This window comes from Sturnira hondurensis, unplaced genomic scaffold (genome assembly GCF_014824575.4).
Source record: "Sturnira hondurensis isolate 20B ecotype Veracruz unplaced genomic scaffold, ASM1482457v3 Scaffold0008782, whole genome shotgun sequence".
Classification (NCBI taxonomy): Eukaryota; Metazoa; Chordata; class Mammalia; order Chiroptera; family Phyllostomidae; genus Sturnira; species Sturnira hondurensis.
Window position 1 is genome coordinate 769,149 of NW_028081413.1, and position 137,432 is coordinate 906,580.

At 47.7% G+C, this 137,432-nt stretch overlaps 9 protein-coding genes, 1 non-coding gene and 1 pseudogene across 14 annotated transcripts; 5 read left to right on the forward strand and 6 right to left on the reverse strand.

Moving 5' to 3' along the window:
- The first annotated feature begins 822 nt into the window (after nt 1-822).
- On the forward strand, nt 823-2,920 carry RHOV (ras homolog family member V). The gene is made up of 3 exons (XM_037056046.1): nt 823-1,138; nt 1,337-1,395; nt 1,601-2,920. Exons 1-3 carry the CDS (start codon nt 931-933, stop codon nt 2,042-2,044), a joined length of 711 nt encoding a protein of 236 aa, XP_036911941.1. The 5' UTR covers nt 823-930; the 3' UTR covers nt 2,045-2,920.
- An 11,681-nt stretch (nt 2,921-14,601) lies between these two features.
- Nucleotides 14,602-27,263, reverse strand: SPINT1 (serine peptidase inhibitor, Kunitz type 1). 3 transcript variants are annotated; one of them, XM_037056048.1, is made up of 11 exons: nt 26,703-27,230; nt 25,902-26,441; nt 18,950-19,077; nt 18,680-18,818; nt 18,422-18,592; nt 17,981-18,007; nt 17,530-17,655; nt 17,363-17,413; nt 16,213-16,383; nt 15,955-16,002; nt 14,602-15,539 (listed from the first exon to the last, which is right to left on the reverse strand). In XM_037056048.1, the coding sequence occupies exons 1-11, from the start codon at nt 26,812-26,814 to the stop codon at nt 15,322-15,324; spliced, it is 1,731 nt and encodes a 576-aa protein (XP_036911943.1). In that variant the 5' UTR covers nt 26,815-27,230; the 3' UTR covers nt 14,602-15,321. The 3 variants fall into 3 exon arrangements, with proteins under 3 accessions (XP_036911943.1, XP_036911944.1, XP_036911942.1); XM_037056049.1 differs by having other exon boundaries at nt 26,629-26,722; XM_037056047.1 differs by having other exon boundaries at nt 25,902-27,263.
- PPP1R14D (protein phosphatase 1 regulatory inhibitor subunit 14D) lies at nt 26,629-40,360 on the forward strand. The gene is made up of 5 exons (XM_037056050.1): nt 26,629-26,710; nt 32,951-33,223; nt 39,541-39,624; nt 39,827-39,859; nt 40,052-40,360. Exons 2-5 carry the CDS (start codon nt 32,975-32,977, stop codon nt 40,115-40,117), a joined length of 432 nt encoding a protein of 143 aa, XP_036911945.1. The 5' UTR covers nt 26,629-26,710; nt 32,951-32,974; the 3' UTR covers nt 40,118-40,360.
- An 863-nt stretch (nt 40,361-41,223) lies between these two features.
- On the reverse strand, nt 41,224-47,704 carry ZFYVE19 (zinc finger FYVE-type containing 19). 2 transcript variants are annotated; one of them, XM_037056051.1, is made up of 11 exons: nt 47,491-47,704; nt 46,074-46,195; nt 45,856-45,909; nt 45,351-45,469; nt 45,120-45,265; nt 44,673-44,784; nt 42,859-43,068; nt 42,372-42,451; nt 41,964-42,062; nt 41,704-41,831; nt 41,224-41,619 (listed from the first exon to the last, which is right to left on the reverse strand). In XM_037056051.1, the coding sequence occupies exons 1-11, from the start codon at nt 47,542-47,544 to the stop codon at nt 41,541-41,543; spliced, it is 1,203 nt and encodes a 400-aa protein (XP_036911946.1). In that variant the 5' UTR covers nt 47,545-47,704; the 3' UTR covers nt 41,224-41,540. The 2 variants fall into 2 exon arrangements, with proteins under 2 accessions (XP_036911946.1, XP_036911948.1); XM_037056053.1 differs by having other exon boundaries at nt 44,673-44,781; nt 47,491-47,702.
- A 160-nt stretch (nt 47,705-47,864) lies between these two features.
- DNAJC17 (DnaJ heat shock protein family (Hsp40) member C17) lies at nt 47,865-75,499 on the forward strand. The gene is made up of 11 exons (XM_037056054.1): nt 47,865-47,987; nt 64,645-64,714; nt 65,006-65,064; nt 65,289-65,376; nt 67,364-67,449; nt 67,694-67,790; nt 68,329-68,372; nt 68,785-68,859; nt 69,387-69,467; nt 69,920-70,030; nt 75,313-75,499. The coding sequence occupies exons 1-11, from the start codon at nt 47,910-47,912 to the stop codon at nt 75,433-75,435; spliced, it is 912 nt and encodes a 303-aa protein (XP_036911949.1). The 5' UTR covers nt 47,865-47,909; the 3' UTR covers nt 75,436-75,499.
- Nucleotides 55,063-64,503, reverse strand: LOC118993525 (TATA-binding protein-associated factor 2N-like; annotated as a pseudogene).
- Nucleotides 71,717-74,095, reverse strand: CUNH15orf62 (chromosome unknown C15orf62 homolog). The gene has a single exon (XM_037056055.1). It carries the CDS (start codon nt 72,917-72,919, stop codon nt 72,389-72,391), a length of 531 nt encoding a protein of 176 aa, XP_036911950.1. The 5' UTR covers nt 72,920-74,095; the 3' UTR covers nt 71,717-72,388.
- Nucleotides 75,500-75,868: 369 nt separating the features above from the next.
- GCHFR (GTP cyclohydrolase I feedback regulator) lies at nt 75,869-79,524 on the reverse strand. The gene is made up of 3 exons (XM_037056056.1): nt 79,134-79,524; nt 77,363-77,457; nt 75,869-76,116 (listed from the first exon to the last, which is right to left on the reverse strand). Exons 1-3 carry the CDS (start codon nt 79,167-79,169, stop codon nt 75,993-75,995), a joined length of 255 nt encoding a protein of 84 aa, XP_036911951.1. The 5' UTR covers nt 79,170-79,524; the 3' UTR covers nt 75,869-75,992.
- A 10,430-nt stretch (nt 79,525-89,954) lies between these two features.
- Nucleotides 89,955-106,848, forward strand: RMDN3 (regulator of microtubule dynamics 3). Its single transcript, XM_037056057.1, has 13 exons — nt 89,955-90,046; nt 90,434-90,627; nt 92,378-92,570; nt 92,904-93,047; nt 99,611-99,896; nt 100,841-100,943; nt 102,907-102,967; nt 104,653-104,728; nt 104,877-104,954; nt 105,186-105,284; nt 105,615-105,668; nt 105,802-105,882; nt 106,117-106,848. The coding sequence occupies exons 2-13, from the start codon at nt 90,441-90,443 to the stop codon at nt 106,168-106,170; spliced, it is 1,416 nt and encodes a 471-aa protein (XP_036911952.1). The 5' UTR covers nt 89,955-90,046; nt 90,434-90,440; the 3' UTR covers nt 106,171-106,848.
- Nucleotides 103,817-103,942, forward strand: LOC118993659 (small nucleolar RNA SNORA51). The gene has a single exon (XR_005067913.1). It is a non-coding gene; the product is annotated as a small nucleolar RNA SNORA51 (small nucleolar RNA).
- A 738-nt stretch (nt 106,849-107,586) lies between the features above and the next one.
- RAD51 (RAD51 recombinase) lies at nt 107,587-136,215 on the reverse strand. Of its 2 annotated transcripts, XM_037056058.1 has the most exons (10): nt 135,956-136,215; nt 132,823-132,925; nt 131,210-131,347; nt 125,291-125,408; nt 124,337-124,428; nt 118,097-118,191; nt 110,922-111,035; nt 110,431-110,560; nt 110,084-110,205; nt 107,587-108,580 (listed from the first exon to the last, which is right to left on the reverse strand). In XM_037056058.1, the coding sequence occupies exons 2-10, from the start codon at nt 132,907-132,909 to the stop codon at nt 108,457-108,459; spliced, it is 1,020 nt and encodes a 339-aa protein (XP_036911953.1). In that variant the 5' UTR covers nt 132,910-132,925; nt 135,956-136,215; the 3' UTR covers nt 107,587-108,456. The 2 variants fall into 2 exon arrangements, with proteins under 2 accessions (XP_036911953.1, XP_036911954.1); XM_037056059.1 differs by lacking the exon at nt 131,210-131,347.
- Between the last annotated feature and the right edge of the window lie 1,217 nt (nt 136,216-137,432).

Sequence of the window (137,432 nt, forward strand, 5' to 3'; positions counted from 1 at the left end):
GGCTGAGATGAAAGACTGCCTTGGAGTTCAGAGAAAGGACTCTGGGCCTCCTGTCACTTGGTGGTGTGGCTGCAATAGAGGTGAAATTAACAGCAGGCTCCTCTTCACTTGCTCTTTTGGTGACGTGCCTAGGCCACCTGCAATAGCTTGTCTCAGTCTGTAAACTGCTTCTAGGGTGAGGACAGTGTGTGGCCCAGACAGGCATGTGCTTTTGATGATGATCATGATGAAGATAATATTAGGGGTTTTTCGGACTTGGAAAATATTCACATGAAGAACTGTCCTTGAAAACCCTCCCCAGCTAGTTTCTCCAACGCCCTGAGTTCTTTCAGCAGAGCAGAGCCCTACCTCGAAATGGTACATTCCTTTCCGTTGTGCTTGCTCTTGTGTTTATCTTCCGCGCCTTCATAATCTGTGTATTTTTTTAAATCATCTTTAATTAATAAAATTATTATCCAGACTTTTAAATACCCATACAATCATGTGTCAGGTTTGTTTTAATTTGAACACGTTTAATATGAACTGGCTTCATTTCGTGTTCAGCAACTTGCTTCCTCCTCTTAAAGATAAATCCTCCATATGTTTCTCTGACAAAATACCTAGACCTACTTCATTTTGGCGACTCTTTGTCCTTGTACCTGTGTGATTCTCTCAGTGTCAGCTCTAGGCCCAACTCTCTTACCCCCAGGTTTTGAGATAGCCTGGCCTCGTGCGTGTGGCGACTGCCGGGGGAGCGCCCGGAGGAGGCCGGCCAGGTGGGCGGGGTCGGGCCGCTCGGGCTATGCAGATGAGGTGGGCGGGGCCCCACTTATACTGGCGGTTAGCGGCGCCGCCGCGCCGGGCCTCGGCAGATTCTGTCAGAGGCAGCCAGCGGAACCGGCTTCTCCCAGCGCAGCAGTGCCTGGTCCTGGGCTGTCCCCGGAGCGGGCCATGCCCCCGCGGGAGCTGAGCGAGGCCGAGTCGTCTCCGCTCCGGGCCCCGACCCCTCCCCCGCGGCGGAGCAGCGCAACCCCAGAACTGGGCATCAAGTGCGTGCTGGTGGGCGACGGCGCCGTGGGCAAGAGCAGCCTCATCGTCAGCTACACCTGCAATGGGTACCCCTCGCGCTACCGACCCACGGCGCTGGACACCTTCTCTGGTACGTTCCACAGCCCCGGCGGCCACGCGGCTGAGGGGTGGGGTTGTGCACAGGGGGGCTGGGGCCGGCTAGCCGGCGGGAGGGCACGGAAGCCCCCCGCGAGGGAGGCGGGACCGGGCCCCGAGGTGGCGCTCGTGAGGCCTGGTGGGGCCCAGGACGCCTTCCTAACTCAGGCTCTCCTCCGCCCCGCCCCTGCAGTGCAAGTCCTGGTGGATGGAGCCCCTGTGCGCATTGAGCTCTGGGATACAGCGGGACAGGTGAGAAGCTGGGAATGGTCTCTACTAGCCTGGGGGTAGGTGGTCTCGAGGTTGGGAGGACCCCAGATAAATCAGGAATGGACAAGGCCTTGGGCCTTTGGTAAAGAGTCTCAGGTCTCCAACCCTATGTGAAAAGCGAATTCCTGAATTCCCGCGTGCTGTAACAGGGAATAATCCTACTAATGACCTGGCATTCCCATCCCAGGAAGACTTTGACCGCCTTCGCTCCCTCTGCTACCCGGATACTGATGTCTTCCTGGCCTGCTTCAGCGTAGTGCAGCCCAGCTCCTTCCAAAACATCACAGAGAAATGGCTGCCTGAGATTCGCACTCACAACCCCCAAGCGCCCGTTCTGCTGGTGGGCACCCAGGCCGACCTTAGGGATGATGTCAATGTCCTGATTCAGCTGGACCAGGGGGGCCGGGAGGGCCCCGTGCCCCAACCCCAGGCTCAGGGCCTGGCGGAGAAGATCCGGGCCTGCTGCTACCTTGAGTGCTCTGCCTTGACTCAGAAGAACTTAAAAGAGGTGTTTGACTCGGCCATTCTTAGTGCCATTGAACACAAAGCCCGGCTGGAGAAGAAACTGAACGCCAAAGGTGTGCGCACCCTCTCCCGCTGCCGCTGGAAGAAGTTCTTCTGCTTTGTTTGAACAGCTGTGGCAGAGTAGGGAGCAATAGGCGTAAAGCCACAGACATCTGGAACCAGGGGCAGGGCCAGGCCACCCCATGAGACTCAGTCCCTTCTGAACACTGAGGACATGGGCCTCTGCCTGCCCACTCATGCCAGGGCGAGCCCATGGCCTGGAGGAAGGAAGGCTATAACTTCGATTTCTGTGGTCAAGGCTTACAGAGAAATCCCATCACTTTGATTTTCATGGGATGGTCCTAACAGTGTCAGCCATCTCCAAGCAGTTTGGGATCCAGTTTCCTGTTTCTTATGGGCCCTCAGGTCAGGCTGTCTGAATTAGGACTCCTGTAGTGGCTCCCCCCACTCCTTGGCACAGGGGTGAGGAAGAGCCCAGGGAATAGCTAGGCGTCTTGGACAGCTGGAAGGTGTGCAGCTCTAGAGAAGTTGGGGATGGACTGTGTAAAGATAGAAGTCAGTGAGAGATGGAGAGGGAGCAGAGAGCAGGGCCTTAGAGCCTTGGGACTGGAGACAGGTTGGGGAGGATGAGGGAGATCGGAGAGCGAGGCCTGGAAAGAGTAAGAGTGAGAAGGAGAGCAGAGAAGTGGGGCAGCTGAGGAGCAAGGCTGACACCTGGGCTGCCCTCAGCCCCCGAGGCCAGGGAGGGCGGGGCTGATCCCTGGGAAAAACTGGGTCTCACCGCTCCCTAGCCACTGCCCAAACTGGCTGGGCCAGGAGTGGGGCAGGAAGTGAGATGCAAGGCCCGGCAGAGGAGGGAGAAGCTGCAAACTAGAACCTGAGGGAAGAAAGGGCTGGAGGGTCACCTTTTTCTCCAAGGTCACAGCCTAGAAAGTAGGGCAGCGCCGAGTGTGCAAATAAAGACTTAAGTTTCTGAAGCTAATGGTTTGTGTCATTTCCTAGAGTGATCAATCCATTGCTCTCTCATAGCCCTCCCCAAGGCTCCACAGCGTGGATAGAGACTGGTTGGGTACCACAAGACAGAGGCTAAGTTGAAAGGTGGGGGCTGGACTAGATGAGGCAGTGTGATGGGAACCGGACTAGGGGTTGGGAGGTTTGGGTCTCCCCGCTTGGGGCTTAACTGGTTCCCAGGAGAGCTAGCGTGGGAAGCAGCTTGGAAACGGGTTTCCCCAGGTGTCAGCGCCAGAGCTTCTTTCCCATGACCTCACCAGGTGGGTGGTGCCCCTCCCCTCCTCCTTTCCAGAGCACCTTGCTCAGTGCTGAGGCTCTGGGGCAATCCTGAGCCCTCTAACTCTCCTCCTCTGATCCTTCTAACAGTTCTCAGGGCCCAGGGGCTTAGGTTGGGGGACCCCCGCTGCTTTACAGCATGAGCACAAAGGAACCCCATACAGCCTAAACCTCAACCAGTGGCCACACTTCTTGGACTTGGCATTGGTGTGACCCAGTCTTTAGCTTTGGCACTCAAAGTTCACATTAGGACCTAGTCAGGGTACCAGTTGTCAACAATTTAAATAGAAGTTTGGTCTTCGAAGTCCTGGGGTAATGAGGGTTCATTTTGTGAGGACCTTGAGAGGAGCAGGAATCCAGCAAACCCTATTCTCTGGATTGGAGCTGGAAGGAATGTAAAAGGCCACCTTGGGGGTGGGGGTGAGGGGTGAAGGGGCACTTCATTTACCTTGAGGCGAGAGATAAAAGGCAGTATCTCACTTGATATTACCAAGCAGCTGTAAGAGCTCTTTGCAGGCTCTAGAATTGGGTACCTGGATGTTACTCCCGTGGAGGTGTTTCTAAGGCACACCTCGACGCCTGCCAGTCAACTGCTGGGCCAGGCAAGCACTCATCCTGTCTCAGCCCAGCCCCCTCTGCAGGAAGTACAGTGTGTGTGTGTGTGTGTGAGAGAGAGAGAGAGAGAGAGAGAGAGGCTGCCTGAGGGACAGAAATCCCAGTGGAGTGAAACCTCAGATAAGCCCCAAGTTTAGTTTTTGCCAGGACTGTCCAGCCCCTGCCCCTCCAGGGCCCATCCCCCAGAACTCCAGTCACCTCGCTGCACTTTGTGCCCTTGCTGGCTCGGTCAGGTCCTGAGGGGTCTGAGGCTCCAGCTCCACAGCCCACTGTTACCTCAACCCTGCCCGACACACCCCACGCTGGGGCAGAGACCTGGGTTCAAGGTGGGCTTTGGCATCAACCATGACCTTAGGCAAATCTTGTCTCTGTGCCTCAGTTTTCTTATTTGCAAAATGAAAGATGCAGGACTCTGAATTAGAGATTTTCAAAACTGCTCCAAGGAGCCTGAGGTATACTATGGATTGGGAGACAAAGCCTAACCAGGTAACCTCTGACCACTGCCCCCCAATTCTTCCCCTAGTCTGTGATGGTCCCAGTGCATCCAGGGCACAGAGGTTCCTCTCCTGCTGGGTTACTGAGCCTGCTCAGCGCCTCCATCATCTCACCCCTGCCCCCTGCCACTGCCGCTTTCTACACCAGTCCCTCCAGCCCTGCTGCCTTCCCTCTGGCTTCTCCCACTCAAGACTGTTACCAGCTTTTGTTACTAGCAATGAACTCCCAGCTCCTCATTTCGGCATTCAAGACCCTCTCAACTCTGATGCCAACCTGGACCAGGCCAGCCTGTCCCAGTGACTTCAACACCTCGATCCCCAATTATTTATCGATTTCTGACTCCAAGTCTTTGCTTTTGCCGAATCCTCTAGTTTGGAAAGTGCCCACATCGCATGGCCTGTTTCTTCTCTAACCATTTTCCAATATTCCCCTTCTCCAGGAAACGTCTCTTACTGTATTAGTGTCCGTGCTGCCCTCAGTGCATTGAAGACACTCAGCTCGGTCCCTCACTCAAGCTGTATCTCCCCAGCTAAACACAGAAAATCTCATTCATGCCCCATAGGGTCTTGGGCTCAAACAATGTTTGCTGCTGGTCTTTAAGTGCTTAAGATAAAAAGTCAACTAGTGAGCCATGGAGGGGATCCTGAGGGTCAAGTTCAGCCCCAGGTGCTTGTCACTGAAGCCTGGGGACAGGCCTAAGAGTGTGGCTCGCTGCAAGGGCCCTCTGCAGTGCAGGGCCCAAGCCCATGCAAGACCTGAGGGATTTCCCTCTGGTTCCAAACCTATCAGCTCTCTCTGCTCTGTCTTTATAAATAGGTCTCTCTCTACTTTTTCTTTTTTTCCTAACCCTTTGCCCACTTTTAAATTGAATTGTCTTTGTTGTTGACTTTTAAGAGTTCTGTATATTCTGGGTACTAGACCCTTATCAAATCTATGATTGCAAATAATTTTTTATTTATTAATTTAGAGAGAGAGGGTAAAGGGGACACAGAGAGACATTGATTTGTTGTTCCACTTATTTATGTATTCTTTGGTTGTTTCTTGTATGTGCCTTGACCAGGAATCAAACCTACAACCTTGGCTTGTAGGGACGATGCTCTATACCCAGCTAGGGCTCTCTCTCCTTTTCCAATACTGTTTTTATCTCTCTCTCTCTTTTCCTTGCCTCTTTTCCCTAGTATTCTCCACTGTTGAATCTAAATTTTAGGGAATATTGATTATACTAACTAGATAAAATTCTGTTTCTTATGTGTACATTCATACCTATGCCCCTATTGATATAAATTGTTTTTAATGTCTGTATTTAACTCCTTAGTGGATTTAAAAATATATTTGTTTTTCCATATAAATACTCAGAAACATTGGAAAATTCAGAGAATTAGAAGATTACAAATGTGCTCATAGTGTTAAGTCCCAAAGATAATAACATTTTGATAAACTTTCTTCCAGTCCTTGGTTATATACATATTTCTGAAATATTTTTCTTGATCATGTTGTACATACAGGGTTTTTTTTTTGCTTTTTTCACTAAGTTTATTTTAATCCTCACTCAAGGATCTGTTTATTGATTTTAAAGAGAGAGGAAGGGAGGGGGAGAGAGAGAGAAACATGCGCACCCCCACTGGGGGCCGAACCAAAGCTGTTTGGTTGTGCAGGCCGGACAACAGAGCCACCCGCCCGGGGATCATTCAAAATCCTGACAGTGTTATTTCATGTTATTATAAAATCTAACCAGAGGCTGTAACCATAGTGTATGTTTGCTTACTATTTCACCCTGACCATGATTTCTTCAAGCAGATTTCTTCTCCACTTGGGGTCATTAAAGCCGTTTAACTTCTTTTTTTCTATTATAAATAAGACTACATCAACAGTTGGTTACTTTTCCCATCACTGCTTGGTGACCACCCACAGAAAGAAACTTCTTCATCTTTGGCGTAGAGACTGGGCCCAACACAACCCTGAGCTACTTAAAGAGGAAGCTTGGGTTCCTGTGTATGTGTGACTTGGCGGGGAGAGGCTCTCTCTATGGGAACACAACTAGCAGATTGTACGTGCTTAAAACATACCAGGTCATGACAGGATGTGTAGACACTATACGAGTATATTTGTGTTCATGTACATTTCTCTGTATCCCTGTTTTTGCTCTTGTGTATTTAAGGTGGGTGTTGTCTTTGTGCAAAATTCTGAATAGCTCCATATCCTTGCGAGTCTGTGTCTATGTCTGTAAATGCTGGTGTCTGTCTTTATCCTGGATGTGTACAGCTCTGTGCATGTGTGTCTGGATGTCCAGCTGTGTGCCCTGAGAGTGTGTGTTATACGCAATCCTGTGAGGGGGGTATGGTGGCCTCTGTGTCTGTGTGTGCACATCAGGGTTTGGCCTAGTTTCTCAGGGAGGGGGAGGCTGTGTCTATGTGGCTGCCTGGGCCAATTCTGTGTGGATATCTGTCTCCGTGTGTATCTTCTACTGGGTGTGTGTGCTCAACCTGGGCTGGTGTGTGAGTGTATGTGCGCCTGAAGGGGCTGTGCCTCGCTTGCTTTTCCCCTGGGAGCAGAATGGTGCCCAGGGCGGAGGCGACACACCCTCCCTAAGCTCCCTGTTCTCCTGGGAACCAGCTTGGGAGAGTGAGTGAGACCTAGAGCAGATCGCGTCAGGAGCATGGGGCCCCTTTTGCAACCAGCCCAGGCCCCAGGCAGTAACTGTGGCTCTCACAGGTCAGCCCTGCCCACTGTGCCTGGCTGCCAGGAACCCCGGCTCCCAGCCCGGCTTTGCTGTCAGCGCCCTCCTTGGGCCTGGGCCAGATCCTCCCAGAACTCAGCCAGTGGAGGGGCCACATTAGTCACCTGTGGCAACAGCAGGAAGTGACTACTTGGGCCTGGGCAGTGCTGGCTGTTCGGGGAACCATTGCTTTTTGTCCCTGTATGCAGCAATGCTTAAACAGCCTTATCTCCTCCATTGTCACCTTCTATTCTTTTTTTTTTTAATATTTCATTTATTTATTTTTAGAGAGAGGGGAAGGGAAGGAGAAAGAGTGGGAGAGAAACATCAATGTGTGGTTGCCTCTCATGTGTCCCCTGTGGGGACCTGGCCTGCAACCCAGGCATGTGCCCCGACTGGGAATCAAACCAGCGACCCTTTGCTTCACAGACCCATGCTCAATCCACTGAGCTACACCAGCCAGGGCGTCACCTTCTATTCTTACAACTGCACTTCAAAGCCAGCCAGATGACTCTTATCAGCTCCAGTTTTCAGATGAGGAGACCGAAGCACAGAACCACACCAACACAGTAAAGGCAGAGCTGGAACTTGGACCTGGGTTTCCTGACCCTGGGTCCAGGCCTTTTTATTGTGCCACTTATGGGAGGGTCTGCCCCCTAGAAATGGTTCTCTTAAAATCCCTCGCTAGTGTAGTTCAGTGGATAGAGTCCAGCCTGTGAATTGGAGGATCGCTGGTTTTAATCCCAGTCAGGGCACATGCCTGGGTTGAGGGCCAGGTCCCCAGGGGGGGTGCAGGAGAGGCAACCACACACTGATGTTTTTCTCACTCTTTCTCCCTCCCTTTAAATAAATAAAATCTTTTAAAAAGTGGAGGTACCAGGTAGGGAAGCATGGTTCATGGGACAGACTAGCTGTAGGCTGGGGAGTGAGGCAGAGGGAAACGGGGCTGTAGGTGGAATGTGAAGAAAGACGTCAGCACTGACTCAGGCCTGCCTTCCTGGTGGAATGCCCTCAAGTCTTTCTCCGCTGACCATAGGATTCGCCCCATGACTTGGATGACCACAGGATTCATTGTCAGGCTCGGGGTATTTCTGAAATTGAGTGGGAGCTCTATTAATAACATGGGCATATGGCCGCCTACTCATAACCCCTTCAGGAGGCAGAGCCAGTCATTGTCACCAACTCCATGGCCTCCTTGACTCTCACCTGCCAATCTGCCTCCGTTCCCAAGTGTCCAGATGACTCCCCAGCCCCTTGGTAGTGAGGGGCAGTGGGGCAGCCTTTGGGTCCAGGCTGGGCATTGGGGTTCCTGGGGCCACCTGAAGCTGGAAGAAAAGCAGGCAGCACAGACCTCACTCACAGTTGCCTGGCCCATGACAGCTTTCTTTTTCAGACCTGCATTCTCTGTGGCCTTGTTTGGCTGCCTCCCCCATCTCTCTCCTTGCCCAGCACCTTGCACCAGTTGGTCTCCCCCCAGGGACAGCAAGATCACTCTCCTGGGGAAGACAAGAGCCCCCTGAGCCCTGGAGCCGTGTGCATTTTTGTACCTGAGGTGCTGGTCCGCCCCTGCCTGATAGGCCTTGTGCTCTGCTGACCCCTGTGTCTCCCACGGGCCACGTGTTCCATCCCCATCTCTGACCTGCTGGGTGACTTTGGGTAAATTATTTCCTTCCTCCTTGTCTGAGTTTCTCCTATTTGGGAAGTTAAGCCAATACTCTCTGCCCCTCCCTGGCTCACAGGGGACCACAGGGATAAGCAAGATAATACCAAGGAACTGGTTTAGAGGAAGCTATTGAGAGCCAAGTAAGAAATATCATGCTGGCCGTATTTACATGGGTGTGGACCTTGGGTTCCCAGCCTCTTGGGGCTTGGGACCAGCCCTGACAGCTTCTTGGCCTGGCTTCTGGCTCCTTTGTCTCATTTCCAGAGAAAGGATAGAAACCAAAGCCAGGAGTCTGGTCGTCTGGAGGTGAGACATCAGAACAAAGTCTGGGGCTCAGGAACACTGGCCTCCAGGCCCAGCTCAATCCCTAACCACTGGCTGTGTGACATTGTGCCAGTCACTGCCCCTCTCTGGGCCTCAATAACTTGGCTCTGATAGCCTCCCCCAGCTACGCACTCAGGGGCCCTAGAGCCTGTAACCAGAGGTCAACATCATAGTTTGGGGATAGAAAAGATCTCGGCATCCAGTCCAAGTCCTTTACTTTCCATAGATCTCCATGGATCACCTCTGGGGGCTGCCGACTCACTCTGATCAGCCCGACTACCCCAAGGCGGTAAACGGATTGCAAAGGGGATCACACAAAAGAGGGTAAGTGGGTCAGAAACAATCCACTGGGAAGACAATTCAAGTGAGTTAGTGGGTCAACTAGACGAGGCTCTGTCCTCACGTTCCATCTCCCCCTCCAGGCCTGCTGAGCTTCTCTCTCACAGTAATCGCCCCACCCCTCAGTCTCCCTCTTATGTAGCTTCCTCCCAAATCCAGGAGCGTGATCCTCTCCACCGAGCCCGGACCCCTCACCTCGAGAGTGTTCAGGCCTCCCAAGGATGCACACAACTGAAACACTTGGAGCTAAGTGGACAGCCTGGGCACTACAGGATTCATGTTTCTGTTTTGTTCCTAGCTCCATTTTATGTTCCTTCTTGGCCTTTTTAAAAAAATCTTGGTCCAACTTTATATTTATGTCCTAATTTATAATTCCTTTTAAGCCGCCTTTTTAACAGTAAGATTGATTTATTTTTAAAGAGAGGGGAAGGGAGTGAAAGAGGGGAAGTGAAACATCAGTGTATATGTGTGATTGCCTCTTGTGCCCCCTCTACTGAGGACCTGGCCCACAACCCAGGCATGTGCCCTGACTGGGAATCGAACCAGCGACACTTTGGCCCACGGGCCCACACTCAATCCACTGAGCTACTCCAGCTAGGGCATAACATGCCTTTTTTTTTTTAAGGTTTTATTTATTCATCTTTAGGCAGAGTAGAAGAGAAGGAGAAAGAGAGGGAGAGAAACATCAGTGTGGGGTTGCCTCTCGATGGCCCCATGCTAGGGACCTGGCCTGCAACCCAGGCATGTGCCCTGACTGGGAATCTAACTGGCGACCTCTTGGTTCACAGCCTGAGCTCAATCCACTGAGCCAACAGCATCCAGGGCTGCCTTTTTTTTTTTTTTTTTTAAGATTGTATTTATTTATCTTTAGAGGGGAAGGGAAGGACAGGAGAGAAATATCAATGTATGGTTGCCTCTCGTGCATCCCCTGCTGGGAACTGGCCTGCAACCCAGGCATGTGCCCTGACTGGGAATCCAGCCAGCGACCATTTGGTTCCCAGGTCGGCACTCAATTCACTAAGCCACACCAGCCAGGGCTTAAGCTGCCTTTAAATTCTCCCTCAGGAAGGCACGGCATAAGCAAACAAAAAGTAAGATACCAACTACAAAATCAATATAACCAGTCTTCATCTTGTACTCAATGGCCCCTCACCTTCTGCCTGGTTCTCCTGAAGCTCCTCCTCCATTCGGCCGTTTCTGTTGGTGGCACTGCTACCCATTCGGACTTCCAGGACAGAAAACGTGGCGGCTCCGCTGAGGCAGGTTCTCACAGGTCACAGTCCAGGTACCAAGTCTTAAAGCTTCTCCCTTCCCCAGATGGTGAGCTCTCTCTTCTTTTCCATCCCCACTGTTTCTATCTCATCTCAGAGCTTCATGAACTGATGATTTGTTTCTTTCTAAAATGCATCCAAATACTTGTTCAAGAAATAATTTTTTATTACAAAAGCAATAGATATTCATTGTGGAAAATTTAGAAAATGCAGGTTGACAAAAAGAAGAAAATGAAAACCACCTGCCATTTAACCACGAGAGAGAACACTGTGGACATCTGGGTAAACACACCCTGGTTTTGTTTGTTTTGTTGTTGTAGACACACAGCCCTTTTGTTTTGTTTTTCTAAGTTCCATGACAAGGGGCCTCTAAGTTGGTTTTCTTCATCTTCCTGGGTTTGGGCTCCACTGACAGAACCCCCGGGAACCACTATGGTGGGGATGACAGGCAGGCTCTTTCAGAGGGACAGTCTGGGCCACCACCTGGGCCACCACCTGGGCCAGGGCTGAGCTTCCGGGTTCGGGGCTTCCCGGTGGCGCGATTGATTACAACTCCTCGGCAGGGGGGTGGGGGCGGGGGGGGGTGGTGGTGGTGGAGCTGAGACTCACCTTCCCAGGCTTTAGTCGAGTTGTGGTTGGGTGGGGAAGGGTGTGATCTTGTGTAATAGCGTAAACCGCTCCTCATTCAGAGCTGTGTGTTTAAGTGAGCAGGGGTGGGTTTGGGAGAAACAGTCCAGTTTTTGTCAGCGTTTATTGAACTGTTAGGACAAATAAGTTTTGGTGCAAACTCCCCAATACGGGGAAGGCAGGATGGGTTTCAAGGATAAGATGATGGGAGACCCAAAGATGAATGCCTGGGAGCAGCAGGCTGGGTGGGGGCTGTGGACAGGTCAGCACCTACCCAGCTTGAGAACCTGAATTTGGCACCTGCATTACCCTCATCCAGAAATGAGGGTTCTGGATTGCCAGTCCCCCCAGTTTTCACAAGGAGCTAGAAATGGCTTTTTAAAATGAAGTTTCCTGCCTCTAAATGTTGGTACTAAAAAGAAAGCACTGTCTGCGCCAAAGTGGGACTGAATGTAGGCTGCAGGGGCAAACTTTCAGCTAGTCTGCATCTGCCTTGTACTTCACTTAGGTTACCCTGCCCTGCTTACTGGGCGTGGCTACCTCTCTCTCCCTGTGGCGCCACCCCTAGCAATATGGCCTGCTTACCTGCCCAGGTCTTCAATCTGAGTTTAGGTCACTCCTCCCCTTGCCCAAATCGCCAAGTGCCCAACAACACGGCTCCACTCACCAGCCTCCTGGCTTGCCCTCTCAGTGCTTGAGCCAAACTGAGCAGCTTGCTTGTCCCCAAATGAAACTAGATCCATGATCCCCACTGCCTAGCTGCTGCTTGCCATTATTTTGTTTTGCCTGGAACAGCCACACCTACAGGGTCATCTTATTCTATACCTCCTTTGTGAAGCTCCATGGCTCCACCAGCCTCTGCTTTCTTCAACAGTCATTTGCCAGGTCTCTCAAATCTACAAGCATGGGGAATGCTGAAATAAATAAGAACCCATCCCTGCCCTGAGGAGTCCCGCCCACATAAGGGCAGACATATACTAAACCAGCTGTGTGTGCTCAGCAGAGCTGTGTGTATGTGACAGAATGGAAGGCAACAATGAATTCTGCCTGGAGAAACAGGGAAGGCTTTTTGAGCTGGATGACAGTGTAAATGGGAGCTTTCCAGGGAAAAAGAGCATCTGAGGTAGAGGCAACTGCCTACACAGAGGAATGGAGGCATGAGATTCTGAGAAGAGTTATTTGGGTATGGATGGGCAGGGGACAGCTCGGGAAGTCAGAGATTAAGAAACGATTTGGGAATTAAGTTGTTGTGATAGACTATTTGCATCTCTTCTGCCTTTATTCCAGAGTGTAACTCCAGGACAACAGGGTGGCAAGTCAATTTTCACTGCTTCACACCTGACACCTGCCTGGAACCGTGTACTCTGCTCAAACCCTTGCAGCAAAGAACACAGCGCCCAGTAATGGTGAGCACGCCCCCTAGTGGCCTCTGCGTGATCCCAGTTACAGCCGTCGTGGGTGACCCAGCAGTGCCCTCCCTCCATCCAAGCGGCTCTTACTGGGATTGGTGCTTTGCCAGGCAGGGTCTCACTTCATCTTTCACCCTTCCCTGAGAGGATGCCTCCTTCGGTCCAAATTTATTAAGCACCTGTTCTGTTTTGATCACTGTTCTAGGCATTGGGATACAGAATTTCATGAGGAATTACCCTCCTCAGACCTGGAAGTGCTTTTGGAGAACTTAAGTTGATGGGGGTTGACTAATGCCTGGCAGTGGTGGAGGGACCAAAAGAGGGAGCAAGGATGGACGAGCAGCTGGTAAATTAGGAAGCAAAAATGAAGTGCCCTGCATTGGCCCATGCGGCTCAGTCGGATGGAGCAATGTCCCATGCACCAGAGGGCTTTGGGTTCAATTCCCAGTCAAAGTACATGCCTAGGTTGCAGGTTTGGTCCTTGGTCAGGGTGCATGGGTAGGCAGCGAATCAATGTTTCTCTCTCCCTCCCTCTGTCTCTAAAACCAATAAACATAAAATGCAGGGCCCCATGAAATGGGAAGAGCCAAAGCAAGGTAACAAGCCCAACCCCTTACCATCTACTCAACATTTAGCAAAACACTACCATTTACTAATGTTACGGAGCACGGGGAGGCCCGGAGATGACTCAGAAGCCATCTGTGGCCCAGCAGAAACACAGGTAAGTAAATGGAAAGGAAAAGGGGGTGCTCTGTGCTCAGGGTGCTGTTAGCGGCCACACGGGTGAGAAGCAGGGATGCCACCCACTTGGGCGTGTGCAGGAGGGTTTCAGGAATAAGAACTTGAGTTCAGGCTAAAAGATGAGAAACAGGGAGGTGGTCCAGGCTGAGTACAACAGGCACAGAAAACAGACATACGCAAGTTACCCATCAAAAGGAGGCCCATCCATCCTGGGGTGCTAGGACCCCCCCTTTCTAGGTGATCTAGGTGTTTGCCCTCTGGGTGTGTGCAGGTATGTTAACTCATTGAGCTGTATACTTATGACTCATGTATATTCACCCGGGTTACGCTTTAGCTGTTTAAAACCAGCCCCTGACCTCTCATACTGCCATCTAACTTTCCTGTATAGCCCTGGAAGACTAGACTGCAGTCACGATTAGGGTCTAAGTCCAGTCTTCCTGTACCAGCGCTAACACTATGAGAGCTTAGCCATCAGCCTCCTCACCTGTAGAATGGAAACAGCAGTGCTCTCATCACAGGGCTCTGCACCGAGACAGCAACTAGAGACAGGCGAAGCCCCTGCCTATCTTGACAAGACCAAATTTCTAATGATTGGCAGTACCTAGCACATAGGAACTCGATTATTTGTTGACTAAACAAAAGAATAATTTTTTTTTGCACCAAGATGTGGCTCAAACAAAGAGAGGGGTGTGGGTAGAGTGGATCACCTCAATCAAAGGCCCCTGGCTAGGAGTTCAGATTCTGGGGGGCACCTACTCCTGGGAAGCCACGGCTCCTGTGGGTGGGAAGGGGGCAGTGGTGACCTGGGCCAGATGGGACCCCTGTCCCTAGCCCCCACACCAAAGGGAGTGAAGATAAGAACCAGGGCTCAAGTCCATGGGCCCGCACTTCCTGTCCTCAACTACACACCATAATGAAGACTTGCCCCGGCTGCGAAGGCACACTGCACAGCCGTACTGCAGCTTCCCGGAGCCCCTACCCCCGTGCCCTCCCACCCCTCCCGCCTGGTGGTCAAACTTGGCACTTCTCTCCACCCTCAGGGGCTGGGGCAGTTTCGGGAAGGGTGGGAAAACCTGCTAAACAGGGTGGCCACAGCCTGAACCGGTTGGACTGGGCGGTCACATCTCCCCCCAGCAGCCGGGTCTCTCTCCTGGCCCACAGAGCAGAGGCAGAAGCCTCGCAGGACAAACCATTTTATTACACTGTGGGTGGACTGGGGCCTGTGGGAAGTGGGGGCTGGCGCGGATGTGGGGCTGGAGAGCCCTGGGAGTACAGGGAGGACACGGCGGCTCCAGCTCCACGTGCCAGGCCAGGCCGAGTGGGTTCATTCTTGGGGGAAGGGGAAGAAGCAGCAGAGGCCAGAGAGCCACTTTCCACAGATCTCTCATCCACCTCCACAGCATTAAATAAAAATAAGAACTCTGTACAGCACAAAATATACAGGGACGTCCTTACCCCAGCTCTGGACTGTGCAGAGCAGGAGGGGTGGCTCGGGAGGTCAGGGGTGGGGCCTCCAGCTTCTGACACTGCCCAGGCCCCTTCCTGACACCACATCACAGTGTGGGGCGGACAGCTTTGAACAGGAAACAAACCTCCAACTTCCTCTTAAATCCTAGGCAAGGCAGGTCCATCTACATGTAGAACTCCTGGCTCAGAGTTTCTCTGCTCCCCTCAGACACTGGAGTTTTCTCAGGAACGAGTGGCCTGAGCTCAGCTGAGACGTTTCTGAGAGGGACTAGAGCCCTGGTCTCTGAGGCAGAGAGGCCTGGGAAGTAGGCAGGAGGGGTCTGGTCCCAGAGTCTTTCCCAGTCTAGGCCTCCTCGGTAAGGAGGAAGCAGGGCCAGAGGAGAGCTGGCGAGAGCCCGTGAAAGCCAAAGGGCCGAGGCAGCCCCAGGCTCAGAAGGGTCGAGTGGTGTGGTTATAGACTAGGTGTTCTGTGTCCTCAGTGGTGGAGACCGTGGAGCTGGCAGGGGTGGGGGGTGGGGGGTGGCGGTGGCCGTGGTGGTATCTGTGGAGAGTCTTTCTCTGGTTCTTAAAGAAGCAGTACCCCAGGATGGCTACCACCACCACAATGCAGGTGACCAGGAGCACAGCAATGGTCATCTCCACGGAGCCTGGAGGAAGACAGGGTAGAATGAAGAGCTCCTGGGGTGTGCTCAGTTCTGATACCCACCCCCAACTTGGTATCAAAAAGACCGAGTCAAATGTATGCCTGATGTGAAAGGACCACCAGCACACGAGCAGCCGGACTGCTCTATCTATGGGGAGCTCAGTGAGAGATTCTGCTGGGCCTCAGGTCTCAGCTCCGGGTTGCTCCACGTGCAGTTAGCTTGGAGAAAGGCCTGGGACATGGCAAACGTTTAGCATGCACTCTGCTGGGCTTCCCTCCCCTCTGTGGCAGGCAACAATACTGCTTGTGACCCTGCCCTCTAGCCAGCCCCCCAATCCTTCTGGCAGTCACAACCAATTGCGTGGAGTCAATCCTTAAGCTGATACTACTCGTTGGCAACAGGGCAGTCCGGGGCTTACCTGCATTGGGAATGGGGCTTTCCCGCCGCAGACCAAACACATCCTTCTCTACAAAGTGATGGGGGAAGACAAGTCAGTGTTAAGCGCTGACACTCAGCTCCTTCCAGTGCCCCAGGCCCCCAAGTGCCATCCTCTCCCACTGCCATTTCAGGCACTCTGAGGACTCAGTGTGACCAGCCCAGGCTTTGGGACAGAGCAGAGTGCCCTAGCTAAGCCTTTCCCCTTCCCATCTTCCACCCCCTCCAACACCCTGCTCACTGGAGATGCCATGACAGGACTCAAGACACTGCTGCTCCTCTTCAAAGTTGTTCTTGTTGCCATAACAACCACCATAGGTAAAGCGGGCACAGTGCTCAGTGAAGGGGTTGTAGTACCAGCGAGGGATGCTCTCCTTGCAGATGCCCGTGTCTGGCAGGTCCACACAGTGCCCTGGGGGGTGAAGTCAAGCAAAGGGGTGAGAAAGTCCATGGGGCCTTCCTGCTACTATCTGCCGGGTTCCCCGTGGTTGCTGCCCGCCACCTCCCGACCAGCGTCAAACTGAGGAAGGCTGTGGTTCGGTGCGGGCCCCGGGGCCCCAGGAATATCTGGCCCATCTGCAGTGTTGCTGGAAGCAATAAGGACAAATCCTGAACAATGTTCTTAGGCACAGAAGTTAAACCACCCTGACTCACATAACTATTTCTTTTCCAAACGTCTCTCAGCTTTTCTGACTGTATCAAATCTCGGTTTTCTCTCCTGCACTGGATGATCTATCTTTTAACAAGAGAATGCTCTGGCTGGTGTGGCTCAGTGAATCTGGGTGCTGGCCTGGGAACCAAAAAGTCGCTGGTTCAGTCCCCAGTCAGGGTACGTGCCTGGGTTGCAGGCCAGGTCCCCAGTTGGGGGTGTGCGAGAGGCAATTGATGATGTATCTTTCACACATTGATGTTTCTCTCCTCTCTCTCTCCCTCCCTTCCCCTCTCTCTAAAAGTAAATAAATAAAATCTTAACAAGAGCAGCTCAGGGTTTAAGCCTCGGCAGGCACCTATGTCCAGCTAAAATTTATTAACATTGTTTTATTAGATTTGTTTTAATAGTCAGTCTCAAGTTGTGGCATGTAATAGTGAATTTCCATTCACAGTAGTGATATAAAATTTCCTTTTTGATACATTAAATTAAAACAGTAATCAATTAATAAAACGAAATTCAGTAAATGCCATCTCAGTGATACATGGACTTGGCTGAATTACTGAAAGTATTAAGAGGCTGACTCTGCTTGGGAAGCAGAGCCCCAGAAGGGAATTGGGAGCCCACTCTGGCTCTTTCTGCCCATGGCCTGGCACACACAGCAGGCCCTCCCGGCACGCTGAGAGCATGGGTGAGGATGCCAGCGCTCGCCCTTGCCCAGAGGGCCTGGGGGGAATCTCACCTTTGTCACTGGGGAAGTGGAAGGTCTGGAGCTCCTCGAAGCCTCTGGTGTCTGCAAAGATGACAGATCAGAGGCATAGGCCCAACAATGGTCTCCCAGGGGTGCAGGGCAGATGGTCAGGACCTCCCCCTCTGCTGCCCGCCACCCCTCGACCCCCTGGGCCTCACATTTTTCACAGGTGGCCTCGTCGGAGGCGTCAGGGCAGTCAGGAGTGCCGTCGCACTCCAAAAAGCTGTCGACGCAGCAGCCGTCGGTGCAGTGGAACTCAGTGGAGTGACAGGTACCAGAGCACACTGGATGGGGGGGGGATGGGGGGGTCATGCTCCAGCAGAGGCCAGCGAGTGCCAAGGGTCCATCGTCTACTTGGCCCTCTCTACCCCAGCACAGAATCATGAGGTGTCCCCTCTCCCCACCTGTCCCGCCTGAACCTTCTGCTCACACACCGCCAGGTCCTGACAGGAGGACGCCAGGCTGCATGGGATGGGGAGCTTATGGTCCCTCTGCATACTATGAGGGCGGGAATGGGTTGGGCAAAAGCAGCCTGGTCAAGGGCCTGGATGTGATATGGGCTGGAGATGTGGCAGGGGTGAGGGGAACAGGAAAAGGAGCAAAGCCCACCTGTATGATGCCTTTCCTTGGAGGGGCCTAGGAAAGAGAAAACAGAAGTGAGAGGAGTCTTGCCCTGGCTGGTGTAGCTCAATGGATTGAGTGCAGGCCTGCGAACCAGAGGATCGTGGTTCGATTCCCAGTCAGGGCACATGCCTGGGTTGCAGGCTGGTTCCCTGCAGGCCAACTCCCAGCAGGGGACGCACAAAAGGCAACCATACATTGATGTTTCTCTCCCTCTCTCCTTCCCCTCTAAAGATAGATAAATAAATAAAATAAAATAAAATAAAGAAGTGAGAGGAGTCAGAGCCAGCCCCAGCAGGGATGAGCCGATGGGGGGAAGGGGCCCTGGGAGTTTGGAGCTCTCAGGCCCACGTCCCTGACTGGTGAAGGGAAACCACCCACCCTGGGGGAAAGTCTGCCTGAACCCCAAAGCTGCCCGCAAAGGCCCACCTTTCACGTCGTGGCAAGCTAGCTTGCACTCTTCCTCCCGAAGGTAATTGTTCTTGTTGCCTGAGCAACCTCCATAAACAAAACTCTTGCAGATCTGTTCTTCGGGGTCGTAGTACCAGCGGGGGAAGGAACCACGACAGCGACCCACCTTTTTGGTTACGAGGCAGTAATCTGTAGGGAGGGAAGCTTGTGAGGCAGGCCCACGGGGCCAGCAACAGAGGGGCGTGGCTCCACATGCTTCCTCCCCACTCCCCTCACCTTCTGTCTGCTTGGCGGAGAGAACGGTGACTGTGATGTTGCCCGCGTTCTCTGGCTGGTCTGAGCTGGCCAGTGTCAGCTGGAACAGGTAGGTGCCTTCCTTGAGTCCCCATAGCTCCACCTGGTCCGAATCATTCCTCTGTACATAGGAGAGGGTGTTAGGCTGGGATTCCCTGGTGCCCGTTGAGCTACCCTAGGCCCTCCCAGCCACACAACCCCCCATGGAGAACAGAGCCAAGGGGGGGTCAGGGAGCCAGACCAGTGTCTCACCTCTACCCTGACATCCGGGTCACCCTGCAGTAGGCGCCAATCTGTATTCTCCACACCCTTCAGCACCAGGGGTTCCTGGGGCTGTACCTTCAAGTCTATGCCTGCCCAGAGAATGGGGGTCCGGGACCCTGGGGGAAGGAGAGGTAAGGTCAACTCTCGCTGAATGGACCAGATCTCTCCGGGGGGGGGGGGAGCAGGGAGCTAACATGGGCCACACCTAGACCAACCTAGAACCTGGCAGCCAGCATGGGGCATAGGTGGGAACCCACAACTAAATCATCTTCTTGCTCTGTTTATATATATTATGTCTTTGGTATATTAAAGACCTTGTTAAGTTGTAAGACTCATTTTCTGAAACAAATTACTATACAGCATGTGCCATCCGATCTGATTTAAGCAAAAAGTATGTCTACTTTAGGGGGAAGCTTATTCCTCTCTTCTACAACCAGTAGGTGTGCTAACTGCTTTAAAAATTAAATAGTATTTTTGAAAAGCCAAATAAGTAAATAATGGAATTAACACCCATCACCCCTCTCTCTTTCTGCTGCCCAACTGCTGTTGACAGACACCTAAGCACAGAGTCCCCAGGCAGCAACGTGGCAAGTCTTGGTGTCCCCGGGTGACTGGCCACAGGAAGAGGGTGCCTCTGCCACCTCAGAGAGAACAACCTCTGCCCGCAGTTATGAGAGGGCCTGAGGGAACACGCCCTCCCTCAACCTGATGGTGCCCGAGTCCGAGGCTTCCCCGGTCTCCGGTTAGGGGCTGAAGAGAGAGACAAGCACACAGCCCGATCCCTGCCCGTAGTGGGTTGAATGGTGGTCCCCCAAAACCTAAGTCCATGTCTAAGCTCCAGACCTCACGCATGTGAGGAAAAAGGGTCTTTGCGGTCTTTTTGGAAAAAAGGTCTTTGCGGAAGTCATCAAGTTAAAGCGTTTCCACCCAAGATCATCCTGGACCAGCTAAATGCAATGACAAATGTCCTTATAAATGAAGACAGAAGAGAAGAACAGAGTGGAGGGGGAAAAGGCTCTGTGAAGACAGAGGCAGACACTGGAGTTAGGCAGCCACAAGCCAAGAAGCCCTGGAGCCACCAGAGACTGGAAGGCGCAGAATGATCTCCTCTAGAGCTGTCAGAGGGAGCATGGCCTTGCTGACACCTTGATTTCGGACTTCTGGCCTCCACAACTGTGAGGCCATAAATTTCTGTTGTTTCAGCCACTCGTTTGTAGTGATTTGCTGCAGCGGCCAGAGGAAACTAGTACTGCCCGTGAGGGGACTACAGTCCAGTTAGGCAGATAAGACCCAACAACCAGAAGCAACACAGGAGAAAAACGCCAACCAGTGAAGTGATAGGCAGCAGGTGTGCGGCACAAGGAAGCGGATGGGCATTCACAGACGCGAAAGCCTCTGAAAGACTGGAAGAGTAAGGGAAGATTCCTCTGGAGAAGGGAGAAATGATTTATTTATTCTTTTATTTTTGTTTTTATTTGTTTGATCATGGTAAAGAATGTGCTGTGCTGTTGATGAAAACAGAAAACGTGAGGGGCCAAAGCCAGGAGTTTGGGGTTTTCGAGGCTGGTTTGGTGAAATTAAGGAGAGCAGCTGGCTTGGACAGACCTCACAGTGCCCTGAATGCTGGGCCAGGGCATGTGAACACAGCAGGAGTGACATCCAGATGTTTAACAACTGGCGGGACAGGAAGGGCACAGACTGGCCGTGAGAAGTGGTGCCAAGTCCTAGAGGCCCTGGCTGAGCAGACACTGACCTTCTAGCTGCAGGATCAGAGTCTAGGAGTGGTAAGGCAGGGGCCAAGGGCCTGGGTAGCAGGGCCACTCCTGAGCTCCAGGCAATAGCTGTTTACCATCTGTTTGGAATGATCTCTACGGAACAAGGAGCGAGGAGAGTGGACCAGTGCAGTGGGTCAGGGCAGGTGCAGTCAAAGTGTTCTGAACTAAGGGACAGCCAAGGGGATGGAAAGGAGGACGTTAGCAACAATGCTGAGCAGACGCTGCAGGCCTGATGGGTGCTGACAGCTGGGGAGGAAGAGGCAGGGAACAAGCAGAAGAGAAACCAGATCTAGAGGGAATGTGTGAGTTCAGTCATAGAGAAGGTAAATTTGAGGGAGGTAACACCATCCAGAGGGGAGGTATCCAGTGGGAGCTCCAGAGAGGCCAGGGCTGGAAACACATCTGGAGTCCTAGTTGGGTTTTTTTTTAGATTTTATTTCCTCATTTTTAGAGAAGGAAGAAGGGAGAGAGAAAGGAACATCGATGTGTGGGAGAGACACTGACCAGCCAATTCAGTTGCCCTTCATAGGCCCTCCAACTGGGGACCTGGCTCACAACCCAGGCATGTGCCTTGACCGGGAATAGAACCGGCGACCTTTCAGTTCGCAGGCCAGTGCTCAATCCACTGAGCCACACCAGCCAGGGCAAGAGCCATAATGATTAACAAAGCTGCCACTTGTTGGATGTATACTGGGCACCATGCTGTGTATTCATCTTCACATAGGCACCATGGGTAGGCAAACAAGGCCCACAGTCCAAATCCAGCCCACCATGTAGTATATTTTCAAATGGTTGAAAAAAATCAAAAGAATACTATTTTGTGACAGATGAAAAGTACACAGAATTCAAGACTGTGTCCAAACCAGCCCCTCCCATTCAGTTACATATTATGAATGGCTGCTCTCACCTTACAACAGCAGGACTCAACACTCGCAACAGAGGCTGTGTGGTCCACAGAGCCTGAAATGTTTACTGTTTGAAACTTTACAGAAAGCTTGCTCACACCTGACCTACATTACCTACCTTCCTCAACACCCTGCCACAACTGTGTTCTCATCCCTCCTTCCAGAGGAGGGAACTGGCACCGGAGAGGTTCAATGACTTGCCCAGGGCCCTGAGTTTCTATACGGCAGAGCTGGGATTTGAATCCTACTCTGACTCCATAGCTCATTTTCTCTCCAAAATACCATGCTGCAGGCCACCCTCCTGCTTAGAGGTGTAATTCTGACTACTTTTACAATCTTGGGATGTTTTGTATTTTTCTTTAAAGATTCATTTATTTTTGGAGAGAGGAGAAGGGAGGGAGAGAAGCATCAATGTGTGGTTGCCTCTCGTGCGCCCCCTACTGGGGGCCTGGCCCACAACCCAGGCAGGTGCCCCGACTGGGAAGCAAACCAGCAGCCCTTTGGTTTGCAGGCCAGCACTCAATCCACTGAGGCACACCAGCCAGGGCTTGGGTTTTTTGTTTTTAATTTAGGTAATACATGTACATGATGTAAAATTCAAAAAGTACAAAAGCGTGGTGAGAATTAAGTTCCCTCTTCTCCTTAACCCCCAGGTTCCTCTTTCCAGAGGCATCTACTCTTAGTAGTTTGTGTGTGTGTGTGTGTGTGTGTGTGTGTGTGTGTGTGAACAGAGATAGTACTGGACTCACAAGCATACAAGTTCCTCTTGTTTTTCTCATAATATATCTTGAGAAAAATTCCATAGCAATGTAAAGAGTTTCATTTCTTTTTCTTTTTTGGTTGCACATTACTCACTGTATAAGTATATCATGATTTGCAGCTTATTTAACCAGTCCACTAATCTCCTCTTGATTTAGTTTTCCCTTGCTTCCTCCCTCCTTCTCTTCATTTCTAACAATGAAACCGTGCTGCCTTGGGGTTTATTATTATTGTTAAAATATAAGCACAGTAGCCCTGGCTGGTGTAACTCAGTGGATTGAGCGCGGGCCTGTAACGCAAGGGGTCGCCAGTTCGATTCCCAGTCAGGGCACATGCCTGGGTTGCTAGCCAGGTCCCCAGTAGGGGACACATGAGAGGCAACCACACACTGATTGATGTTTCTCTCCAACTCTTTCTCCTTCCCGTCCCCTCTCTGTAAAAATAAATAAATAAAGTATTTCAAACAAACAAAAAAAGATAAAATATAAGCACAGTATCCAGTTATAGGATGTGTGGGCAGACACCATGATCTTTCCCATTCTTTGCTGGTACAAACAGTGCTACAGTGGACAAGTGGCTGGCACACTGTCCTACATATGGGTGAGTAGAGCCGCCTAGCGAACTCCTCCAAGCAGAACTGCGTTGTGGTAATATGCATTTACAGTTTTGATGGATGCCCTCCACAGGGGCTCTGCAGAGCGCATGTCCAATGGGTGAGAGAGTTCAAAGGAAGAAAAGAAGGCAAAGAAATCACAACAGCTGGCTGGTGCTGAGTCACAGGACTCCTCCTTGATAAGGGAGAGAAAGCAGATACAGCAGGGACTCTCAGAGGGTGGTCACAGACAGGTGAGAAGACCAGGACGCACAGTAACAGCAAAGCGATGGGCGTGGAGTGCTTATGTAGAGAAACATGTCAGACTGGGCAGAGGTCTACAGGAATGAGAAAAGGGACTCTGGTTTCCAGGGGCAAAGGGGAAATAAAACAGGAGAGCAGGTAAGGAAAGTGTTTGCCTGGAACTACCCCTCAGTCCAGTAGCTTGGCTGGAGATCAGGTGAGGCCAAGATGGGCCAGCCCTGAGGTGACCTCTGCAACTCAAAGCAAAAGGGGCAGTGAGCTTTAAGGAGTCCATTCCACTCCTTGCATTTCACAGAATGTGATCGGCTGTGTGAAAGGGGAAAGAAGACGGACTACTGGGCAATCTACTGAACAGGCAGACAGGCTAGCCCGACAGGCACCCAAGGCAGAAGTGGCAGACAGAGTGATGCGTCAGACTTTGTACCAAATTAACAATGTCCACCCCCACACGACTGGTCGACCCTGGTCATCTCCAAGTCCCAGTGCTCAGGAGGCAAGAGGCAGATGACCTGTTCAACCACTCCCTTCTTCCTACCCCAAGAGAGCTAAGGGCCAGGGTGGTAATAAATCCAGCCCCTCCCCCAGTTGCCAGGCCCCAGGACATCTGCAGGCAAACACAGACTCCACCTCCGAAGCCACTCCTCCAACGGAAAGGGGGAGAAGGTAGGAAAAGAGGAAGGAGCAAGGTGCCCAGGAGGCCATAGGAATCCGGAATGAACTGGCCTGGCTACAGGCAGGGAAAGGAGAACAAACAAACCCACCCTGGGAGGGATTTCTCTACCTAATACAAGAATCAAAGGTTTAGAAGCCCCAAGCACCTGTCCACTTTACCTGACATAAAGGCTTTATCCTCGCCCCCTTGAACCTCTCTGGGGTACTCAACTAAGAGCAGGTTCCTTCACACCACACAGCCTCTCCAACTCCCCAAGGCATGCAGCACAATGAAAATGGCCTGGAGTTCACACTCAGACCATGCCCTACCCAGCTTCCTAAGTGCCCAGGAAATCCCCACTCCATCCTGTCTGTGCTCAACAGGCCAGTCTGGGGGGTGGGAAGGTTTGCAGTGAGGAAAGCTGTTTCCAAGACCATGTGGCCCATCCAGCTCAGCTCCCTGACCAGACCCCAGAGTTTCAGGCACTGGCCGGAGTGGGACTCAAGTCAATTAGTGTCATCACCACCTACACTGTCTGCTACTTCCTGTGGAACAGGCTCAGGCCCTGGCCCAGTGGGATTGGGTGGCCCGGCCTGGCCCAGAGATCATGCTCCCTCCTGGAATCCCCATCCCAGTCACCCAGGAGAGCTCCTCGAAGGAACAGGGAGAAGCGTGGGTCCTTAACTGGGGAGAGAGGCTAGTCCAGAAAAGGGCTGTTGAGGACAGTCCCTTCTCCACTCTCCAGAAATGAGACCACCCCTGGACTCAGCCCCAGCCCGGTCCTGGCCCTTGGGCCCCCCAGTCTCTGGCTCAGAGACAGGTTTCTTCCAGAAAGGTGGTCTTGTGTGAAAAAAGCACAGGACTTTGGGAGTTCCTGCCTCGGGTTGAGTCCCAGGTCTACCATGTATGCAACATGAGAGTCAGTTTCCTAATCTGAAAGTGGGGTGACTACTAATAGCACCCTCTTCAGAGCTGGTTATGATGAGGCCTCAGCGAGAGGCGGAATGGCACTGCAATCAGAAGTGCTAACTGAGGTTATCAGTCTCAACCCATCCCTGCCCTGGAGCCCCGCCTGGCCAGAACAGCAGGTGGAGGGAGTGCCGAGTGAAGGAGGAGAGAGATCAGAAGGAGCCCTGATCCCAGCTAGTTGCTCAGTCACAGGAGGAAAGAGGAGGAGCCCTGACCCCCACTTTGCCCTTATCCACAGAAGTAAACAAGGTGAGCAGACAGCTTGGTTACCAGATCCTAAGCAGGGAGAAAGCTCTGCCTGGCTCACACGCACACACCTGCCCGAACACACCTGACATCCCTCCCCTACCAGGTATACATACTGGTGAACTGACTCACCCAGCAGTCCTTCGCACCCCAACCCCAGAGCCTCTGGCTACTGTGCCGACAACAGCATTCCCTCCCCTTTGGGGTCAACCCGGGACTGGACTTGTTCTTTAGTCTCTGGGGTCTGGCAGCTTTCCCCCACCACAGAAGGCCAAAAGGGTGGGGGGAGGGGTGCAGAGACGCTAACCAGTCCCAAGTCCATCAGTGGGGAAGGAGACACTCCACCAGGCTCATTTGACAGGGCCTCAAGGTGCCTCAAACCAGGCTCGGCTAGGGCGGGTGGCTGGCCCAGAGGGTACCTGCTCCTCGCCAGGCAGCCTCCAGGTAGCTCACTCCCTGACTCAGCATTTCAGGGCCACAAGTCCAGGGAAGGTGCCTCCTCCACCCCACACACACATCCCAGGGCACCAACCCACTCAACGGCACCCTGAATTCAGGAGCATGTCTGGGCTTTAGGATGTTACTCCGCCTCACTCCCCTAGCCTGCCATTTGTTTACCGTTCACACTGCCTACTTCTAAGGGGGAGGTGGGGTAGAGTGGGGTTCTTGACCCCCGCTCTACCCCAAGAGTCTGCTGAAGCTCGACTCTTTCAGGACTCCATAACCCGCCCTTTTCTGAGTCTCCCCAAACCCATCCATCCCCACACCGCCGCCTTACCTCCAAAGCCCTGCTTCCGCAGCTCGCGGTAGGAGCGGTAAACCTCCCTGGTGAGGTAGTTGACAAAGCCCTCCCTAGGCGCAAACTTGCACACAAAGTTCTGCCCGTAGAGGCAGTCGATGAGGAAGCAGGCGGCTACGGCGTCCTCCCCGCCGGCGGGCTGCCGCTCCACCAGCGCCAAGTTGCAGTTCTGGGTGGTGCAGCAGGCGCGCACGCAGTCCCGGCCGCGGCGCACGGCGGGGGAGCCCAGGAAGGTGGCCCCGTTGCTGACCGAGGCTTCGGTGTCAAGTACAAAAGCGGGAACCCCGGGGGTAAAGCGGCCCAAGCAGGAGGCTCCTTCAGGCTGCGCGGGGGGCGTGGGCGGCGGCCCCGCGACGGTGCCCGGGAGGCCGAGAGCACACAGGAGCCACACGGCGACCGCTGGGATGCGGGCCTGGGAGCGGGGGGCGCCAGCCATCGTCCGCCCAGCGGCCGTCGCCCTCCTGCCCTCGGGGGTCACCTTCACAGTGCTGGGCTCTGGGCTCCGAGGGTGCTTGCGACCTGGGAGAGGGGAGGAGACAGAGCAGGCGGCGCACAGGATCAGTGGGGGAACCGGATCGGCCGGGGAGACTTCAAGGGGGGCGGGCCGGCGCAGAGGAAGCGAAGGGGAGGCCTGGGGAGCAGGAGCACCACGGGAGACCAGGCCGCCAGACCCACGGCCCGAGGGACTGCTAAGGAGGTCACGCACCCGGACACTCGGACTGGCGCGGAACAAAGAGCCAAACACACTCCGAGCCCGCTCCGCCTCCGGGCCCCGGTTACCTGCGCAGGTGAGTGGGGTGGGGCCCGCGCTGTTGAGGTTCCGGTCCCGACTTCCTGCGCGGCCCCAGTGGCCGTTTCCGCTCAGGTGCGGGGTGTACTGCCGGTCGGCCATCTCCACCCCCTAGTTTCTGGCGAAACTGAGTCACCGCGGCCGGGGCGGGGCGGTCGTTAACCCCAGCGCGCCCGCCCGGCCCACGCCCCCGGCGCTTGGGTGGGCGCTTCCCAGCCCAGCCGCCGCTGCAGCTGCCTCGGGGCCCGGGATCCCCGCCTCCTCCCCCGCGGCCCGGGACGCCCTGCCCCCGGCCGCGCCCCTGGAGGCCGCTGCTCTGCACCGGCTCCACCGAGTCCAGCTCGCGGGGGAGCCCGCGCCCCGGCACAGCACCCGGGTCCCTGACCGCCCAGACGCGCCAGGACGCGCCGGGGAGGAAGACAGGCGCTTCGGGATGGGGCGCCCTGGGGAGGCTGCTTCCGGGCTCCCTTTGGGGTGCGGGCCTAGTCCCCGGCTAGCGGTGGGTAATGGGGAAAGCCCGACGCGAAGGGCTTTGCCGTCGTTGCCAGCCCCCGAGGCGTAGTTTACATCTGGTGGCGTAAGGGGTCCCAGAAGCCGTGCGGCTGCACCTGTGGTAACCAGAACCCGGTGCCCGCGCCCGTGTCGCCGCCCGGGAAGCCCTCCTCCTGCCGCCGTGAGACACGGGCGACTTCCCTGCCGCTGCCGGGCCTCTCTGCTCGTCCCCAGTGGCGTCCTTGGTTCCACGCCCTTTCTCAACTCGTACTAACGTTTACTCGTTTGTGTCCTTTGTAGTCTATGTCGGGGCCGAGTCCCTGTCAGCGCTCAAGGGTCTGCTGCTCCCTCCTCGGGCCACAGGTTCTCTTGTACCACTAAGGGGTGCCCGGGTCTGGAGCTGGCCACTCTCTTCCCCAGTGAAATGCCGTCCTTGGAAGTAGAGGTTCCAGTTCACCGAAGCAGCTGAGTAACTTTACAGAACCGTGGATTCTTTGAAGTCATACTCATTGCTTTCTCTGAATGAAGAATCCCTCTTAAAAACCATTCCTTGCAGAGCAAGATTGATCCTATTAATGATCTCCCCAAAAAAGAGATTCCGCACATTTTCATGCCACTTAACACTCACCCCCGCCCCTACCGTGGGAACATTCTTCCTGATTTCTCTGGAACAGCTTTACCTGCTAGGTCTGGTAGCCAACCATTTGGTCATTTTTCTGGCTGAACTGCTGCCCACATGAGGGTGAGAATCTGGGGTCTGTCTCCCTTTCTCCGGAATTTCTGAGTTTTCCCACAGCCCCTGGCACAGCAGTGGACATAGGGTAATCATTGATGATGTGCTGGCAAGGAAGTAAATGATTGTGCAGGAAATGCTCTTACTAGAAAGAAAGGATTTTGTGATTTGATTCCTGCCCCCCCCCATGCATTATACATGAGATTCCTAACACAGGAGACTGTTTCCTTGTAGTAATATTACATCACCGCGATTTACATCACATCCATCATACACACCATTACCAAAACACCTCCTTTTATCAGGCCCAGCTGACAGTGCCCAAATCCTATTTCTCAGCACTTCCCACATATTGCCCCATATACTCAAACAAACCCAGAAAGTAGGTACTATTTTTATCCCTGTTTTACAGATGAGCAGACAGGTCAGATAGATGAACTAACTTGTCCAGTCCCATGGCAGTTAGGTGGCAGAGCGGGGACTGGTATCCTGGCAGGCCAATTCCATTGCTTCAAGAGGGCTTTTCCGCACTTGAAAGTCTGGGTTCAGGGGGAAGTTCCACCTCAGATTCAACCTGACTGAAAAAAACTTATCTTCCAGTGGTGGGCAGCCGCCACTCATTGAGAGATCTGACACATAATTGCTGGTGCTCAGACAGCTCTGAGAACAGTTTGCGCTTTGCAGAGAAGTTTACTAGCTCTTTCAAGTTCACATATGAAGAGTGGGAGGCAAGCCTGTATCGGGGTTGAGCTTGTGGGCTTCACTCTCAGACTACTGGGTTTAATTCTCTTTTCTGCCACTTACTATTGGTGTGCCTTAGTCTCCTTGTTTACAAAATAGGACTTCGTGAGGATTAAATGAATTAATACAGAGGAAACATGTGACACCATGAGTGCTCAATACGTGTTACCTGAAAAAGTGACAAAGCCATAATTTTATCCCATCCCTCTGACATTGAAGACTGCCCTCCTAGCCCGGGCTGGCTAGCCCAGTTCTGTGGAGCGCGTCCCCATGCACCAAGGTGACGGGCTCCGTCCCCAGTCAGGCATGTGCAGGAAACAAGCAGTGAGTGTGTAAGCGAGCGGAGCAAAAAAGCAATGTTTCTCTCTCTCCCTTCTTCTCAAATGAATGAATAAAAAAACAAACTAAAGAAAAACTACATTCTTCCCACTCCTTTAAGCTCCTTCTGACACACTGAAAAGAAAAAAACTGCACATGAGGGGGAAAAAGTCCAACAAAGAGGTGGAGGTGATGGCATTTGAATGGTGGAAATATGGGGTAAGATTTTCTTCTTTTTAGTTTCTGAATTAGTTTCCAAATGCCCCTTAGCGAACATGGACTGCTTCCATGATGAAGAGAGAAATACATCATGACAATGTCCACATTTCTCACGTTTAACCCTAAGTCGCTCTTCTCTCCCCATTTTCTCGTGGCCTCATTGTCCCAGTGACGTTGGAGCTGCCTGTGCCCCCTGCCTTTCCTTGGGCTTCCCCTGCAAATACCCAGCCAGGGCCTGGGTCCTGGCAGTTTTCCCTGGTAATCGCTCACATCTCTCCCTCCTTGTCTACTGCCATTGCTGCCATTGCTGCCCTTGCTCTGGGCTCTGCACCCGCCTCCAGACAGACCCCCAGCCACCCTGCACACTGCATCAGATTCCCTCTTCCACCCCTGCCTCTGTCCGCCCTTCACCTATTCAGACCCTCAGTGGCCCCCAAGAGCCTCTTGGGCAGTGTGTACAGAGCCAGCTGTTACCTGGATGGATTAATGAAGCTGTTTGTGGAGCAGCAGAGAGGGATCGAGCTGTGGGGGGCCTTAGTTAAAGGCCTCCCCCTTGCATACAGGAAACAGAAGCCCCATGATTTGCCCTCTGTATGTTCAGAGACATACAACTAGTAGGTGACAGAGGCAAGCCCAGATGTAAGGTCTCTTGACTGCCAGTGTTGGGCCCCTATTAGGATTCTGACGTGCCTTTCTACAAGGAATTTCCAGATGGTATTGTTTTCTGATTCTATATTGCAGGCCCAGGGGCAGGTGTCTGGATGAATTACCTCTTTTGTTAGACCAGGTGGCTCACTGTCCCTCTGTGGACCTGGAGAAGAGAAGGCCTGAGTTTATGCTACAGCCTTCATTCCCATTTGCCATATTGAGGCAGGAGACAGCATAGGACGAACTCTGAGACTCTGCTGCTGTTACCGGCCAGCGTCTAGCATCCTGGTTGCCAGGAAACACCTTTTAGCATTTAGGTAGAATGAATAGCAAACCAAGGCAGGGAGTGGGGAGACATGTCTCACCCACTAACTCAGCAGTTTTGAGCTTGGTCCGATAATATTGCCAGGTGTTCCAACATCACGAGAAACACTATGCTAGTCGGGGAGGGGAGAAGTCCTTGAAATTCTGTGTAGCATTTCTACTACCTGGGAAAGAAAGCCTTGAAACTGCTTTCACCCCAAGGACTGGAATGTGAGAGAGGGTCCATGGTGCCCAGAGAAGAAGCCCATAACTTTGGGTAGCTAGCCCAACTTTAATTAACTGCTTCCTGTAGCTGGCCCAACTTTAATTAACTGCTTCCTGTCACATACCTGTTTTATAGTAAGATGAACAAATGGGGTCTGAAGCAAGATAAGGATTTGGGCTAACAGACCCACCCCCATACCTAAGTTTGGATAGTCATGTCCGCCTAGGAAAGTTGGCACCACATTTACCTGACAATCAATATATAACTTTTTTACTCCCATCCTGCCAACTATATAAGTCCTCAGATCAAAAGACTTGCTCTCTTGGCATTCTGGCCACCTGGGGGCTTGCCACCCCAGGCTTCAGCCACCCTTACTCTTGCCACCCTGCTTTGCCCTGAACCTATGCCTTTCACTCCCCCGCCTTAGCTAGGCTCCTGCTCCTCCATGGGAACAGATCACTAACAAACCCTGACTGCGTGCTAATAGATTTCCTGGTCTGTCATTCTTTACATGCATCGGCAAGAAGAACCAGGTCTCTCCCATCGACAGTATCCTTGGTACCAAGCATTACTCTTAGGAGTGGGTGGTTTGGTGAGAATAGTCAGGCCTTAACACCAAGATTAGGTAAGGACCACGGCGTGTGTTGTCTCAGATGGTGGGGTGGTAGATGGTCTAGGAAGACAGACCCGCAAAGATGGCAGACCGGACCTCGCCTTCCTGTGCTCCTCCCACCAAGAGGGAGTGTCTGTCTTTTCCTTCCCTTTGACTCTGTAACTTGCTTTGACCAACAGGACACAGCAGAGGTGGTACCACCTGACTTGCAGGTCTCAGCCTTGTGGCTTCCATTTTTCCTCTTAGAACCAACTGTGATGTAAAGAAGTTTGACCCCATAGGAGAGAGGCCACCCAAAGAAGGCAGAGAGACTCTGGGGTCCAGCTACCTTACAGCCAACCCCGCTGAGGAGCGGCGCTAAGCGTTCTCAGCCCTAATCCCGTCGCCCCAGCAGAGACCAGCTGCATCTGCCAAGCCCTGACCAAGTGGCAGATTTGCAGACACATAATGGCTGTGTATGTCTTAGCCTTTAAACTCTGGGGTGGTTTGTTACGTGGCAATAATAACTGAAAGAGAAGGATAACATATTTGTAGAATACAGTTTGGTTTGTATAGTCTAAGTAAAAGCCCATTGATTGCCTTGATAAGGCAGAACAAAGGATTTTTATGAGGAATTTCAGGGAGATCATGCAGTATTTTTCAAGGTGAGGCTATTGTCACTGGATTAATCTTTATTTAAAGAAGACACTTCCTCTCAGGCACTGCTGCAGCCCTAAAAGGGGCATTTTTGAAGAATTCTTTTTTTTTAATCATAGAAGATGATAAATTAAGTAGAACATTTTTTTTTAGAGAGAGGGGAAGGGGGGGAAGAAAGAGAGGGAGAGAAACATCAATCGAATGCCACCCCCAGCCGGGGACCCAGCCTGCAGCCCAGGCATGTGCCCTGACACAGAGTCATGCCGATGACCTTTGGTTTGCAGTCCAGCGCTCAATCCACTGCGCCACACCAGCCAGGGCAGAAGAGAAACTTTCATTTTTAGTTGTTTGTCCTTCTGAGCTGGTCATTAAAAAAATTAGTGTTCTATAACTTTTCTAAAAATGTTCAGAAATTTTTGTTACAAAGGACTAGACAAACAAAAATACCCTTCGTTTGGAATACAAGGATGTCTAGAAGTAGTAGTCCCTGACACCTGGATAAAAGGTTGCTGGTTTCCTCTGTGTCAGGAAGGACGTGATCCAGGGGAGGGTCATCAGTGCTAAACATGGCTTCCTAAGCAGCTGCCTCTGGGAAAGGGAGTTGGAAGCAAGCTTGATACGTCTGTCTTTGCAAGCGCACAGGGCCAGGCTAACACAGCAGTGCCCCTTCCCTCACATATTCCTAAAGGCAGCTCACATTCAGACGCACCCAGACACAAGAGGGCACTGACTCCATGAGGACCATGGGTGATCAATCACCCCCTAACTACCCGGGGTGAAACTGCTTCGGGCAGAGCCACACTCTGAGGCAGGAGCTCCTGCCGGCCAGGGGCGCTGCTGCAGGGCTGCTGTGCAAGATCTCTCTGACTGCCACTTTCCCAGACGGGCCTCGTCCCACGGAAGTGGAATACGGAGGGCTCTTGGGCAAGTGGGACTCTGGTCCTGTCCCAGAGCTGGTCAGAGAGCATGGAGCACAGGCGTGCACCCCTCGGGACCCAAGGTCCTCTTTCTCCTCCCAAGGCACGCCACCCTCTTGACCTTTGCTTATCTGCAGTTGATGTCACCCGGGGCCTCAGGAAGGGATGCTGGGGCACAGTTCAGCTCAGGAGTGCCACTCGCTGGCAGCCTGGAGCCAGGAATCTGGCATTCCCAGCACCAGACAAAAAGCCCTGTTGATCTTTGACCCTTGCCACTCCCAGAGCCTTGGCCCTCCGCCCTCTCTCCCGCCTTTCTCCTCTGCTGGCCTCTTCTGATTTCTGTCTCCTCACTTCCCTGGCACCCTTGCTCTGACTGGTGGTTTTTATCCCAGCTCCTTGCCCAGGCCAATCCCTCCATGCTGTCTCCAAGCCCTGCTTCCTGCGCTTCTCCCGACCCTGACAGGGAGGGCCCCAGTAAGAAGGTGCAGTGGGATTCTGAGAGGAGGAGAACATCATCCACAGACTCCAAGTCCCACCCCGACCCCTCCAAAGCGTCCAGGTCCAGGAAATCAGGCCGGCTGACGGTGAAGTACGACCGGGGACAGCTCCAGAGCTGGCTGGAGATGGAGCAGTGGGTGGACGACAAGGTTCAGGAGCTCTTCCAGGTGCGTAGCATGGGAGAGGGTGGGAGACAAGGGGGCCTCGGGCTCAGCAGGGGGAGGGAGAGTGGGAGCTGAGCCTGAGAGCTGCTCTGAAGCCTCAGGAGGAGCTGTGGGTGGGTGCAAGGTGCTCCCACGGAAAGCTTTCCCCAAGAGGTGAAGCATGGGTTTGCAGCCCAGAAATCTGGCCCCTCTGGTCTTGGCTCTGCCTGTAACTCTTCCTAATCTGGGGCGTGTCTTTTACCATTTCTGAGACACGGTTTCCTAATCAACGAAACAGGGTCTACACATCCCTGACAATATCTCCCTTTTGGATCTTTTGATGCTCAAACGAAATAATAGAAGGGCTACTTTTCTCTATTTACTCTTCATCCTCAACACACATGTGTAGAGCCGCATTGTCCAATTCTGTAGATATCAGCCACATATAGCTGTTTAACTTTAAATTAAAGAAAATTAAAAGTTTCTCCGTTACACTAGTCACATTTCAACTGCCCAAGAGCCCCATGTGACTAGTGGCCACCGTATCGTCAGCATGCATATGGAACATTGTCATCACTGCAGAATGGAGAGAGCCGGAGTCGAGCACCAGGGGGCCCAGCACCAACACCAGCCGCTGACCTAGCTCGGCCCTGGCTCTGCCTGACTACCCTCCACTGCACCCTGGGAAGAGGACGGGGCTTGGCCCCTGGTCAAGGGGAGTATGTAGATGGGTTAGGTATCTCCAGTTGGGGTCCTAGAGGAGTACAGCAACCGCAGCTTCAGGAGGAGTAACATTTTGAGCACTGAGCACGTGCTAGGCACAGTGCCAGTGTTGGACACGCGTTATTTTATGCAGCCTCCCTGTGACTCCCTTAGGTAGGCCCTGTTTTACCGTGGTGGAGGAAATGGAGGCTTAGCAATGTTGAGTAACTAGCCCAAGGTCACACAACTAGGAAGCCGCAGGCCCCAGAGCCGCAGCTGGGGCTCTGGCAGCAGAGCCCGAGCACTTTCTTGAGCATTTGGTAATTCTCCACACCTGAAGTACTTCAGAAACGAGCCAGTGCTGCGGCTGCGCCTCAGCTGAATTTAATTTAAATCTACTAGGGTGGGACCCAGGCACCACAGTTGATTCCAAAGTGTGACTGGCACTGCCCCAAGCCAGAAACCAGCAATCCTCCTTATCCACATATGAGGGGAGAGAGGGGGAGGGAGGGGGAAAGAAAGGGAGAGAAACATCAATGTTCAGCTGCATCTCACATGGCCCCCACTGGGGCCCCAGGCCACAACCCAGGTACATGCCCTGACTGGGAATCGAACCTGCGACCCTTTAGTTCGCAGCCTGAGCTAAATCCACTGAGCCACACCAGCCAGGGCTCTCCTCTTTCTTGACTCAGTTCCGTTTTCCTTTTTTTCCATATAACAAACTTATTTTTATTGATGATCATGTAATAATCAGAGATAATGATTTTCTTGATTTGATTCTTTTTTCCCCCAACTGCCACTCCCACCCTTTCTTTTTTCTTCTGGGGGCAGCAAGGACCTGCAGTTCTTCCAGGGGAGGGCTGTGTCAGCAGCCCTGTGGTTGGGGTTGGGGAGAACCATCCCTGCAGCCCAGGCTGTCCCAGGAGGCTCGCTGGGCCAGGCATCTGTTTGGTCCAGGTATTGGCCTTGGCCCCTGCTGCATCCTGGGGTAGGTGGGACATGTCCTGAGGCTGAGAGCAGGAGTGGCAAACTTTCTTGGCCTGTGTCTGCTCTTGGCCTGTGACCTTGCAGGACGCCTTCACTGCCCTTCACTACCGCTAGCACCCTCCCTCTCTTGATCAGTTTCGATTTCAGATTGTTGTGCACTTGTGTGAAAAGTCTCATATTTCAGCACCTCAGGACAAATCCTTCCAGGCATCAAAGAAAGAAACTACAGCCAAATCTTGTTTTGCAAGATTAAGGGAAGGGGGAAAGTGTGCAATAATGAGCTCAGAACATTAGAAAACAGGACAGGTGGGAGGATGGCTGCCAGGCAATGAGGGACATAAAACACCTGGCCTGCAGTTGCCATGGCAATTGTCCAAAGGTGCCAGGTAACAGTTCCTCTTCCAATTCTCGCTCTTTTCATCAGGTAGCAGCCAAGTGACTGGGGAAGCCCCGGTGGCTGATCACCTTGGGCAGAGACGAGGAGCAGAGCCTCCAGGCTGACCACGCCTCAGCCCTAACTGCACAGAGCCCCTCACCAGCCCCCCCCGGACTCCCCCCACAGTCTACCTCAGATGACACCACTGGAAATGGTTTCAGGGGTGCAACACTGCGTGTGTAGTTTGTTTTAAGGATACTCAACCTTCCTTAGTTGGAGGGCCCCACCTCCTCTCACTGGGTACGCCGCCTGCCGTGCAGTCCTCAGAGGAACAGGTCTGGGTCCAACCCAAAAGAACAGATTCGGGGGCCCTGCAGCTCCTGTGGGTCAGAGGGGGAGCTGGATTTGGCTACTAAGCAAGCACTTAAACACTTGTAAGTTTCTCCTATTTTAAAAAGACTGTTGCTCAACAACCTGCCCCCTTCTAATTACCAGCCCGTATCGTGTCTCCTTTAGGAAAAGACTACTTAAAGGATTTGTCTGTCCTCACAGTCCTTTCTATACCTTTCCCTTTCCTATCACCATCCGAACCACCCAAGTCGGGCTTCTGTCCCCCCCACTCTATTGAGAGCTTTGCCAAGGTCATCAATGGCTGCCTTGGGGCTAAATGCTGACCACCCCAGGTTTTTTAAACATTTCCCTCCTATGGTGTTCACGATACCATCTTCCCCTGCTGGCAGCTAACATTTTGATGCAGCCCTTTTAATGTGTTGATCCTAAGAAACAATCTGTTAGCCTTCCAACTTTAAGAAATGGTTGTCAGTGAATATTTGAAAAAACCATTGTTCACTCATCCCTGAGCCTTATGGCATTGCTGGTCCCATAGCGGAGAGGTCAGGAGTAAGAGGACTGAGGAGGGAGTGGAGGTGAGAAAGAGATCAGATCTGGCAGCGTCTGGCAGGGCACCGCCACGTGTCCTACAGAGTCAGGCGCACCGCATTCGTTTGTCTCAGCAGTTGTTTGATACATCTGCCCATTTTCTGAAAATCCAAAGAAAACAACTTGAGGGAAATAATATTTGGATTATAAGGTGAGCCCATTTCTCAACTCCAGGCTGCAGTGGGAATCTGACTCTAGGTAATACACCAACCTTATATTCTTTTTAAAAATATATTTTATTGATTATGCCATTATAGTTATCCCATTCCCCCTCTTCATTCCCCTCCACCCTGCACACTCCCTCCCCCACCATCCCCCCTTTAGTTTATGCCCATGTGTCTCAAGTTCTTTATATTCTATATTTCCCATACTATTCTTGCCCTACCTGTCTATTTTCTACCTACCATCTATGCTACTTATTCTCTGTACCTTCTCCCCTCTTCTCTTCCTCCCTCTCCCCTGTTGCTAACCCTCCATGTGTTCTTCATTTCTATGGTTCCACTCCTGATCTAGCCGTCCTCTTAGTTTGCTTTTGTTTTAGGTGTGGTTGTTAATAACTGTGAGTTTGCTGTCCTTTCACTGTTCATATTTTTATCTTCTTTTTCTTAGATAAGTCCCTTTAACATTTCATATAATAAGGGCTTGGTGATGATTAACTCTTTGAATTTGACCTTATCTGAGAAGTGCTTTATCTGCCCTTCCATTCTAAATGAAAGTTTGCACCCTACCTGGTATGGCTCAGTGGATTGAGCGTGGGCCTGCGAACCACATGATCACGGTTCGATTCCCAGTCAGGGCACATGCCTGGGTTGCAGGCCGGTTTCCAGTGGGGGCTCATGAGAGGCAACCATACATTGATGTTTCTCTCCTTCTCTCCTTCCCTTCCCCTCTGAAGATAAATAAATACAAAAAAATTTTAAAAATAAATGAAAGCATTTCTGGATAGAGCAATCTTGGTTGTATAGAGCAATCTTTGCTGGATAGAGCAATCTAGGTCTTTGGATTTAATGACTTGGAATACTTCTTTCCAGCCCCTTCCTGCCTGTAAGGTCTCTTTTGAGAAATCAGCTGACAGTCTGATGGGCACTCCTTTGTAGGTAACTGTCTTCTTTTCTCTTACTGCTTCTAAGATTCTCTCCTTATTTTTAATCTTGGCTAATGTAATTATGATGTGCCTTGGTGTGTTCCTTCTTGGGTCCAGCTTCTTTGGGACTTTCTGAGCTTCCTGGACTTCCTGGAAGTCTATTTCCTTTGCCAGACTGGGGAAGTTCTCCTTTATTATTTGTTCAAATAAGTTTTCCACTTGTTGCTCTTCCTCTTTCCTTTCTGGTACCCCTATAATTCGGAGGTTGGAATGTTTAAAGATGTCCTGGAGGTTCCCAAGCCTCTCCTCATTTTTTTGAATTCTTGTTTCTTCATTCTTTTCTGGTTGGATGTTTCTTTCTTCCTTCTAGTCCACTCCATTGATTTGAATCCCAGTTTCCTTCCCATCACTGTTGGTTCCCTGTACATTTTCCTTCATTTCAATTAGTTTGGCATTCATTTTTTAATCTAATTTGCAACTAAATTCAACCAATTCTATGAGCATCCTGATCACCAGTGTTTTGAACCATGCATCTGATAGGTTGGCTATCTCTTTGTCGCTTAGTTGTATTTTTTTCTGGAGCTTTGATCTGTTCTTTTGTCTGGGCCATTTTTTTTGTCTTGATCTACCTGTTACGTAGTGAGGGGTGGAGCCTTAGATGTTCATCAGGGCAGGGCAACCCATGTCACTGAGTTGTGAGGCTGTATGTGGGCAGGGTCCAGGAGGGAACAATGGTACTTGCTCTGCTCTCTGCCGATTTCAGTCACTTTCCCCACTTCCCCCAAGCAAATTGGTCCCTTCTGGTGCTGGTTCCTGGGTGTGTGAGCTTGTATACATTCCAGGACCCTGTGGGTCTCTCCAACAAACTTTCCTGTGAGGCTGGGAGTCTCTCCCAGCACCTCAACCCCCATATGTATTTTCAATCAGTGGTTTGAGGCTTTATTTCCCCAGGCTGGGGCCCTGGATTGCCCCGTCTGTCTCGCTCCCCAGTTCCGCCTGGTTTATCTGCATGCAAATGTGGGACTGCCTGGTCCACCAGCCGCCTTGCATGCTGTGCCCCTCCACAGTCTGCCACCTCGCTGGGCCCACCTGCTGCAGCGCCTAATGCGTCCAGGGTCCACCAGCTGCTGATTTGCTGAGAGCCCTCTCCACCCAGCTACCCGACTCCGCCCCTCCTACTGGTCTGGATGAAAGTGTCTACTTTAACTCCTTGGTTGTCAGACTTCCATACAGTTCAATTTTGTCAGTAATGGTTGTTTTTTTGTTTCTAAATTTTTGTTGTCCTTATTTTGATTGTGCGAGGAGGCACAATGTGTCTACCTACGTCTTCATCTTGACCAGAAGCCCTCATCTTTAATTTTATAATATCTACAGTCTAATTTTTTTCAATGACTATAATAACTTTTAAAGATGGCTTTAGTCCACATACCATACAATTCACCCACTTAAAGTAGAAAATTATGTAGTTTTAAGTGTCTTCACCTGGTTGTACAACCATCACATTTTAATTTCAGGTGTTTTTATCACCCCTAAAAGAAACCCTGTACCACCGGCAGGCACCCCTCGGTCTCTGCCACCACCACTCCCGCCCTGAGAAACCACTGATCCACTTCATGTCTCCACAGATTTACCTGTTCTAGACACTTCAGACAAGTTGAATCATAAAATAGGTAGCCTTTTACAATTGATTTCTTTGGCTAACAATGTTTTCAAGGTTCATCCACATTGTAGCACAAATCAGTACTTTATTCCTTTTATTGATGAATAATGTTATACGGCTACATCATATTTTGTCTATTCATCACTTGACGGGCATTTGCCGCGTTTCCGACTCTCCAGCTGGTGTGAATGATGCCATGATCAACGCTCATGTGCGGATTTTTGTGTGGACACATTTTCATTTCTCTTGCAAACAGACCTGGGAACAGAACTGCTGAATGGGATAGCTGTATATTTAACATTTTAAGGAACTGTCAAACTGTTTTCCAAAGCAGCTGCACCATTTTACATCCCTACCAACAATGTATATAACTTTTGAAATTAAATGCACACTTTTTAAAGAACTCTGGTGCTGTTTCAGGTGGAACACTGTAGGTGTTCACCTGCTGTTGTGGAAGAATGAGTGTGTGGTTTGAGTGAGGAGAGGGACTGAACACGGGGAACAGAGTGGGCGATGGGTTTGCCCTTGACAGTGACCTCCATTCCAGCACTGACCGGCCAGGCCTCTCTGAGCCTCATGTGATTCCCAAACAGGATCAACCAACCCCTTCTGAGCCTGATATTGACCTGGAGGTGCTCATGGAACTCTCCACAGAGGAGCAGAAAACTCAGTTGGAGGTAGATTGGGAGGCTGGGCTCCGGGCCCCGGGGTTGAGGTTGGAAGCTGAGCTTGGACTGAGGGGGAACCCAGGAACCTAGGCTCTGCCTCCCTGGGTGGAGTGGGGAGAACCAAGTCCAAGGGAAGAATTCCTGGAAGACTGAGTGGGGGCTTGGGGGAAAGTGCTGTGGCGCGGGGACCCACTGTCTGTTTTCTACCCAGGCTCTTCTCCGAGACTGTCCCCGCCCCACAGAGGTAAGGGTGCTTTGCTGTTCTGGGGGTAAGAGGATGCCCGGTGGGGAGGCAGTTAATGAAAAGGAAGCTGGGCCTTGCATCTTTCCCCCCTCCCTGGCTCTAGGGAGATAATGGGGTCAGGGAGGAACAAGGGAGGCCAGTGTGGTGGGTGGGCCTGACTCCATGCCTTAATCTTACCTGTTTCTCCCTCAGCCTTTTATCTCTGAGCTCCTCAGTCAACTCAAGAAGCTCCGGAGACTCAGCCGGCTTCAGAAATAAGACCTGGGAGACTAGGTCAGCAGCCTCGTCACTGTCAGGCCTGCTCTGAGTCTCTGCATCCTGGGCTGAGAGGGAAGTGGCTCCCTGGGACACGGACAAGGAACTCTGGAAGACGAAGAGGGACATTTGGACATCCCTGTTGTATATACAGTGACAGCTAGTTCTTGTCATCTGGGTTTCCGTGAGCCAGCCACCCTGTTGCCCAGTGCTTCCCTTGACAGCCAAATGGATAAAATCTTTAGAAGCCCCAGCTGCACGGAGTGTGGAGCATGTCTGGGCTGAGGGAGGGGGAGGGAGAGGGTGAAGTGATACACCAGCATCCTGCATCACTACACTCTATCCACACACCCCATGCATCCAAACATCCAAACAGCCCTTGAGAGTTTAAAGATGACGGTCCCAGTTCTACTTCAGGAAGACCACAATCCAGCAAGGCCCAGAGGCTAAGGCACAAAGCATCCTGGCATCAACGAGAAAAGCCCAAGTGGCAAATACTAGTGTTGAACCCCAGAGAGGGAATGGGAAACAACTCGGGTCTGGGGCACCAGGGAAGCCTAAACCCTCCTACCCCCGAAATGATGCGGGCAGGCGACCTGAGGTTGAGGGCTCTTCCTGGAGCTGGCTCCAGCCAGAGGGAGAGAAAAACAGAGGGATGTTAAGGGGTACAGGGCAAGAGGCCAGGGGTCAAGTCAGGAGGGAGTTGCTGGAAACGGACACTGAGTCAGCACTGGGCTGGGACAGGAGCCCTGGGAGGTGGTGCCCTTCAGGAGCAGGGCAGGAAGCAGGAAGCAGGGTGTGCACCCACTGTTTGTGCGCGGGGTCTGCGTGGTAGAGAGGCTGACAGTCCCATGTGATGGGTGTGGCCTAAGGGCCAAGCTGGGCTGCCCAGAGCAGCATGTATAGTTCAGCTCAGATGAACAAATATTCATGCCTACTGCCCACTATACCTCCAAGAGCAGGGGACTGTTCCAGGCTGGAGAATCTCACCTGAGGGCTCAGTCCGTTCCCTCTCTCCACAACACTAGACTTAGAGCCTACTCTGCCTTTACCATCGAAGGGCCCAGGCTCAGGGCCCACAGGGTTCTAGAGGTAAAAGATGCTGAGCTCAAGGAATGAACACGCTTTATTTGATATGCTAAGTGCCAGGGCCCTTGAGCAGGTTTCGAGGCTCATCCTCAGATTCAATTTGGTTTCCAGTCCAGGCTCTGCTGGTAGAAGGCTCCTGCCGTCTGCCTCCCTCTGGCTCCTCCATTCAGCATCTCCAATGGAAAGCCTTTCCTCTTCCCAGGGACACTGAGGCGCAGGGCAGGGTGCACCCCTGAGCAGTCCAGCCTGACATGCTCTCCCAGCAGACGCCCTGAGGCTGGGCCCAGAGGGGCTGTCGCAGCCTGTGTGACTGCCTTTGCTGGAGACCAGGGTTTCCTCAGTGCACTTGGCCTCCATGTGGGAGGCGGTAAGCAGATGTCTGGTGCTCTTTAAGTTCAAAGGCATCATGGCCTTCCCTGTGGAACAAGGACGTACAGGTCAGGGATCACAGGTAGGCCTTGAGCACGCCCAGTCCCACAGAACATTCTACCTGCACCCACCGGAAGCAGCGGACACAGTAGAGGTCTCCATCGCAGCCAGCGCAGCGCAGGGTGGCGTCTTCATTGCAGATACAGCACCAGGGGAGCTCCTCTTCCTCAGCTGCAGGCCTAGGGGCTGTAGCCTGTGCCTTCGGGGAGCAGAGGCGGATGGGGGAAGGTACCCGATGGGGTCAGGGTTGGGGGGCAGCCCCTGGAGCAGTCGGCCAGTCAAGAGGGAGGGTGTGGAGGCCACCCAGGGGTCTGTCTGGGGCTCTTCTCACCTCAGGCTCTGCCCTGCAGGCCTTGGCCGGGGCTTGGAGAGTTGGATCTGCAGGGATGTTAAAGCCACTCGCCTCATCCAGGGCAGCTTCTTCAGTGAGCTGTAGATAGGGCAAAGAGGTACAGCTCCCTACTCGTGGCCCAGGTCCTCCCCCACACCCCCAAAGGTTCTGTGGCCTTAGCTCCTCAACCCATCATTCTTTATCTGGTGCTTGTGCTGATGCCCCATCTCAAGAGGCCAGGGTACAAGTCTGGGACACAGAGACAGGGTGGCCCCAGCTAGAACAGCAGCCATGGAGTGACTGGCCATTTAGTCCCAGAGTGGAGGCAGGTTGAACAGGGCCAGGTGGGTGTTGGGGCAACAAGGTTGGGACGGGACAGGAGTGGTCGGGTGGCTGAGGCAGGCCCACCTGTTGCAGGACTCTCTGGATGGCTTTCTCCTCATCCTCATTGTCATCACTGTCTGGGAGATGATAGTCTTGGAGGGTCACTTGAAGAGGGACAGAGGTAAGAGGAGGGGAGGAGGAGTGAGGTTGAGCGTTCGCCTGAGTGGCTGTTCTCTTGCCACCAGGAGCTGGTTCGGTTTCCAGTGCACTTGTCCCAGAGCTGAGCAGTCTCTGTGGCCAGACTGACCAGGCTCTACCCCTCCCTGCTCCACCCTGTGGGGCTGGGGGGTGAGAACAAAAGGCTCTGCACCTGACAGGACTGAGGGTCCCCTGCCCGCTGATGGCTGCCACTTATTCCTCAACCACTGCCTTGTTCCAGTTGTCCTCCTGGCTCTGGGCAGAGCTCAACAGACCCCTGAGCACAGGGGCCCCCAGCACCTCACTGAGCCCGGTAGCCATTTTGCAGAGCTTGGCTTGGGGGTGGGGTCGGGGGCTGCTCCCCGATCTCTACCTCTGTTGGGGTCCTGTCCCTGAAGCACAGCCAGGCGTTTGGCAAGGGCCAGGATCTGCTCCTGCCTCCTGTTCTCCTCCTGTAGCTTGGCCGCTGCTTCAGCCAGCAGCCTGCTCTTCTCCCCATCCAGGGAGCAGGTGGCCTGCCCCTTGGAATCAGTGCTCTGGCCCCCTGCTCCACCCTGGTTGAGGTCATTCTGGATGGATGTACCTGAAAGGAGCAATGCAGTCAGGGAGGCAGGGACAATCCAAGATCTCTCATCAGGAGCCACTAAGCCCATTTATCAACTTTTTAATATAAACCCATATATCGTCAGCTTTTTGTTCAGCACTGGCTCCTGTGATTTATGTTACAAACGAGTATTTTCTCCAGTTTTCTCCCAGTGTAAAAAACTGGTGATCTTAGATGTTTTTTCAACCACATTCACCCCCACCCACCCATTATTTTAACATGCTGTCCTTGGCAGTGGCATCTCATGGTATGAGAACTGCTGCCCAAAGGACCGGGATGCGGGGAGGCCAAGGTTCAGCCAGCGCCCCTGCCCTTCAGGCTGGAACTATCATTTCCAGGGAGCAGCACAGAGCAGGCATGACAGAATCTGAGGTCTCGTGTGGTACTAGGTGAGAAGAATTTTGCCAGAGTGGGTGTGGCTTTGACATGTTCTCTTCAGCTCAGTCTTACAGCAAGAGTTTTGAAAGCAGACAGCTTTGGGTTCAAGTCCTAGCTTTGTTACTTAAGAGCTGTGACCTTGATCAAGTCTTTAAGCTTACCAGGTCTCAGTTTCCTCCTTTATACAATGCAGGTAATAACAGCATATACCTCATAGGATTACTGAGGATGTTTGATGAGACTGTGTCACTAGGGCAGGGTTTCTCAGTATTGGTTCTGTTGACATTCTGGGCAGGATAAGTCCTTGTTGTGGGCTCTCCTGTGCACTGTATGACGTTTTAGCAGCATCCCTAGCTTCTGCTCACCGGATGCCAATCGTACTTGCTGAGTTGTGATAGTCGAAGGGTGTCTAGACACTGTCAAATGAACCCTGAAGGGGATTGAAAACCACTGCTCTGAAGCCTTTGAAAAACACAGTCCAATAGAATTTTTTATGATGATGGAAATATTCCATATCATGGTTACATTTGTGCTGTCCAAGATGGCAGCCAACACTTGAGGGAACTGAATTTTAATTAAATTTATTTATTTTTAAAGATTTTACTTATCCATTGTTAGAGAGAAGGGAGGAAGAGAGAGAGAGAGACATCAGTGTGTGGTTGCCTCTCGTGCACCACCCACTGGGGACCCAGCTCACAACCCAGGCATGTGCCCCGACTGGGAATTGAACCAGTGACCCCCTGGTTTGCAGGCCAATGCTCAATCCACTGAGCCACACCAGGGCTGAATTTTAGTGAAATTTAAATAGCCTCTTCCTCCTCCTTATCATCATCATTCATAGAACATTCACTGAGCACTTACTGTGAGCCAGGCAGGGTCCTAAGAGCTCATTGGATTATCTCAACTTCCCCAAGAGGCTGGTTTTACCACATGCACCACTATTTTACAGATGAGGAAAGTGACACTTTCCCAGAGTCGCACAGTTAGTAAGTGGTAGGACAGAGAATCCCTGACTGATTCTAAAGCCCGCACGCTTACCCAAGAGGCTTACATTGGCTCCCAATGAAGTAAACGCTCAACAAATGGTAGCTCTTATAGTGTTGATTGTTCTCTGATTTCTGTTCACCTCCTAGAGGGTGGGCAGCAGAGCCCCTCCCACCTGGGGAGAGAGGGCTGGTCCCTGGGGGCCCAGGTGGAGAAGTTACCTTGGCCTCCTTGTTCCCAGCTCTCATCAATAGCCACCTCTGCTGTCAGCCGTGTCAGCAGATCCTGTGCTTGCTGGGCCTGGGTCCTGGTGTCTGGTGTCTGATGCACCTGCTTGGAGGGGGGAGCCTTAGTGGGGATCAGGATTCGGGGAAGCCACACCTTAAGGCCTGGAGCAGTCTATGTCAGAGGTCAATGCTGAGGAGTTTCCAAAGCTCAGGGAAAGGGGGATTAATCCGGGGCCCACATAATCAAGTAGGTCTGCCATTCCCCAATAGGGCCAAGGGGCCACTCTTTCCTGCCCCATCCAATCCTGCCTGTCCCTAGTTCCTTGGCCTGGCAGCGGACCTGAGAATCCGGAGTTGGGGGTCAGAGGCTTGCCAACACCTACAGAGTACATAGGCATAAAAGTACTAGGACCCCCTCCCCTCTCAAATCATAGCACTTACCAGCTGGGGGGTCTGAGAAGGTGGAACTCTGCCCTGAAGCGCAGCAAGCCGTGCTTCCATCTCCTGGGTAGAAGGGATGGAACCCTGGGGTTCATCCCTCAGCGCGGCCAGCCTGGCTTCTATCTCTGCCTGTGAGGGCACTGACTCTGCAAGTGGCGTGGGGAACCATGTAAGATCCAGAGGAATCCCAGTCCCAAGAGCCTTTAGGCCACACTGCCTGCCCCTACTCACTGGGCTTCTTTTCCTGGCGGAGCCGTGCTAGGCGCTCAGCAATGAGTTGGTCTTGCTTGGTCAGTCCCTGCCTCTGGGGAGTGCTGGGCTTCTGCTTGGCTTCCAAGGCTGCCACACGCCTGGAAGGACATGGGATAAATGCTTTTAGAGAAGGTAGAAAGGAGGGGTGAAGGCACCTACTCACTTTTTCCTATTCAGATCATTTCTAGGCATCTAGAGAGGCCTCTGATGGACAATCTTCTGTGACCCTCAACATGTTGTCCTGCAGCTCAACCTAGCTGCCCAGACGGAGGGTCCAAGTGACAGGACAATGTCTATCAAGACCCTTCTCTGGGGAGAGGGCCAATGAGCTGCTTTCTGATCTCAAGAAGGCAGGTAGGAGCCTGACAGGTAGATATTCTCCTGACCCCATGTTCATCTGATCTAGAGGCTGGGATGAGAGTGCTTCCCTGGGGCTCCTTTGTCTTTTCCCCATCACATTCGTCTCTGTCCCTTCAGCACTTACTTCTTATAGTTCTGAGGTGGTGACCACTTGGAGGCATTGGCAGGAGATGATCCTCTGAGAAAAGAAATCTGGTTTCAGAAGTCCTGCCATCTGCCAGTCATTGTCATCAACCCCAAACACTCCCTGGGCTGACCTCTGGCCACAGAGCACAGGCTGCAAGGCCTGGCCAGCTGCCTGCTGCCATACCTGGCTGAATCCTCGCTAAGTTGGCTCCTCACCTGGTCAGGACCTCATGGCATTGCTTGCAGACTTTCTGTTGGCTGTTCCCAGCCCGGGGCACCGCTGCGCTGAAGCTAAGGCAGCCGGAACAGTAGGCCCGGCCGCAATTCTTACAGCCGTTCTATAAGAAACCCAAAGCAGGGTTATCCACCTCTCAGCTGCCCTTGAAGGTTCTTCCCTAGGTCTCTCTGAGCACACACTCACAGAACACACTAAAGTTGTGACCAGCTGCTGGAAGAGGATGAAGAGTAGGGCCCCTGAGGCCTGGGGAGACAAGGGTGGAGGGTAAAGTGATTCCTCAGTCTGCAGTCTTTTGTTCAAATCAAATAAAGCTTCATGCAAAATTTTCATGTTTTCTTTCTACTCTGTCTTCAATTCCCTGACACTGGAATGTAGAAGACAAATAGGCAAAGCTCCCCAGTTACTGACTCTTCAACAAAGGAGAATCAGAATGAGTGCAGAGCTCACGCCGCCCCTGCTCTAGCAGACATGGAAAGAAGCTTGGCTCAGGATGGAGTGATAACAATAGCCTCCATTTATTAAGTACTTACTGTGTGTCAGGCACTAAACTAGGTATTTAACACTCATCAACTGATTTAATCCCCACAATTTCTATACACTATTTTGCATAATCCTGATGCCCTATTTTAGGTGGGGTCAGAAAAGTTACGGTACTTGCCCAAACACAGGTCACCTTGTGAATGAGATAGATTCTCTCTCTCCTCCCTTCCTTCCTCTATCTCTAAAATCAATACTAATATAAAAAAGACAACAGAGCTCAAATTTGAACCCTGGCCACCCTGATTCCCAAATCCAGGTTTCTACATACTATATGGAACTGCTCTTTATTCATCCTATTTGGTTCCTGTCTCTTGGTGACAGCTGAGGCAGAGGAAGCCTGCAGTTTACCAGGGAAACCTGGATGGTCTGAGCTGAAGACAAGAGAGATTTTGCTATGGTGCCTTGCGGGCAGGAGAAAGGCCGGTAATCGAACTCAAAAAGCCTGGGAAAGGCAGGCTTCGTGATGATGATTTCAGCGCGGAGAGAGTAACAGGGCTTGATGTCACAGAGAGTGTGATCACAGGGCTGCGGAGAAGCAGGGTTGAGGAGAGGAAACAGCTGGTTCCTACACTTGGCACACAGAAAAGTCTAGCTTTCCAAAAACGACAGGAGCATGCTTAACAATTTATAGAGAACTTTTACCTCCATCACTTCATTGGACCCACAACCCCAGCCCCGCAAATGAGGGAGTGCTAGTCCCATTTTACGGAAATGGAAACTAAGGCTCAATGACTTAATCAAATCCATACTGCTGGAAATGGACGGTAAAACCAGTCTACGAGAGGCAAGTCCCGTGTTTTTCCCTCTACTCTGCGTCCTCCTTGGCCCTCCAGCCCACGGGGAGAGAAGACTTGCCTCCTTCTTGAAAAAGGTGAACTTGACAGCACAGCCGTAGCACCTACTCTCCATCCTGGTTTCCCGGCGTGGCGCGGCTGGGTCGGCAAAATTGCGATCACACCCTCAAGGTCCAGTGCCCCTTGGACATTCACCCAGCTCCGCCCCTTCCCCCCACGCCCACTCGCGCCTTCCAGCTACGGTCTCCCGCAAAGGGCTCGCGACCCCCCACCCCAGTCGGTGGGCAACAGCGGCGGGAGCTTGGGGCTGCTGGGAGTCGTAGTTCATTCACTGCTGCCCGCTTCCCTCAGAGGCGGTCAAGCTCGACCCGGAACACATTTCCCAGAGGGCTAAGCGCCATTCAGCCTGCGCAGCACCGACAGTCCCCGCGCACGCTTAGACTTGGGAGTTGTAGTACGAATCCAGTCTGGGTTGGAATCATGGCGGTGACCAAGGAACTCTTACAGATGGACTTGTACGCGCTGCTAGGTATAGAGGAGAAGGCGGCGGACAAAGAGGTGAGAACGGTGGCGAGGAGGGCCAGTCTCGAGAGGTCTGGCAGTCCTTTCTGTCTTGGCACCTAACCCGCAGCTGGCACCCGCTTTCCAGGTTCGACCGGGCCCTGGGCCGGTAGCGAGGGGCGGCTTGACGGCCTCAGAAGGTGGGCTGCTAGACCATTCCAGGGTGCTCTGGGAGCCTCACGAGGAAGAGGGGATCTCAGAAGGGAGGCTTCTCGTGCGGGGTACTTGCTGTCCCTCTGGCCCTTGTCTAGCAGAGGCGGCAGGGTGAGCCGGGGAGGGAACCCTAGTCTCCTCTCTGGGCCTGCGCAGGGTTAGTTCGCTTCTAATTCCGTTTGTCTTGACTGTAGATATTTAAGTCTCTTCTGAAAGTTTATTTAACTCCTCTTGGACCCTAGGTCTCAAGGCTCCTCCACTCCTTTTCACCTCCTCCTTGACGTTGACACCTGTGACTCTGCGATCTCTGTTTTCTTTTCCACCCCAGCCCATTGACTCTTTTTAAGTAGCAGATGCTCAGGTGTTGTCCTCTTAGCATTTCCTAGTGGGCCGAAGGAAGGAGGATCAGGAGGGTAAGGCAAATGGCCTGAACTTCCACAGGAAGATGTTGATAAAGGTGCCAAGGAGTGGGACAACAGTCAAACTGTAATTAAGGTTTCTGTTAATACCCTGGCTGGCGTAGTTCAGTGGATTGCGTTCCGGCTACGAACCAAAGGGTCGCCAGTTCAATTCCCAGTCGGGGCACATGTCTGGATTGCAGACTAGGTTTCCAGTATGGGGCACGGGGGAGGTAACTGAGGCAACCGCACATTGGTATTTCTCTCCTTCTCTTCCCCCCTCTCTAAAAATGAATACGTAAAATCTTTTTAAAAATCAATAAGATTTTTGTTATCTAACCCTGGAGCAAAGGAAGGGGAGGTAACATCATACTGCTTTGCACAGTGGCTGCACCAATCTGCATTCCCACATTCCCACCAACAGCGCAGGAGGGTTCCCCTTTCTCCACATCCTCAATAGTACTTGTTGTTTGCAGATTTATGATGATGGCCATTCTGACTGGTGTGGGGTGATATCTCATTGTGGTTTTCTTTTCTTTTTTTATCCTCACCTGAAGACATTTTTTAAATTGCTTTTAGAGAGAGAGGAAGGGAGAGAGGAACATCAATATGAGAGAGAATCGTCAATTTGGTTACCTCCCATTTGCCACCAGCCTGGACCAGGACTGGGAATCCAGCCACAACCTAGGCATGTGCCTTGACTAGGGATCTAACCACAAACTTTTGGTCACAGAATGAGGCTCCAACCACCTGAGCCACACTGGCCAGGGCTGTCATTGTGCTTTTTAAATTGCATTTCTTGATGATTACTGAGGTTGAGCATCTTTTCATTTGTCTATTGGCCATCTGTGTGTCTTCTCTGGAGAAATGTCTCATCAGGTCCTTTGCTGACTTTTTAATTGGATTTTATTTTAGTGTTGAGTTATGTGAGTTCTTTATGTTTTTGGACATTAACTCCTTATCAGATGTATCATTGGTGAATAAGTTCTCCCAATCAGTGATTTTTTTTTCATTTTGTTGCTGGTTTCCTTTGTTGTACAAAAACTTTAGTTTAATATAGTACCATTTGTTTATTTTTTAATTTCCCTTGCTGTAAGAGATATATTAGAAAAAATATTGCTACAAGAAATGTGCAAGATTTACTGCCTGTGGTTTTTTTTCTATCTAGGATTTTTGTGATTTTCAGTCTAACATTTAAGTCTCTTATCTATTTTGAGTTTATTCTTTTGTATGGTGTAAGAAGGTGTCTAGCTTTACTTTTTTGTACATATCTGTCCAGTTTTCCCAACACCATTTATCAAATAGATTATCTTTACTTCATTGTATGTTCTGGCTTCCTTTGTCCAATACTATATTGTTTGATCATAAAGGCATAGGTTTATTTCTGCATTATCTATTCTGTTCCATTGACCTCTATGTCTGTTTTTATGCTTGTACCATGTTGTTTTGGTTACTGTGGCCTCGTAGAATAGTTTGATATCAGGTAGCATTATTCCTTCAGTTTTGTTCTTCTTTCTCAAGATTGCTGTGGCTCTTCTGAGTCTTTGGTAGATTTTTGGAATATTTGTTTTAGTTCTGGGAAATATACCATTGGTATCTTGATAGGAATTGCATTGAATCTATAGATTGCTTTGGATAGTATGGACATTTTAATTATGTTAATTTTCCTGTGCATGAACATGATATGTGCTTCCACTTATTTTTATGTTCTTCAGTTTTTTTTCTTCAGTGTCCTGTAATTTTCTGAGTACAGGTATTTTACATCCCTCATTAAATTTATTCCTAGGTACCAAATTTTTCGGACTGTTAGACACACTGGACCATAAGATGCACCTAGGTTTTAGAGGAGGAAAGTACGAAAAAATTTTTTGAAGCAAAAACTATGGTAAAATATTTAATAACATAAATAACATAGGCCACCTCCCCCACCCCCCACAGCAAGCCAGGTAAGCTACATTCGGACTATAAGATGCACCCCTTTTTCCTCCCAAATTGGGGGGGGGTGCATCTTATAGTCTGAAAAATATGGTATTTTATTTATATTTTGATGCAATTGTAAATGGGATTGTATTCTTGGTTTTCCTTTCTGATAGTTTATTATTGGTATATAAAAATTCAGTTGATTACTGGATATCTATTTTATATCGCTAATTTACTGAATTCATTTATTAGTTCTAGTAGTGTTTTGGTGAAATCTTTCAGTTTCTCTATATACAGTATCGTCATCTGCAGATAATGACAGTTTTACTTCTTCCTTTCCAATTTGGATGCCTTTTATTTCTTGTTTTTATCCGACGGCTGTGGCTGGGACTGTTTGTACTATGTTGAATAAGAGAGGTGAAAGTGGACATCCATGTCTTGTTCCCAGCCTGAAGGGAAATGCTTCTAGTTTTTACCCATTGAGTATGATGTTGGCTATGGGTTTGTCATAATGGCCTTTATTGCACTGAGGTGTGTTTCTGATATTCCCACTTTGCTAAGAGTTTTTATCATAAATAGGTGATGGATTTTGTCAAATGCTTTTTCTGCATCTATTTATATGACTTTGTGGGTTTTTCCCTTCGTTTTGTTTATGTAGTATATCATGATTATTGGTTTGTGACTATTGTACCAGCCTTGCATCACTGGAATAAAATCCCACCTGATTATGTTGTGTGATCTTTTAATCATGTATTGCTGGATCTGGTTTGGTAATATTTTGCTGAGGATTTCAGCATCTATTTTCATCAGCAATGTTGGCACATAATTTTCTTTCTTTGTAGTGTCTTTATCTGGTTTTAAAGTTAGGATAATGCTGTCCTTGTAAAATAAACTTTGGAGTTTTCCCTTCTCTTGATTATTTGGGGAATTGTTTCAGATGGATAGATATTAGTTCTTTGAATGTTTGGTGAAATTCACCTGTGAAGCCATCCAGTTCAGAACTTTTATTTATTGGGAGTTTTTTGATTACTGCTTTAAATTCTCTAATGTAATCTGTCTATTCAGATTCTCTGATTTAGTTTTGGAAGGTTTTATGTTTCTAAGGAATTTATCCATTTAATCCAGATTGTCCATATATGTATTTTTATTTTTTTATTTTTTTATTTTTTAGGGAGAGGGGAAGGGAAGGAGAAAGAGTGGGAGAGAAACGTCAATGTGTGGTTGCCTCTCATGTGTCCCCCACCGGGGACCTGGCCTGCAACCCAGGCATGTGCCCTGACTGGGAATCGAACCGGTGACCCTTTGCTTCACAGGCCCGTGCTCAATCCACTGAGCTACACCAGCCAGGGCCAGATTGTCCATATATTTGTAATAATTTCTTACAATCCTTTGTATTTCTTAGGTGTCATTTGTTACTTCTCTTTCATTTCTGATTTTATTTATTTGGGTCCTCTCTCTCTTTCTCTTGAGGAGTCTGGTTAAAGGTTTGTTAATCTCATTTAGCTTTTCAGAGAACCAGCTCTTGGTTTCATTGATATTTTGTATTTCTAAAACTGTTGTATTTTTTAGACTATGTTTTACATCTGCTCTGATTTTTTAAATTCTTACCTGAAGATATGTTTATTGATTTTAGAGAGAAAGGAAGTGGGGGTGGTTAGAGAGAGAAACACTGATGTGAGGGAGAAACATTGATCAGTTTGGATATTGAACCTGCAACCTAAGTATGTGCCCTGACTGGAAATTGAACCCCCAACCTTTTGGTGTGTGAGATGATGCTCCAGACAGCTAAGCCACCGGACCAGGACTGCTCTAAATCTTCATTATTTCTTTTCTTCTCCTCACTTTGGCCTTTGTTTGTTGTTCTTTTCCAAGTTCCTTTAAGTGTAAAGTTAGAATGTTTATTGGAGAATTTTTTGTTTCTTTTTAAAAATATTTTATCTATTAGAGAGAAGGGAAGGAAGGTGTGTGTGAGAGAAACATTGATCGATTGCCTCTCAAGTGCCCTGAGTCGGGGACCTGGCCCAATCCCAGGCATGTGCCCCGATCAGCTATCAAACCAGTGACCTTTCATTCTGCAGGATGATGCCCAACCCACTGAGCTTCATTAGTCAGGACTTTTTTGCCTCTTGAGATTGGCCTATAACACTGTGTAATGCTTTTAGGACTGCTTTTGCAGTGTCCTGTAGATTTTGGGTTGTTGTGTTCTCATTTTCATTTGCTTCAAGATATCTTTTGATGGCTTCCTTGATCTTTTGTTAAGCCATTCATTGTTAGTAGCATGTTATTTATTTAGCCTTTACGTCTTTGTGTGTTTTTCAGTTTATTTTCTTGTAGTTGATTTCTAGTTTCATACTATTGTGGTCAGAGAAGATGCTTGATAGGATTTTAATCTTCTTAATTTATTGAGACTTGTTTTGGGTCCTAATGTGTTCTATCCTAGAAAATTTCCATGTGCACTTGAAAAGAAATGTATATTCTGCTGATCTGGGGTGAAATGCTCTGAAGATATCAATTAAATCCATCTGATCTACTGTGTCTTTTAAGACTTCTGTTTTCTTGTTGACTTTTTTGTCTGGAAGATCCATCCATTGATGAGTGGGGTTTTGAAATCCCCTACTATGACTGTATTACTGCCCATCTCTCCCTTTATGTCCATCAAGATTTGCTTCACACGGCCCTGGCTGGTATAGCTCAGTGGATTGAGCGCGGGCCTGCGAACCACACGATCACGGTTCGATTCCCAGTCAGGGCACATGCCTGGGTTGCAGGCCAGTTCCCGGCAGGGGACTCACAAGAGGCAACCATACATTGATACTTCTCTCCTTCCCTTCCCCTCTAAAGATAAATAAATAAAAAATTAAAAAAAAAAAAAAGATTTGCTTCACACGTTTAGGTGCTCCTATGTTGGGTGCATAATGTTTACCAGGGTTATATCTTCTTGTTGGATTGTTCCTTTTACCATTATGTTCCTTTTACCTTCTTTGTCTTTTACTATATGGTTTTAAAGTCTGTTTTGTCAGATATAAGTATTGCCACTCAGCTTTTTTTCCTTTCAATTTGCATGAAATATCTTTTTTCATCTCTTTATTGTAATCTGTGTGGATCTTTTGTTTTGAGGTGGGTTTCTTGTATGTGTGTATGTGTGTGTGTGTGTATATATATACACACACACACACACATACACACATACACACATATATATATATAGGTCTTGGGTTTCCAGCATATATATGGGTCTTGTTTTCTTATCTATTCAGCTACCTTATGTCTTTTGATTGGAGGACTTAAGCCATTTACATTTGAAGTGATTATTGATAGGTACATGTTTATTGCCATTTCAGTCTCCTAACTATGTTCCTCTGTTTTTTGTTTGGTTTTCTTTTTTTTTTTTTCTTAAAGAAGGCCCTTTCTTGGGCCTTCTTCAAGGCCCAGGAAATACTGGTTTGATGGTAATGAACTCTTTTAGCTTGTTCTTGTCTTAGAAGCTCTTTATTTCTGTATCAATTTTAAACGACAGCCTTGCTGGGTGAAGTAGTCTTGGTTGTAGGTCTTTGTTTTTCATCACTTTGAATTTCATGCCAATCCCCTCTGACATGAAACCTTTCCATTGAGAAATCGGCTGTCAGTCTTAATGCGAGCTCCTTTGTAGTTAAGTGTCTTCCTCTTGCTGCTTTTAAGATTTTCTCTTTGTCTTTAACCTTTGCCAATATTAACTCACACTGTATAGTGTTCCCCTGCTACCTTTCAGTTTCCTATTTCTTTGTCCTTGTGTGTTTTAGGGAAGGATAGAAACATTTCCCACAAACATCATTTGATTCCACAAACTTTTAAGTGACTGCTCTGTGCCTGTCCCAGAGCCTGGCGCTAGGGGTACTGACGTGAAGAGAGCAGTCCCTGAAGGGTCACCCCAGCTTGTGTGTTGCGGCTGCCCTGCCTCTTACTCCTGTGGCCCATCATTTTGAAACACAGAAGTTGAAGTTGATAATCCTAGAAGGTGATGTTTTCTAATCAGATGATGATTTCCTGGAGATGGTCACTGCTGTAGAAAATAACAGTGTTTATAACTAGGCTTAACAAGTAAGGCCAAGAATTGTTCATTGCTTGTTACATCAACTGTTTGCTGAGAGTGGATGGAAATTGCAATACAGAGCACTAAGCAATGCTGGGAATCGTAAATGTGCCTTTACTATAGCCACTGACAGTTAAGAAAGTGGACTTTGAAGTCAGATTGCCTGAATACTGGTCCTAAGACTTACCTAGTTTGTGACCTTGAGCAAATAAAATTTGTTGTTTTTTTTTTTCATAAAACAATCAGGCTTTATTGCAGTATTTTAAACACTTTCCATTTGGTCACTATTTTACAACATACTTAGCTTCAAGGGCTGGGAAGGGAAAAGTTAGAAACATAAGGGAGAAATTCCAACAGACATTACTGAAAGAAAAACTGTCCAAGCCCTCCCACCCAGATAAAACCGCACATGTCACTTAATGTCACTGCCCAGGAAGAGGTCGTGAGGAAAGCACCAGGCAGCCGTGGATCATGTCGGAAACAGGGACATTCAAACAGCCATCAGTGTGGTCAGTTGTGCTGATCATTTCTGTTACCATTTCTTCTGCTTGCCCCCATAGCCACCTTGGTTTCCTCCATAGCTGCCACCACTCCTGTCTTCTCTGTAGTCACCGCCACTTGCATCTCCATCACAGCCTCCTCGGTCTCCTCCATAACCACCTCCACGATCTCCTCCATAGCCATCTCCTCTGTCCCCACCATAATTACTTCTCTCCCCACCACAGCTGCCTCCGCCTCCGCCTCTGCCCCCATGACCTCTGTGGCTCCTCTCTCCCTGGAAATCTCCTGAAGGACGAGAGTCCTCTGGTCTGGGCTCATTGCACTGATTACAGGTATTCCTTTGAGCAGTGTTCATATTTGCACATGATGGATTAAGGTATACCCAGTCCCCACTTTGGGGGTCTCCATATCTCCCCCAAAAGCCTCCATGGCCTCGGTTTCTTCCATGGCCTTACTACCCCACTCCACCTCCACCTTCTTTCATGAACTCAGGTCTTCTCGTGGCAAAGGACACTCTAACGATGTTGCCATGGAACTCTTTCCTAACAAACCTGTCACTGGCCGCCTTAGCTGTCACATATACTGGTGCTCCCCTTTCAGCTTCCCTGTGTCCGTATCTGTGTGCAGATTTATCACCAGTTTTCCAGTCTTCTTGTTTGTCTTGGTAATTTCTGTCTGTGTAAAGAATGCCCCCACTCGGTCTGTGCACACACCCTTCCCAAGTCCTTGCACAAAGATTGTGTTGTTGTCTGAATTGTCAGATTCTGAATCAGCATTGGGTCTGGGTCCATAATCACTGTGGCCACCAAAATTATTGAAGCCACTACAATAACCACCACTCGATCCTGTCATAGGATCTCTTTCATCTTTGTCGTATCTCCCATGCCCTCTGCCTGCTCGCCGTGACCCGCCACGAACTGTTATCTTCTCCATACCTGTTCACATTAGACAGTCATCTTGTGTGTGGTAACTGTAGTTTTTCTTTTGTGAATGGCAAGACTGCTAGTTTTCTTTTCTTTTCTTTTTTAAACTGTTTATTCTTTTTGAAAGTTTTTATTTATTTACTTTGGTAGGGGAGGGAGGGAGATAGGAAGAGAAGTAGCAGTGTGCCAGGGATGCATCAGTCGGTCACCCTGATATGCACCCAGCCAGGGACCTGACCCACAACCCAGGCATGTGCCCTGACTGGGAATCAAAGCAACAACTTTAGGTTTGCAGGCAGGTGCCACACCAGCCAGGGCTGCCATCTTTTCTTTTTAAGATTTTATTTCCTTTTTTTGGGGGGGAGAGGGAGGGAGGGAGAAAGAGAGGGGGAGAAAGAGAGGGAGAGAAACATCAATTGGTTGCCTCCCATATATGCCCTGACCAGGGACTAAACCCACAACCTGGGCATGTGCCCTGACCAAGAATTGAACTGCTGACCTTTATTTTACAGGATGATGCCCAACTTTTTAAAAAATTGTTTATTGATTTTGGAAAGAGAATCCACTTATTTATGCATTCATTGGGTGGTTCCTGTATATGCCCTGATCAAGATCAAACCTGCAACCTTAGTGTATCTGGAAGACGCGCTAACCAACTAAGCTGCCCAGCCATGGCAGCACTGCTGGTTTTGGTTATACGAATCATGCCGCTGATTGTAATTTGACAGTTGACTAAACATTTAACCTCTGTGTACCTTGGCTTCCCCATCTGCAAAATGGGAGCGCTGGCAGTTCCTCCTTGCTGATGTTGTTGTGAAGCTCCATCTGGGTAAAGCACTTGGCCCGGGGCCTGACACAGAGCGAGGGTGTGCTACAAGTTAGCTTCTGCTGTCGTCACTGTTGTCCTGCTGGCCTCACACGGTGAGTGCGAAAGACACACATGCGGTGGGAGCCTCTCCCAAAGCCTCGTACCTCTAGACCAGGCGCCGCGTCCTTGAGGTTGGGCACCCAGCCCTGGTTTCACTGGACGGTGGTCATTTGTTCACCAGGGGCCTGACTGGCACTTCCCCGTATCTCTTTGATGGTTAACTCATTCCTGGGTTTGGTTGTCTGGCTGAAACTCTGGATTTCTGAAGTTAGTTGGCTGCCTGTTAAGTTAAAAGGAGTGATTCATTTGTGTTTGTAAGCTGTTCATTAGCATTGAAGATAATACCTTGGCCTTGGCTGGTGTGGCTCAGTGGCTTGGGCATCATCCTGCAAACCGGAAGACCACTGGTTTGATCCCCAGTTGGGACACAGGCCTGGGTTGCGGGCCAGGTCCCCGGTTGGGAGCGCGTGAGAGGCAACTGATCAGTGTTTCTCTCCCTCTCTTTCTCCCTCCCTTCCTCACTCTCTGGAAAAAAATAAGATAATACCTTACATTTATATGACACCAGATTGCTTTCACATAAATGATCTCATTTGATGTGATCTTCAAAACAAGCCTGTGAGGTAAGCAAGGACCATTAGCTCCAATTTATAGGTGAGAAGATGAAGAGTCTCATTGATCCGCCCAGCATAAGGTGGCTAGTAAATGCAGGGCACTTGCCCAAACTGAATTTTCTGCTTTTCTCTTGGAGCTTTTCCCATAACCCATACTCGGGAGCAGTAAGGGCAATAGGATCCCAGTCTTTGGGCTTCACGGAGCCTTCGGCCCCAACTGTTGACAGAGATTTGACTGAGTAGAGCTGTCTGACTTGGCGAGCCCAACAGGTGTTAAGCTGACCTGGGAGGTTTGAGGAAGGGCGGCAGAGTTTGAGTTAGAGCCGCTGCAGCAGAATTTCCACTTCAGTTGAGTCAGCATTCAAAATATTCTCCGTTTGCATGGCTGCTTCCTTATTTTTGCTGCTCCTGAGTACTGTTACTTAGTTGATATTTTTCTTTATATTGGCTCTCTTCCTTTTACTAATATAGATCTGTTTATAAAAGAAACCAGTGCATTAAGGAAACAAGAAATGAGGTGCAGGATGTACCATGGCCCAGAGGAAAGGAGTTCCACACCCTGGGAGAGGGCAGAGAGTGCGGCTTTGGGTCTGGGGACTCGGCTCTCTGGAAGTTGAGGGTGACAGCAGGCAGTAGGGCGAGGGGAGGGGCAGCCAGATCCAGGGTACCTGACAGGCCGGGGCGGGGGTGGGGGGCGGGGGGGGGTGGGAGTCTCTAGCCCAAGATAAGAAGGTGGGCAAGGATCTTGGAATCTGAGCCTGATATAGGGATACTCAGGGTTAGCATAGGAGGGAGGCAGGGCCTGAGGAGGAAGAGGAGGGAAGGGGAAGAGGATGATGTAGACTGGGCTCCAGGTGAGTTGCTGATTTGGGGAAGTAGGCTGAGAAGGAGGGCAGGGCAGAGGCTGAGTCCCAGAAGAGAATGCCGGGAGAAGATGAAGAGTGACCTCAGAGATGGGCTGAGGACCCAGATCCTAGAGGGTGCAGAGGGGCCACATTTGGGGCAAAGCCAGCCAGGCCCTGTACATGGTCCCAGCCTGTTCAGGCTACATAGCTCACTACCCTGAGTTTGGACCGTGCTCATGGTTAGCAGCCTGAGAGAGAGGTTGGTGTGAGGTCTGGGCCCCCCCGAATCATCTTGGTACCACCAGCAGGCCCACATTCAGGGGGTTTTGAGCTGAGGCTGCTGGTCTGAGAGTGGGCTGGCACCCTGCCTGCGCTGAGCCTTAGGAGCAGTCCCTAGTTTCCTTGGTGACCAGGCACTCAGGGGTTTCTCTGTAGTGCTGTCACAGAGCAGGCCGCAGGCTGTGAGGAAGGAGAGTGACCAGTCTTTTAGTCCACGGAGCGGGCTGCCAGGTAAGTGCCCAGAGCTCTGTGTTTTACTTCCTGCCTGTGACATCAGGCAGTCACTTACCTCTGGGTAAATGTCTGCCGCCCACAGGCTTGGGGAGAAATCCCTGCTGGGTGGTAATTATGGACTCTTCCCATTCTTGGAACCTGGCCTTTCTGGCTGATTCACAGGGGGGTGGTTGGTTCATTCATTACCTGTTGTTGCACAGAGTGACCTCCCACTGTGTCCACCACATCGGAGTCCTCCCTGGGAGTTTCCAGTCTGAGTCCCATTCACTTGCCTGGCTTTTGAGAATGGGGCCTAATTACTTTATATCATGTACTTATCTGGCTCCAAGTTTTATTCCAATAAAGGCCTTTTAAAAAATTATGTTCTCTTCTTTGTAGGGTGCCTTTGGTTTAAGTTAATTATGGCTATTTTATGTTTCCTGGACCCCTTAGAGCCCTGTTTTTTTTTGATAAATCAGGAGGAGTTCATTCCCCTCAAGAGGTGAAACTCGATGCAGGTGGGTTGGGACGGCCCTGCTCTGTGCCTGGTGCAAAGCCCCTTGGCAGTGGCAGGTGACCTGCTGGGGCTCAGGTTGCTGCAAGTGGTGGAACCAGTTATGAGGACTCCAGGAAGGGCTGGGTGGCTGTTAATTCATGACTCACTTTTCTCTGATATAGGCTGTGTGGGGGGTGGCATTTAGTTCCCACCATGGTTTCCTGCTGTAGTGATTTCTTCCCTTTTCCAGACTTGGTTTCTCAAGAGGAGGTGTTGGGTAGAGGGGAAATTGTGACACAGTGGTATGGGCTCCTAGCGTGGGGACGGCACCCACTTCCTTCCACTCCTCAGTGGGCCTGAACTAATGGACATAGTTGAGGCTTTCTAATTGTTTTGGTAGAGAAGTAATGAATGCTGGCCCCTTTCATTCAATAGGTCAGGAAGGCAGTGGGTGGGAAGTCTCTCAGCTGTCACCCAGCTCCTCTCTGAAGTCTCAGGAAATGCAAATGAATGTTTCCAAGTATTAAGTAGACCAGAGGACTTAGGGGAAACCTATAGGTGGAGAAGGAAACTGCAAGTGTTAAAATTAAGGCAGTGTCTGTGGTCTGGCAACGTCTGTGGCTACTTCTACTCTGCCTAAGCAATCCCACCACCTGCGAACTGTTTCATAGAGGAGCTGCCAAACTCAGTGCCTGGAGTAAGCAGTCCTTCCTGCCTTTATCTCATCATTCTATATCGGGCCTTTCTATTTGTTCTTCTAAAAGTTCCTCTTCCTTCCCAACTTTATCATAGTTAAGAAAAATAGTGGGTTTTTTTTGTTTTTTTAAAATATATTTTATTGATTATACCATTACAGTTGTTCTATTCCCCCCCGTTCATTCCCCTCCACCCTCACCCTCCCTCCCCCACCATTCTCCCCCCCCTTAATTTATAACCACGTGTCTCAAGTTCTTTGGATTCTATATTTCCCCCACTATTCTCGCCCTCCCCCCTATCTATTTTCTACCTATCATCTATGCTATTTTCTGTGCCTTCTCCCCCCTTCTCCCCCTCCCACCCCCCTGTTTCTAACCCTCCATGTGTTCTTCATTTCTATGGTTCCACTCCTGATCTAGCTGTCCTCTTGATTTGCTTTTGTTTTAGGTGTGGTTGTTAATAACTGTGTGTTTGCTGTCCTTTCACTGTTAATATTTTTCATCTTCTTTTTCTTATATAAGTCCCTTTAGCATTTCATATAATAAGGGCTTGGTGATGATGAACTCCTGGAACTTGACCTTATCTGAGAAGCACTTTATCTGTCCTTCCATTCTAAATGAAAGTTTTGCTGGATAAAGCAATCTTGGCTGTAGGTCTTTGGCTTTCATGACTTGGAATACTTCTTTCCAGCCCCTTCTTGCCTGTAAGGTCTCTTTTGAGAAATCCGCTGACAGTCTGATGGGTACTCCTTTGTAGGTGACTGTCCCCTTATCCCTTGCTGCTTCTAGGATTCTCTCCTTCATTTTGGTCTTGGCTAATGTAATTATGATGTGCCTTGGTGTGTTCCTTCTTGGGTCCAACTTCTTTGGCACTCTCTGAGCTTCCTGGATTTCCTGGAAGTCTATTTCCTTTGCCAGACTGGGGAAGTTCTCCTTTATTATTTGTTCAAATACGTTTTCCACTCGTGGCTGTTTCTTTCCCCCTTCTGGTACCCCTATAATTCGGATGTTGGAACGTTTAAAGATGTCCTGGAGGTTCCTAAGCCTCTCCTCATTTTTTTGAATTCTCATTTCTTCATTCCTTTCTGGTGGGATGTTTTGTTCTTCCTTCTGGTCCATTCCATTGATTTGAGTCCCAGTTTCCTTTCCATCGCTATTGGTTTCCTGTGCATCTCCCTTCATTTCAATTAGTTTAGCCTTCATATGTTCATCTAATTTGTGACTTTGTTCCTCTAATTTGTGACTATAATCTACCAGTTCTGTGAGCATCCTGATACATAGTGTCCTGAATTGTGCTTCTGAGAGGCTGGCAATTTCTTGGTCGCTTAGAGTTATTGGCTCTGGGACTTTGAGTTCTTCTTGCGCCATCTTTTGGGTTGTTCGTGCCTGTTCCATAGCAGGATCAGAGCCCTAAAGTGTTCACTAGAACAGGGCAACTAAGTCGCTGGGTTGTGACGCTGTATGTGGGGACGGGGTCAAAGAGGGACTATGGCGTCCTGTCCACCGCCTGCCTCCACGGCCCTCACCGGTGCCGCAGTTGCTGCCGTCACCGGGCCCACGCGTTTCATCCCACTGCACGCGAGTGTGCCACTGCCGTCAGCCCTCGCCCCCTGGGGCCTGCGTGGTCTGTCTCACTGTGCGCGAATATGCGCCTGCGGTCTGTCCCGCACCCCAACTGGTTCCCGTCTGCCTGCGCACCTGGGTCGGGGGCCCTGTCCTGCCCAACCCTGCTCGCTGCTGGCTCCGCCCCTCTTACCGTCCCGTTGAACGGTTAGATGTAGTCGGACTTCCGTATAATGCAATTTTCTGTCCTTTGGTTGTGTCTTTGTTTCTCCAAACCTTTGTTGTATTCAAACTTGGTTGTGGGAGAAGGCACAGTGTTTCCACCTATGCCTCCATCTTGGCGGAAGTCCAGAAAAATATTGTTGCCCTGGCTGGTGTGGCTCAGTGGATTGAGCGCCAGGCTGCACTCAATCCAAGGGTCGCTATTTGGATTCCTGGTCAGGGCACGTGCCTGGTTTGTGGGCCAGGTCCCCTGTTGGGGACATATGAGAGCTAACCACAATGTTTCTCTCCCTCCCTTTCTCTAAAAATAAATAAAATCTTAATAATAAGTAAGTAAATAAATAAAATCTTAAAAAGAAAAATATTTTTCATCCTTTCCCCCTAATCTAGCCTCGGGAACCCGAGGATCACCTGGCACTACTTCCTCTCAGCGAGAATACGTATTTCCTGTGGCTCAAGGGGTTCTGGTGGGACTTGGTGGGGCCATTGGATCTCTGGGAGCCTGCACCACCTCCCACATCCTTCCATCTCCCGCACCTGGCGGTCAGGAGGGCCTCTCAGAGCCGGCCATGGGAGGCTGCCCATAGCCCTGACTTGCAGGCGGCACTCCTCAGGAGCCCTCCAGGAGAGCACCTGACAGGGCTGGAGACATGGCTGAGGGTGAGCAGGCCGCCCTGCTTTCAAGGGAACACATTTTCGAGGGGTGCTCCCTGGGTTACTCCCTGAGCTGCTCATGAGGTAGGATTATTTCATAGTGAACACTATTGACACTGGAAGCTTCTCCAAGGCCTGCTTTAGGAGAGTTGTGTTTACTTGGTGAGAAATTCTTCAGGCAGCAGTCACCCCAGGAAGGCTGGGCAGAGCCGGGAGTCCAGTTTGTAACACAAAATACCAAACTCCAGGTCAACTGGTTCGAAGTCAAAACTGGCCTTCCAGGCTAAAACCTGGGAAAGGCCCTGCCCAGAGCAGGCTGAGCAGCTAAAGATAGTAATGACTAGTTCATCAGGACAGACACACTTGACCAGCATCCTTAGGCCAGCTGGATTTTGGTTCATGGCCTCTCTGGAAGATCTCAGGCCACCTGCCCATGCCCTCTACCCTTTGAATGACAGTGTTTCAGAGCCCCTGGGGGCTAACAAAGGGAGCGTTTCCTGCTGCCTCCTGCTCTGCCAGGAGAGGCGCATGGCGGGGGTGGGGGTGGGGTGGCTTTGGCAGGTGAAGGGGTGGTGCTGGCGGTAGCCCAGCAGGTGGCAGCACATCCCTGAGGTCTAGGCAGCTGCCTGGCATCTTGGAGGTAGAAGTGGGAGAGGAATGAGGCGCCTGCCTACAGACTCTCCCCCGGGGCTGCTGGGAGCTTGCCTGGCCTTATTTAGCACACATTGGACAGAAGTCTCTATCGGTTCCCTCTGAGAAGTGGAAGTTCTGGGTCCAGGGGCTCCTCCCCGGAGGGCTGAGCAGCAGGTAAGGTTTGCAGGCAGAAGTGAGCGCGAGCCCTCAGGAAACAGAGCACAGATTCTGGGACTTTGTGCTTTGCCTTCCCCTAAACCAGCCAAGTGGGTAATATATGAGAGGGAATCTTGGTAGCTGTTTATTTTTACTGAGAAGAAATGTTGCTTTTCAAATCAGATATGCAAAGTTAAAATTAAAAGTGGACCAAAACCTCCCACCAAAATAACCTTTGTTGACAACAGAAAATGATAGTAAAGTAAGACTTGTTTAAGGTTTGAAAATTTGAAGTGCAGAATGGCCTAAAATGAGATGTAGATGTTTCCCTTCCCTCCATCCTTAGCTTCTCTCCAGAGAAAATCACGTGCACATTTCTTATGATTGCTTTGAGGAAAACAAAACAGAAGCTGTGCACATGCCAGAGTATCGGAACTATTTTGATCTCATTTGTTTGTTTATATATTTTTAAAGAATGGGTCTTTTTAAATTGAATTGTTAGAGAGAGAGGAAGCGGGGGAGAGAGAAGCAAACACTGGTCTGCTGGTGCACCCACTGACGCATGGCTGATCGATCCTGCGTGCGCCGAGTCCGGGGCCCAGCCCGCAACTTGGGCCTCTCCAGGCAATGCTCCGACCTGCAGAGCCCACTGGCCAGGGCCTCATTTATTTGTTTATTTTAAATCCCAAACTGATCATATTATGTATCTGTTCTAAGCCTTCCGTGCACCACCCCCAGCACACTATACCTTGAAGATCCTTCTTTTTTCTTTTCTTTTTTAAATTGAGATATAATTGACACATCACATTGCCTTAGTTTGGGGGCTATAACAATGATTTGATATTTGTATATAACATGAAATGATCACCACAGTAAGTCTAGTCAACATTTGCCACCACACATAATTACAGAATGTTTTTTTCCTTGTGACAACTTGGAGACTGGAACTTGGTTCTGGCTGGTTCCAGTGGGGGATAACGTGAGCAGAGGTGCAGGGGGCGTGCTTGTGTGTTTATGTCAGCACTTCTGTAAGTCCGAATTCCTAGGAGTGGGGTAAAGGGAAAGTACCTTTTAAATTTTGATGGCAAAATTTTCCTCCAGAAATGCTGCCCCAACTCACATGCCTACGGAGAGTGAGTGCGAGTTCCCAGGAGTCTGTGGAGGGCCTGCCCCTGCCAGGGGCCTGTCCACACCCTGGTGGGGGGATCGGATGTTGCGGGGCAGGAAGTAGGCCCAGCCCCTCTGCTCCAGGCAGCAGTGGGCTCCCTCCACACCTTTGCCTCCTCCACTGCCAGTCTCCTCGGTGGTCATAAGGTGACTCCCTCGGTGCAGGAGCCAACAGCCTCTCTTTCAGGGTTGAGGGACACTGGATTTCCCTTGTCACTTTAGCAAGGTTTTCCTCTTCATCCCGGGTGAGAGAAAGTGAATGACTTTGTCTTCTGATTCTTCCAGGTGAAAAAGGCATATAGGCAGAAGGCCCTCTCCTGCCACCCAGACAAAAATCCAGATAATCCCAGAGCAGGTGAGCCTCTCCGAGGTGTGGGGAGAAGGAGGCCAGCCGCCTGGGCATGGCTCGTTCGCCAGCTTGCTCCTGTGGGAGTGCTGAGGAATGCTGGGGCACCCGGCTTGGCTCCCGGGGTCGAGGTGTCGGGTAGGTTGCTGATGCACTCACCCTTCGTTGCTGCTCTGTCATCTGCTGATGTCAGCTTTTTGCCTGCCTGTGGCTTCCTGGAGGTGCTTTTTCTGAGGGAGAACACCATCCCTGAATCTACTTTAATTTTTTTCCTCTCTGTTTTTTGATCCTTGTGTTTAGCTGAACTCTTCCACCAGCTTTCTCAGGCCTTGGAGGTACTGACTGACGCTGCAGCGAGGGTGAGCATGTCCTCCTCTACCTGAATCGTACCCGTGGTTAGTGATCACTGTGGTAGGTGATCTCCAGTCTCGGTCCTCTGCCCTCTGCCGTGAAGCACAGTCCTTGCCATCCCAGCCTAGAGACATTCCCAGTGGTTCTGGGGCTCGGTGGCAGGGCCAGGAAGGTGGCTGGGCTGTATGCTTGTTCCCTGGCTGACTGCTCCCACATTCCTTTCTCCTGCCAGGCCGCGTACGACAAGGTCAGGAAAGCCAAGAAGCAGGCAGCAGAGAGGACCCAGAAACTAGATGAGAGGAGGAAGAAAGTAAAGCTTGGTAGGTGACATCATGGTGCTGGGTGGCCTGTGATTTCCCTGGGCCATTTTCTAAAAATATATTTATTTATTTTTAGGGGAAGGGAGGGAGAAAGAGACGGAAAGAAACATGAATGCATGGTTGCCTCTCATATGCCCCCCACTAGGGACCTGGCCTGCAACCCAGGCATGTCCCCTGGCTGGGAATTGAACTGGTGACCTTTTGGTTTGCAGGCCAGTGCTCAATCCACTGAGCCACACCAGCCAGGGCTCCCTGGGCTGTTTTTATGCGGCTCCGTCATCTTTCTTCTTGGAGCTTCATTCTGTTGCAGCAACTTAAGGTGTTTTGGCGCCAGCTCTGAGAAGAACCTTGTTCTCAAAGGTGGATCCTAAAAGACACCCTCAGGGATGATGATAACAATGGCTAGATTTACTATTAGCTAAGCGCTGTGACAAATGTTTTATTATCTCTTTTAATTATCACAGTGCTCCAAGGGTGGATATTACTAAACCCATTTTTGTGGACAAAGAAGCTACGGCACCAAGGGTGAGAACACGCTGAAACTGAGCTTTAGCCCCCGTGGTCTGAGCGAGTTTGTGCTCTCGCTCACCGTGCCATCTTGGGTCCATTTATTCGTTCCGGCCTCATTGTTTTATCCTCACTCGAGGACATGGGCGAGGTGGGGAACATCGATGTGAAGGAGAAACATTGACCTGGTTGCCTTCTCATACACGCCCCGAAACGGGATTGAACCAGCAACCCGGGTATCCGCCCCGACTGGCAATCAAACCTGCGACCTTTTGGTCCCCTCAGAAGGATCCAAAGAGGTCCAAGCATTCTTTCACTTCTTAAACAGTTTTATTGGGTTATATTTTTTAATATTATAATATCCACTCATTTCAAGTGTACAGTTCAGTGATTTCTAATAATTTACCAAGTGCTGTAACTATGGCCGTAAATCAGTTTCATCACCCCAGTTAGACTGGTCCGGGCATTCTTCACTCAATTTTCTCCCCATGTTGCCTACTTGATACCCATGTATGTAATATGTACAGCCCTGGCTGGTGTAGCTCAGTGGATTGAGCACGGGCCTGGGAACCAGAGGATCGCGGTTCGATTCCCAGTCAGGGCATATGCCTGGGTTGCAGGCCAGTTCCCGGCAGGGGACACACGATACATTGTGTGTCCTCGGCAGAGGCAACCATACATTGATATTTCTCTCCCTCTCTCCTTCCCTTCCCCTCTAAAGATAAATAAGTAAAATATTTAAAAAAATATGTAATATGTACATATACTGTTCCAGGCATCCACCTCTGTACCAAAAACAAACAAAAAACTCCGGAGATTGTAGGAAAGTAAAGTACACAGAAAAGAAAGCAGTGAGTCCCAGGCCCGAGAGAAGGGTTTGTCACAGCAGCTGTCCTGGAGCAGGGCCACAAGCAGGTTGCCCTTGGATGGCAGGAAGGGCTTTGTGACCTGGGTGCTGTCCTCCTTACAGAGAATCTGCCCTCTCTGTAGAGGCCGCTGTGGCTGGGTGCCCAGTGAGGCTTGGTGAATGTGAGTTGAGGGGCAGGTGAAGGAGACAGTGACAGTGTGGCTCAGTGGCGGAAAACACATCAAAGCCACGCCACGTCGCAGGTCAGGCTGTGGTGCCAGACCGAGGAGCGGAGGCCCACAGCCCCACTCCCTGCCGTCCCGGTGCTTGGCCCCGGGTTGCTGACGCAAGCACCCACCCACACCCTGTTCCCTGATCAGAGGACCAGCTTGGTCAGCGTGGCTGATTTAACACTTCCAGGCCCCGGCCACTGGGCTGGAGCCTGCGCTTCTTCTGGGCTCTGACTTTTTTGTAATGGACATTATTTTGAGGGCACATGGGCATGGGGAGAGGGGCAGAGTTACTTCATGGTTTCATCCTGTGTGAGATTGGGGAAGCAGCCAGGCCTGGGGGTGTGAGGCCAGGTGGAAACTGCTTAGACCAGCCACTGGGACATTCAACCCTTGTGCCTAGACCTGGAGGCCCGGGAGCGGCAGGCGCAGGCCCAGGGCAGTGAGGAGGAGGAGGAGAGCCGCAGCACCAGGACACTAGAGCAGGAGGTGAGCTTCCGGGCATGCGGGCCTGAGGCCATCTGCAGGGGGTGGAAGAGGGTGGACTTAGGTGGCCGTGGCAGCAGGGGTGGCCGTACCCTCCCCACCTTCTGTGGGGTCTGGGTAATCTGTCCCACCCGCAGGTCACTGAGCCCTAGTTTACAGGTGGAACCTCCCAGGGACCTTTACAAGGGGAGCCAACCTGGAACTGGATCTGCACAGAACTGTCACCCCTCAACCCCCCGCTCTGCAGATCGAACGCCTGCGAGAGGAGGGTTCCCGGCAGCTGGAGGAGCAGCAGAGGCTGATCCAGGAACAGATACGCCGGGACCGGGAGCAGAAGCTGAGAGGTGAGAGGCCCTCACCTGCACCTGCCGCCCACTCGGAGGTAGCTCTCTGTGGAGTCGCTGTAGAGACTTCCGCCTGCTGGAACCCTGGTGGCACCCCACTCACACGCATGCCACCTGTCCCTTCCTCCTACCAATTCTCTGGGGCCTATTTGCTTTTCATTGTGCCCTAGATCTGGGCTGGTATGTCTTAGTCACAAGTAAGGCTGGCTCTATTTGGAGCAGGTCACGAGGAGAAAGACTCTGGGATACTTTTTCTTAGTAGAGTGGCGTGGCCTGTGCCTCTGCGTCCCGCCCCCAGAGGTGCTCACACCCCTGTGCTGACAGTGCTAACCGTGCCTTTCAGCAGGCAGCCTGCCCAGGGCAGCAGCTCCCGGGGGTGGCTGCAGAATTGCCTCTACCTTCGCCACCAGGCTCCTCAGCAGCAGGCAGATACTACCCTTGGTTGGGAGTGACCTTTTCTAAGTCCTTCTGGCCCTGGACGGTGTCTCCTTTTATCTTACCTCATACTCTGCCTTACTGATTTCCCCAAATTTCCTAGGAAAGGCAGAAAGTCCTGAAGGCAGAGAAACTCCCAAGCTAAAGGTGAGCCCCGTGGGAACTCATGGATCACCTGGCACTACTTCATCTCAGCGAGAATACGTACTTCCTGTGGCTCAAGGGGTTCTGGTGGGACTCGGTGGGGCCATTGGATCTCTGGGGGCCTGCACCACCTCCCACACCCTTCCATCTCCTGCACCTGGCGGTCAGGAGGGCCTCTCAGAGCCCTGACTTGCAGGCGGCACTCCCCAGGAGCCCTCCAGGAGAGCACCTGACAGGGCTGGAGACATGGCTGAGGGTGAGCAGGCCACCCTGCTTTCAAGGGAACACATTTTCGAGGGGTGCTCCATGGGTTACTGGGAGGGAGTCTGTTCAGACTGTAAAGCCCGGTGTGGGGTCCAGTGCTGTTCAGGCGGAGGCTGGAATTCCGTGGTGACTCCTTCTGCTGTCTTTCCAGCTCAAGTGGAAGTGCAAGGAGGACGGGTCAGACGGCGGCTACTCCAGAGATGTCCTCCTGCGGCTTTTTCAGAAGGTCTGCCCTGCCGGCTCCCCTCCTTCCCATCACCTCAGGGTAGACCCAGGCGTCACCTGCCCCAACACCTCTACCTGCCCTTGTGTCTCTTCGTAGACCAGAGGACAGGCTAGCTTCCCCCCAGGCCCCGGTCCTCCTCTTGCTTGGGGTGCTGGGCCTGGCCCCGCCCAGCCTGTCTCACCTGTACTGCCCACTTCTGCCCCTGCTGTCCTTAGAAGCAGAGGCCTTGACTGAGTGTGTGGGGCGAGAGGTGGGCATCTGGCGCAAAAGCCCTGTCCTCTTGACCCAGTCTTTGGTCACTGAGGCAGCTTTGCGACTCTGCCAGTCCAAGTCCCAGTGCTTTGCCCAACTCTCCTTTGCTTTTCTTCTGCGTTCCCAGAAAAAATCTGCTTTCCTTTCCATCTGTGGTCTGCCCTCCGGAAACCTGGCAACAAGAAGTAATCCCCCAGCTAAACACGCCCCGACGGGCCTCATGGCCATGGCGGCTTGTCTGTGGCGTGAGCTGGGCCTCCCTTGTCTCCCCACAGTATGGAGAGGTGCTCAACCTGGTGCTTTCCAGGAAGAAGGCAGGCACCGCTGTGGTGGAGTTTGCAACCATCAAGGCTGCGGTGAGTGCTGCATGAGGCTCTGGGGAGCCACTGCCAGCCCTGTCATTCCAGGGCAGGGTCTCAGTTCTGTGGGTTCCCTGAGCGTAGGTACCTGCACTCTCAGGGAGCCTCTGGGCCAGCTCAGAGCCCAGGGATGGGTGGGAGAGTGCGCCAGGATAATGGAGAGTGCAGACCAACTCCGCTTCCTGCTGCTCGGCTCCACACGCTATGTACGTCGGAGACCTTCGGGCTGTGGCCCCACCTGTCTTTCCCCCTCGTCCACCTACCCAGTTAGAAGGCTTACACCCCCACTCACCCACGAGGAGGGTCGGAGCTTCAGTATACCAGAGGAAAGGTTGTTCAGCTTTGCTTGGAGGATGAGATTGCTGGTTCTGGTACTTTCTGTGGGAGTAGAGAGAGCCATTCCCTAGCTGATTGGAGTGGTAGGACTAACTGGATGCTGTGTTTGGCAGGAGCTGGCTGTCCAGAATGAAGTGGGCCTGGTCGATAACCCTCTGAAGATTTCCTGGTTGGAGGGACAGCCCCAGGGCAGAAATGGTCCCAACCACCCAGGACCGGCACAGGTGAGGAACCAGGCCTCATACAGGTGGGCCCGCTCAGGATTCGGGGGGCATTTTCCTGTCTGGGCTCTTTCCTCGCAAATCTAGGTCATCCCGATGGAGTCAAGGTTGCAGGTCCTCCAACCAGAGCAGGAGGACCATGATTCTGTTCTGACCCCCCTTCCTCTGAGAAGGCCAGTGGGCCCCACCACACACAGAATTCTCAGACCTCCCCCCACCATCCCGGTCTCCTGTTGGGGACCTTCGTGAGCCACCCAAGGGGTTCTGGCCCTCAGGCTGGTGGGTTTTAGTGTGAAGCATTTGGCACTGAGACAACCTGGTGCTGTGGGGAAGGGGCAAGGACAAGGACAGCCGCTTCTGTCCCCGACTCATTTTCCAGGTGTGTCTGTGGCTGCTGGGACAGGACCCGCTGAGCAGAGGCGTGACCCCTCCTCAGGAGTAACACTAGTCCCCTGCGGACACCAGAGTGCTTTCGGCCGGGGTGCCTGCTGCTGCATCTCTGCACTAACTATCTGCCCCCACAGCTCCTTGATGGGTTCCATTCAGCATCTCCCCCCGACCACCCACACACGCACACACACGCACACACACGCTGGCCCTAGTTGCACCTGCCCCTACTCTGATGGGACAGAGAGCTTCTTCTAGACCAGGAACCCGTCCTCCTTTGAAACGGCCCACAGGTCTGTGTGGGAGCCTCAGACTGATGTGTTCAGGACCCGCATTCATGGGGGAGTGCCCCTTGGTGGGTCGGCGAGGCCTTTGCTCTCAGTCACCGCACCCCAGCCTTCCCTCTTTCCCCTCCCCTGGCTGTGAGAGTGGGAAGCTCTATGGGGGTATGTCCCAGACCCTGGACAGAAGAAAAGGAACTGGCCTGAGCCCAGCTTGAAATCCTTCCCTAGAGAACTCATTCCCTCGCCTGAAGTCCCTGCATTTTATGGCCCCAGATGACATTCCATAGGCGGTCACACAGAACTTTCTTTATTAGCTCCTGCGTCCAGAGCGCAGCCTTCCTCTGGGCACACCCACATAGGAGCCCACAGGCGGGAGTTGTGGCGTCAGTCTTCATCAAAGGTCCCACTCCCTTCTGCTGCGCCTGGGATCTCAGAACCGCCTGGTCCAGCCGACCTGAGCTCTGGTTTAAAGTCTTCTGGCCAAGCCATCGTGTGAGGCAGTAGCACAGCGTGTGGCCTTGACCCAGGGGGCTCAGGCTTGGGTGGCAGGCCCCCATCTGCAGAGGGTCTACGCAGGGCGGAGCTTCCCAGACCTAGTGGAGGGTTCTGGAGACCATCTGTGCTTCTTCATGGTAACAGCCATGAGATTCGTGTGACCGGGCCTCCTGCATTCTTGTCAGGGAGCAGGATGGAGGGAAAGCTGCCACCGTTCTTGCTGCATTTCCAAAGGGCTCCCCTCCGCAGTCATTCTGGGAACTCCCCAAAGCATCCCCTGAGAGCTACGTCAGTGCCTTTTGCCAGCCATCCCTGGGGCCACCGTCCTCAGGCACCAGGGCCACTCCAGGCCGTTCTGTCGGCAGCTGGAGTCTCCTGTGCCCTTCCCTGCTAATGATTTGCGTGGCCTTTTCCCTAAGTGATAGTCAGTCTGCAGATCTGTACGTGCCTCACTCGTCCTGCCACCACCCCTCCCTGCCACTGTAGGCCTCCATGCCTCCACCTCCCCCGCCATGCACTCCCTGCTGGCTGCGGCCGTGCTCCAGGCCAGCACTGTCCAGGACAACTTCTTGCAGCGATGTTGATGTTCACCCTCACGGCCCAGTGTGGTAGCCCTCAGTCGGTGTGGCCATTGAGCATTTGAAATGCAGCTAGTGCAGCGGAGGAACTCAATTTTTCATCTTTCTTAGTTTCAGTTATTTAAATACCACATTGGACAAAGTCAAGGCTGTCCCATCCTTCTCTCCTCAGATCTTCCCCCTTCCCTCCTAGGCCTGGTTTGGGCCACTTTAGCCTAGATCTGTTCTGTAACCTCTCTGTGTTGACAGTAGCTTCAGAGGAGGCTGGGTCAGGGCATCACCCATTTACTGTCTCCAGTCTGTGTCCTCCATTCTCTGACTCACCCTGTGTGCCACCACCCCCTCTGCCGGCCTCTGCCTGGTCCCTGGGCTTGCAGCATGGCCTCCCTTTGCCAGCCCAGCCAGCACCCTTGAGGGCTCACCACATGTCCAGCTTGCCTGTCTGCCTCTGGCCCTCTGCTCGGGGGTGACCTGGAGGACTGTTGAGGACTCAGAGGGCAGGCAGGGCCCTGGATTCCCATCCCCACTTTTTCCTTAATCCACGAGTGTACCTTCCTTTCTTGGGTCCCCGGCTTTTGGCTCTTCAGTCGCCACACTTCTACCCACCCTCACCCTGTTCAGAAGCCAGGCTCACTGGGAAATTGCTCCCGCAGCGTCTGTAGAACTTCCTCAAGAAGTGAAACCCCCAGGTCCACTTTGAAGGAGAAGAAGGGGTCATTAAGGTCCGGAGCAGGTGTCCTCTGGAAGGGGGGTGAATCCACAAGGTCCTCCTCGGAGTGTTCGTGGAGGGGGCCTGCCAGGGAACGTGCCGAGGGCAGGGTAACCGAGTAGGCCGCAGCGTAGGCAGGAGAAGGTTCCAGGATGTTGGGGCAGCTAGAGCTCTCTCGGTAGAGGCGCGGGGGCTTGGGAGGGGCCAGAAGTGTGGCCCGGGGCTGCTCGTCCCCCCACAAAGGCAGGCGCCGGCCATCCGGCCTCCCTCGAAGCTCCCGGACCACCTCTCTGTTGCTGTACTCCTCATGGTCCCCACCAGCCATGCTGGCCTGGCTCAGCACGCTGCCCTGCCGCCGGAGTAGTCGCTGAGGCCGTCCCAGGCTCAGCCGCTTGAAGAAGGAGGCATTGCGGAAGGAGCCTTTCCTCCAGGTCTCCATGGACCTAGGTTTCCAACAGACCTTAGAAGTCCAGTTCAAGAGTGGCCAGGGGCATCTGGTTCCTGCTGGAGTAGTGAATGACAAGGAGCAGGAGACAGCCCCCGTGGACTCTCAGCAGAGGTTGCCCGCTTTCCGCCCAGCACAGATCTCAGGCCAGCATCCTGGGTGGTGAGACCAGGTCCCAGGAAGAGTAGAGCAGAGTTCTGTGAGTTCCTGATGTCCAGAGTTTCCCGGAGGGACAGGAGCGGCCTGGTTACCTGATAGGGCAGTGGAAAAACCCGAAGACGAAGCAGCAGCCTTACTGGAGCCGAGTGAGAGCAGCTCCAGGGGCGTCAGAGACGGGTCTTCTCAGGCGGCAGGAGTGCGCGAGCTCCTTCCCTCACTCCCTGGCCCCTGGCTCTCTCTGCTGAGGCGCCCTGCCTGCGGTTAGTGCCCGGCTGGTTGTGCTGGTGTGTGGCGTGGAGGTGTGTTGTTCTCAGCTGACTCAGTCAGGTGGGAAGCTGGGGTTTCACGCTCAGAGGTGATTGCAGCATCCGCATGCAGGGGTTAGAGCAGCTGTGGCCAACACCCCAGAGCCACCAGGGAGCTTAAGATTCCTCTGGGGGCTGGTCTGCAGCCAGCCCTGCTTTCTGTGTCACTGCACTGTCTCCTTTTGCCCCACCACCTGGGGCCCTAGCAGGTGGCCCAGCTGCCCAGCCCCTAGTGTGTCTGGGAGGGAGGAGTTCAGGGAGGGTGGCAGTTAATTGAAAGGCAGGCGTGTGGAACAATTGTTAGGGAAGGAAGAGACCTGTTGCTGGTGTGGGTGACTCAGCCCTGGGGCCTGGTGACAGGCCTTCATTAGCAGAGCCCATAGGTATGGGGGACAGGAGGCAGAGGAGAGGGTGTGTTAACAGGGAGCAGCCCCATGCCAGTAAAGGGCCTATTCTTCCCAGGGCTGGGCTCAGGGTATGCCAGGGTGACTCTGAGTTTTCTCAGCAGAGCAGTATTCCTTGGGGAGAGCAGCATCGCCCTCCCGTTGGCCTGGCACTCAGTCTGGCTGCTGGGTTTCCTCATTCTTCCGCATTTACCCCATGGCCTCAGGGCAGGGGAGAGCAGCCGAGGGGCAGGGTCCTGCTGCCTCCTACCTTGCCCGTGGCAAGGTGCTCCAGTCCTTGCCCTTGGGCTGCCCTGGCCTCACTTGAGGCCTTGTCCCGCCCACCCCCCCCCACCCCCCCGCCGGCAGAGGGGCCTGAGCCACACGGACTGCCTTGACCTGTCGCGGCCCTCTGGCCTGGCTGGGAGGGCGGCTCTCCCTGGAGCTCTGTAGCGTAGGAGAGAGGAGCAGGGCAGGGGTGGGGCGGCTGGGAGGAGCAGGGGCATCGGGGCTGAATAACACTTCCTGGCTCTGTACACCCCTCCCTCCAAACCAGTTGGCCAGGGCCTGGCCCCTTGACCCCAGCCACTCCCTCATTATTCTCTGGGTCACTGACCACCGGCGTTTCCTCCCGACTTACTCCATGAGAGTACACCAGTTCGGCATGCCAGGGGGCAGGGCTCGGCACCTTTGCCTGCTCTGCAGCCCCTGGTCTGGCTCGCTTCTGCGCCCCGTCAGGTGGGCTTCACACCGCCCACAGCTCCAGCTGCCTCAAGGGAGGAAGTGATTTCATTCCCACTGCAGACCTTATCAGGGCATGGGGTTGGCCACTCGGGGCTCGTGGCATTGTACAGCTGCCTCTCCACCCCTCAGCCTAGGCCCATTGAGGTGGTTGTTTATTATTCTTTTGATTATTAAAATGCAGCAGTCTTTAATCCCTTGCATTCTGCTGGCAAGATCATAAAAGAAAAAGCTACAGCCCTACCCTCCAGGAACCCTGGTGTGTATTTTTAGGAGGCAAGCCAGTCTTCTGCTTGTTTCTCTCTTTCAGGGTGGGGCTGGTTGAGACTGGGGTGGGGCTTCCTTCTGTGTCCTCAGCAAAAGCCAGGCCACAGGAGGCTGGGCAGCTGCGAGGGAGCAGTGCTGCCACCTCCGCCTGGCAGAGCAGAGTGGGCTTGCCGGCCTCTGACCACGTCCCCTCGCTGGCAGCCTGTGAGCAGCAGAGCAGGGGGCCAGGGGGCTGAGAGGAGACGAAGGGGGATGCAGGCCTGCCTAGAGCATGGGGAAGCAAATGACCTGGGAAAGATGAACCAGAGCTGACTGCAGATGTGAAGGGCCTGAGGGGGACGGTGGGGGGGCCACTGGTGGACATGGGTCAAGGAGGGGCCTGGAGGCCGAAGTCTGGGAAGAAACAGACTGCAGGCTGCTCCGGGCTTCTCCCCTTCCTTGACTCTTGACTAGCTCCGCTGTGGCTCTGTCCTCCGAGTCTGGAGTTTGGAGCCGTGCCCTGACCCCTCCCTGTCCCTCCTCTGTCTCTCAGGGTTCGGTGGTGTCTGAGAGGGACTATGAAAGCCTCGTCATGATGCGCATGCGCCAAGCAGCTGAGCGGCAGCAGCTGATTGCCCAAATGCAGCAGGAGGACAAGCTGGGACAGCCCACGTAGCTCCAGTCCTGCCACCCCACGACCTTTTTCTTAACCCTCACCAATAAACTTTTTTAGAAGTCTGCCTCTATTGCTTACATTGGGATGCAGGGTGCTGGCCTGTCCACCTGTGGCCCTGGTTGCTGGGCTCTGCCTCAGAGGCTCTACCCTGGCTGGCGCTCCCTCCCTGGCAGTGGACAGACCCTCAGGAAGGTGCTGCACTTGGTGAGAGTCCCTGCATGTGGAGAGCTTAGGATCAACACTCATGGCCCTTTATTGGCTTGAACTAGCTACACAATCCTGGGGCCATTGCTCCTGGCCAAGGATAGCCTAGCTCTCGCCAGTGCCTCAGCCCACCCTCCAGGGCCCTTAAACCAGGCCAGAAGGTGGAGGGGCTGCTGGGAGTACCAGGGCAAGGAGCCTGCTCTCCTTGCCCTTTGCTGAGGCAGGTTTTAAAGAAGGCCATTCACTGCTCGGTGATGCTGGGGCAAGGAAAACTGGTGATTTGGGAAGAGGGGCAGGGCGGTGAGTGAGGTGGGGGTTGGGATTGGGGCCCCCTTTGCGCTCCTCAGTTTGAGTCACTGCTTGTGCAGGCACCACACCAGCGTCTGACCCACGCCGGTCATGCTCAGCACGCGGAAGCCCCGGCGTTCCAGCTTGTCCAGGACTATCCGAGGGGGGTCATCGACATAGTACTCCTGGCTGTGAACGGAAGGAGGGGGCAGTGTGAGGGTGTGCAGTGGTCAGGGACGCATGTGACAGAACCTCACGCGTTTGCTGGTGTCCCCCGGGCTAAGTGCCGGTTCCTTGGCCCCTCCCCTGGCAAGCATTTTTTGTGCGTTGTCTCATTAATTTTCTCAACAACCTGAGGAGGCTCATTGATTGTTCTCACTTGATAAATGAGAGAACTTAGAGGGCTTAAGTGGCTCTCCCGATGCTGTAAGACAGTGGAACCCGTGCTAGTCAGATGACAGCCTTGCCTGTCCTCACCTGCTGCACTGTTCAGGGGGAACCCGCTGCTCTCTCCAGGGTCCTCACCCAGGCCTTTGGCCCTCCAGCTGCCCGGGCTGTCTCACAGACCTGGGACAACAGTATGGCCCTAATAGTTCCTGGCTCTGGGTTCCTCTCCCTGGTACAGAATGCTTGCCTTTTCTTCCTTCAGGGTGAGTGAATTCTAAAGAGCCAGCAAGTAGACGAAGGGCTCAAGCCCCAAGCTGGGCATCTCCAGACAAATGCCTCACGGCAAAGGGATAGGGTCGACTTCACCCTCTGACCCTGACCCAAGGGGCTGCCACTACCTCTCCTCCCTTTTGCTGCCCCCTTTGAACTGGGACTCACTCTGGGGACCCTTCTAAGGAGTTCCAGCTTGTGGAGCCGGGATTCTCCACGCCTATGGGGCATGAGATGGGGAGGGGCAGAAAAGGAAGCAGCTCTGTCACTGTTTAGACTCAGAACTGGTGCAAAGAATGCCAAGGGAAGTGGCCATGTCCCCAGGCACCTGGCTGAGCTGGAAGTAGGACCCAAGCTGCCTGCACCGTTTCTAGGGCTTAGCTTTGTTAATCAGATGGCTCTTCAAGACAAACCTTTTGCACTCTTCCTATCTTTGCCTTGATAAGGTCCAGCTTGAAAGGGGGCAGGGCAAGAAACAGTCCACTTACATTGATCTATCTCCAGAAAACTAGACTCTGTCCTGGGACTTTGTCCTTGGACTCTCTCCTGAAGGGAGGGCCAGTGGGAAAGCCTTCAGTGCACACCTGGGGCGGGGGCGGGGGGGCTGTGAGGCTAGAGACCCACCCGGACCAGCCCTTCAAGAGTGCAGAGCCCCAGGAGGCAGGCAGAAGGGCTCTGAGTTTGGATGGTGGCGTTGCCCCTGGGTTTGGTGGTGTGCGAGGGAGCAGGGACTGGTCTGGGGGCCAGTGAGAAGATACTTAGGAATGCCACTACTTACAAGTTGTTTCCCAGGACGTGCCTTCTTGCGGCCCCCAGATGCTGCATCAGCTCTGGATCTGAGTGTTCATCGCCCACTAAGGTGGGGCCCACCTCCTGCAAGGTAAGCAACAGGGGATGCTCAGCTGGCTGCCAGGTAGAGGTGGAAGGTCTCTACTCTCCTTCCTTCGTTGCCTGCTGGCACTGCGTCAGCTTCAGGTAAAGGCTGGTGGGGCTGGTGAGGGAACTTGAGGGCTGAGAACAAGCTGGCAAAGGGGAAGGCTGGTCAGTGACCCTGCCAAGCAATGCGAGGCTTCTCTAGCCCCCCCAGGCGGAGCTGGGCAGTGCCTGAACTGACTCCTTCATGCCAGGCACCACCCACCACCCGCTTGGTATTATCAGAATCAGCTGGAGAACAGAGAAAAGAATGCCTGTCCACACAAAAACTTGTGCATGAATATTTGTAGCAGCAGCATTCATAATCAGCAAAAAGTTTTTCAGCTGCTGAGTGGATAAATAAAATGCGGTGTAGACATATGATGGAATCTTATTTGCAATAAAAAGAAACGAGTACTGGTACCTCCTGCAGTACAGATGAACCTTGAAAACCTTATGCAAATGAGAGACGCTAGGTACAGGACCGCGTACTGCCACAGAAAGTAGATGGGCGGTTACCTAGGGCTGGGGGAATGGGGCAGGGGTAATGAGGAGTGACTGCTAAGGTGATAAGAATGTCCCCAAATGTATTAGGAGGATGGTTGCAAAACTGAGTATGCTAAAAAATAATCACAAAAACCACTGAGTTGTAAAATTGGTGACTTCTATGGTATGTGTATTATATAGCAATAAAGCTGGTATATTTTTTAAAAATCAACTGAGGACCACTGAATTCCCGCACCCCGGGCTTACAGTGTTTGGAGAGGTCTGGGAAGGGGCCCAAGGGTCCACGGGACTGGTTCTCAAAGCACTGCCCTAGGCACTGCCAAGACCCCTCCTGTCACCTGGTGAGTCCTCCCTTTCCTTCACCCCCAGGAGGCTGCTTACCCTCCGATGAATCACTCGGGCACTGGGAGTGAGAAGGGGCAGAGGAGCGACCGGCTGTCCAGCTACGGACCAAGTCATACCACTCTGCACCTAAACGGGGACCCTTGGGGCAACCAGGAAACTGCACCTAGAGAAGGGAAGCAACTTTTGACTCCTGAATAGTGTTCTTCCCACCTCTAACCTCATGGGCAATGGTCTCCACTTCCTTTCTCAGCGATCAGGAAGGTCTTTCTTTTCCTTTCCTAAGGCTTCAGGGACAGCTCTCCCTGGATGCGCTTAAGGGTGCAGCTAGCAGCTATGGGTGGGCCGGGCACTTGGAACAGGTGTTTTAGCCTCTTAGCACGTCCTTTTCTTTTTCAAACCTCTTTCCCGCAGGTTTTTGCACTCCCCCTACCCTCCCGCGAAGAAGGCTCTGTGTAGAGCAGTGCGTGTTGCACGTGTGAGGTCAGGGTTTCCCGCGGGCAGGTAGGACAGCAGCCGCGAGCACCCGGAGCTCGCTCGGTCGCGGGGACGCATGAACCTGGCTTTCTTAGCGGCCCTGAAGGCGGAGGGGGGGCCCGAGTCCCGGGAGCCCGGCAGAGTCCATCCCCAGCCTTCCTGCCTGCGGCCGGGGGTGGGGCGGGCGTGTCCCGGACGGCTTCGCAGACCAGCACCCTAGACGCTGCCCGGGAGGGAGGCGCCAACGCGCGGCTGCAGCCCCGGAAGCCCAGGCCCGGTCCCAACTCCACTGGTCAGGCGGGGCTACTCACCATGCGGATCTGGGTGCTGATGAGCACGTAGGGCATGGCGCGCGTCAAGGCTGGGCTCCCAACGTGGGCTTTGGGCTTGACACCGACGCCAGCCCTTGGGCTCCCCGACTGCCACCCGCCACCCCGAGTCCCGTTACTCGGTTCCGGCCTCTGGCGATGCCAACCCCTCAGTGCGCCTGGTTGGACCGCGGGGACCTCCAATCAGGAGCGGGCGCCCGTGACGCGCCCCCGGCACCCGGGATTCGGGGCCCGCCCCTGCCCTGGGGCCGCGCACACAGGGGGTGCGGGTTGTGCCGGGGGGATCCGGTACTCGCGGTCTGGAAGCCAGAGTGACCCGCCAGACTCCCTGTCTCCCGTGGGCCAAGGCACTGAGCGGGGATGTCGACTTTGCACCCTCTTACTGCAACACTCTCAGTATCAGGTTCTAAAGTCCGGTTGGTCTCCTCACGCCCTCCCCCACCTCCGTCCCCGCGAAGCCTCCCGAGATCCGGCCCATAGCACCCTCTAAAGATTTTAGAGGGTCCCGCTTCCCCTCCTCGAGACAAGTTCTCCAGAGACTCCTCCCGCGGAGTAAGACAGGAGTAAGAAGCTGTGGTTACAGCTCAAATGCCACCTCGCGAGCGCCGCGCGTTCCCGCCTCCCTGTCTGTAATTCCTAGCACGGCTGGGGGACCGTGCGTTCTGGGGGGATATCGGTAAACTTGTAAAGGAACTGAGCGGTTGGCTGGGTGCCGGGCCTGAAGGAACTTGAACCAACAGAATTTGGCCCTCATTTTGGAGAACTTCCAGCGAAGCTGGAGAGACGTGGCACAAGCGGAGATCACAAGGCAAAGCCTGGGGCAAAATAAACCACTTCTCCCGCACTAGTCACCGGGAGAGTGCAGCGAGTTCACCTCCGTGCATCCACGCCCTCATCCGGCTGTGGCAAAATCTTTCAACTTAACATTCATGGTCTTATTGTGATTGGCTCTTTTTTTTTGTTTTTTAAATCCTCACCCAGTGATGCATTTTTTTTGCTAATGATTTTAGAGAGAGGGGAAGGGGGGTGGGGAGAGAGAGAAATATCGATGCACATCCATGGGCTGCCTCCTATACCCGGGCGACCCAGAATCAAACCCGCAACCTAGGCATGTGCCCTGACCAGGTGTGTGGACGCCGCTCCAACCAACTGAGACACCTGGCCAGGGCGTGATTGGGTCTTTAAAAAACAAAGCAAAACTAAAACTGTAACTTTCCAGCCCAGCAATTGAAAAATCTTGACTTCATTGAAGGGCTCTTATGAGTTATGTTCTGTCTCCAGCACTTTGACAGATGTGAAGAGAGCTGTAAGGGCAATTGGAAGTTGTATTTCTACAGGATCCTTTGTGATCTAATTCATTTTCTGTGTCTTTACCCCTCCCCCCAGGGTTAGCAATTTAGCTAGAAAGAGGAGACAGAGACATATTCATGATTAACAAAGGATTTTTTTAAAGATTTTATTTATTTACCTTTAAAGGGGAAGGAGAGAGAGAGAAACATCAATGTATGGTTGCCTTTTGTGTGTCCCCTGCTGGGAGTTGGCCTGCAGGGAACCAGCCTGCAACCCAGGCATGTGCCCTGACAGGGAATCGAACCGCGATCCTCTGGTTCGCAGGCCCGTGCTCAATCCACTGAGCTACGCCAGCCAGGGCCTAGGATTTTTTATTTTTAATATATTTTATTGATTATGCTATTACAATTATCCCATTTTCCCCCTCCCCTTATTCCCCTCTGCCCTGCACATCCCCTTCCACCCACATTCCCCCCCTTTAGTTCATGTCCATGGGTCATACATATAAGATCTTCGGCTTCTACATTTCCTATACTATTCTTAACCACCCCCTGTCTATTTTCTACCTACCATTTATGCTACTTATTCTCTGTACCTTACCCCCCTCTTTCTCCCTCCCAATCCCCTGTTGATAACCCTCCATGTGATTTCCATTTCTGTAGAAACAGAAACAATTCGGCATGAGCTAGTAAAGCTGAAGACATGCATTCCCTGTGAACCAGCCCATCCTCTCCCACATAAACCTCAGGAAAATTCACTGGGTACAAGAAAGTCCGTAATTCCACACCCCGACTGGTGCGGCTCAGTTGATGGGGTGTCGTCAGCAAAGTGAAAAGAAAGTTGCCTGTTTGATACCTGGTCAGGGCTGATCAATGTTTCTCTCCCCCTTTTTCTCCCTGCCTTCTCCTCTCCCAAGCAAACCAACCAACCAACCAGAGGTGGTTAAATTATAAAGAAAATTAAGGGAATGATAAATGTAAATTCAGGGTAGATGTTATCTTGGAGAGCAAGGAAAGGGATGGGATGGGGAAAGATATATATTATTAATATTCTTTTGTAGCTATTACATTTATAAGGATAAAAATAATATTTTTTAAAGTGTCAAGTTCCATGGAGCAGTGATTTTTAACTAGTGTGCCTCAAGAATTTTTAAAACATGTAATACCTTACTATTTAGTCAGGGGTGCTGACCTCTTTCCCCTGAGACTGTCAAATTTAAAAGTGACAACAGCCAGCGCAACAATAGCCGTCCGGTGTGAACGCCCTGTCTTGGCCGTATTGGTCAGGTCACATGAGGTCGTGCCTGTTGGTTAATTCTTGGTCCTAGAAATCCTTATATACAAGTATAGGCACCCGATATTTTAAAAACTCACTTTGGAGCAAAAATGGTAGGTAATTACTACTCATATTTTGTTTTGGCAAATCAATCAAAATGATACCTTTTATTTGTCAGATCGGCAAAAACGTGTTTATTTGTCAGCACACAAAAAAATGTGCTGCAGAATTTTAATCATCACTTTATATGTGTCATGAGATGGAAGAGGTTGAGTCGCTGCCTTGGGCTGGTGGCCCGACCCCTGTGTCTAACCCTAAGGCAGCGAATTTCAACCTTCTCCATCTCGTGGTACATGTAAACCAGTTGACAAAATTCTGTGGGACACCGAAAAAACCCATATTTTTTGCCAATCTGACAAAAAGTAGTTATAAGTTTGATTCATTCACACTAGGTAGCTATTGTATTGGCTGTTGCCATTTTTAATTTTTTATTATTACTATCATTTACGGTTGGTGCTTACAGACATCCCCATTTTCCTGCTCTTTGCCTCCCTCCCCTGGCCTTCACCACACCACTGTCTGTGTGTTCGTGTGTGTTCCTTGTCTGATCTCTTCACCTTCTTTTATTTAGACTGTTGTCGTTTTTTCTATTTGACAGTCTAAGGGAAAGAGGTCAGTGCCCCTGACCGAATAGTCAGATGTTGCATGTTTAAAAAAATTCTTGCGCCACAATGGTTGAAAATTGCTGTCCCGGGGCATTTGATGATGTCATGTCACTTGGAAGAGCCAAGTAGATGAGGGTGGCATGTTCTGGGCAGAGAGCACGGGGTCTGTCTGCTCTGCTTCCTTCTCTCAGGCTGGGCTATGGAGAAGTGGGGAGGCCACGGAAGGGCGCTGCTTCTCTCAGGCTGCCTGGGCTTTATTACATTTGCAGAACTGGTCTGTAGATGCAGCTTCAGATAGAGAGCTTCATCCAGAATCACCCACCCCACCACTGGTTGCCCTGGCAGCCGCATGCCCACCAGATAGCATCTTTAATATCCAGGGGGAAATGAATTCCCTCACTTGGTTAGCCCAGCTGGCCTCGCCTCTTGCTGCGGTCTATTTCTCTGGCAGATCTTCCTCCCCTGTAAACAGGAGACATTGTTCTTCCACAACTCAGTGTTTCATCATAAAAGCATCCTCCAAGTGGCAGGGCCCCATGTTGATTATTCCTTCTTTCTTTCCTCTGTGGAGCTTTTGTGGACGGCTTCTGCAGTGGAGCTGTGTTAGGCACCGGGTACCCGGAGCTACACAGGCACGGACTCTGCCCGGGAGCAGTGAGCGGGCGGGTGAGGCGGACAGACCAGAGGGCAAACGCTCAGGGGACCCCGTGGAACAGGGCTAACAGAGCTTCAGAAGCAGAGGAAGATAAAAAGATTAATTCTACCAGAGGAAATGAAGTTTTATTCTTTCCAAAATTAAGTTAACATTTTTTTATTAAAGAAGAAAAAGTTACACACACTTAGTTCAGAAAAAACGAGAAACAATAAGGGAAAGGGATATTAAAAACCTTCTTTTAATATGAAAACACTTAACCTCAAAATAAAAGGCCAAAGTGAGAGGCAACCAACACCAACGATCACTGAGATCAAAAAGAATAGCTGCTGGGGAGGCTGTGATTCAAGCAGAAGCCCAGACAACGTTCTGAGGAGGACGGGACACAGGTGGGGGGGTACTTATGAGAAAGGCAAGGGGGTACTTATGAGAAAGGCAAGGGGAACAATGACCACATTTTGCTGTATATAATGAGCACTCATATTTTGGGCCCAACTTTGGGAAAGGAATCTTCCATTTTAATTTTTTAGTTCAATTATATATTTATTCATATTTAGAAACAAAGCTGATCATCTTGTTCCAGGGTTTGCATGTGGATATCATGATTGCTTTCTAGAGTTAGACTTTTAACACGTAAGTGTAAATAAAACAATTAAAAACATTTGTATAGATACAGAATTAGTACTACCCACGTATAATGATCATCCTTATTTTTCCCTAAAAAAATTGGAAAAAATGTGTACATTATACACGGCAAAATATAGTATATCAGCACCACGGGAAGGAATTTCTTTTTCTTCTCTGTCTTTTTTTCATCTTCACCAAGAACATGCTTTTTGAGGTTAGAGAGAGGGGGAGGGAGGGAGAGAGAAACATTGGTTGCTTTCCTCTCCTATGTACCCCAATGGGGACCAAACCCATAACCTAGGCATGTGCTGACAGGGAATAGAACCTGCAAACTTTGGTGCAAAGACCAATACTCCAACCAACTGAGCCACACTGGCCAGCACCAGAAAGACATTTCTCTTGGTCCAGATAAGAATTAGTGGCTCTAATTCTAATCAATGACTCTAATTCTAAGTGACTCTAATGCTAAACAATTCTAAAAAAATTAATACATTTCCAGTCTATACTCAACAGTCCAGTAAACAGAATATTTGCTTTCTTGTTATCTTTGCAAAAAGTTCTTTAGTCCCACAGTGTTGCTTTAGGCCCAGTTTAAAGGTTAATTTTCCCTGTTTAACATTCCAAAGGTTTGAGGCAAAGACCTGCCTCTGGAAAAGCAGCTCAGGTTCCATTTATATTATTTTTAAGTGGCTCCATTTACAGTTCTGGCTGGGTGGCTCGGTTGGCAGTGGTGTTGTCTGTGACATCCACCAAAGTGTTGTGGGTTCTTGGGGCACCTGTGGGAGGTAACCACATCCATGTTCTCTCTCTCTCTCCCTCTCTTCCTCTGTCAAATCAGTGAATACATTCTCTGGTGAGGATTACAATAAAAATAAATAAACAACGTGGCTCCATTTATGTTATTTTTGGCACATCGCAACATTATTTACAATAGCTAAGACATGGAAAAAATTCTTAATGTCCGCTGAGGGACGAATGGATAAAGATGTGGGATATACATACAGTAGAATACTACTCAGCTGTAAAAAGATGAAATATTGCCATTTGTGACAGATGGGTGGATCTTGGCAGCATTGTGCTATGTGAAATAAGTCAAAAGGAAAAGGACAAAAACCTATGATTTCGCGCATATGTGGAATATAAAACAAAAAGTAACAGCCCAACAAAACAAAGTCAAGTTCGTAGATACATACGACAGAATGGTGTTACCACAGTGGAAAGAGGATGAGGAGAGCGCGGAGTGGGTTAAGGGGGTCAAGTATGTGGATGGTAACAGAACGAAACTAGACTTTGGGCAGGGAGCACACAATGGAGTACACAGATGTCGAATTACAATCTCGTACACCTGTAAATTATATAATGTTAGTAACTAATGTTACCCCAATAACTTTAATAGAAAAATAAAAACTTAAAAACCCTTCTTTTTGGAGACTTCCAGTCAAGATGGTGGCATAGGCAGGCATGACTTGCCTCTTCGCACAACCATATCAAAATAACAACTAAAATATAGAATGACCATCACTCAGAACCATCAGAAATTGAGTTGAATGGAAGTCTGAGAACTACAGAATTAAAGAAACCACATCCATCCAGACTGGAAGGAGGGTGCAGACACAGAACGGGCTGGTTGCTCACGCATGTGTGGTGTATAAAAATTTGGGAGAGATATCTCAGGAGTGAGGAGACCCAGCCCCATACCAGGCCCCCTAGCCCAGGGTTCCAGTGCCAGGAAGGTAAGTCCCCACAACTTCTGGCTGCAAAAACCAGCAAGGATTGAGTTGGTAGAAGAAACTTCTGCAGCCCCAAGCAGTTCCTCTTCAAGAACCCACACACGGAGGCACCTACTCAGGCTCACTCCCTCTGAGCTCCAGAACCAGGGCAGCAGCTTGAAAGCACCAGTGGCATACAGGGAGGAACTGAAGTGTCTGGCATCAAGGCGAGCAGAGGCCATTATCCTTTTTCTTTTCTTTTTTTTTTTAAAGATTTTATTTATTTATCTTTAGAGGGGAAGGGAAGGAGAGAGGGAGAGAAATATCCATGTATAGTTGCCTCTCATGAGTCCCCTGCTGGGAACTAGCTTGCAACCCAGGCATGTGCCCTGACTGGGAATCGACCATTATCCTTTTTCTAAACCCTTCCCCCACATAGCGGGCAAGCTGGTACCATATCTGAGATTCCATCAACCTCACTAACACCGACCTGCCTTGGAGATCCCTAGAGACTCCACCCATCCAACTAATATGCCTACTCAAGCTGCTTTTCTGTATGAAATATAAATGGCTGGTCTTGGTTCCTGCTTCACAACTTCCTAAATCCTATCAAATAAGCCAACAGCTGAGCCCCAGGACAGTGAACCCCAGGACAGTGAACCCCAGGACAGACACTAGCAGCAGCCAGGCTAGATTCACAGCTTGGCTTCACCTGGGAATCTCCAAGCCTAGCACAAGTAGTAGCCACCTCAGATTGCTTTATAGCTTAGGCAGGGTGGCCCAGGGCAAAACACAAGTGGGAGCTGACATTGGCCCACACCACCCGGGGAAACCGGGGCCTGTGCACCCAATGAACAGCTACAGACCACATCAGAGCACTGCCACCCTGCCGTGCACAGCTGATCCTCCACGAAGGATGGAGGTGGGTGGTCAATGGTCACAACCAGTCCTTGCAGCGGACTGGCCTGGGTAAATCCCTCCCATTGATCTTCCAACAGCAACCAAGGCTCAACTACAAGAGGAGGGTGTACTCAGCCCACACAAAAGGCGCACCTTGAATACCCAGCTTGGGTGATAGGGGAGGCTGTGCCACTGGACCCTACAGGACACCTACTACATTAGGCCATACTAGCAAGACAGAGTCAAAGCAGCTCTATCTAATACATAGAAAGAAACACAGGGAGGCTGCCAAAATGAGGAGACAAAGAAACACAGCCCACATGAAAGAACAGATCAAAACTCCAGAAAAAGGACTAAATGAAATGGAGATAAGCAATCTATCAGATGCAGAGTTCAAAACACTTTTTATAATGATCCTGAAGGAACCTAGTGAAGACCTCAACAGCATAAAAAAGAACCAGTCAGAACCGAAGATACACTAATTGAAATAAGACAATTTATAGGGAAACAACAGTAGTGGATGAAGCCGAGAATCAAATCAATGATTTGGAACATAAGGAAGCAAAAAACAGCCATGCAAAACAACAAGAAGAAAAAAAATTAAAAAACCCTGAGGAAAGTAAAGCAGCCTGTAGAACAACTTCAAGAGGTCTAACATTTGCATCACTGGGGTGCCAGAAAGAGAAGAGAAAGAGTAAGAAATTAGAAGTCGATTTGAAAAAAACAGTGGTCCTGGCTGGTGTTGCTTGCTCAGTGGGTTGAGTGCTGGCTTGCGAATCGAAGGGTCGCTGGTCCAATTCCCAGTCAGGGCACCTGCCTGGGTTGTGGGCCAGGTCCCCGGTGAGGTGTGTGGGAGGCAACCAATCAATGTATCCCTCACACATTGATGTTTCTCTCCCTCTCTTTCTCCCTTCTTTCCTCTCTCTCTAAAAATAAATAAATAAAATCCTAAAATAAAAAACAGTGAAAGAAAACTTTCCTAATTTGGTGAAGGAAATAGACATGCAAGTCCAGGAAGCATAGTCCCAGACAAGAGGAATACAAAAAGGCCCACTCCAAGACACATCATAATTAAAATGCCAAGGGTTAAAGATAAACAGAGACTCTTAAAAGCAATAAGAGAAAAGAAGTTAATTACCTAGAGGGGAGTTCCCATAAAACTGTCATCTGATTTCTCAAGAGAAACTTTGCTGGCCAGAAGGGATTGGCAAGAAATATTTGAAGTCATGAAATGTGGAGACCTGCAGCCATGATTGCTCTACCCAGCAAAGCTACCATTTAGAATGGAAAGGCGGATGAAGAGCTTCCCAGATAAGAAAAAACTGAAGGAGTTCATCATCACCAAACCATTGTTATATGAAATGTTAAAGGGACTTATTTAAGAAAAAGAAGATCAAAACTGCCCTGGCTGGTGTAGCTCAGTGGATTGAGCGCGGGCCTGTGAACCAGACGATCTCGGTTCGATTCCCAGTCAGGGCACATGCCTGGGTTGGGGGCTGTTCCCCAGCAGGGGACCCAGGAGAGGCAACTATACATTGATGTTTCTCTCTTTCCCCCCTCTAAAGATAAATTAAAAAAATCTTTAAGAAAAAGAAGATCAAAACTATGAATAATAAAATGGCAAAAAAGTACCTATCGATAATTGAATTTAAAAAGCAAACCAAGCAAAGAAGAAGAAAAAAAGAATCATAGATTCCTTGTTTGACTCTTGCCAGATGGGAAGGGGTCATGCGGGAATGGGTGAGGTGACGGGATTAACAACTGCAAATAGGTAGTTACAGAATAGCCCTGGAGATGTAAAGTACAGTATAGGAAATGGACTAGCCAAATAATTTATATGCATGACCCATGGGCATGAACAATGGTAGGGGCATTTCCTGAGGGAGTAGGGGGTGCTAGGTGGAGGGGGGCAAAGGGGGAAAATCAGGACAACTGCAATAGCATAATCAATAAAATATAATTTAAAAAATCCTTCTTTTCTCACCACCAAGACAATTATAGTGTATTTCATGAGGTACCAATTGAAATAGATCCTTAAGAATGAATAGCAACTATTGAAGTTCTATTCCTCAAACTGTGGGATGAATACCTTGCTGTTTCTAAATTATTATTTATAATGTACATTAAATGTACTAATATGTAAAATATCTCACAATTAAAAAGTAAGTTAATATAATATCTAATAAAAAATTTGAGGAGGGTTGCAGGTTCGATACCCAGTTTCAACTCAAACAGGAAGCAACCCATTGATGTTTCTGTCTCACACTCATGTTTCTCTCTTCCTCTCCCTACTGTCTTTTCTCTCTAATATCAATAAACAGCCCTGGCTGGTGTAGCTCAGTGGATTGAGCACAGGCCTGCAGACCAGAGGATCTTGGTTCGGTTCCCAGTCAGGGCACATGTCTGGGTTGCAGGCTGGTTCCCTGAAGGCCAACTCCCAGCAGGGGATGCACAAAAGGCAACCATACATTAATGTTCTCCCTCTCTCCTTCCCCTCTAAAGATAAATAAATAAATAAATATAAATAAAATAAAATCAATAAACATATCCTCAGGTGAGGATTAAAAAAATTGGAGGACATCTAAATATTTTGGCTGTCACTAAACTAAATTTGAACTCTTAAGAAATGCTAACAATCATAGTCCATAAAAATTCAGTATTTTTAGTTTCTAAAATTACAAGTTACATAAAATCACGAATAAAAAGAAATAAAAATCTATGGGCCGAGGGTGGTCCGCGCGCACACACACACACGCACAAAGCTCAAAATGGTGTCTGAACTAATTTGAGCAACCAGAGATCAGGTTTCAGCCTCACCCAAATGTTGGAGAAATGAATTTTCCGTTTACATTCTGGAAATGGAAAGACAGTTTATAACCCTCTCCCTGGTCACTGCAATAACGATAATGTAAGGTTTAAGAAGGTGGGATTAAAAAAAAATTTTATTTATTTTTAGGGGAAGGGAGGGAGAGAGGGAGAGAAACATCAGTGTGTGGTTGCCTCTCATGCGCCCCCTACTGGGCACCAGGGCGTAACCCAGGCACGTGCCCTGACTGGGATTGGAACTAGTGACCCTTTGGTTCACAGGTCGGTGCTCAATTCACTGAGCCACATCAACCAGGGTTGCATGTCAGTTTTTCTTTTTTAGAAGGTAGGATTTTTAAAAATTAATTTTTTAGCGCTGATGTGTGCATCTATGATAAGACTTTTTAAGTACAGAGTAAGAGTTTTTACAAAGCTGTCCCCGGGAACTCAGGGACCTTTTGTGGTCAGGCACCAATAACCACCAATTTATCCGGTCTAATTTGTTCTAAGTTGAATTGCTAAAGGCGCTAGTGTCTAGTGTTTAGTAAATGGTTTTCGTAAAAATGAATAAACAAATTAAGCCCAAATGAAGTCGGTGTTAGAAAATGGGTTCTTCTAGGCAGAAGCGAGAGTAGACGTCAAGGCAGAAAGATATTCTGGGTATAGCAGATACTCTGGCGTGACTGGAGAGAAACGGTAACTCAGCCGGCCACACCGCAGGGTTTCTGCTCGAGCCTCGGCCGCAAAAACACAGCTTTCCCCCAGGGCCCCTCCCTCGGACTCGGTTTCCTTTTCGCGCTGGTGTGCTGGTCCCGCCCCGGGGCAAACAATTTGGGCGGGAGGCGAAACCTGGAGTGGTCATCTCACCGCGCCTTCCTAAGGTCGCGAGGAGTTTATGGCGCCGTCTAATGACGTAACGGTCCTTGACAGCGTGAGGCGGCGGCAACTGCTGCTATGGTGTTGAGTGGCCAGGTGAGGGTCTGAGTTTATTCCCTGCAAGGCCTGGGCACCTGCAAAGCGCGCGGAGGAGGCCCGAAGTTTGCTGCCAGGGCGGCGGGCGTGTGGTGGGCAGTGTCGCGAGGCTGGAGGGGAGGGTTTGGAAGCCCAGAAACCTGACTGTAAGATCAGGGCTAGGGGGCGTGTTGGAGGAGAGGCTGTGTCCACGCTGGGTGAGAGGCGCAGTAGTTAGACTCTGGGGGCTGGCCGAGTCTCAGGGTCCGGATTGGGGTGAGGGTAGTTGGGAGCTCAGGGTATGGGCAAAGAGATGTCTCCAGGGGCTCGGCGTGGCGGTGGGTGGACCACGCTCACGAATCTCTCTCCCCATGCCCGCTTGCTCCCGGTGGCTCACGCGGGCTGCAGGTGCATCATGTCTAGATTGGGGGTCTTGGGCGGCGCCCGCCCCGGGCTGGGACTGCTCTTGGGCACCGCCGCGGGCCTTGGATTCCTGTGTGCCCTTTACAGCCAGCGATGGAAGCGGACCCAGCGCCATGTCCAGAGCCAGCTCCTGCCCAACTCACTGGACCTCACGCAGACTTCAGAGACCGGACGCCAGGGTAGGAGCCTGTCCGCTGACCGATGGGCTGGGGAACCAGGCTGCCTTTAGCAGAGTCTGTGGGACAGGACAAGGAAGGCGGGTGCCTGAGAATCTCTCACCTTTTTGAAAAGCTTATTGAAAAGGAAAGCATTCTCACTCTTCTGTACTCTTGCTCCTATAATCCCAGGAAAGTATATTGTGAAAAGGCTGTTTAGCTTTCACTTTTAATTCTGGCCACAGTGGAGCCATATATATATATAGCCCTTGCTTAGTGTTGGGTGCGGTGTTTGATAGGTAGAGGAAGGGTCCTAAAGTAGGCGAAAGAAAAAACTAATCTCGTAGGAATTAAAAGTCCTGAGGCTTACGTGTGAAATTACATATTAGAATTTGAAGGGACCTTGGAGACTATTTAGTCCAAGTGTTTTTATCCTTCTTATGATGGAACCAAGATTGAAAAAAGATTGTGTTACTTTCCCAGTGGTTTTCCTAGTGGTTTGCTTGTTTGTAATTCCTTAGCAGTAATTCCTTAGCGGTAGTCCTTCTGCTGAGGAGGGGAGAAAGTGGCCACATTGCTGGGATCTTTCTTGCTCTGCAGTCTTGAGCACTGTTGGCTGTGTGTTGTAATCTGGTGTAGATTATTACTGTTTACCAGATTTATTCTTGCTGGCCTGTGAGTTCTGCCTCCCTGATTTCTTTCCCATTTTTACATTTTCCAGTAAAATTGCCTTAGGTAGCACTCAGTTTGCTGGCATTTACTGTTAGCATTTACCCAGAGCCCATTTTCAGGCTTGGTGATGGTGTTTTTCCAGAGGGTTTTGATGGGCTTTTTCCAGGGTACCTTTTCTTTCAATAACTGTCCTTTTTCTCTTTGCTCCTCTCTGATGACAGTAAAAGAAGTTCTTGAGAGGAGCTCAGAATTTTCTTTGCTATTCTTTTTCCTTAGTTAAAAAATTATTGATTTTAGAGAAGGAAAGTAAGGGAGAGAAAAAGAGAAACATTCATTTGTTGTTCCACTATTTATGCATTCATTGGTTGCTTCTTATATGTGCCCTGACCAGTGATTGAACCTGCTACCTTGGAGTATCAGGACCATGCTACAACCATCTAAGCTACCTGGCCAGGGCTCTTTGCTATTCTTTTGGAAGTGAAAGATCAGAATTTGAGTGAGCTCAATTTTAGTTTTGCTGTGTGGTTGGTAATGACTGGTATTTGGGCATTATATACAGGCACATCTTGTTTTAATGTGCTTTGCTTTATTGCACTTCACAGGCATTGCTTTTTTTTTTAATTGAAGGCAAGGCCCTTCAACAAAAGATTATGACTCACTTTATTGTGATACTGGACTTATTGCAGTGGTCTGGAACCAAACCCACAATATGTCCAAATTTGGCCTGTAGTCAGGTAAAGGTTTTTCTTTTATTTTAGCAGGGCAGCCGCCCAGACTTTGAGGAATCTCACTCTTGCAAGCATTTTATATCATCTGCCATTGCATGCAATACTGCCAAAGTATTCCCTGGTGTGGAAGGTTCATAGAACAGCACTGTTGTTTGTAGATTGTGACCTCGATGTTTTTTCTGGAGAGTTATTTGGTACTTGTTAATGGGACTTAGCTGTGAACATAAGCTTTTTGAGCCTCGAGGCTTTTTGAGCCTCGAGGGCTTTTGTGAATTGAACTCCAATGAGAAGCAAATGTTCTTGAATTCTAGGTGTAAGATCTTTTCCTTAGTATGTCTCATGGGCATCACTATCTCCTGCCCTCCTTCCTTCAGTGAGGCCATTGCGGGCAGTTCCAGGTGAGGCTGGAGATGCTGCGGTGCTGCCCAGCCTTCCACGAGAAGGGCAGGAGATGGTGCTGGACCGCCTGGACTTTGTGCTGACCAGCCTGGTGGCTCTGCGGCAGGAGGTAGAGGAGCTGAGGGGCAGCCTGCAGGGGCTTGCTGGGCAGATTGTTGGGGAATTCCGGTGAGTAATGCAGCCTCCTCTCCCGCCTCTTCCCCTGCCCCTACAGCTTTTGCAGTTGAGCCTTTTGGCCTTTGCCCTCCATCTCTGAGGAGGAAGCAGACTTATAGCTTCTCACCTAATTGGCAGGGAAGCCAATTGTAGCAGCTGAAATGCTTCATTCTGACTAACCTGGTCTGCCCTGGTTTGCCCAGGGGGCTGCCATTGTTGTTTTCTTGAGTGTATAGACCCACGATTTTCTCTGTTCTTGGCCCTTTAATGAGTGGTGGTAAGAGGCTCCTTTACCGTGAGGGGAAAGACAGGCTGAATGGGGCCTCATGCCGCCCTTCCTTTCAGATCCCACATGGAAGAGAACCAGAGAGTGTCCCGTCGGCGAAGGTTCCCCTTTGCCCGAGAGAGGAGCGACTCCACTGGCTCCAGCTCTGTCTACTTCACAGCCACTTCGGGAGGCACCTTCACAGATGCTGAGAGCGAAGGCGGGTAAGTCATCTCTCCTGGAGGTAGCTGTGGCTCCAATCAGGTTCTGTTTTGTAAAAGTAATGTTTATCGATGGAAAATTCACGCCAACCTGCTTTAAACATTTTTGGAACAAAGTAAAAGTATAAATAAATACAGAATAGCTGAAATAAGACAGGCCATCCATCTCATGTCATCCAGAAAAATGGAGATGTCAACAGTGGTTACTGCTCGCATCTGTTGTTTTCCTCTGAGTAGGCGTGTTTTTTACATCATCATCATGTATTTTTTATTTGTTTTCTTATAACATTAGCCACAAGAACTTTATTTCCTTCACTGAGTGTGCTCCCCTTCCCTAGAAGTTCTCCTCTTCCCGCAGGGAGGCTAGCGCCCTTGCCGGCTGTGCGGATGGGAGGTGACTGAGCTGGTCATTGGGGCCCAGCAGGTCTGACCATACGCCTTACTGGGAGGGCAGGCAGCAGGCGGAAGTCTCGTGGAGTCTCCAACTTGGTCAGGCCAAAACTTTGGATTTTAGACTGTAGTGCCATTTTGAGACTTTGGTCCCCAGCATGAAGTCTGAATAAACTTCTCTGTTGCAATGCCTGATCCCGTCAGCGGTGGCATCTGCCCCGAGCTCCAGCAATCCAGGTGGTCTGCTTGAGGTCTCCGCTGCCGACCTTTCTTCCTCTCAAGGAAGAAGAGATTGGCGCAGAGAACACCCAGGCCTTCTGTCAGGTCAGAATGGCTGATTTAGCTATAAACAGGCCTTTAGCTATAAACGGGATGATCTTTGCAGCGTTGTCTGTCCGTCTTTAGCTGAAACGCCTTATAACGACTGGTTATTCTTCCTCTGTGACGGTCTGTGCTGAGCACCTTAGAGGTATTTTCTCACTGCATCCTCACAAGGGTACTATGGAGTAGGGGCTGCTCTTCTCTTTCTCAGAGCAGACTTGAGGCTTAGTGAGGTTGATGCCTTGCCCAGGGTTGTACACCTACCAAGCTTAGCTGGGCTCATCTGCAAGGGTGTGAGGGTCTGTGATCTGAGGAATGGCTTGGTCGTCCGTGCACAGAAAGGCTTTCACAGGGAGACCTGTCCCGTGCAGCCCGTGGGAGTTCTTCCCTGTGACCAAGAGCTGCCGCAGCTCACTGCCCAGAGTAGTACCGTGTGTTCAGTACATCTTACTCAGGAGATTTCAGCCTTGTTTGGGCCATTATATTCTCCTGCCTCTCCTCATTTGGCTTTCTAAGAAAATTAAGAATAGTGTTGTTCTTTTCCCATGTCACTGCCATTGGGCATCGTGCTAGATTGGATTATAGCTCAGGGGCCTCTTGAAGCAAGCGAAGTCTTGGTACAGCATTAGGACTCCATTCATGACTATGGGTGCCCCCGTTAACTGATCCCTATTATCTGTATTCTCCAGGGCAAGCAGAGCTGGCCCTTTTCTGTTCAATTTACCTCATAACTGGGCTGAGATGCTTCCAGAGGGCTGTTTTAGGGAGGGGCAGAAATGAAATATTTGACACATCTGGATTGAAAGGACAACATAGTTGGTGATGGGCCCTGAGACTTAGGAAGCACCTCTCTGCATCCCAGGAAGCAGGTCACTTGTGTGGGGAACTGAGGTTTGGACTTTGTAAGATGGTAGGACAGAAGAGGTCACAGCTCTGCCCAAGACCAGAATGTGGAACTCAAGGTCCTTGGTGATTTCTAAGAAGTTACACAAATTTCTGAGGGCAGCAAGAGCCAGTTTAACCTGGGCAGCTTCTGGGTGCTCACTGGGGCTCCCGTAAGGGGCAAGACATCCCGCCTGTGATGGTATGAGGGGGGGTGGTGGCTTTGTTCATTAGAACTCCAGCAGGGCCACCCCATGACTGACTTTGTGTCATGTGGAAGGCAGTGGGGGCGTGTGATGCAAGACTCTGGTTTAGCTGGCTGCCATCTGGGGCAGTGGCCATAGTGACTAATTATTTTTGCCATGGTGAGTGCCATATAGGTCAAGGGGAAATAATGGGAGGAGGCCTCAGGCTCTGGAATGACTTTGAATGTGTGGGCCCGAGGGAAGGAGTGCCTCTTTCAGGGATGAAAGGATAAGAATATTGGATGGCCTACTCAACTCCACTGAAAGCTGCATTCCCCACCCCCCAACCCCCCGGGAACTGACTGAGTGTGGCAGAGGAGAATCACTGTGTGCGTCCGCTATAATCCAGGCTAGCACAGGTGCCCAGTGGCAGAACCACTGTGTGGGCCTGAGCATTGTAGCAGACAGCTTCAGTTCCCTCCCTGTAAAAACCTAGCTTGCCCTAAAACACCAGCTCCTCCAGCAAGCCTTCCAGGCAGCCCATCCAAGAGGGATTGCCTGTGACCTCCTCTCCTTCTTGGGCGTCTGTCACCCCATTTAGGTTGGTGTTATCTTCTGCACACTGGGAATGTCTTAGGGTCAGGGCCCATACCTGCTTTGTTTGAGTGCTCCAGCTGCTCTCTCTAATGGGCTAGGAGGATGTTACGGAAAGAAACTTAATTGCCAGGAGGGGAGATATGTGGAACTGAGTTCTTGATCACTCAAGGAGTGAAGTAGGCTAACTCCAGGCTGCCCAACCCACAGTGGGAACAGTGTGCTCTGTCTGAATGCACAGATCCAAACGGTCTTTTCAAAGGTCCCCACCAGTCCCTTGCTGATCTCAGAGGCTGCACGGCATACCACACAAAAGGGCCACCCCTTCTCTCTGGTGGATTTCTCCAGGTCTGGGTTGGTGGTCCAAGAGGTGTGAGCATGATGTGAATATAGGGATGGCAGCCCATGTAGCTCTGGCACATGACCAGTCTCTTCTCAAGCTCTGGAAGCCCATGGGGCTGAAGTCAGTGCTCACTCAGCAAGTGTTTTCCCACTGCGTGCCAGGCAGTGGGGCTGCAAGTGAGTGAGGCAAAGTTCCTTGAAGTGGGGCTGAGGTGCAGTAACAGACCTCCTCACTGTGCCAGCCTTGCTGGAGCGCCCCTGCCTCATAGAGCTCTACCATCTCTCACTGTGGATGGCAGTAAGGGCCCTCCTGGCCTCTCCTCCTTCTTGGACTTTAGGACCCAGAGGGATCACAAACTGTATGATTTTCTTCCTTCCTCTGCTCCCTGGAGAGACTCCTGATGCCCATGCTCTAAGCATATGAGGAGAGGTCCCTTCCTGGTAGACTCTTGATTTGACCTCCTGATTGACCGAGACAGCCTTCAATCCAGCAGGAAATGGGGTCTCCCCTCCTTTTCGAAACTGGAGGTGATGAGACCCAGATAATCCAGTCACCCATTTGCCTTTGGGCCTGCTGACTAGATAGGGGCAGGTCGTCACCCAGGCCCGAGGAATGGGTTGGGAGTTCCTCTGGGCTGCTCCTGTGTGGTCTCACTCATCACGACTAGGTGGATTGTGAAATCTGATGCCACTTTTCCATGTCCCTTTATTTTTTAAAGATTTTATTTATTTATTTTTAGAGAGAGGGGAAGGGAGGGAGAAAGAGAGGGAGAGAAATATCAAATCAGTCACCTCACGTATGTACTCTGACCAGGAACTGAACCCACAGCCCAGGCATGTGCCCTGACCAGCAATCGAACTGGAGACCTTTTGCTTCCTCCCACAATGCCCAACCAACTGAGCCAGACCAGTCAGGATTTTCCTTGTCCCTTTAATTTCTAAAGTTTTTACTGCAAACTGCTAGAGGGGAAAGATAACTTCTTAAAAAGCAGGGTCAAGCTAAGGTTTTAAACACCTTGTAAGTTTTTATAGTAGATGTTACTAGGGCCCTTTTCTTTGGGGACTCTGGAAGCTCCTCTATAAAGAAGCAGTCAGTGTGGGTTGGATACCAGGTCCGATCGCTCACTTGGTACCTTCTAGATGAAGCCTGCTTCCCTGCCATCTCTGGCTTTCTAGCTTTGCACAGTGTTCAGCCCCTGACTTTAGGCTGCCTTTTTTGTTTTTAATTTTTATTTTTTGATTTTAGACTTTAGAAAGAGAAGGGAAGGCGAGGGATAGGTAGAAAGGGAGAGAGGGAAGGATATATATGAAGTCTGTCCTGAAAAGTCCAGCCATTGTTAATAGAATGAGAATGGTTTGCACGACATTGATGTAACCTGGCAGTCAAGGAGAGTGGACCGGAATGTGCATGTGTGGACAATGGTGACTTTACTGTACTGGTTAGTGGGGCTGGTAGATGCCACTAACTGAGCATGTGGACTGTGTGGCCATCACATTCAAAATGACTGAACTAGTAGAGCAACGAATCCACATCAAATTTTGCATTAATCTTGAACATTCCTCTGTGGAAACTCTTTGGATGATTCAGAAGGCTGCAGCTATGGGCAACTGGTGATTGGCAGCTTAATTTTCACAACAGGCCCACTCATGCATCATGTCTCGTGCAGTGTTTTTGGTGAAACATCAAATCACCCAAGTGACCCAGCTTCCCTCCAGCCCAGATTTGGTGCCCTGTGACTTCTGGCTTTTTCCAAAACTAAAATCACCTTTGAAAGGGAAGAGATTTCAGACTGTTGATGAAATGCAGAAAAATATGATGGGGCAGCTGACTGGGAGAGCTGTGTGAGGTTCCAAGGTGCCTACTTTTAAGAAGATGGAGGCGTCATTGTCTTATGTACAATGTTTCTTGTATCTTCTTCAATAAATGTCTCTATTTGCATATTAAATGGCTGGATACCTTCTGGACAGACCTCATATATATTAGGTTGGTGAAAAACTCTGCATGTTTTTTTCTGTAAAATAAAAGACATTTTTCATTTTTACCAATAACTTTATTGATTTGGATATTTTGATTATGTCAGCCATCTCCCACTTGGTATATAACATTGATTGCTCTCAATTAATGTCTTGATTTGATCAACTTCAACTGGTCTACCTGACTGTGGAGCAGTGGCCAGTGAGAAATCTCCAATATGAAACTTCGCAAACCACTTTTGACATGTTGGACCAGTCACAGCATTTTCTCCAAACACTACACAAATCTTTATTATGTTTCAGTTGCATTTTTTGCCTTTCATGAAATAATGAAGCACAATATGCCAAAAATGTTGCATATTTTCTTCCAACTTCAATATTGACATGGCTACACAAAAATTCACCAATTTTGATAGTTTTTTTAAAAATGCATGCTGACATGACAACTGTTACAATTATAAGCTAACTAAATTATTTCACATGAAGTTAAAGACAACTAAGCACTAACAGAACCATCTTATGGAAAAAATCAAATGAACTTTTTGGCCAACTGGGGGAGGGGGGAAGAGAGGGAGGAAAATAGAAAAAAATTGATCTGTTGTTCCACTTATTCATGCACTCATTGGTTGCTTCTTGTATGTGCCCTGATGGGATTGAACCTGCAACCTTGGCATATCTGGCCAGGGCCCTAGGCTCCTTGTATGGAATTTGTTTGTAGGTGTTTCCCCCATCTCTCCTTCAGTTCTGTTTTGTGCCAGCAATAGGGATCCTTCCCCTAGCTCTCATTCCAGGATGGAGGAAAGCTCGTCCCTAAAGGTTTTCTCATGTACTTCAGAACCTTCTGGCTTACAGAATCTACATTTTCTTACTCAGTCTGGAGGCCTCTCTGCATGAGTCTTACCTTCTGCCCTGCTCAGTTTTTGTCTGATTCGGTTGGCAGTTAGGAAAAACACCCTAATCAGCTGCTGGTAGAGGCCAAGATCTAAGAGAAACGTGGCTATCTGTTCAATGGGTGCATCGAGGTTGGGGTTCCCTAGGAGACCCTAGCTTATGGTGGCCTCAGGTACTTTCCCAGGGGGTTCTGTTTGCATCTTCCTCCTCTCCTGCTTCCAGCTACTTTCTCCACCCCCAGCAATTCCTGACATTTCCAAGAGCTACTTCTGTTGTAGTTTAGGTTTGGTTACTGACCTGGGATAGAGGTACACATTGAATTGAGAAAGAAAGTGTAAATATCTGGCTGCCCAGAGCCTCCAAGGCTGGCACCCACCCATGTTGGTTCTGACAGGTGCCTTTGTCTGATAAAGCAAAAGTGATTGGCCAAGAGCCTGGTGAGCCATCTAGCTCAGGAGATCAGCTCCACCTACTTGAAAGTTTTTAGTTTTTTTTTTACTTTTCCCATTACCATACCCACTAAAGTTTTTATCTTAAACACCTATTTCTTTTTTATTTATAAGAATATATGCTCACTAAAGCAATTGTATTAAAAGATAAAAATAATTTCCTTTTAATTCTTTTACCCTGAGAGGTTGACTGGCAGGCAACCTTTTGGTGCATACCTTTCTAGGCTTTTCTTTTTCTCTATTTTCTGGCAGATTTCGTAATAGCTAAGCAAGGGGTTCTCCTAATAGCCCCTCACTGTCATAGTGCCCGCAGTTGGTCACTCTTCCCTTAAATCATTTTCCCAGCCCACAGTTCTCATAGGAAGCTTTCTCTAGAGGACTATTTTTTTTGCCCCTCAGTGAGGGGGAACATTTCTTAGTTGGTGCTCTGGACAACAGTGTCATGGAGAGTCCTTCTTTGTGGGTAGGGGATGGACCCTAGAGCTCTAGGGGTGAATGATCCCCTCCTTTGATCTTGTAACTTACATTTCTCTGTCAGTTACACAACAGCTAATGCCGAGTCTGACTATGAGCGGGACTCTGACAGGGAGAGTGAAGATGGGGAAGATGAAGTGAGCTGTGAGACCGTGAAGATGGGGAGAAAGGATTCTCTGGACCTGGAGGCAGAGGTGGCTTCAGGCCCGGTTCCCAGAGCCCTGGAGGCTGAAGGCTCCCCTGACTTGGAGGATGTGCTGCCCCTCCTGCAGCAAGCTGATGAGCTGCACCAGGGCAGTAAGCAGAGCAAGCGGGAGGGCTTCCAGCTGCTGCTGAACAACAAGCTAGCGGTGAGGCTCCAGCTGCCTGTCTACCCACCCCCTCTCCCTGCTGACTTCTAGGGAATGAGAGTGGGCTGCTGTGGTTATTGACCCCGCAAGGTGACATGGAAGGAAAATAAGGGTGCGATGGCTGGTTCTGCACCTGTCCCCCAGGGTTGAACATCCTTCTCCAAGGGGCTAAATGCCACACTTAGGGGCCTAGGTTTACTGCCTGCCCCAAAGCTTCCTCCCGAGGGCAGCCCTCTACCTTCTGCAGTCACTGCCAGAACTCCACCTGTCACAACAGTACAGGGAACTGGAATGTCCTTTCTTTTCCCTTGAAGCAGAGCCCAAGCTGCACACCCCATTTGAAGTTAACACCGGGGATAAACGTGTAGCTCAGCTGCAATTCCCTTTTCCTCCAGTTCATGGCCGGGATTTATGTTCACCCAAGTATACAAATGTCCCTCAAATTGGAATTTTCTCTTTTTGGGGCATTACTGCAGAGTGAGGGCATTCTGGCCTGCTGATAGTATAAAAGGTCAACTCCAAGATGTAATGAGGCACAGAAAAAGAGACTTTTAAAAAAGATTTTATTTTTAGAGAGAGGGGAAAGGAGGGAGAGAGACATCAGTGTTGTGGTTGCCTCTTGCACACCCCCTACTGGGGACCTGGCCCACAACCCAGGCATGTACCCTGACTGGTAATCGGGCCAATGACCTTTTGGTTCGCAGACCAGCACTCAATCCACTGAGCCACACCAGCCAGGGCAAGAAAAAGAATCTTGATGACACAATGAAAAAACATGAAAATGCCCAGGAAGTGGAAGGCCACGTGGTAGGACTGCATAAAATTGGCCTGTCAGCATTTTTAACACACTAGCCTGGAAACTTAAACCTAGGGTATGGGAAGGCCAGAACCCCAAATCTCTGAGGGAAGAGGCGCCTCCATCTCTTTCTCTGTTTGGTCTGTAGTATGGAAGCCGGCAGGACTTCCTCTGGCGCCTAGCCCGGGCCTACAGTGACATGTGTGAACTCGCTGAAGAGGTGAGCCAGAAGAAGTCATATGCTCTTAATGGTAAGTGCTACAGGTTCCTGGTGGGAAGGTGAATGACTGTGGGGGTGGAGCCAGCCCTCGTACTTGGAGCCCAGAGGAACCATGGAGATACAGACTGCCATGGCAGTTGTAGCTCAGTTACTTACTAGGGATTAACTGGCTCCCAGGGACCCCTGCATCCTTGATACAGAGAACAATCTCTGCATGTAATTATGATTTGGGAGTGTTGTTAGGAGTACTTGTATCATATCAGCATAATTCTTTGTTCTGAATTCCCAAGCACAAAGAGAGGGCAAAATCTCCTATTTTAATTTGAAGAGCTTTGCTGGTTTCAGTTGTGGGGCAGGTGTTGTAAGAGATGAATGGAGTGCTGGTGAGCACCTGCAAGTAGTCCTTTGGGAGAACACTGGTAGCTTAGAAGTCCCTGGGATCTACTTAGCAACTGTTGCCAACCCATGCCCTGGGGAATAGAGGGCACATCTAATTTATGTCAGGCTTAGGGCCTATCCTTCTCTGCCATTAAGTCACCGAGAACCCTGCTTTAAAAAGTGACCGACTTTGTGGGGAAGGCGATGTGTCCTGCCTTGCCACACACCTGAGGCATGCACCATCAGTGGGCCTCCACGTCTTGTGAGTCTGTTAGTTATCTAAAATGGGTGTGTCTCTTTCCTACTTTTATAAGTACAGCCTTGTAAATGTTACTGAATCTTTGAGGATACTGATCAGTTTTTGGTTTATTTTTGCTGTCTGCAAGAACCCTTCCTTTCCGTCTGGTCATTGAGCATGTCTTATTAGGAGCCCCCACAGCCAGCATTGGTCTGGTTTCCCGAGCTTAGCATCCTGGACAGGCTGGTTCCTATTGGAGGTCAAATGGCTGTGCAGCATCTTGAGAAGCCCTGCTCTGGGACCCTAGCTTTTTAGGACCATCCTTGCTGGGTCTACAGTTCTTAATTTGTTCTACCTCTGGAAGCTGGACCACCAGGGGGAAGCTATTCTTTGGGATCTCAGGAGTTATCTGTTCACCCCCATGTCTAACTTGGCAGGGACTGCATCTCATTTTTAATTTATTTTCCTAGTGGGACAGTGCTGTGGAGAGAGAAATCCCTTTCGAGACAAATGCCCCTCATTGGTGGGGGCATATGGTCCTTCTGTTTGGAAAGGGAGATGGAAGGCTCTCATCAGTTCTCTTAAAAATGTATTTGTTGCATACACAACATACCATAATTACTGTCACTTAAGGATGAAGAAACACTTCAGATTAGCCAATCTATCATTCCAACACATGACTTTTGTTCCATTTTAATCAAAGGAGAAGTTCTCCATTTTGCAGGGTGTTCTTTTTTCCATTGTGTAGGCATGATGGTCCTCATGTAGGGGGGCTCCATGCTCCTTGTCACTCTAGGGGACCCTTGTCAAGAACTTTCATGTGTTTAGGCCTCAATTTCTTTGTTAGTCTCGGTGTCTAGAAAACTTAAGACTAAAGTGAAAGTCGCCTCTGGGCATACCTCAGTCCATTTGGCTTTGATGAGGAGTTTTGGCCTAGAGCTGTGATGAATGTTCTCAGATCACTGATCCTTTTGAGGATTTTTGAAGCTGTGGACCCTCTCCCTGGAGAGACTCATGGACACCCTGAAGCCTATTAAAGACCCCAGATAACTGACCCTCCATGATCAGGTGTATTGGGCAGTTTCGGATCGGCTTTGGGTCCCTTCATGTTTCAAGTCCCGTGAGCACATCAGTGGGTGTTGTAAACACAAGCTAGCTGGGTCAGCTCATGACAGAGATCAGAGAGGTGCGGTGAAGCAGAAGCCATCCCCGAGAAGCTATTTGCAGCTTTTCACTCTGTTCAAGTTCACAACCATTTCCAAACAAGTCCAGGGTGGATGGGCATCCGTGAGAGCTGGAACAGTCGTTCTTTCCAAAAGACCTCTTAGGAAGTGTGCTTGGGAGCCTTTGCCAACTCTGGACCACCTTTGTCCTATAGGAAAAGAAGAAGCGGAGGCCGCTCTGGAGAAGGGGAATGAGAATGCTGACTGTCACCGATGGTAATAACGCCATGCAGGGTCCCAGGAAGAGCCAGCAGTGGAGGGGGAGGGGCTTTATGGACTCTGCCCTGGCCAGAAAGGCATCTGCCAAAAGAACCAGGAGAGGGAGCTCTGGCCTTTACTTCTACATGCCCTACACCTACCCCCAGGTGGGGACCTAGGGAAGTTTTCTTTGGCAGGTGCCTTCAGGATGAGGCAGGGGAGAATATAAGCTTTATTTTTTTTCCTGTTGGGGCTTGGAGAAATGAGCAGCTTTGTAAGCCACCTTAGCTACAAAACTTGCAGGTTCTTGGCTCCTCTGGGAGCCAGTTTGCAGCTACCCCGCCCTGCACAACCCCCTCTTTCCCCTAGCTGCTATCCCTGGCTGGTGATGAGCTTTGGCTTCTTTGCTTGGCTTGCAAGAGTAAAAGTGGATGTGAGTTCACCCCCAGGAAGTTCAGTCAGTTTCTTTGCTCACAAAAACAGTGGCCCTGTTTGTGGTCTCATTAGAGGCAAAGTTCTGCCAGTTTGCATGGGTCAGGGCCAACCCGTGTCCTAGTCCCAGCACCTCCAAGTGTTAATGAAAATGTTCCTTTCCTGCCTCCCTTCTTTCCATCTCTGTCCTCAGACTGTGAGTTGAGAGGCTTTCTCTGTCTGTTGCTGAAACTTTATCTCTGCAAGGCGCTTTCTCAGAGGCCAGGTCAGCACTGGTTCTAGGGTGTCACAGGTGCTCCTTCTCTGTGAGCTTCCTTGGGGCTCCTGAGTTCCAAAGAATGGAAATTGGCCTCATGCTTTCTTATTGTTGGAAAACAGCTATTTGGACTAAATATGGAAATGAGCCTCTGGAAGTATCTGATAGAAATACCCCCAGGCCTCTAGGTGCTTACCACAGGCTGTTCTTACACTGCCTGTACAGAAAGAGCAGAGTAAACCCACCCCATACGCACCTCAGCCCAGGCCCTTTGCCTGGTCTGCATTGTGAATGGGGGGGCATGGAGGAAAAAAAATACCCCAGATAATTGGTGAATATATGAAAGAGCACCTTGGGCCTTTAGACACTCATTTAATGTCAACTGTGCCCTGGAAACAATGCTGGAGGGATGAGGTCATGAGACCTGTTTCTCAACAAAAGACGGGAAGCTGGTTGGCTGGCCTTGTCCCTCTGGAAGGATGTGGAGGGCTGAAATCAGCCTTTCTTCCCTGGCTTCTGTTGGTTCCCAAATAACACCAGAAATTCCTAGACTATCTCATCCCAATTCGATTGCTCCAGAGTACAGCTGGTATATGTGTAACTGCCAAGGTTAATAAGACCTCTTTTTTAGTGTCTGCTCAGGACAGAAAAAGCAGCATACTTGGGTATCTTACCCTATGATGTGGATTATTAGAGAACTGCTTTTTAAGTTTTTATGATACCTGTGTGTACTCATTACGAGAAATTTGTTGGACATCTGGATAAAGAACTTGCCAGAATTAAGTGTAAGAGATTTATTGTGGAGGACCCAGCTTTTTTATACCCAATATGTATACTTTGGAGAGCCTACCACTGTGTTTGTGAAAGAATATGAATTGGAACACAGGTCTGTGAAAACACAAATTATCTACAGATACCTTCAGCTCTAAGTTGAGGGTGCAGGGGTGGTGCTGTTAGGCCCCGGGTGGGGAGTCCATCCTGCCCCTCCCTGAGCTTGCTGCTGCTTCCCCCTTAGGTACGCAGTGCTTTGTGGTCAGCTGGCTGAGCATGGGGGTATCCAGCGACGCATCCAGAGTGGCTTTAGCTTCAAGGTGAGGAAAGGCTTCTCTTCCCTGTGCTGTCCATATTCCCTGCTCCATCTTAGCTCCTTGTGAGGGTGTTCCTTCTGCCCCTCTCTCCTTATCAATTCTGGTGTCTGATGCTAGTTACATCTTTCTTTATTTACATCTTTCCCCTCAGGAACATGTGGACAAAGCCCTTGCTCTCCAGCCGGAAAACCCCATGGGTCACTTTCTCCTTGGCAGGTGGTATTACCAGGTGAGCTAAACTTCGGGGCTTAGTATAAGGACCCTTAGTGTCCTGTGTCACTGATCATCTTGCAGTGAAAATTTCAGAGCAGGGGCCTCAGTCTGGCTCAAGTGCATTTCCTTTGAATGAGGTTACTATGATTGGACCCAGCCCTGACCCTGTTTTTCAGTACAGAATATGCATTATTTCTAAAAATATTTGCTAAAGCTTTTTATTCATACCTTGATCTTTTGGTGACAGGTTGCTCACCTGAGTTGGCTGGAAAAAAAAACTGCTGCAGCCTTGTTTGAAAGCCCTCTCAGTGCTACTGTGCAGGATGCCCTCCAGAGCTTCCTAAAGGTATTTGGGGCAGGGGGTGGGTGGCAGAAGGGAGCAGGTGGACAACAGCCAAAAAATGCCTGGGTGACGTCACTTTTCCTAACAACATTGTTTGGAGGTGTTTCTGGCAGGGGGCAGTTCTGTTTGCCTATTCTATGGGAAAATCAGAACCTCCTGGAGAGCTTATTTAAATAAATAAATGAATGAATAAATAAATGAAAAAAATATATATATCCATCCCCAGACCCACTAAATCAGACTCCAGGCAGAGGATTGGAAATCTCTATAATACCTCAGAGCCTGACTTGAATTTGGGAACACCTTACTGAAATGACTTCCTCCCTCCTCCAGGCTGAAGAACTACAGCCAGGATTTTCCAAAGCAGGAAGGGTATATATTTCCAAGGTAAATTCCTCTATTTCAACACAGATGAAAAGTGTCTATGTTGACAATATTCTGAAAACCCCTAAAGCATGCCCACGTGTGCCCTTCTAGTCTGCTGGTATTTCTCCCAGGTTTGACTACTGTCTCTTCTCAGTGCTACAGAGAACTGGGGGAAAACTCTGAAGCCAGACAGTGGGTAAAGCTGGCCAAGGAACTACCAGATGTCACTAATGAGGTAATGCTTTTAAGAACTTTTCCAACGCTGGGTTTATCAAGTCATTCCTGGACCTTCTCAAGAAAGAAAATCTTCCCTTGAAATCTCATTTCCCTAGAAAACAGTCTACACTTTTGCATGTAGGTGCTATGATAACAGCTCAGAAAGGAAGCAAAGGGCCCTTCTTGGGTACCAGTGGTTTGGGAAATGTTGGTTTAGATTCTGGGTCCTAGTCTCATTCTCTTGTCTCCCTAGGATTCAGCTTTCCAGAAGGACTTGGAAGAATTGGAAGTAATTTTAGGAAACTAATCACATTACAATGGCCTTCATGACTTGAGAGATATCATTGCTTAAGGGGGATGAAGGTCAAGTCTTTCTTCCCCCTTAGACCCTGCTTAGATCAGGAAACTGAGCAAGACTGGTTAAGGGAGTATCCTGACTCCTGGGTCTGACCAGTACCTGCTACCATCTTTTTACCTATTGTCCACTGGTTACTTTATTCTAATCATTCAGCTAATCTGCAATTGGGGAAGTATTTAAGCCTGAGTTTCTGTTGTAATCTCCATTAAGTGAATTCTCGAAAAATCAAGACCTGTTCTAGAGTTGAATGTGGGCAGAGAACTGAAGGCCTCCTTCCAACTGCTGGTAACGTGAAAGAACCTCAAAGAGCTGTAAGAACAAAACACAGAACTTGTACTCTCTAATACCATCTTTTTCGCTGATTAATATTCAACACCAAAGTACACAGTCCTAAGATCATATCCTACCTACCGAGATAAAAGGAAGGGTCAGGGCAGTCCACGGATCCTGCCCTCTTTTTACCTATCATGTTGATTCTAACTGTATTCCTGGGCCGAGGGGCTGGACGTCTTGGCTGCTTTTGGAATGACAGTCATGCATAAGGCTTATGAGACAGTAAAATGATGATCTGAGGAATTGCCTGGAATATATTTTGGTACAAACTTAAAATAAACCAAATTTGATTAGAAGCAATTATATTCCCCTATATTTATTTGTTATCAACTCCTTATGCTCGACACGTCCATAGCTGTTACCTGCTGCAGAGGCTGTTGTAGACAAGTAGCACCGAAGAGTTTAGAGTAGGCTCTCCGGTTAATGCTATTTCAGTGAAACTTTTATTACATGTAAAATAGAGGCAGAGAGCTGAGTTTTAGCCCAGTAAGGCCTATTCCAAGTAAGCAGGTGTTCCCTGACCCACTTTGAGGCAGCAGCACAAAGCCTAATCCCAAATATGAGGAAAATTAAGACAAATTTCTAAGTCAAAGACATTTATACTTTATAGGTCCTAAAATACTGAGATGCTTTTATACAAGAACCAAGCTTTCATTTCAGAATCTGTCACTGTGGCTTTATTCTACCACCCTAGGTACGTTTTTTAGTAAGAGAAGACCTGAGAGACACTCCATTTTTAAAAGCCAGGAATCAGAACTGCTTTTAAAACAAAGATGCATCAAACTGTACCGCCCCTGCCCCCCTGCCATGTGTGCTGGGGTTGACACAGGCACAGCAGAGATTTTCACTGCCGTTCCTCCCAGTACTAGCGCAGAGGCCTTTTGAAATTAGAAGAGCTTGTTAAAACCCATCCTGAGGGGAAGTTTAAAGGGGAAGAAGGGTATATCAAACCCCTGAAGTAAAAGAACCCAGGGAAGCATCAGAGTTCTACAACATGAGACTTTCAGAATAAAAACAAAGGCCACAGGAAGCCATGGTACATCCATCTTGTAATAGTATATTAGGTTGAAGGACAATAAGCTCAATCATCTGAATGTAGGACTTCCCTTTTAAATTTCAATTTTAAAGCAATATATACTGACCACCCCTACCCAGTGTCAAAAAGATATAAAGGCCCTATCTTGAAATACTTTGTTCCAGAGTAACTCCTATAAACAGCAGTCACTACAAATAACTACTTTATAGCAGTCTCACCCTGAATCTACTTAAGCCTCTGAAATGCTTATGATTCCAGAATTATCTTGAGATGCTCTTAGCAGTAAAAACAAAACAAAACAAAACAAGTAGGTGGTTAATGGGTTAGTGGCGCAGGTCTGCTTAGTATTCCTTAACTAAAAACAAATTCTTACATGAGATAATTCAAGCATACGAACTTAAAAAACCTCTGTCTGATTGACAGATTTACTGACAGAGAAAAAAAAACCTCTGAGGAGACCCATTCCCTTTGCCACAAAGCTAAGACATTTGTTTTCGACATTATTCAGACAGTGAGGAAAGAGCCAGGTCTCCCCAGCTCTAGTTCTTTTGGAGGCACAAGATTGTCCAGCTGTTAGTCACGAGTCAACCACAAGGCACTATGTCAAAGGTAGGCCATACATCAACCCCCCAAACCAAAGAATTCACATAGAGATTAACACACTCTCTAGAGAAGGAATAAACATCCATTTGTGACTACTGACCTGTCTCCTGTTTACACCACCAGAAAAGCTGATATAATAGATATTTCCCCGGAAGCCTTTTTCTGGCAGCCACAACAGGAAGAGGCCTGTGAGAAACCTCAGGGAGCAGTCTTCTCCACTAGGCTGCAGCACTTAGGTTCATCACAGGAAACAGGCCAACGATTCAGTCTTTGGCATCTCCCACTCCATCCGCATTGATGGCAAACATAGCTTCAGCCTCAGGAAGACAGGGAGAGTCGTAGATTTTGCAGATTCTGGTTTCTCCTCTTCCTTTTCTCAGGTAAAGTCTGATCCAAAGACACAGACCAATATACCCAAGTTATTATAACTAAAAAATTCTATTCCTGACTATTTGTGGTAGAACTAAAAAAAGGTTTGGATGTATATACTTCTTAAAATGACTTTTGGAATCTTTCTGTATTCCTTGGGGTACTTCCAACCGGGAGGAAACCACTTCTGTCCTGTCCTCCCCCACCTTAGTGGATTTCCCATATTACAACAATTATTTTCTTTGAGTAAAAAAAAAAATTATTCACTAATTTTAGAGAGAGAATGGGGGTGGGGAAAGAGGGAGAGAGAGAGAATCATCACTTTGTTGTTTCACTCATTTATGCACTCAATGGTTAACTTTTGTAAGTGCCCTAAATGGGGATCGAACCTGCAAACATGGTGTATCAGGACAATGCTATAACTAATTGAGTTGCCTGGCCAGGGAGGGAGAAAGAGAGGGAGCGAAACACTGATGTGTCGCCTCTTGCATACTCTCAACTGGGGACCTGGCCCACAACCCAGGCATGTGTTCTGACTGGGAATCAAACCAGTGACCCTTTGGGTTTGCAGGCCAGCACTCAATCCACTGAGCCACACCAGCGAGGGATATTTTCTTTTAATAATGAGAGGGAGGCATATTCTTCATATTCAGCCCTTGACATTTGAGGGCTTTTAATTTTTTCAAAGATTTTATTGCCCTGGCTGGAGTGGCTCAGTAGATTGAGTGCTGGCCTTCAAACCAAAGAGTTGCCGGTTCAATTCCCAGTCAGGGCACACACTTGGGTTACAGGCCAGGTCCCCAGTAGGGGGTGCGTGAGAGTAAACCACACATTGATGTTTCCCTCTGTTTCTTCTTCCCTTCCCCCCTCTCTAAAAATAAATAAATAAATAAGTTATTTATTTATTTATTTATTTATTCATTCATTCATTCATTCATCTTTAGAGAGAAGGGAAGGGAGAGAGAAAATAGGAAAGAAACATCTATTGGTTGCCCTTCCCATTCCCCCAGCCTGGGACCTGGCCCACAACCCAGGTATGTGCCCTGACTGGGAATTGAACCTGTGACTTTTGGTTTGCAGGATAATGCTCAACTCACTGAGCCACACCAGTCAGGGCAATTTTAATTCTTTTTTTTTTAAAAAAGATTTAATTTATTTATCTTTAGAGGAAAAGGGAAGGAGAGAGAGAGAGAAATATCAATGTATGGTTGCCCCTCGTGTGCCCCCTGCTGGGAACTGGCCTGCAATCCAGGCAGGTGCCCTGACTGGGAATCGAACCGAAGTCGTTTGGTTCGCAGGCTCGTGCTCAATCCACTTAGCTACACTAGCCAGGGCACTTTTAATTCTTTTACGAACTAAAAGCAAACATGTACACGAACCAAAGCATGATAATTAGATTTAACAAAGGCTCCTTTGTCCAATTACATAACAGTAGCTTTAACAGGGAAATGTTGTGTCTTCATGTCTGCTTCATAGTTAACACAACGTTCTAAGATGAAGTCATCTACTCCATCACTTTACCTGGTTGTTGAGGCATGGGCAATGATATTTCCTCCAATAGGTTTTTTAGGATCTGCAGCAAACATGGCTGCTCCATCCACTTGGGCTACCACCTGGTTGGTGATTACCACCGCTACACCAAACTGATGAAGAAAGGATAAATGTCATTTTTTGTGGCCACAGACATTCCAAGGACCTTACTAAAGCCACCCCTTTCCCTCACAAACCAATGAACAACTCAAGTCTCTCTTCATATCTAACTGATATCTGGATGACATCCGAGCCCTGATGTCCTGGCCTCCCAGCAAGTCTTCTGGAATTCAAGGCCTCTGAAAATAGTTACTCTCTGTCACTAACCCACAACTTACCTCATCAGCAAGTCGCAGAAGCATCCGCAGAAACCTGGCCAAGTGCATCTGCCTGGCTGAAAGTTCACCTCGACCGGAATAGTCTGTTCTGTAGAGGGCAGTGGCACTGTCTACAATGAGCAGTGCATACCTACAGGGAACAAGGGAAGCCTATTTCTAGCTTATGTCAGATCTGCTTCATTCCTCACTATACTAAAATTCCATATTTGTAGTTACACTTCTACACAGATGTTTCATTAACATACTTGAGCAACCTTCATGTCTGAGGTACCATATAACAAGGTATATGGTACCTTTCCAACAAGTTCAGGTGGATTATGGCTTCATTTTTTAACAGTGACTTGACTTTAACCATAAAGCAAGAATGTGGAACTAAACCTCAAATCTCTCCATTTCTAATTCAAGGTATTATCAATTTGTTTAAATAGCTTGTGTAAGATTCAGGGTAAGGGCCCCGGGAGCATATTCAGTGTCTTCTACTGAGCACATACCTGGACTCTACCATCATAGCTGATGCCTGATACAGCAGTTGGGTCTGGTGGTCTGTGTTGAACCCACGAGCGTATGCTACATTATCTAGGACATCACTGCCAGACAGGCCATATCTGGACGAGAGGAGAGACGTTTTTAGGTTGCACAAGGCAGATGAGAAGTTACCTGGATGGTTAGGTAAGAGGTGGTGCTGGAGCTAAAAAACATCGATTCCCTTCCTATTAGGAAGTCCAGTCCCAACAAAGTACAGAGGGAGAGACCGCAGCACCGCTTTGAAGCTGATCTGGCAGGACTTCAAAATAAATCTACTGAAAACTCCTGAAGTATATATTTCCAAATATAAGGAAACAATGTTCTCCTGGAAAAACCAAGAGCAACGTGACAGAATTGAGACCAAAACAAAAAACAATCACTCACAGATCTATTAAATTCATATAAACTTGTTACATAGGAATAAAACAAACGAAAACTCAAAATTCTAATTTATTGCTAATAATTATAGTTAAGATAGAAGATGTGACATGTACCTACCATATTTTGCTGCATATAATGCACACCTGTGTTTTAGTACTATTCCCAAGTATAATATGTACTTTTATTTTCCCTCAAAAATTTGGGCAAAAAGCATTATACACGGCAAAATTTGGTAGTATGGTTAAATGAATGATACCTTAATTCATTTCATATCTCAATAAGGATTTTCCTCATATGCATTTTAAAAAGGCAAATAGCCCTGACCAGTGTGGCTCAGCTGACTGGGTATTGTCCTGCAAAGCAGAAGGTTACCCATTCGATTCCCAGTCAGAGCACATGTCTAACTTGTGGGTTTGATCCCTGGTTGGGGTGTATGAGAGGCAACTGATTGATGTTTCTCTCCCTTTCTTTCTCCCTTCCTTCCTCCCTCTTAAAAAAAAAAAGGCAAATAAAATATCTCCATTTTCTTAGGACAATCTGTATTTTCTCGTCTTTATAACTGCTACCTAAGACATGAATGGTTCAAGACAGCTTTCATTTTCATTAAATGTACCATAATGAAGCCCCATTTCTTCAAAAATAATTTGATTTATGCATCTATTAAGATTCAACTAACTGCCTGCACTTTCATAAAAACTTCCCTGTACCTCTCAGATATACACACGATTCTCCCTCTTCTGTGCTTCCAAAGAAACTGAGTTAGGTCTTTTTATGGCGCTTGTGAGGGGCCATCCTGCCATTCTTTGACTAGACTACAAATTCCTTGGGTAAAGACTAACTTTCTCTACCTAGTACATTTTTTTTATAGCTAGTAAATTCTGAATAAATGTTGCTGAGTAAAGCTTTACGTACAACCCATTCAAAGAGAATCATATACATCACTTTAACCCAGTCATATTTTCATATTAATGTCAACTCATTTCATTATGCTCCAAAAAGCACTTCCCTTATGTAATATTTCAAAAGAGAATGTTTAAACAAATTGATGTGATATAATTCTTTGAGAACCAAAAATTCCTATGTTTATGATTCTATCAATCTTTAAAGAAGCAGTCCCTTCTATATGGAGACTCTGACCACTAAAAAAACATATATTACATCAACCCTATTTTTCTGAAACTTAGTTTATCAGTTTTTCTCCCCAAAAGAATAGAAAAACAAAAGACTGTTCTAGCACTTGAAATAACACTGCAACAAGCTAAATCTTGATATCAGGAGATGCCACCCTACCAAACTGCACTTTTCACACCATACAATGGATTCTTCACATTATGTACTTTCCTGGACACTTCCTCTGCTATTCTTCACCATAATCAACGTAAATGAAAGGTTGGTCCTGGCATTAAGTGGATTGATAATGATGAATTATCTGTTAAAATCTGGGCATGAAAATAAGGAGATGGAGAACAGAATTTTACCTTGGGATACTGACCAAATAAAATGGGAATAGGAGATAAAATTGTCTATATTTAAATCATGGTTGTAAGATTTTTAAAAAGATTTAAAGAGGCCTAAGTATTATACCACACAAGTCTTCTAGTCTTGACTCAAGAAACACTGATGTAATCTACTATGAGGAAGGGAGATTATCTTTTGCTACAAGAAAAACAAAGAATTATCCTGGCGCCCTGGGGCCAGGTAGCTCAGTTGGTTAGAACACTGTCCAGATACCCCAAGGCTTGGATCCCCAGTCAGGGCACATACAAGAACCAACCAATGAATGCACAAATAAGTGGAACAAATCATTGTCTCTGAGCTCTCTTTCTAAAAATTAATTTAAAAAATTATCACCTGATGAGTACTAACTAGATTAAAAAAATTATCCTGGCTTTCCTCTCAGCAGTGTGCACAAAGATGACTCCAGGGATCTCTGTGCTTAAGTGCCAAAAGCAACATGAAATTTTCAATCCCCACAGTTTGGAAAAAAGTTGGTGAGAAATAAGCATCCTCTCTCACAGTGTTTCTGGAACTTCCTCAAAAATACAAATAACCTGGAATACCTGTTAAAATGTAAAAATCCTTGAGCCTAAAAAAATCCTCAATAAATCACAATTTTCAGGGAAGACACATTAATTTGTATATTTAACAAATACCTCAGGTGATTCTTAAAAAGAAAAAGATTTTATTTACTTACTTTATTTTTAAAGAGAGGGGAAGGGAGGGAGGGGGAGAAACATCACCATATGTTGCCTCTCACACCCCCCCAAACTGGGGACCTGGCCTGCAACCCAGGCGTGTGCCCAGACCAGGAATTAAGTGGCAACCTTTTGCTTCACTGGCTGGAGGTCAATCCATTGAGCCACACCAGCCAGGTTTCATGTGATTCTTAACATGTAAGTTTGAAAAACTCTTCCGTATCACCTCAAAGGGGTACTGTCATTCTTTCTTTCATAGTACTTAAAAGAACTTTCAAAAAAATGTGGTGACACTGACAATTGCGACTGTGGTTCTCAAACTTCAGGAAAACATTTTGATTACCTGGAGAGCTTGTTGGACCCTAGCCTCAGAGTCTCTGTTCCTGATTCAGCAGATGTGGTGTGGAGTCAGATAATTTGCATTTCAAACAAGTTCCCAGGTGATGATAATGCAGCTGTACTGAGGACCACATTCTGAGAACCCTGAGTTATAGTAACCTAAATGTGGATTAATATTCTTCAGCAGGGCATGGCAAAAATTAATCAGGGAGAGTTGTTCTGTTGTGAAGGGAAATTTGTATTAGCTTAAGGAGGCTCTGTAATTTTCTCAGAAATATAAATTTAAATGCAATATACATAAACAAATTTAGTTACAGGTAGAAATGATTACAATAAATTAATGAAATTTTTACTTAAACATTTTTCTTTTAGTTGATACAAATCATAAACATGGCCCTACTTAGTAAATATCAATTCATTCTGAATGTTCTGTTTTAGGACTTAGGGACACTTTGAGTGATCAAAACAAAGTCCCTACCCTGGGTGGTGTGGCCCAGTTAGAGCGTCATGCCACAGAGGGAAAGGTCCGTGGTTCAGTCCTGGTCAGCGAATGTGCCTGGGCTGCGTGCTCACTCACTGGTTGGGATGCGTGCAGGAGGTGTCTGACTGATGTTTTCCACATCAATGTTTCTCTCCCTCCCCTCTCTCTAAAAATAAATAAATAAAATCTTAAAAAGTCAATAAGCGTGTCTTTGGGTGAGGATAAAATAAAAACAAACAAAAACACGATGTCCCTGTCCTTCACAGACAATATTCTACTATCTCATCTATCCTATCTGAACACCCAATTGCGTTATTGGACAAAATCTTAATGACTATCGAAGAGAACTCTCTGACCACTACAATAATGTACTTAACAATTAAAAGTGCAATTTCTGCACAAGAACACCAAAAATAACTTTGGGAAGGAAGATATAGTTTAGTATACACATCTTTAGAAAACTGAGATCAGTTTGCAAGAGAGGGAGTCTTTTTTCATGACAGGAACTTTGTAAGCAAAGGCAAAAGCTACAATTATTGTTCCAAACTAATGTTATGTCTCAATGGTATATACTCCATGGCTTGGATTCCTCAAATTGTTAACAGGGAGTAGAATTTGGTTATAATTATAAACCAAAAGAGAAAATTCTCTATTTAGCTAGGCAGTTTCCAACTTAAGCCTCACAATGACTTCCTAGTAAATTTGCAGAGTTGTACAACTATCATCACAATCCAATTTTAGAACACTTCCATCACTTCAAAAAGATCACAAGTTCATTTGCAGTTACTTCTCTTCCAACTCCCAGCCCCAGGCAACAACCTAATTTACTATGGTTATAGATTTTCCCCTTCTGGAAATTTCATATAAATGAAATCACATACAATATGTTTAGCTTCTATCACCTAGTACATTTTTGAGGTTCCTCCACATTGTAATATGTATTGGTACTTCATTCCTTTTTATGGTCAAATAGTACTTCATAAATAATGGAAATACTATATAATGAATAAATCAAGTTTTGTATATTCATACCCCAGTTGATAGACAATGGGTTGTTACCAATTTTTGGAGATTATAACAATACTATAAACATCCACATACAAGTCTCTGGACATGTTTTCATATCTCTTGGGTACGTACAGAGTAAAACTTCTGGGTCATATGGTAAATTTGACCAATTAAAACTGCTGGGTCATATGGTAATTGACCAATTAAACTATGGTTTAATTGACATAGTCTTTTCTAAAGTGACTGCACCATTTTCCGTTCTCCCCAGCAATGTAGGAGGGTTCTGGGTTTTCCACACCCTCCCTAACACTTGTTACTATGTTTTATTATGGCCACCCCAGGGGTAGTACCTCACTGTGGCTTTAATTTGCATTTCCTTTGACCAATGATGGTATCTTTCCATGTGCTTATTGTCTATTTGCATATCTTTGGAGAAATGTCTTTACAAATCTTTGCCCATTTTTAAAATTGAATTCCATTTTATTTTCTGGTTGTAAGAGTTATTCATATATTCTGGATACTAGATCCTTATCAGAGTTTTCTCCCTCGCCCCCAAAGTGTTAGTTTTAGCTCTTATGTTTAGGATTATTATCTTTTAAAAATACTGTTGTAAATATACGTAAAATTTACCATTTTAACCTTTTCAAAATATACAGTCCAGTATCAGTAAGTACATTCCCACTGTTGTGTAACCATTCCCACTGAAACTCTGTACCCATTAAACAATAAGTCCCCATTCTTTTCACCCCCAGCTCCTGAAAAGCACCATTCTAATTTTTCTTTATGAATTTGACTAATCTAAGTACCTCATATAAGAGGAATCATACAATATTTGTCCTTATGGCAACTGCTTTATTTCACTTAGCAGATATTCAAGGTTCATCCATGCTGTAGCATATGTGAGAATTTCCTTCCTTTTTAAGATCGAAAAATATTCCATTGTGTGTATATACAGCATTTTATTTATCTATTTACCTGTTCATGGATACCTGGATTGTTTCTACCTGTTGGCTATTGTGAATAATGCTGCTATGAACATTGTAATACAGGTAAGTATCTGTTTATGTCCCTGCTTTCATTCTTTTGAATATATAACCAGAACTGGAACTGCTGAATCAATGTAATTCTGTGTGTCCTGACTGGGAACTGAACTGGCGCTCAGTTTGCAGTTCCCAAACTGCAGGCCAGCACTCAATCCACTGAGCCATACCCACCAGGGCTCTATGTTTAATTTTTTGAGGAATCACCCCACAAGACTACTATCCATTTTTAGTTAATTTTTATGTATGGTGTAAGGTAAGGGTCTAAATATATCTTTTTGCATGTGGATATTCAACTACATTAACCAGTTATTGAAAAGAACTATTTCTTTCTCCCATTAAATTGCCTTGGCACCTTTATCAAAAAATTAAGTGACTATAAATGAGAGGATTTGTTTCTGTACTCTCAATTCTGTTTCATTGATCCATATGCCTGTCCTTATGCTAGCACCACACTGTTTTGATTACTGTTGCTTTATAGTAAGTTTTCAAATTGGAAAGACTAAGTGAGATCTCCAATTTTTTCCCCCTCAATGTTTTGGCTATTCTGGGTCCCTGATATTTCCATATAAATTTTATAATCAGTCTGTCAATTTCTGCAAAAAAGCTTGCTGGAATTTCAATAGGGATTGTGTTGAATCTATAGATTAATTTGAGGGAGAATTACCTTTTTAATAGTGTTACATCTTCTAATCCATGAATATGGAATATTTCTGTTTATGCAGATGTTTTTCAGTAATGTTTTGTAGTTTTCAGTGTACCAGTCTTGCACTCCTGTTAAATTACTAAATATTATTTTTGATACTACTGTGAATGGGTTGTATTTTTAGTTTTTGAACTGTTTGTTGCTAGTATATAGAAATGCTGACATTATAGCATATCTTGCTGAATTAATTTAGTTCTAGTAGTTTTTTTTGTGTGTGTGTATAGATTCTTTAGGTTTTTCTACATACAGGATCATGTCATTGGTGAATAAAGTTTTATGTCTTCCATTCCAATCTGGATGCCTTTTATTTTCTTGACTGATTGCACCAACTAGGACCTTTAGTACGATATGGAATATAAATGGTGAGAGCGGACACCCTGCCTTCTTTCTGATCTCAAGAAGAAAGCATTCAGAATTGCACCATTAAGTATGATGCAAGCTGTAGATTTTTCTAGTTCCCCCTCATTGAGTCATCTATCCATTACTGATAGTGAGATATTGGTCCTCAACTATTATAGTCAAATTGTCTATTTCATCCTTCAATTATGTCAGTTTTTGTTTTATATATTTTGGGGCTGTTATTAGATGTGTGTATGTTTATAATACACTGAACTGACCTTTTAATTATAAAATGTGTCCCTAGTAATATTTTTTTGCGTCTTAAAGCCTATTTTGTCTGATATTAGTGTAGCCAATAGAATTCTCTAATGGTTACTGTTTGCATGCAAATCTTTTTTCAGACTTTTACTTTCAACCTATTTGTGTCTTTGAACCTAAAGTGTTTCTCTGGAAGACAACATAGAGTTGGATCTTGTTCTTTTATCCAGTCTGGAAGTAATTCATGGATTTTTGACTAAAGAAGAATGCTTTTCTCTGATACACAAACAACTTTGGAATATGGAGTAATAAGCAGACACTCTTTAGGCAGACTACCCCTGGCAATCGCAATGACAGTACAGCCATACTTCTTTCATCTAATCCAGTAACCTACCTCTCAGCCACTGCTAGCAGCCGTTCTGGCCTAAAGGTACCCTCGGTGTCAATGTACATGGCCTTTCCTTCACCTCCACCCCGGTCAATGGGAAGCTAGAGAACAAAAAGAATAGTAGAAATGAACACTGTACTTCTGATATAACTGGCCAACCTTCCCACTCCCCGTGTCCAATAAGGCAAAGGGAAAAAGCATATCAAATTGACAGTCAGAGGTAGGAAGAAGGCATTCCCTTCTGAGAGAAATACAGCTGGCAACAGACCTGTAGCTTGCTATCTCCCATAGCATATGGGGCTAAAAGTCTTCCCAGAGTTGGACTGCTTGGAAATACACAGCACAAAGCAGGTGATAAAATTCTATATGGCATAGCAACACAAGAGTGATCAATCCTCTCAAAAGTACAAACATTTGGAAGGTCATTCATCTTAGCTTTAGTAAGACAGCCTCATCCAATACCCAGTTAATTTTAGCATATCCAAACCGCACGCACACTTCACTTTATTGAGCAGGGTTCATCTCTGTGGGTTACTAAAGGATCTTGGCAATGCCCCACAGGCATCCCTATCAGATTTAATGTATGAGTAAGAAAACAGGTGTCTGCTCCACTAGCACATACAGATGTTAAAAATGAACAAAAGGAAGAATAATAGAGTTAAAAAAGAAAAGGAAGAAATGCCATGAAAATTGTCTCATGAGCTACTCAAGGAAATCTCTGCTTTAGGCTACCCAGTCCATGCCAGACACCTTCAAGTTCTACAGATTTTAGGCGAATGCTGCTAAAGGGTAGTTTTCACCCTAGAAATCTTCTGTGGAGCCATAATTCACCTTTAAATTCTGAGCAAGATCCCTTGGGACATTTTACATTAAGAACTTGATAGTACCAGATTTTCTTTCTTTTAGTTTTGAGCAAAAACTTTATTTTCAAAATTATAAAAGTACTATATGCTTGCATGAAATATTCATAGAAGTGGAGTAGTAATCGAAAGCTCTCATTACTCCCATCTCCAAGAAGTACTCTTCCAGATAATTTTCTATGCATTGTCATGCAAACATTTGTTATATGTGGTTCTGACACTTATTATGTGTCCCTAAGAATATTCTCAGTGTCCTTTTCTGAAAGATGCAGATAACCCACCTTCTGGGTTATGCTGAAGATGAAATAATTTATGTAAAGTGTTTAGCACAGTGCCTGACAGACAGAAAGCACTTTGAAGATTTGTGATATTCTCTACCTCTAGGGCACTGACTAGAACATACACTCAGTTACAGAAGACTTTATTAATTTGGAAGGGAAAAAATGATGATATCATTTGGCAGTTTAGCAGACAAAAATCTTTCAAATCATAGGAATCCATGGAAGAGGCAAGGGATATGTATACAACAAGGTTTTAACAAAGATTTGGAACTACTGGCCAAGAGGACAAAAAAAAAAAAGAAGAAGCTGCCTATTTTGCGGGGAGGAGAAAATCTTGACACCGAGGGGGCTAAGTCCCCAGGAATGAAGATGAATGAGGTTCCCCTTCTCTCACTTTCTGGTATCCTTAGTGCTAGTATGAGAGGGGTTTCTTTTCCAGCTGGGTAGAAGGAAGGAGGCCACAGGTCACTGGACGCAGGGAGGCAGACTGACAGCAGAGGCATGGACAAGGTCCCCATGTGTTGCTGGGCAGTCTCAAGGGGACGGGCCCCACACTTGCATTCCTGTCAATTTTGTTTCCCCCATCCTGCTCTCTCCGTGCCACTGTAGCCCCCTCACCTTACTGGACTGTAATATCACCAATTAGCTTTTTAAATAACTGCTTAGGTTTCTTTTTTGTGTGTGTGAGGCAGATTGTCTCAAACTTTTACCGTTTTATAATTTTGTTGTGCAAATTTTTTGTACATTTATTCTTGACCGTATGTGAAAAGTTCTGAAAGACATTTTTTGTCAAAGAACATGTGGATTTAAAATTGCTGGTTATGTTAAATTAAATTGTCTTCTCAAAATTTTAAAATTACGCCAATACTTTGAACAAGCACAACCTGCTTGTACTTTTGTAACCTAACGTGGCTCAGTTTTTTATAACTTTACTGTAAGACAGAGATCTAGCTCAGGCCAGGTGGCCCAGTTGGTTGGAGCATCTTATACACCAAAAGGCTGCGGGTTTGATCCTGTCAAAGTGCACACAGGAGGCAACCTATCGATGTTTCTCTCTTTCCCTTCCTCTCTATAAAATCAATGGAGCTTCACTTTATTGAGAAAATCTGAACAAATGAGAACAGATAATATTTAGATTCCAGTAGTAATCTAAATTACTACGTCTTCTCTATACCTCTGGTTCTAGCTTGTAGGCTGGTGAACTGTATTCCTTTTTAAAAAGAATTTTATTTATTGATTCTAGAGAGAAAGGAAGGGAGAGGGGGAGGCAGGAAGAGAGGTAAGGGGTGGGGGAGAGGGAGAGAGAGACAGAGAAATATCAGTTTGCTATTACACTTATTTATGTATCAACGGTTGATTCTTGTATGATAGAACATCATACAAGATGAGCTACTCAAGGAAATCTCTGCTTTAGGCTACCCAGTCCTGATCTCTGCTGATTGGGGACTGAATCTGCAACCTTGACCTATCACGGTGATGCTCTAACCAAATGAACTACCCAGCCAGGGCTGTAATCACTTTTATTATTAGTGAATTAACCTTGTTTTTCTCTGAAAAAAAAAAAAAAATTAGCCACCTGTGAATGTTGTTATTTTTCCAGAGAGGATATGTTTATTTGAGAATTTTGCTTCAGTTTATTGTTGACAGACATTATGTGACTACTAAATAAACATTCCTAGGATAACCCTGGCTGGTATGGCTCAGTGGATTGAGTGCTGGCCCTCGAACTGAAAGGTTGCTGGTTTGATTCCCAGTCAGGGCACATGCCTGGACAGCAGGAACAGGTTCTGGGTTGGGGGTGTGTGAGAGGCAACCCCCAACTCTTTCTCCCTCCCTTCCTCTCTCTCTAAAGGCAAACAAACAAACAAACAAACAATCCCAGGATAGAATTGTTTGTACAACTTAAGAGCATCAGTAACATGTTGAGTTGCTCTGGTAACTATAAGTATTGTGGTATTGTGTACTGTACTCTAAATATTTATTCCACATAAATCCATCAAAATATGAGGAAAACACTTCTATTTAAATGGGTCACATATCATGTCAAATGACCCAAATGAAGGTGATAATTTAAACAGTACTATTTCCCTTTAGCAAACAATTTTCTAGTGGTGCTCAGGCAATAAGTTAGTTTCCACAGCTTACTACTACTGTTCTTCTCAATAAAATTTTCCAACCCCTATAACTCCTTCCTCTGTGGAATTATTTATAAGTGGAGCCAACAATGGCTTAGGTCTCCTTGATAACTTGGCCAACTCATAAGATATATGGTGACATTTTGGTCTTCAATGAAAAGATCAGTAGAGCAGTTGAGAAAAGAAACGCAAGACACAGGGTTCTAACAAAATTGTATTTTTTTATAACACATACCATCTTTAACTAAAGCACAGCACTGCATCAATATAATCAACATTTTTTGATAAGGACAGTTCATAACTTGTTTTATAAGGGAAAAAACAAAAGTTTTGGGGTGGGGGGAGGTAGAGGAAGGTACGGGGGATAAATGGTGATGGCAGGAGACCTGGTGTGGTAAGCAATACAGTGTACAGATGACGTGTTGTGAAACTGTGTACCTGAAACCTGTATAATTGTTAACTAGTGTCACCCCAATAAATAAAAAGAAAAAAATAATTTATATTTGATGTCTAAATTTATAAATAAGTTCCAAGAACTATTACTGTTTTGTTGAGAGGATAAGAACTCACATTAGGGCCCTGGCCCTGTAGCTCAGTGGATTGAGCACAGGCCTGCAAACCAGAGGATCGCAGTTTGATTCCCAGTCAGGAAACATGCTTGGGTTGCAGGCCCGTTCCTGGCAGGGGACTCACGATACATTGTGTGTCCTCGGCAGAAGCAACCATACATTGATATTTCTCCCTCTCTCTCCTTCCCTTCCCCTCTAAAGATAAATAAATCATAAATATTAAAAAAAAAAGAACTCACACTAGGATGGAAAGATACTATATATATAGGTAAGATTTCATTCCAGTTGTTCTTGAATTCCATCAATAAGTTGTGTCGTTGGGTGAAGTGAGTATGATCTATCTGAATTAAAATAATGCCATTTTCTTCAAATACCTAAAAGTGTAATAAAGCCCCAAAAGATTGTAACAAAAGAGCTGGACCATGGGAATGGACCAGGTTCCGAGGTACTTTGTGGACTGGCCCCTCACACCCTTAAAAGCAGCACACCCTTAAAAGCCAGGGAATGTGAGGACCCCATTCAAAGAGGGAAAAGGTTTCCCCAAAATGCTGCTTGAAGTTACAAAACAATACAATGTTTCTTGTCCTTCTCTCCTATATCCTTCTCTCTTTCTCATATCTTTAATTTTCGGAGATTCTAATGTTACTTCTCTACATAGGACTTAGTCCTACATCTCTAAATAAAGCTGCAAATTTTTACTTGGTTGTCTCACTATCTCAAATCCACCATCTCTGAACTTGAATTCATCTTTCCACTAAAAATGGTCTCTTCCAAACCCTAGTTTACCAAAGTAATACAGTGTTCAGTGGAGCGGTATTGTTTTTATTGCCAATTATTAAGCGTTGCCCTTTACATTACCTCTATCCCTTGAGTGACACTTTTCAGTTTAGTCCTCCTCACTAATGCCTGTAATAATCATATACCAAATATCCTGAACTCTCGCCTTTCAAATCATTCAATAGGTTGCTACCAGAAAATTTCTGAATAGAAAGCTGTTATTCTTTAGTTGAAAACACTGAATAATTTCTACTCTTTATAGAATCAAGTGTAAGCTTCTTACACTGCAATCAAGACTTTCTAAATGGTTTATCTCCCACAACTCATCCAAATAAAACTTCTAAACTAGGTAAGCGAGTTTATTGTTTTCTCCTCAATACATTATGCCTCCCTGCCCCATGCACTTCTTTTCTGTTCATACCATTCACTGCAGTTAAATGTCTTTTAATTTTTTTTAACCTGCTCAAATTTAGTATTCTTCAGGAGTCTGGTCCAATCTCTTTTCTCCATAAAGTATTCCATGGTTACTCTAGGGTGAGGTAATCTTTCTCTCTTCCTTAAACAGTTAAGCTACTTCCCCTATACCATTTATTTTACAATATATCAGGTATGCCTTAAGATATCCTATCATATCCATCCAGTCCAGTATTTACTAAGTGCCCAGCACTGACTTAGGCACTAGCAATACAGCAGAGAACAAGCGAGTTAGTTTCTTCCCTTATGAAGGTTTTAAGAGCTTTGGCTCTGAAGTCTGGTTTGATTCTTGTATCTACTAGTACTTAAATACCATATGATCTTAGGCAATTAATTAACTCACTATGTCTGTTTTCAAATGTGTCTGTGAATGGGAGCATAAATAAAGGAAGAAGAAACTGAAACTGAAGGGGTCCAGTGGGAAGTTTTTCCTAACGGAGCTAAGTCCTTGAGAAGGTGGCAGGCGATAGTAACCAGATACAGTGGTTGGACCAGTCTTTCAGAGGAAAAGAACTTTCTCCATTGTAACCCAAGATGGGAAAAGGTGGGCATTAAAAAAAAAGGTGGGTATAAATGTAGGTGAATTTATCTGATATGAAAAACAAGTTAGGTCATTGCCTGACAGTGGTGTTAAAGACGAGCATGAAGGTTGAAGAAGAAATGATAAAGATGCCTTACTGAGTGGGATAAAGTATGCCCAAATGGAGAAACTCAGTAGATCCACCAAGCATTATTGAATGTTAACCTAAAGTTTGCCATCTTTCAAGTAAAGCCAATCAGCTTCGTGGTATGATTTTTCTCCTGTATGATCAGCTATTTGAGGCACAGGCATTGAGAAGACAGGGTTCACTGAGACTGGCATCTCCCCAGGTACGGGATGTTAATCTGAGGGTATCTGTAAAGGAATGACTTTAATGACGAATCGTGAAATTTAGACAGTGAAGGGAGGTAAAGCCACAGGAGGCCTAGTGGATGGTATAAAAGTACTTGAAATCAATGATCTGAAAGTTTCTATGATATGGAAGAATTTTGCAATAGGATTCTTAAGGAGAGAGAAAGTATCTTTTATGTTCAACCCCAACAATGTCTGAAAACAGTGGAAATCAACTCCTTCTTGCTGATTTGCATAGTTAGAGGCCCAACAACTCACCTGGCAGGTTACAGCCAATGTGTGACAGATCTGCGTCTTCCCAGTTCGGAATTCTCCAAACATCTCTGTGATGGATCCAGTCTCAATTCCTCCTAAAAGAGCAAGAGCAAACACCTCTTATCGCAATGCAAATGTTTAGAAACAATAATCACAGAAATGTTCTTGGAGCTCCTTAGAAAGAGGAGGGTACAGAGATACAGGAAAGAGACCAGCCAAATTTAAGTGTGATTCCTGAACCCAAGCTATTTTATACCCTAAAAAAAGAACATTTGAATGATTAAATATTTGTGGAAGCATCAAGAATCAAAATAAGCCCTGGCTGGTATAGCTCAGTGGATTGAGCAAGGGCCTGCGAACCAGAGGATCGCGGTTCGATTCCCAGTCAGGGCACATGCCTGGGTTGTAGTCCAGTTCCCTGCAGGCCAAATCCCAGCAGGGGATGCACAAAAGGCAACCATACATTGATGTTTCTCTCCCTCTCTCCTTCCCCTCTAAAGATAAATAAATAAATAATTAAAAAAAAAAGAATCAAAATGAATTTAGGACAGCAATGTTTTCAAAAGTTCAAAAACTAGAACTTTCCATGAAGTCCTGAGGATTAATGTATACTACAGTGTAGTATTCAAACACTCCATTCAGTAAGGAGTGTTTTAATCAGCCATCAGATTTTCAACTTTGTGTTAGGGTAGAACACAAATTATTTCTTTAGGCAGAGGGAGCTTACTCTCTGAATGAAATATTAAATGGAGATTAAATTACTTAATTTGCAGATAACCATAGTATTTTACAAATCACATTCCACCCTGCAGCAGTCTTACTTCATCAATGTGGATAATTCTTTTATCCCTTAATTATGCCTAACACATAAATTCTATTCAAATACTTTAGTTTTGTTCTGTGATCTGGATGCTTTGCTAACTGCAGTTCACAACATAGGATAAGAAATTATTATACCTTGAAGTAGTTTGTCGAGCTCCTTGGAGCCAGTTGTAATCTGTATGATCTCTGACCGCCTTTGGTGGAACTCAGTTGCAGTGGTGAAACCCATTGGAACTAATTTAGCTGCCTCGGTCTAGAAAAAACAAGGAATGTCAAATCAACAAAATAAGCTTACCAAAACAAGAACCAGGCACATGGTGGGAAGAGACAACATCTAACAAATTTCCAGTATCATTTCTCTTTAAGAAGTCATCAAAATACTAGTAGTTCCAGTCCTAGATTTATTTGATCCCTCTGGCAACTGAAGGATAAGCTAATGAAGATTAATGTTTAAATTGCCAATTCAAGTAATACATTCACGTACTTAAAACTTCCCCATCTCTGTGAGCCATACCTTTTATGTTTTACTTTATCTAAGACATTTATATTCTTTTTTGTAGTTACTGATAAGTCTTCAATAATCAATTGATTCCAAAACTGAAAAATAAATGCATTCATAAATACCTGGGAATTAAACACTACATTCCTAAATAACCAATGAGTCAAAGGTGAAATCACAAGAGAAATTAGAAAACACTTTGGGATGAATAAAAATGAAGACACAACACCAAAACTTATGGGATACAGCAAAAGCAGTGCAGAAGGGGAAATTTATGGCTATAAATGCATATATTAGAAAAATCTTAAATCAAAACCCTAACCATCCACCTTAAGATACTGGAAAAAGAAGGCAAACTAAATAAGCAGAGGAAGGAAATAAGATTAGAGCAAAACTAAGAAGAGGGAGAACAGCCCTGGCTGGATCGCTCAGTTGGTTAGATCATCCTCCTGACTTAAGGGTTGTGGGTTCGATTCCCTGTCAGGACACATGCAAGAGTCAACCAGTGACTCCATGAACAAGTGAACATATCGATATTTCTCTCTCTGTTGTTCTCTTTCTTTCTCCAATTAAAAAAAAAGACAGAGGACAGAAATATAATAGAGAATAATTAACAAAACCAAAAGTTGATTCAAGAAGATCAATAAAAATTAATAAACCTTTAGATAGACCTCTCCCACCCTTGACCAAAAAAACTAAAATCAGGAATGAAAGAGGGGACATCAGTACCCTACAAAAATAAAACTATGCTAACAAATGAGATAAGTTAGATGAAATAGGCAAATTTCTAGAAAGACTCAAATTATCAAAATCACTCCAATAGAAAAAGAATCTAAGTTAAGGAACTGAAAGCTCAGTAGAACTTGAGTCTAAATTCAGTAAAATAAATAGTCTGAGTTTGATTACCAAACAGGAAGAAAAGAAAAAAAATCTGAGTAAATCTAAAAGCTTCCTCTAAACTTCTCTATATTCTTAAAACTTCACTTGAAAATTCATTACAATGTCTATATTATAGCTTCATGAATATAATTCATCGCAGAACTAATGGTGTGATAGACATATAATTCTTTCACTAAAGTTCCAATGTTAATTAATAATACTGTCTCTCAAAGGTTTCTACTGTCAAATTCTAGTAAATTCTTTTTTACACTCCACCATTTTAAAAATCACGCTCCATTTTACCTTGCTTTTATATCTGAACCATGTTTTTCTCTAGCATTTTCTGACTACCATTACTCAAATTGTCCACCCCTCAATCTGACTATGTAGTCTACTGAACCCTCCCTCCTTCTCGACTCCAGGGATCTCCTTTCCTTCTCCAAACCGGACGGTCTGCTCTCTCGGCTAGCTACTGTCCTGGTGCTTCCTTCCCCGAGTACTAGAGTTGGGGCCACTCTAATGCTGACACGATGTCTTTCTATCTTCATTTTGGTGAAGTGTATCCTCAAGTAACTTCCTAAGAAAAAGTATGTAAGAGAAAAATGTTCTGAATTTTTATGTTTCTGAAAATGTTTTATTCTGCCCTAATAGTTGATTAATAAGGATGGAACTGGAGAACATTATACTAAGTGAAGTAGGCCAGGCAGTGAAAGACAAATACCATATGATCTTGCCTGTAAGTGGAACCTAATCAACAAAATAAACATGCAAGCAAAATATAACCAGAGACATTGAAGCAAAGAGCAAACCGACAGTGACCAGAGGGGAGGGGAGAGGGAGACAGCAAGGAAAGAAGGGAAGGAGTCATCAAGGAACATGTATAAAGGACCCATGGACAAAGCCAAAGGTGAAAAGTGGTGGTGGGTAAATGGAGATAACTATATTCAAACAATAAAAAAAAATGTTGCTACAAATAGGATGCTAGGTTTAAGATTATTTTCTCTCAGAGGTTAAAAGGAAATGCTGTACCTGCTTCTACCATCCACTTTTTTGATAGAAAATGCACTTTCTAATTGTGTTCCTTTAGAGATCACTTACTTTTATCTTTCTGAAAATTTTCAGTCTTTTCTTTATGTCTGTGTACTGAAATTTTACACTGATCTGTCTACCTGTTGTTCTCTGATGCTCTATGGGTCCTACTAGGTAAGATTTCTGCTTCCCTTTAACTCTATTAAGTTTTCTTATATTATTTCTTTGAGAATTTCTTCCCTTCTTTTTCCTGTGATCTCTCTTCCTGTAACTTCTACTAATTTCAGGATAAATAGAGATGAATGAAAATTAGAAAATAAAAATACCAAAGAGAGGGGAGAAAAAGCTAAAAACCAATATTGTACTCTATTTAATGTAGGCTAAAATACTTAGGGAGAAATGTGCTAATATCTTCAACTTCCTTTGAAAAGCATAGAAAAATCTAAGATAGACTGACTACTGGATAGAGATGAACAGATAGGTGATAAATCAAGTGTATTGAAATACTAATGATACAGTTTAGGTGATGGGTACATGAGTGTGCCCTGTATAATTCTTTCAGCTTTGCAGTAAGTTAAAAAATTTTAAAGACTTTATTTATTTATCTTTAGAGAGCAGGGAAGGGAGGGAGAAAGAGAGAGAGAAACATCGTTGTGCGAGAGATATACCCATCAGTTGCCTCTCGTTTGCCCCCACTTGGGGACCTGGCCCATAATCCAGGCGTGTGCCCTGACTGGGTGACCTTTCAGTTCGCAGGCTGGTACTCAATCCACTGAGCCACACCAGCCAGGGCAAGTTCAAAAATTTTAATAACAGCCCTGGCTGGGGTAGTTCAGTGGGTTAGAGCATTGTCTCCATATGCCAAGGCTGTGGTTTGATCCCCGGTCAGGGCACATACCAGAATCAACCAATGACTGAATACCTGGAACATCAAATTTATGTTTTTTTCCTCATTAAAAATCAATCAATCAATAAAAAATATTAATAACAAAACATTGAGAAAACTCAGGACACTTTATTTTCTTGTCATTTTAACCCCTACATATTCTAGTCTCTGAGCTCTTAAAGAAACAGAATATTATAACCACAGTGAAATTTGAAGTGAAAAACCATGCATCTGTCTAATCTTGCAGAACTTTACGTCTATTCCTATACTTAACATAATAAACTTGCTTTCATCTGTGCTAGGTGGAAGTCTTTGGAAGTTTTCAATAGCCAAGAACTACCAAACCTGTGGACACAAGACATAAAATGGCAAGTAAAAGGAAAACATTACAAACAACAGCCATGCTGAATGTACCGGGGTTGTGACAGTGTGCCAAACAAGGGAGAAAAGCTCGACAAAAGCCAATAACAATTTCTTTAAAATCGGAAAATGTGGAAAAGGCCACAGGATAATCTGGCACCTTCTGAATGAATTACTTCACATACCTTTCTCTCTCACAACCATATAGATTTTGATTTATATTCTGAAAATGGATTTCTTTTATTTATTTTCCTTTCATCTTCCATTACCATATATTTGGCCCCTTTTACCCTTTACTACCCTCCTTCCCTTTGGTGACCACCATACTGTTGTCAGTGTCTATGAGTTTGTTTTATATCCCACTTACAAGTAAAATCATATGGTCCTTAGCTTCTTCTGACTGACCTGTTTCACCCAGCATAATATTCTCAAGGTCCCAGATCATGTATGATAGAAATGTACACTTGAAACCTATATAATCTTATTAACAAATGTCACCCCAATAAATTTAATAAAAAAAATAAAACAAATAATTCTGGAGACAGTTTTATTTCTCCACTGTGACAACGGATATCCTTGCTGAGTCTCAATTCCAAATACTTTTGGGAATGAGAGGGAATAGCCATAGTACTGAAGTAATCTTTAGCCTTTAAAAGTAAACAGCACAATCTTTACTCACCAGAAACTCATAATATAAAGTTTCTGAAATCAGGAGGACAAAAATGTAAAAAGACATATCAATATTATTTTGCACATCTGATTTCACTTATTACAGGTTTGTATTTTTTCACAGAAGCAGAACATTGATTTGATTTCTAAAACTAAGGTCTGACAAGCCATAACTAAAGATCCTGTCAGGATATGTTCAGTCACAAATTCTGATGTGAAAAAAGAAAGAATAGACTTTAGGGACACCTACTGGCTTAGCCAATATCACGATATTTCAGTGAGGTATTAGGGACTGAGAACTTACGTCCAATAAAGTCACCATTCAAACTTTATTTACTTGAGTAATCCAATAAATAACAATATCTTTCCTCTAAGGGCTTAAATTAAGAATTATTTAATAAGTACACATAAATCTCGGACACTATCCATTTGACTAAGTTACATAGCAGAACTAGATGTAGTGATGCTACCCAACAACAAAGGATAAACTCTTGAAAAGTTCTTCAGCTTTTTAAAATAAAGATTTTATTTATTTATTTTAGAGAGAGGGGAAAGGGGGGAGGAGAGGGAGAGGTAGAAAAACATCGATGTGAGAGAGAAACATCCATCCTTGGCCTCCCATGTGCGCCGTGACTGGGGACCAGACCCATGACCCAGGTGTGTGCCCTGACTGGGAATCAAACTGGTGGTCTTTTGCTTTGTGAGACAACAACCAACCAACTAAGCCACATTGGCCCAAGTAGATTCTTTAGCTTTTAAAGATTATTTTTCAGAGAAAACTTCCATAAAACTGCTGATTACTAGAATTAATACAGATAATACTAGCTTTACCTATCTTAGTGTTGTTATAAAGGCCTAATGATAATATATATGAAAGAGATGGGATTTCAAAATTAAAGTGCTTTATCAGAAATTGAATTTTACTTCACTTTAGTTAAGCCAGTAAAATAACTTTTCTGTCATTTATTAAGGTTAAAACAACAACAAAACTAAGCATATAATTTGAAATCATACCCTCATTTCATTTCATAAAAAATCTTGCCTATGATTAGTTGATTAACAGATTATATACACTGACAGCCTAATTAATATGGCTTTAGTATTCAAGTAATAAAAACAGCTTTTCCACTTAAAAATAAAACATTATAGAAAATGTAGAAACTTCAGAAAATTGAGGACAAAAAAAAATTGCTCACATTCTTACCATCCAGAAATATTATTAATATTTTAGTGGATATATCCCCAGTGTTAAGTGCTATACATTTATACATACATTTTAAAAAACAAAAATCAAGCATGTGGGTACACATGCACTCACACATTCATACACACGTTTTATTAACATTTCTTGTACCAGGAACATTATCATTCTATGTCAATGAATATTCTTTAAACCTGTTTTTTTGTGGCTGCATTCTAAAGAATATTTCTAAGGCATGAGGTCATAATACATAGAAAAATAAGGTATATACCACTCACTGCTGGTGGGACTGCAAATTGGTAGTCAATTTGGCACAATTTATATCATAACCCACAATACTGCAGTTCCTTATAGAAAAATCCCAATTTAGTCAATAAGGTACATACAGAGATAATTAACTGGTAATACAGTCATCCTTGGAAAGAGGAACAGGACGACACAAGGAAGGATGGAAGGACTGCCACCTTCCGCTGTGTACCCTTTTGTACCATTCCCTCTAACGCCTCCCTAGGTCATGTAAACAGTACTTACCAGAATTTTATCAGCTTTGGCTTCACTAATCCCCTTAATATTTATTAGCTCTTTCTTTGGTGCATAGGCAACAGCCTCCACAGTATGGAATCCAGCTTCTTCCAATTTCTTTACATCATTGGCATTTATGCCACATTGCTGCAAGTGAAGAAAACCATCAACAAATTTCTCATCTGTCTAATGCGGACACCTGCCCTACCAACTTCGCAGAGCTGTTTGGAAGAACCGTGATATTGCAAGCATGAGTTTTGAAAAGTGGGCCACACATATAAGGTATTTAATTTTTAAAAATCACCAAACCCAGGAGTTTTAAACTAGTACTATCTCATGTATATTAAAAAGGACTCATCATGAATTGGGATTAAACCAGTAACTTCCACCACTGGAAATAAAGGCGTAACTTTCGACCTTTCATGACTAAGAAGCTAAATGAACTCTGAGACCCTGGGTTCTAAATGACAACTTTAAGCTACTCTTTCCCAATATTTTCCACATCAAGCACACATAAATAATGGTATTGTTTTACACTAAACTGGGGCAAACAAATGAGGCTGCCCCAGAGTTGAGCAGAGCACTATCTTAGCATATCAACACAATGACTAAAAAGCTCTCCTCTACCAACCAACAAGGAGAATGGGAAAACTACTTTTGGCAGGGACATACATAACACTTCTCAACACAAACCACCCAAAGACACTTCTTTCTCTCTATATTTGAAGTCAGCTTTGGTTTTTATTGGCCACCAAAAGCATGACTTCTGGGAAACTATGAGTCAGTGGGGGGATGTATATATATTAGGTAGTCGGGGAAGATTTGGGAGATGTGAGAATGATATCTGTCCATAGAAACCATGCCTGCTATTAATATTTAGGCAATAAGCAATACATTTGTGGCTAAAAGGATGCTCATGATACTGAAAGTTATGACTCTGAATTCTCTGATGTCTATCACAAACCAGTTTAAGTAACTTCTGGAGTCTTGAAGCTCAGCTGGGATTCAAAAAAGATATGCGTAAAGAGAGAGAGAAGATGAAGGCTTTCTCTGCTTCCCTTCCTACTTCTTTCAGCCCATGTTAGTTGTACTCACACTGGTGCCTCTGCACAATGAGCAGAAACAGTGCAAGGCTGCAGCTCTGGTGTTTAATGTTCTCGTGCTGAGTACTGAATTAGGGCTTGGCTCTTACACCTCAGTAACTACAAACGTTTCTCCCTGCCCATGACAGCTGTCTTCCTAGTAATAGTAACTTCAGCACAGCCTCCCTGCATCACTGGCCAGGCCTCTGTATTCCCTGGAATACAGAATAACTTTATGCTTAGTACAAACAGCACAGACTCATGGGATCCTAGGACTTCTTAGTTTCTGACACTCTAGCTCTGAGAAAGAAAAGTGATAAAGTAGGGGAATTCTTGACAAAAGAAGAGATCTGCCCTGACATGTTTAGCAACTGTCATAAACCTTTCCACAGGCTCCTTGACAACTCTTTTGAGAGCTCTAATTTGGGTCTTAACAACAGGTAGTAAACCAATAGCTTATATAAAGGTTTTGATTTCTTCAAATAGGTAGAAGAATCTAGTCCAGCTTTAAAATGTCCAAATTAGCAACTAAGTGCATACCTCTAACCGTGATATAGGTTGTGGGCCAAAGCTCTCTTCTTCCACTGAAGTATCTGCATTTGCTTCAAGCTGCATCTGCATTGCCATCACTTGGTGTTCAATACTGAAAAACACAGATGGCCATCAGGAAGAACACCAGAGAAAGTACAGAGCTGCAAACATAGTTTTGCAATAAATCTTTGAAGAATTACTTCTTAGGCTTCTGGTGACCTACCCATGGCAAGAAAAAGAACAAATCTCTCACCAGTTTTCCCTTCCATCCAGCTAGCTGTATCAGAAAAACTTTAGGAAGAGCCAGGATTATTCTGCTTCTTAATAATGCATAGCTTAACTAGATCAACTATGTCCCTGTTCTCCTGCTTCATACTCCTTGAGGATAGGGACCAAGTCTTATTTATAAACCCCATAATACATTATAAATATTAGGTGTTTGGTAAATATTTGGTAAATGAATGCACCTTCCAGAACTCTACTTAAAAACAAACTGACGAAAGGTTAAACTGCTTCAGTTCCACCGTTCCTTCCAGCAAACAGGGACTGGAGGTGGTGGGACAGGAGTGAAATGATGGTACGGAATGACTGTACATAAGCCCCCATTCCTGACAGAGAAACAGTGGACTGAGATGAGAAAAGTACTTCCCATCCTTAGGCAAGGATCATAGCTTGTAATTATGCATTTTACTAACAGGAGTGTATGAAATTTAAAGACCACCATTTTAATGAATTCCAGACCTCAGGAAATGCACAAATGAATAAAATAGCAGGCAAGTATGTTGTCCAGAGGGAAATCTTCCATAAAAACCACACTTAAAAGTCTGGTTATTATGATAAAGTTAAGATCACTCAGTTGAAAGAACTGAGGACAAAAAAACTTTTTAATTATCTTTAAGAGATGTTATTAGTAAAAGTGAACAATGCCACAAGAATAAGTGGCCTTAAATCATATCGAAATGATCTGAACAATATAACAATCAGGATAAATTTAATTCAAAAGGCATCATATATGAAATGTCCATTCTTAGAAACTTAACAGATGACCATTTGTTCTTGATTGGCTCAGGTATAGATCTTTTAGATGGCAGTTTTAGCATGTGAGTCCATGATAATTCTGAGTATCAAAATCACCCAAATGCAATTTAAATCTCTACCTTCATAATTTATGAAAAAGATGCCACTGCAGAATAATGGGGAAAGGATGGTCTTTTCAATAAACAGTGCTGGGTTAATTGGTTAGCCTTATAAGAATGAGAAAACAACAGGAAAAATCTATTTCCAATTTAGATTATAGATCTACATGTAAGAGGTAAAACAAAGCTTTCAGAATATGGGTGAATATCTTCATGACTTTGGGCTAGAGAAAGATTTCTTGATTGGATATATAAGGAAAAGACTGAAAAACTGAACTACATTTAAATAGAAAACTTATATCCATCGAAAGACACCATTAAGAGAATGAAAAGTAAAACTATAGAGAAGGGAGAAAAATATTTACATGTACAACCAAGGGTTGATAACTAGAATATATAGTAAAAAACTACTGCCCTGGCCAGATAGCTCAAGCATTGTCCCAATATGCCAAGGTTGCAGGTTCGATCATCAGGGCACATACAAGAATCAACTAATGAATGCATAAGTAAGTGGAACAACAAATTTAGGTTTCTCTTTCTCTCTTTCTGAATCAATACCCCTCCCACATACCAAAACAAAAAACAACAACAAAAAGAAACCCAAACAAAAAACTCCAAATCATCAAGAAAGCAACCCAAAAGAAAAATGGTTTGATTCCTAATCAGGGCACATGTAAGAAGCAACCAATGAGTACATAAAGAAGTAAAACAAACAAATTGATATTTCTCTCTCTACCTTCCTCTTTCTCTAAAACCAGTAAACAAATGCTCAACAGCATTAGAAAAATTAAAACAAAATATTACTTAATATACCCATAAAATTAAAAAGATTGACATTATCAAGTGTTGGCAAGCATGTGAAACAACTAGACACTCATATAGTGCTGTGCTGGTTTTAGTGTAAATTGGTACAAATTTGGAAAACTGGCATAAATATGAAAGTTGAAATAGACAAATGCTATGACTCAGAAATTTCACTATTCTACATTATTGACCAACTGAAAAATATACACATGTGCATCAAGACATATCAGGAGTCTTCTCTCTCAGCAGCCTTTCTCATACAAGCTAAAAAACAGAAATAATCCAAAGGTCCACCTTGAGTAGAATAGGGAATACCAACCACATAGCAACAATAAAGTACTGCTGCTGCATTTCCTGAAAGTGACCACAGGTAACCTCTGAAAATGGTTCCCTATTCACTTGACTCAGGAAACTCCACAAAATCATGCAAAACATGAGGTCCAAATCTTCGTGTTCACTTTAAGAATTTTCCTTATATAAAACTCAGAAACAAGCAAAATTACTCAATGGTCTTAGAAGTCAATAGTGGTTACCTTTGGAGAGAAGGGAGAGTATTAGACAAGAGGGCACAAGGAGGCTTCTGGGAGAAGAAGCATTGAATGCTGAGAGCATTCAATTTTTTTTGACCCGAGTGGTAATTATACAGGTCTATTCATTTTGTAATAATTCATGGAGCTGTATACACTTTTGATTTGTGTTATCTATATGTATATTACACTTCCCTTCAGAGGTTTAAAAAAGAAAATCCCAGCTCACTACAGATCATTCCCTAGGCATCATATGAATGGTCTTACAATCAGATAATGAAAATACGTTTCTAGCAGCTGGAGTAAGCAAAGCATGGTGTAATGGAAAGAGGGCTGATCAGAAATCCGGTCACCCTGACTCTAACATAAAACAGCTGTGGTTTAAGTCATTATACCTCTCTGGATCTTGGCTTCCTCGCCCACGCCCATAAAATGGGAGTTGAAAATGAAAAAGAAGGTCTCAAAAAGGCTCCTCCCAGCTCTAAAGACGAGTCAGCTTCTGTATTCGCCATGTCGAGCTCCAAAGTTCGGTTGGGCCCGGCACGGCCCTGCCTCACTTGCGGCGGAGGGGCCCCATAAGCCGAGTGAGGGAGCACTGGCCCTGATCCCGGTCTGACTAACCAGGGGACCAACCCGGCAGTGGAAAGCGACCCCGTCGGTGCCTGCCACACTCACCTGGGCTTGCAGCGCTACTGGCTCCAGCGGGCTGCGCGTTCCGACTTCCGTCCGCTGGCCCGGCACGCGCCCGACCCTGGACGGACTCCCGAGACCCTCGCTTGCGCCCCACTTCTCTAATCCCTTACTCCCACTTTCTGCACACAATCCCAACCGAGTTTCAGCTCCCAACTAAGGGCCTCGGGGAACTCCTCAGCTTCTCTCAGGCCTCAGCCTCTCGCTGTAACCCGCGCTTTGCCCGGCTAGTTTCGTAAATCCCGCCAAACCCTCGCGGGTAGCGTCACGCTCGCGTCTACGTAACGTCTCCCCGCCCTTCTCGGGTCCGCCTTCTAGCCTGTTGGGCCGCTGCTCTCCACCTATAGAGATAAGGTCATAGACCGTAAACTTGGTATTATGGATTGCCCTCTTCCTTTTACCTCAAATGACTAATTCAAAGTTTAGGAGTTGCTGCTTTCTCATTTACCAAATCGAGGACTACAGCTATCGAGCGGGAGTGTGGTTGGACCGAGACTACATCTCCCAGTATGCACTGCCGGCGGACGCGGCGGACGTAGCTCCTCCTCCTCTTGGAAATATCCTGGCCCTGAGAACTGGTTACCTTGGATAAATTATCTGAACGTGAGCTTTCGACTCTTGGAGTGGCTTTGAGGCTCTGACTTAGTCAAATTCCCAGAGCCAGGCGCTTTCCAGGCCTTTGGAGGTGGTTGAGCTGAGGAAGCTACAGTAGATGGATGAAACTGGAAAATCGAACTGGTGGAGCTAGAAAAACAAATGGCTGGAATATTAGTCGAGCTGTGATACTATGCTGGAGATTTGCAGGCGTCCAAAGGAAGGAGGCATTGATTTGGAGAAATCAATGGTAAACTTATCATGGTTTACTGGCAAGTTTGAGCTGTTATTCCGGTTTTAAGGATGAATAGGGTTTCCCTGGCAAAAAAGCACTGGACGATAAGCAGATAAGACCATTATGGATATAGAAATTTAACAACCTGGTCAATGAACAGTATTGTCTGTTATGGGAGGGAACGTATTGTAAGAGATTATGAGACTTGAGAGTTACGAATTAGTTCAGGCTATGAAGAGGCTGAAGACCATGTGTGGAGCTTTCGTCTTCATTTTTTTAAAGGTTTTTAAAATTTATTTTTAGAGAGAGGGGAGGGGAGGTAGAGATGGAAAGAAACAATGTGTGGTTGCCTCTCGTGGGCCGTTACTGGGGACCTGGCGGGCCGCCCAGGCACGGGACTGGGAATCAAGCCCGTGACCCTTTGGTTAGCAGGCTGTACTCAATTCACTGAGCCACACCAGCCTGGGCTTGTCCTCATTCTTTAGGTAATGGGGAAATAAATCATTTTATGTTTAAGCAGTCGAGTTATATGGTTAGATCTATTTTTTCTCCAACCACTACTTTGTATTTGTGGAGTGCTTCAAGGTTTTCATTTAATTCTTATTGCCTCATTGTCTTGCACTGAAGGATAGA

Bases quoted from the DNA above. Each gene is read 5' to 3' on its own strand.
- SPINT1 (XM_037056047.1), bottom strand. From the start codon at position 26,814: ATGGCCGACCGGCAGTACACCCCGCACCTGAGCGGAAACGGCCACTGG. The intron at 19,078-25,901 runs GTAAGGCGGCGG...TCCTTCCCCCAG, and splicing joins GCGGAAGCAGGGCTTTGGAG to GGTCCCGGACCCCCATTCTC. The intron at 18,593-18,679 runs GTGAGGGGAGTG...CCCTCCCTACAG, and splicing joins CTCCGCCAAGCAGACAGAAG to ATTACTGCCTCGTAACCAAA.
- RAD51 (XM_037056058.1), bottom strand. From the start codon at position 132,909: ATGGCAATGCAGATGCAGCTTGAAGCAAATGCAGATACTTCAGTGGAA. The intron at 110,206-110,430 runs GTAAGTTGTGGG...TTTCTTCATCAG, and splicing joins TTCTGCGACTTGCTGATGAG to TTTGGTGTAGCGGTGGTAAT. The intron at 108,581-110,083 runs GTAAAGTGATGG...TCTTTGGATCAG, and splicing joins GCCCATGCCTCAACAACCAG to ACTTTACCTGAGAAAAGGAA.
- ZFYVE19 (XM_037056051.1), bottom strand. From the start codon at position 47,544: ATGGAGAGTAGGTGCTACGGCTGTGCTGTCAAGTTCACCTTTTTCAAG. The intron at 46,196-47,490 runs GCAAGTCTTCTC...GGTTTCTTATAG, and splicing joins TCACCTTTTTCAAGAAGGAG to AACGGCTGTAAGAATTGCGG. The intron at 45,470-45,855 runs GTAAGTGCTGAA...ATGTCCTTCCAG, and splicing joins CCACCTCAGAACTATAAGAA to GCGTGTGGCAGCCTTGGAAG.
- GCHFR (XM_037056056.1), bottom strand. From the start codon at position 79,169: ATGCCCTACGTGCTCATCAGCACCCAGATCCGCATG. The intron at 77,458-79,133 runs GTGAGTAGCCCC...CTTACCTTGCAG, and splicing joins TCAGCACCCAGATCCGCATG to GAGGTGGGCCCCACCTTAGT. The intron at 76,117-77,362 runs GTAAGTAGTGGC...TTCCGTTCACAG, and splicing joins CACGTCCTGGGAAACAACTT to CCAGGAGTACTATGTCGATG.
- CUNH15orf62 (XM_037056055.1), bottom strand. From the start codon at position 72,919: ATGGAGACCTGGAGGAAAGGCTCCTTCCGCAATGCCTCCTTCTTCAAG.
- PPP1R14D (XM_037056050.1), top strand. From the start codon at position 32,975: ATGCTGTCTCCAAGCCCTGCTTCCTGCGCTTCTCCCGACCCTGACAGG. The intron at 39,625-39,826 runs GTAGATTGGGAG...TTTTCTACCCAG, and splicing joins AGCAGAAAACTCAGTTGGAG to GCTCTTCTCCGAGACTGTCC. The intron at 39,860-40,051 runs GTAAGGGTGCTT...TTTCTCCCTCAG, and splicing joins ACTGTCCCCGCCCCACAGAG to CCTTTTATCTCTGAGCTCCT.
- RMDN3 (XM_037056057.1), top strand. From the start codon at position 90,441: ATGTCTAGATTGGGGGTCTTGGGCGGCGCCCGCCCCGGGCTGGGACTG. The intron at 92,571-92,903 runs GTGAGTAATGCA...CCTTCCTTTCAG, and splicing joins CAGATTGTTGGGGAATTCCG to ATCCCACATGGAAGAGAACC. The intron at 105,883-106,116 runs GTAATGCTTTTA...TTGTCTCCCTAG, and splicing joins TACCAGATGTCACTAATGAG to GATTCAGCTTTCCAGAAGGA.
- DNAJC17 (XM_037056054.1), top strand. From the start codon at position 47,910: ATGGCGGTGACCAAGGAACTCTTACAGATGGACTTGTACGCGCTGCTA. The intron at 47,988-64,644 runs GTGAGAACGGTG...TGATTCTTCCAG, and splicing joins AGAAGGCGGCGGACAAAGAG to GTGAAAAAGGCATATAGGCA. The intron at 70,031-75,312 runs GTGAGGAACCAG...TCTGTCTCTCAG, and splicing joins ACCACCCAGGACCGGCACAG to GGTTCGGTGGTGTCTGAGAG.
- RHOV (XM_037056046.1), top strand. From the start codon at position 931: ATGCCCCCGCGGGAGCTGAGCGAGGCCGAGTCGTCTCCGCTCCGGGCC. The intron at 1,139-1,336 runs GTACGTTCCACA...CCGCCCCTGCAG, and splicing joins GGCGCTGGACACCTTCTCTG to TGCAAGTCCTGGTGGATGGA. The intron at 1,396-1,600 runs GTGAGAAGCTGG...TTCCCATCCCAG, and splicing joins TCTGGGATACAGCGGGACAG to GAAGACTTTGACCGCCTTCG.